We start from the raw sequence: 129,351 nt of genomic DNA on the forward strand, positions 1-129,351 counted from the left end.
ATTCTCCAGCGCTTGGGAGTGAGCCATGCCAGTGGTTTTGGAAAACAGTTTTTTTAGCGCTTGGGACCGCTTCTGAGCGCTTGGGATTGATTTTGGCCATTTCTTTCAAGGAGCAACGTCTCAATTGGTACAAGGCTTGTTCTGACCCGTATTCATCATCGGGGAGCCTCAGGGCCACAAATTAAGGAAATTCGACAAGTCCAAATTGGGGTGTCTACAGTTGCCCCTCTTTGGGCGGCGCTTGGCATCATGTTTGGATGCGAGTGTCGCCCAAAGATCGAGACAACCCAATTCGAGCCAAATCGAATCCTCAATTTACGAATTAAATGCAAATAAAAAGCATACAAGCACTCAATGCATGAGGTCGTGTCTTTTCAGACTGCCTACGTACCCCGTTTGTAGGGATCAGACCAGCGTAGTTCTTTGGGGCAAATGCAAACACGTGTGATGCATGCATTTGGAAAGAGATCGACGAATGCCTCGACAATGATAGAGACAAGAACCGGGGCCCATCCGTTACTCTGTTCGGTGGACGAAATGATGAAAGAAGTATCACGTGCTGGGTAAAACTTCTTGCGAGTACATCGACAATTGCAGAATTTTAAAAATTTTTATCGACCACTAAGCAGAACAATCTTGAATAGATCATGAAACGAAATCCGCCATCGATTATTCTGTCTCGACTTGGATTTAAATAGGACTGAGATTGATTTTGTAAAAATTCTTGATAGACAATGATCATTAACCAAGGTGAAATGCAAGAGCTTACGAAAAGCAAGAAAAAGAGTCAAGCACTAGGGACCCACTCCCGAGCGCTTGGGAATGGTCTCGAGCGCTTGGGAATGGTCTCGAGCGCTCGGGACCGTCGCTGGGGACCACCGACCCTTCATCTTCTTCTTTGATTTGGGGGTTAAAACTCTGGTTCTCGAGCGCTCGAGAACCAGACCGACGGCTGTTCTTACTTTCTCGACTGCTCTCACTCTCTCATTCTCGATCCTCTCTCAATCCTCTCGCTCTCTCAGCTTTTTCCCTCTCTCGACTCTCTCAGCTCCCTCACTCTCGATCCTCTCTCTCTCGATTCTCTCAGCTTTCTCCCTCTCGATCCTCTCTCTCTCTCGATCCTGTAATGGCGAGGGGGAACGAAGACACAGCGGTCGGCGGCGGCGAAGGGGCGGAGCCCGTCGGTCAGGGGATCGGGGTTGGTGCCACAGTGGTGGCAACCGAGGGAGGAGGTGGCGGTACAGGGGGTTCCGGTAGCGAGGACAGAGGTTCGGACAGGCCTCTCACCCCTACCGTGGAGGAGTTGTTTATGGCTGCCGAGCGGGCGAGTGACGGGGGACCAGCTGACCTTGGGGGCGAGGAGGTTATCGTTGGGCAGTTCAGCGAGACGCCGATGCTGAGGACGGCGACGGCGTTGGAGCCGAGGAGCGGGGATAGCGGGATTGGGTCTTCACGCCATGTTCCCTTCGTGGACGGGGACTTCTTAGAGGGCGTGGAGCCTCGGGGTGTCTTGGACGCACTTGGTCTCAACTCTGTGGTCGCCGCGGTGCTGAGGGATGCTAGCACGCCTGAGGACCTGGCTTTGGCGTCGATTTTGGGGGCTCTGCTAAGCGGAGCGGGCTCGGATGCCCAGGAGGCGGTTGTACCGGAGGCGGAGGAATTGGGAGGGGATAGGGCGAATGCCGAAGCGGCTGCTGAGGTGCGGGTTACCGCAGTAGACGAGGCGAAAGCCTACCTGGAGGAGCGGCGAGTCTACCTGGCGAGGGAGCAGCCCGAGTTCACTCCGGCTACTTATGCTCCTCGACTACACTTCTTTGAGCCTGTGGGGATGACGGCTTACGTCCCCGGCCGCGCCGACTATCTTGAGGAGATGCTCCTCCGAGATCGAGCTTCACACATCTCCTCCGGGTGGACTACGGTGAGCTTCTGATCACTATCTTTTCTCGATTTTTGCAATTTATTTCGAACTTTATTTCCTGCTTTGAGATCTAATGCTATTTCTTGCTTTGTTGAAACAGCGCACGACGGACGTGTACGGCCACGGGGGCTCAGCTAGCTCACTGGCACACTTCAAGGCCTTGCCTGAGAGGGTGCGAGCACTGGTGGAGGCAGCAGGGTTCGGACCCTTCGTACAGCTGCTGACGGTGGTGAGGGTGGACCGGGCTATGCTTACAGCGCTGGCGGAGAGGTGGTGGGACACCACCAACACCTTCCACTTCCAGTTCGGGGAGATGACGGTGACGCCCCTCGACTTCGCGGCGATCATAGGGCTTAGGGTTGGCGGAGACCCGATCCCCTACGACTCGAGCCTGGTGCTGGACGACGCGGCTCTGAGGTGGTTCCTTGGGCGAGTGCCACGCCATAGCGGAGGAATGGCAGCTTACGAGCAGTTCGTGGAGTATTGGGACCACGAGCCCGCGATTGACGAGGAGGCGGCCCAGATGGCCCGGGCGTACCTGCTATACTTGTTCGGGGCTTCTCTGTTCTCGAACAGGCGTAGCCGGGTGCACCTGTGCTATCTAGCGGGCTTGGTGGACCTGGGACAGGCAGGGCGCTTCGACTGGGGAGGTGCTGCTCTGTGCACACTCTACTGTCTCCTTGGAGCTGCTTCTCGCGGGGTCGGAGACACAGTTGGAGGGTATTGGTGAGTGTTCGAGGTATGATTTTGAATTATTGCTTTTGAATTGCTTTCGACTGCTTTTTGACTTGAATCATGCATTTGAGATTGATTCGACTTGAATTATGAAATTTGCAGCTTTGGGCTTAAGAGGTTCTTGGGATGTTCCCGCCCGAGAATACTTGTACAAACCCGAACCTTCTTCCACGCGGCTTAGCATGGGGCAAGGCGTACCGGATGGCGAAGGAGCGACGAGGGGAGGTGATGACTTTTCGGCGCTGGCTGGATAACCTGACAGGGGTTGTGGTACGATCGACATCTCTTGCTTTTCTTCCATCGAACTTTTCATAGAGTAGACTTATGAATGGATCCCAACATTTGAATTGCAGGTTCACTTGGACCGGTGGGCAAGGATGGAGGCTGGCTTCCTTCCGAGGAGTCGGGAGGTGACGCAGAGCAGGGTCCTGCTGGAGTGCCCTCTGGGCTGGCAGTGGTACCTGGGGGATCGAGTGACTCGACAGTCACTTGGTCTTCCAGCGTTCGTGGTTCCCGGGTTGCTTCCTCCACGCGTGCAGAGGACTGAGTCCTACACTCGTGCTGAGCTAGAGCTGTTCACCGTGCCGAACACGGATCTGGAGAGGCACCTGCGACGCTCCTTGGACTATGCTGCTTATACGGATCGGTACTTGGCGAGGAGCCTGGGAGTGGAGGAGGAGTTCGAGAGACGGGTAGCTGGAGTGGGGGCTTGGAGGGACGAGGGCGGAGCGCCAAGCCGTGGTGGTCGTTCTGCACGGGGTCGAGGACGAGGTGCTAGAGCCTCCGCTGGTGGGCGAGGTGCAGGTGTTGGAGGTAGGGGAGAGGGGAGTACGAGGGTCCCAGAGACCGGTGAGACTTCAGCACCGCCGGAGTTGCCGACGGTGAAGTGGACTATAGGCGTGACGAGTTCGTCGGGCGCACGGGAGGTGATTGACGTGCCACGTCTCCCACAGCCGCCGATGCGGTTTCCCGCTCAGGTATAAACGATATTTTCGTTTGCTTTGTATATTGACCATTCCCTGCTTGTATATTCTGAATCTTGGATCATTCTGCAGGAGCCGCGAGAGTGGGCTGAGCAGGTCGTGATGCTGATGGTGGGGATGTGCCACCTCTTGAAGGACTGCGCCAAGGGGAGGGTCCTTCAGACGAGACCTGCCCCTATGACCGCTTCCCCTGCTGCCGCTCAGGTATGACATGCACACATATTCTATATTTCGATTTGAGCAAAATTACGTTCGAATATGCATAAAATGAGAAAATGTTTGTGATATGCAGGTGCAGCCACGACGTTCAGCTAGGACGCGTCCGCGAGGTACCACGAGCCCTCTCGTTCCTGTCGGCACGCGAGGTCGGGGTGCAGGACGTGCGCCACGGCCTACTGCAGGTGCGGGACGGTTCGAGGTTTTGCCCCGGGGAGCGTCTCAGCGGAGACCAGCTCGCGTGGAGCCGGAGGAGTCAGAGGAGGAGATAGAGGAGTCCTCCGAGTCATGTGTCCTGGGGACATCGGACTCTAGCACTGCTTCTGGTTCTCCTGACGACGACGGTGATGACGAGCCCGAGAGTTCCGAGTCCGCGGGACCACAACAGAAGAGAATTCGACGGGTTTGAGCCTCGGGTTTTGCTTTGCTAGTTTTACCTTGCACATAGGCCTGCGTGCCATCGTAGTAGCAGATTTCGGGCCTGCGTGCCTCAGTTTTATTTGGGCCCGCGTGCCCCGGTAGTCAGGATTTGGGCGTGCGTTTGCCCCAATTTTTGTACCTCCTTCTTCGCTCATTGTAAACACCATGTTCATTTGTGAGAATTCGCACTTTATTCTTTTACTCGTTCGCACTGCTGTTACAGAATTGTATTTTATGAAATATGTTCGTCTAGCTTTGAAAGAACGTAAGGAGTACGCGAATTTCGACCGATACTCTCAAAGTGAGGAATAAAACTCGACATCGACACCAAACGACAAACTTTCGAGCGATCGACCATGAAATTTAGATTTAAGGGCTTTTGATCGTAACCGAGTGCGCTGCGCGGTTGACAATGAGTGCTGTGACTCGAGGGGACGGGGAGAATTACTAAAATGTTTTTGACAATCGACACTTGCATTTAAAATGATGATTTTGGTACGATTGAATGATGAAAGCTTGAATTAAGAGTGCTGACATGTTTTTGGAGTGTGTCAAACAGTCATTGAGACCCGTCATGGCTCGAGCGTGTTGCTCGATTCGACCAAATGCCCTTGATACGGATTCCGACATGCTCAAGGAGTGAAAACTTTGGAAAACTTATGATTTTTCACGTAACACACTTGAATACTCGACAAAACACATGGACAGAACTGCTGTACCCCTTAGACAACTGCTGGGAACTGTTAAACTTGATGAAACAGGGTTTCAATGTTGCATGGAAGCCAAAATGGGGAAACTAGAATCTGCTGCAAAACAGCGGTACTCTCGAGCGCTCGAGAGTGGTCTCGAGCGCTTGGGACTTCACTCCAGAGCGCTCGGGACTGCTGTCATGGCATGCCCCCTGCTGTTTCCCAATGCCACTTGTTGGCTGTCCTTTGTTGTTTTCTTCTGCTTGCACGTTTTCAATGTGCCTGAATGGCTTCGTATTAGCTGCTTCCCCATAACAGAATGGCTTCCCAAAGCTTGACTTGTGGTTTTTCCAATATTTTCCAAGTTTCCAAAGTTTGAATTTTGAAAAGATTTTGAAAATGATAAACTTGATGAGTTTCAAGGCTGGTGGGGAAGTGGTGTTGCCCACTTTAAGCTTCTATAAATACCAGGCTCTCCTTTGGTAAGCCATTCACATTTCATTTCATCATTTCCCTTCAAAAATCCATTCTTTCCATCACCATGCTAAACCAAGCCTTACTTCGCCCTTGGTTGGATAGTCTTGAAGGCATCGACTGGCTGAACTTCCGAGGGCATTGGCTCCACGCCCTAAGATATCTTCGAGAGGTTGCAATTCATCCCGTCTTGCTGCACGCGGCGGCGCGCTTTTGGGATCCGGAGGTGCATGTCTTTCGCTTCAGTTCTCAAGAACTGTGCCCCACCGTCGAGGAGTTTCATGCTTATCTCGGAAGCCATGACTCTGCTGAGCCGGTTGTTCCTATGATCAGGGAGAGCATGAAGAATATTCTGAAGGCAAAGCTGGGTGTTAGTGGTAACGCCGCCGAGTTTCTTACTCGAGGTAATGCCATTAACATCGTGCAGTTGTACGAGAGGTTCAGCCCACCTGGGGACTTGATAGATTTCGAGCACCAAGGTCGCAGGATGATGGCTTGCTGCATTTGCCTCCTGGCGTCCTTCTTGTTGGTTCCGTCCATTGGTCAGCCCAATTCCTTACTAGTGGGGGTTGCTGCTCAAATTGAGGCTCGTAAGGATGTTGCGCCATTGGTTCTTGCTGAAACCTTGATGGGGTTAGATGCTGTTCATGCTGGTCACACAAGGGTTTTTGGTGGTAGTACGTTGTTGCTGCAGGTTAGGGACCTCACTCAGCTCTCCTTTTTCTATCTCTCTCATTCATTTTACCTCGACACTCGGTTCAAGCTTTATCTGGCTCCTTACTTATTTTCTCTCTTTTTGACAGATGTGGCTTTGCGACAAATTAAGTCTATTGACACCCCCAGTCAATGATTGGTGGTATCGCGTAAGTGGATGGAACCGTCCCTTTCAAGTGATGTATGGGAGTGAAGATGATTGGGCTGATTTCCTTGCTTCTGCAGAGGAAGATGACATTGCTTGGCGGTGCCATTGGCTGAGGCTTCCTGTTATGACTATTGGCAACATGGGCTCGACACATATGTTTGTGGCTAGCTTGACAGGCTTCTCCTTCTACTCACCCTTTCGTGTTCTTCGTCAGCTTGGACTTAGCCAGGAGGTGCCGCAGCGGGGTTCTGAAATGCTTCGTCTCCCTCCCTTCAACATTCCGAGCCTTCGGAGTTACACTCGGTCGTGGGGGACTCGTAGGACCGAGCCAAGTGACCCACTGTTTTCTATTGCTTCGACCGGAAGGTACCGCAAATGGCTAAGGAGGGATGTGAAAGCAAGGATGGGTTGACTGCTTACTTTGCTAGACTTTGAGATAAAAAGTGTGCTTTGATTTTGTGCTTTTTCATTTTCATGCTCAGCTTGTAATAAAGAAGTAATCTGAATAAAATCGACTGATTAAGGGTTTCCCCATTTCGGTTCATTTGATCGCATGTGGCTTTAACAAGCGCTTTGGATTTGTCAATTTGGACTTGATTTGGGATCGGATTTTAATTTTTAGGAATTAGGACCGAATCTCGGGATGAGATTGCCTACGTATCCCTCGTAAAAGAGAATCAGCCCCGTACGTAGTTCAGGCTACGGGTTCACTCGGGTATTGACACTCTCCTTTTGCGCTCTAAATTTTTCCTAGTACCGCCCTTTCGGGTTTTCGGTCTAGCGAGCTCTTCTTTGATTATTTGCCTTAACTTTTGCCTAGGCCGCCCTTTCGGGTTTTCAACCTAGCAGGCTTGCTCTAATTTTTTCCTGGAACCGCCGGCCCTTGCGGTTTTTGGCCCAGCGAGCTCTCTCAGGGATAATAACGTTTGAGTTGATCCAAATTGACAAGATTCGCAAATTCATTGCCATCGAGGTCGACGATTGAAGCTGCTCCTCCAGAGAGAATAGTCTTGATGATGTAGGGCCCTGCCCATTTAGGTCGGAACTTCCCTCGTAAGTCGAAAATCGGCGCGCGGATTTCTTTGACTACCATGTCCCCTTCTTGTAGGTCCCTTGACTTCACCTTTTTGTTGAATGCCCGGGCGATTCTTCGCTGATAGCCCTGAATGTGGTATAGCGCGCGCAGCCTTCTTTCATCAAACAGCATGAGTTCCTCGAACCTTCCGCTGATCCATTCAGCTTCGTCCACTCCACATTCCGCCATGACCCTCAAAGATGGCACTTCTAGCTCGATAGGGAGAACGGCTTCCATACCGTACACCAAAGAGTAGGGTGTTGCCCCTGTCGGTGTGCGGATAGATGTCCGGTATCCCCACAAAGCTAGTGGTAGCTATTCGTGCCAATTTCTTGCTGACTGAGTAGTCCGTTCCAAAATCGTCTTAATAGTCTTGTTTGCTGCTTCGACTGCCCCGTTCGTTTGTGGCCGATAAGTGGTTGAATGATGTACTTGGATCTTGAATTCCTCAAAGAGTTCCAGAACTTTTCCCTTAAAATGAACACCGTTATCCGATACGAATGCTTGAGGGACCCCATACCGATAAACAATGTTTTGCCTGATGAAGTGAGCCACTTGAACCGTCGTCAAAGTTTTGTATGAAGCTGCTTCGACCCACTTAGTGAAGAAATCGACTGCCACCAAGATGAACCTGTGACAGTTAGAAGCTGCAGGCGTGATTTTTCCAACGACATCAATGCCCCAAGCGGAGAATGGCCATGGCGTTGCCATCGAGTGTAACTCCGAGGGCGGGACATGGATGAGGTTGGCATGAGTCTAGCACTTGTGGCACCGGCGTACATACTCGATGCAATCTGTCTCCATGGTAGACCAATAGTAGCCTAGCCTTAACACCTTCTTAGCCAGCATCATCCCATTCATATGAGGTCCGTAAACTCCTTCGTGAACTTCTTCCATTACTGCTTTCATGTCGTCCCCGTGAACACACAGCTTGTGAACTCCGCAAGGAGATCACCGGTATAATTGTCCTCCACAGATGATGTATTGAGACGCGAGTCGTTGCAGTGCGATCCGATCTTTCCCAGTTGAATCCACAGGGAACTCCCCTTTCTCGACGAAATTTCGAATATCGTAGAACCAAGGGAGTCCATCGTCCGGTTCGTCGATGTTCATGACATAGTCGTACACATGTTTTCCCCTCTGCTCAATCATGACAGGCCTTAGCTTCACCCCAATTGGAAGTTCCAGCATGGATGCTAAAGTGGCCAGGGCATCTGCGAAGCGGTTCTTCATCCTCGGTACATGCATGAAGGTTACCTTTTGAAAATTCGGGAGAAGTTCATCGAGCTGCTGATGATACGGCTTCATTTTCTCGTCTCTAACCTTCCATTCTCCGTTTGCTTGCGATACGACCAGGTTGGAATCTCCGACGACTTCTAGCACCTTGACACCAATCTCCAATGCGGCTTCCATTTCCCACAATACATGCTTCGTACTCAGCTTATTTGTTCGTAACTTCAAAGTTCAACTTGAATGCGAGGGGAATATGCGACCCCTCCGGCGAGACCAGCAGTATGCCAATCCCGAATCCTTTCTGATTGCGGCTCCATCGAAGTACAACACCCACGTTTCATTGACCATTGACATCACATCTTCATCCGAAAATTGAAATTCTATGTGCTCTGGCCCATCAATCGGACGATCTGCCAAAAACTCTGCCACCGCTCTTCCTTTTACTGACTTGTGAGTGACGTACTTGATTTCGAATTCTGCCAACAAGAGCAACCAACGTGCTAGCTTATCGGTAAGTGCTGGCTTCTCGAATAGATACTTGAGAGGATCCATCCGAGAGATCAGTATCACCGAGTAAGCGAGCATGTAGTGTCTCAACTTCTTCGTGGCCCATACAAGCGCCCAACATGTCTTTTCCAGCGAAGTGTATCGCTCCTCGCATCCTACCATCTTCTTGCTCAAGTAATAAATCGCCCTTTCAACCCCATCTTCTCCTTCTTGTGCGAGCATGCACCCCATTGATGAGGGCGTGACGGACAAGTATAGGATCAAAGGTTTTCCTGGTGTAGGCGGCATCAGGATCGGAGGGTTCTGGAGATAAGTTTGCACCGCTTCGAAAGCTTTCTGACACTTCTCGTTCCATTCGAACTTTACATCCTTCTTGAGCAATCGAAATAATGGTTCACAAGTCAAGGTCAGCTTGGCGATGAATCGACTGATGAATTGAATTTTCAAGAAGCATCGGACCTCCTTCTCTGATCGGGGTGGTTCCATCTCAAGAACGGCTTTGATTTTAGAAGGGTCTACCTCAATCCCTCGGGTTGTGATCATGAACCCGAGCATTTTCCTAGCAGTGACTCCGAATGTGCATTTCTATGGATTAAGGCGCATCTTGTATTTCTGGACTCTCTCAAGGAACTTTCTCAACGCTGGGAGATGATCTTTCCGCTCCTTCCCCTTCACTATCATATCATCGACATACACCTCGACTTCCTTATGGATCATGTCATGCAGCAGTGTCGTAGCACCCCTCTGATACGTAGGACCGGCATTTTTCAACCCAAACGGCATAACTCGATAGCAATAGGTTCCCCACTCGGTGATGAACGTAGTCTTTTCCCTGTCTTCTGGAGCCAAGAGAATTTGATTGTACCCCGAGAAACCGTCCATGAAGGATAGTAAAGCATGCCCTGCAGTGTTATCAACGAGTATGTCTATATGCGGCAATGGAAAATCATCTTTGGGGCTTGCTTTGTTCAGGTCTCTAAAATCGACACACACTCTGATTCTTCCATCCTTTTTGGGGACAGGCACAATGTTTGCAACCCAAGTGGGGTATTCAATTACGATTAGAAAACCAGCGTCGATCTATTTCGTTAGTTCCTCTTTTATTTTTAACACCCAATCGGGCCGCATTCTTCTCAGCTTTTGTTTAACGGGTTTTGCAATGGGATAGAGGGGGATCCTGTGCTCGACGATTTTTGGGTCGATTCCGGGCATGTCTGCATGGGACCAAGCAAAGACTTCTTTAAATTCTTTTAGTGAATCGGTGAGTTCTTGAAGCTCACCTGGAGACAGCCCGGAACCGACCTGAACCAATCGAGGGTTCTCCTCATCACCCAAGTTTATCGAGATTATTTCTTCTTTTAGAGGCTGAGCATGCCTTTCATTTTCACGCTCGATGAGGGAGCGGATTTCCTAGGGGATGTCCCCATCGAAATCTATTCCTTCATCGTCGGGATCCAAACAATTTATTTCAAAATCCGGCAAGTAAGCAAAGGCGTCGTTCATTTCATTGATAGGCTCCTTGGAGGGAGGGAATACAGCAGTTGACTCAAACTCGAAGTGAAAGCTACGACGAGGAGGGCCGATAGGCACAAACTCCGACTCACTACTAGACGAAGAGTCAGTATCAGACTCAGACTCGGACTCGGTGCTAGTGTCGTGAGTGCGCGTTACAAAAGGAATGAAAGTGCAGTTTTCATAAGCGCCCACAGCGTCCACAATGAGCTTAGAAGGGTCTTCCAATTCATCTTCTCCTCCCAGCATGAGCACAGTCGCGTCTTCTATCATACCCTCTGGTTCCTCACCTTCGAACAGAGACTAGAGACTACCCAAACCAAAGGCTTCAAGCCAATCCAGTGCTTCGGACAATTCTTCCATCTTAGTTACCTCTTCCTCATCCTCCCAAGTGTCATTGGCGAAGATTTCAAATCCAGGGTGTTTCACTTTTGTTTCAAGATCAACGAAAGGCTCGGGTTCTCCTCGATATGGTGCTTCCTCTTTCTTCTGATTCTTTCCGACTGCATGAGCTCGGGCGCGGTTGCGCCACCTTTTCTCTGGATCACTCTTCTCGAACTCGTAACCCAGGCCGAAGCGTTCATTGCTCCCGGGGAAATGAGGGAATTCGGAGACTCCTTGCTCATAGAGCCCCAAGCCCATGCCTGGCAGGTAATTCATTCGCTTCATGATTTCCAATGCCGTGGAACTCACTAAGAAACCATCTTTAGCCCGAATGGTGCAAACCTTTGAGGTCATGACAGCAAACCCCCCCAAGGCCACGTCTTCTTCTCCGTGCATGATTTCCAGCAGCGGGGAATTATCTTCGGAGTGTGGACGAATACCGGAGTCCCCGTGGATAATAAGAGTCCCAGAATCCAATCCTAGGATGAGTTTCTGATGTAGCGTAGAGGGTACCCCCATAACGTCAGAACAGTGCAGCCATGGCCTCCCCAGCAAGAGGTTGAAGGAAGCAGGTATGTCTAGTACACAGAATTCCACAGTGGTCTTGAACTTCGCAGTTGCCAATTCCAGGTTGATTGTTCCCAGGACATCACGCCGCGTGTTATCATAAGCACGGACGCCCAGAGTTGATGGCGCAAAGTCCTTATTTTTGAGGCCCAGGCAGTAAGCGGTGCGGAGAGGGCACACGTTGATGGCCGAACCGTTGTCTATGAGTATCGCGGGGACCCACTTTCCCAGGCATTTCATGGTCACGTGGAGAGGCTTATTGTGATCGGTTCCTTCGGGCGGAAGGTCTTTCTCGGTGAAGGACAAAGTGTGTTGGGTAAAATCTGGGGTTATGAGGGCGATGAGGGCTTCTGGGGCTATGTCGGAAGGGACCTCAAGCCTGGAGAGAGAGTTGACAAGCCTTCGGCGATGCACGTGGGAAGCTGCCAACACTCCCCACATGGACATGCGGGCAGGGGTTTCATGAAGTTGCTGGATGATGGGGTCATCGTTGGTATTTGGGTTTTGGTATTGAGAGGCATTTGGGTTTGAGCTGACAAATGGATTAAGGTGGGTGGGCGGGTCAGGTTGATGTGGCAGGTTATCGGAGTTTGAGGAGTTATTTTGTGGAGCTGGCGAGACAGGGGTGGAGTTGGCGGGATTCTCGGGGATGCGAGGGTTACTCTGTTGAGGTGGTGCTGCTCGAGACGAGTTTCCTTGCTGGAAGTTGGCGGGCTGGTATACCCTACCGCTTCTGGTGAGATTACTGACTGTCATGGGGGCAGATTCCCATCGAAGACCCCCCCAGAAATCGGAGAGATCGGTATTGGCCTTGCGTTTTCCCTTATCGAGCTTTGTCTTCTCCAGGGTGTCATTCAAGAGTTCCATCTCCAGGGCATTCCATATGTTCTCTTCTTCAAGAGAGTTCCAGAAGTCGACGTTGCTGCTGTTGTTGACCTGTAGGGAGCCTTCGTCCAACATAGCCTTGTTGACAGTAAGTTCTTCACCATCGACCCATACGTTCACCATTTCAGCCTTACCCCAAAGGTTTTCAGGATCCAGCACACAGATATGGGATTCGTCAGGGATCTCAACAATTGGTTGCGGGATGAATTCATTAATAATGTACTCCTGCGGACAGAAGACATGATCCAAGGTACGGGCGAGGGCGTCAGAATCCCTATCGATATTGATTATAGTTGAAGCGAAAAGCCCGGAGAATAAGCGAGGGTTCATCAGATCAGGACCCTGTTCCTCTTCCTGTTCCCAAAACAAGCACACCAAAGATGTTTCATTAAGAGGGTCTGAATCGTCTTGCCAGAGCCACCCACCGAGTTCTGGGTCCCATTCGTCAAACTCCCCGACTGGTTCAGGCTCCGAGAATAGAGCAAACAGGGAATATCCATCGAATGGATCTGTCATCATCTCATCCCAGGCTTGTCTCCACTCACCATGTTCCAATTCTTCGACTTGCTGAGCATTAACTGACATAGGCCACACTCCGATGACAATGACTCGTTGTTCCACCGTCAGGAAATCATTCGCTAGGTCCTCCCACCTTCTTTGAAAATCCCATTCCACCGTTTCAAGCGCACAGATAGCATCCTCGACCGGAATCTCGACAATTAGCTTGGGCTCAGTGACAGGGATGATGTGAAGGCTTGGGTTGAAGGGGTGGCTCAGGGAAATGTGGTTTGTATGGGCGTTTGAATGTTTCGGGAGTGGGTTTGAGACGGTATTGGGTTTTTGGTGAGGCATAGGAATGGTCTTGTTGTCTATGAGGTCTTGAATGGCATGGCGAAGGCGGAAGCAGTTATCGGTTAGGTGGCCAGGATTTTGGTGATAGGCGCAGAAGGCGTTGGGGTTGTGAGAGGCAGAGAGCTTTTGTGGCAGTGGGGTGGGAGCAAGTGGTTTAAGGAGATCACTTTCGACCAACTTTTCAAACACCGCGGAGAGAGGTGCTGAAAATTGGGCGAACACACGGGGTTGGGATCGAGGTTGACTGGTTTGGGTTACAATCTGGTTGACGGGTTCGGCTTGGGTCGTGTTTGAGGAGGTGTTTGGGAGTTGGGTGTAATTGGAGTTTCCGAACAGCGTGCTGCTGTTACCGGAGTAGACCTTTTTGGCTTTGGGAGGAGGTTCAAGTTTGTCGAGGATTCCCAGTTGAACTGCTTCTTCGACGGCCAAGCCTGTATCGAAGAATGTTTTAAATCAGAGCAGGCCTGAGCCATCACCATATGCCTTGCAAGGTTGGGCTGAAGGTTCCGGACAATCATCCGGATTTGATCTCTATCGGTAGGCCTATCCTTCATCTGTGCTGCCTTAGATCTCCACCTTTTCACGAAGTCTGCGAAGGTTTCCTTGGCCTCCATCTTTGTAGATTCGAGTTCCCGAGTGGTCACCTCCAGTTGGATATTGTAATCATATTGCGCCACGAAAGCCGCACATATGTCTTCCCATGAGCGTTTCTTTCTTTCATCCAATGAAGTAAACCAGTAAAGAGCATGTCCCACCAAGGTCTGGGAGAACATCTGGGCCATAGCGTCCCTTTCTACTCCCCACATAGACAGTGCTCCGATGTACCCAGTCAAATGTGCTTTCGGATCCCCAGTCCCGTCGAATTTAGCAAAGTCGATTGGTCTAAACTTCTCCGGAAGCTTCGCATTGGGAAAAAGGCAAAGCTTGTTGATGTCAAAACCTGTCGAGGCAATCTTCTCGTTTCTCGCAACAGACTGTTCTAACTGGGTGATCTTTGCCAAGACCGCTGCCATCTCGGTGTTCTGCGGGGCTTCCACTTCAAGGATCGGCTGCTCCGGGTTGGGATTCAGGTTTAGATTAGGGTTAGGGTTTGGAATTGGGATTAGGTTCGGATTTGGATTAGGGTTTGGATTTGGATTAGGGTTTGGATTTGGGTTTGGATTTGGGAGTCGTCGGGCAACCCCAGTTATCATCATCATGAGTTGGGCGATTTGGTTGTCGGTACGTTCGCCCAGACGCTGAATAGCTTGCGTGACTTGCCCCATTTCTCCATTTGGGATTTCCTGGTTCGGTTCCGGGTTTGGATTAGGATTGGGATGCAGATTTGGATTTGGGTTTGAATTGCCTTCGTTAGGATTTGGATTGCCTCCATTAAGGTTGAGGTTTGGGATTAGACTTGGGTTTGGATTGTCTCCATTTGGGTTGAGGTTTCCGATCAGCAGGTCCATTTCCACCCCTGAATCCGACGCACTGGCGGGGTCTGCCTGAAGTTGGAGCCGTTCCAATCTCTGTCCCAAGGGCCTGGTCCAAGAGGGTATGATATTCTTCTTCCTTGGCCCAATTGCTCAGAACTGATAGCAAAGCAAAAACAGTGCTCAGATGTGGTCCCTGTTTACATTTTATGAAGTTTGTGCATAATTCTTTGGAAAATGTGTGCGTCACCATCACCGTCATCGACTCTGATTTTTGAAAAATGATTGAATATCTGTTATGAGAGGTTGCCTTGATCCTCGGATTTTTAGGGTGTATCCTCATTTAGGAAGCGTCGTTCACTAAAAGATACTAAAATAAGTTAAGTATTCGGCTAGTATTTCATCAAGAAATTGACCATTGGTTTGGAATGACTTGGGGTGAACAACGTGATACGACAACCGAAGTGGCATAAGCAGCACATTCGCTTTTAGCCTGGGTGGTGTCGGTATCACGATGTTCTGTTTACGTGTCATTCCTCCCTTTGGTTAATTCTCCGACCGAACACTAGCCAAGGACTTAACAAAATCCTAGTTTCCCTTAGGTTTTCGCTTGAGGACTCATATGGTTAACAACACGCACAAGGGTGCGTGACTCTTCATCGGGTCTCGGCAACCCCTTAAAGACCGCGCGAGCAAGTCTCGAGAACCGTGGCTTGACAGCATGATGACGTGAGATGAAATGCAGCACATAGACAGGATATAGCACATAATCCTACCCTGCAGGCTCCTGTCCTAATTTGGAATGTTCTATGGCTTGCTAAACATGTACAAAGGGCCGGTTTTGGCTTGAAATGGGTTCCCCGGACTAGAGTCAAAGTATACCTCCCACTATCGAGCGTACGCCCAATAATGGTACAAACAGTAGAGATGACTCATCACGGTCGAGGGTTGCTGAGTGTCCCGGGATTCTCTATCACCGGCAAGCCGGGTAGGATTGCCGAAACACAACAGCGGGGCTGCACGAGATATATACACAGAAAATAGATGATGAAACAAAATCAATTTGAAAATCCCACAAACAGTTATCAAGCTTGGCTCACAAGTTTAATAAAACCATGTCCCCAGCGGAGTCGCCACTATGGGCTACCACAGCCCCGGGTGAGATCGGGGCGGCCCGAAAAACACATACCACTCCGGCTGATCGATTTGAAGAATTTTGAAGAGTCGCCACCCGGATTTGTGGTTCGCCACCCGAGAAACCGCTTTCGATTTGAAAATTGATTGATTTGAATTGAAAACCAGAGATCATTCGAGGGTTTGGAAGCCATGTTACGAGGGGGGAAGGGTTTTACGGCACCCCCCCTCGCCCGGCGCGATGTCGGTCTCTACTAAACGTTTGTGGGATTTTTCAAATGGATTTTGTTTCGTTAAACACGTAGCAGGTATCCACAGGTATGGCAAATAGAGGGTGTATGGTGGTGCTTGTGTACAAGGAGTGATGAAATGATGATGGACACATGCATGATGGCAAAGCTGTATAAACTGCTACTGGCTTCACTCTCGAGCGCTTGAGAGTACTCTCGAGCGCTTGGGAGTTCTACTGACTAAATCCTGCAGAGTTTGTTAGTCTCAAATAGGATGCCAAATAACGGTGTATGCTGGTGCATGTGTGTGGGAGGGTAACTATGAGATGAAAGACAGCAAGATAGCAAGAAATGCAATACTGCTCACTGGCTTCACTCTCGAGCGCTTGGGAGTGTCTGAACCCTCACCTGCACTTTCTGTTAGTACTGACAAAACATAATGTAAAGACTGCAAAATAAAGTACTATTAAGCAGACCACTGGCTCAGCAGAGGACTTGGAAAGACTGAGATAGGACCTCAAGTTTTCAAATCATGTATCCTTGCCATTACACGAACGGATCTACAATTTTAAAAGAGAAAATGTACACATCCATGCATGCAGAAGCTCGGAAAGCACAGAAGACAGGGAAAGTGAAACGCAATGGCATGCATGTACTCCTGAGCGCTTGGGAATGGATTCAAGCGCTTGGGAGTGAACTGCATGCCAGCTTACTCTCAAATAGAAAATGGCACCACTTCATCGTGCAAACACCCTTATCTAAGTTTTTAACAAGAGAATATCTTATTTTTGACTTAGGAAAATTTTGTTCTTATTTGAGATTTGTAAGAAACATTTCTGTTTCAGGAAAAATGATCTCCTGTGTCTGCAGGCCAGAATAAAACCATTTTATTTGCAAGTGCACTTCACCCCTAGCCTACTGCTCACCAAAATGTCATGCATGGGACTGGAAACAGTCCCGAGCGCTCAGGACCACTCTGGAGCGCTCTGGAGTATTTCCAGTAGGGGGTTTTGGGAAAACATTGTTTGTGGACTCTTTGTTCTTGCTTTTTTTCACTAAGGTCTCCCAACCATACACCAGTATTAAAGACTGGGACCGGCTGAGAGACCCTCCTCCTCAGAGAGAAGAACAGCCTCTTGACTTGAACCAAAGATAGAAATGTTTCTACCTTTGCTTGACACTTTGCTCCTTGGATGGTTGTGAAAGGTGAATGTGGAGATCAGAAACCAAAAACTCTGAGTCTCTTGCCCTTTTCTTTGATGATTTTGAAGAACACCCTTAAGATTGGGATGGAAGTTTTTGTTTTCTTTTTTGAAAATGTTTTCCTTTTTGACAGGAAAGAGATCAGAGAGGGAGTTTTTCCTTTTTTTAGAGAGAGAGCCCCCCTCTTTGTTGCTGCAAGACATGGTATATATATAGGGGATATAACCCATGGTCTTGAAAAATCAAGTGATTTTTGAATAAAGTCTTCAGCTGATCTCTTCTCTGACTGAGGTTGAGTGTTGACTCACCTCAGTCGGAGCAATGATGGCTTGCATGGATAGTGGGAATCTTCTTCAGCCATTGGGCACTGGGAGAGGTCTCGAGCGCTTGGGAGTACTCTTGAGCGCTGGGGACATCATTCTCGAGCGCTTGGGAGTAGTCTCGAGCGCTGGGGACATCATTCTCCAGCGCTTGGGAGTGAGCCATGCCAGTGGTTTTGGAAAATAGTTTTTTTAGCGCTTGGGACCGCTTCTGAGCGCTTGGGATTGATTTTGGCCATTTCTTTCAAGGAGCAACGTCTCAATTGGTACAAGGCTTGTTCTGACCCGTATTCATCATCGGGGAGCCTCAGGGCCACAAATTACGGAAATTCGACAAGTCCAAATTGGGGTGTCTACATCCATCTCAGTCGATAATAGACATTTCCATCAACAATAGACCAACAACAATTCAATCCATCAATAACCCAGAAGAACTATCACAATAAGCTTAAATTTTCTTTATTACTTGAGATGATACACTCACCTTTGATGTGATGGGTCGATGATCACAAGACTATTTGAAGATGAAATTGCACTATTTTCTTGTCCCTTCCAAGCCTAGCACATAAATCCGCTCATATGAGTATGAAATGAGATACTCATAAAAATAAATAACCTATTGTAGCTACTTGCTCTTTACTCTCTTCTCAACCAATTCCGACAATGAAACACTAATTTCAACCAAATATATAGCAATTGATTTTAAATTTCAACAATATAAACTCGTATCCCATCAGTTACGATCATATTCTGTGCAAATCAAATAAGTTCTTTGCATGAGGAAAAACAGAACCCTCTCTCTCTATGAGAGTTTCTCTCTCTTCATGAGAGGTTTCCCCCTAGCTAGGGCTTTTTTTCTTTTCGTATCTCTCTTGGGTCTTTTGCTGCCATAACCTTATCCTCTCCTTTTCTTCCCCTTTTCCTCTTTCTTTCCTCTCTCTTTTCCCCAGCCCTTCCTTCTTCTTTTCCTTTTCCTTCCAGTTTGTTTTAGCTTTATCCTATTTCCCCTCCCAGTTTCCGTTCCTTCCTAGGTAATGGCTGAACCAGATATCATTTCTCTTGATGAAAGCTACGAGGAGTGCCCCCAGGAAGCTTGTTTTGTTCTGGTGGGCAAGATCCTTGCGTCCAAAGTTCTTAATAAATCGGGGGTTCAAAAAATCATTCAGAAAGCGTGGCGTACGGAAGAGGAATTTTCTATTTCTCATTGGAGGGATAACGTTTATGCTTTTGGTTTTAAGAACGAAGATGATCTTTGTCGTATCATCAGTAAAAGTCCTTGGTCTGTTATGGGGTCTATCCTCATTCTGAGAAAATGGGATAAGAAGAAATCTTTTAGTGAGCTGGACTTCAGTTTCAGCCCTTTCTGGGTTCAGATCCATGGTCTTCCTCTAGGGTTTCTGAACGTTAAAACAGGGTCGGCGATAGCGGAGTCGTTTGGGGATGTAATAGCTGTTGAGGATCCAAGCGAGAGGGGTAGATTGGCAAACTATCTGAGGATTCGAGTTTGGTTGGATGTATCAAAACCTTTGAAGAAGGGATTCTTCCTGCGAAGGCCCAAGGAAGATGATATTTGGGTTAGTTTCAAATACGAGAGGCTGTCCGACTTTTGTTATGGGTGTGGCAAGATAAGTCACATGGTGAATGAATGTAAGGAGAGATGCAGTTTTGTAGCTAAGGATTGGGTCTACGATAGTGGCATTCGAGCAGAGGTCGCGGTAGTAGATACCATTCAATATGGAGATAAACCTCTGCCGAGGTTGGTTTATCCAGAGAGGAAGAAAAGTGCTGTCAGCATAGATGAAGGCGGCGCGTGTTCTGAGGTGGAAAGGGAGTGCATGAAGCAGTCTGGCCAGAATATTCCAGTGGATGATTTCGTGGCGAATCAGGGGAGCAAGGGAGTGGAATGTGCCGCTCGCACGAACTTTCTGGGGAGTGCCACGATGCAAGCTAGGAGCCCTGTGGTCGAAAGTTTGTCGGGTAGCTCAGTCTCATCAGGTATTCCTTTTGACTATGGGCCTCATCTTTCCGTGGGTAAAGAGGTGGTGGGCCTTTCTCTGGCTTCTAAAGCCCATGTCTCTCAAAGGAACAAACCAGGGAAAGAGCCCATTATTTTGTAGAAGAGCCTGATAGCCCAAGAAGAATAGTAATTAACAAGGACCCTGGTCCAGTTGAGGATACTCTTTCCAGGCCTTTACAACTTGGATATATATCTGGGGCCTCTCTAGTCCTTGGGCTGGGATGTTCAAAAAAGGCTATCGATGAAGGTCTCACTAATGCATTTAGTAAGTCTCTGAGCTTGAAGAGGAAGTGTGATTATCTTTCTGGTGAAGAAGATGAGGGGAAGAGGGTGAAGAGAAGTACGAGTGGTGAGATTGAGAGCGCAGATCGAGACAAAAGGGAATCTGTGCTGGGGAGGAAGAGATTCTCGCCCACCCCTTCTCGAGCTAGGGGGAGGAGAGGAAGAGGCAGTCGAGGAAGGAGTGCAGGAAGAGGATTGAGCAGGAAAGGAGAACTTCCATATGAATCTTGTGATGATGAGCTGTTTGAAGTTTCAGTGGGAGATGCCTATCGTGGGGATCAGTCTGGGAATGATCCAGTTGGGTCCAAGGAAATTTCAATTGTTTCCATGGAAGTGTCAGCAACAAAAGATGATTCGGATAGGGCTCTGGTGGCTGGCCCGAAACAGCCACGGGTCCAATGGTGATTCTCAGCTGGAATGTTCAAGGGATGGGACGACCCCTAACATTCCAGATCTTACGAGGGTTGTGTACAACCCATCGTCCCCTAGTGGTGTTCCTCATGGAGACCAAAAATAAGAGGGACTCACTAGAAAGAATAAGAAGGAGGCTCCGGTTCAATAATAGCAGCTACGTGGAGCCTGAAGGCTTGTCAGGTGGCTTGGCTTTGTGGTGGACTGATGAGGTAACAGTAGATGTTCGTTTTAAGTCCAAAAATTTACTTCGTTGCATTGTCAATTGGCCTTTGATTTCTTCTCCTTTTTTGGTTACTCTTGTCTATGCTCCTCCTGTCTGGAATCACCGGTTGGCTTTTTGGAATGATCTGAGGACCATAGCAAGAGAGAACAGGTATCCCTGGCTGTGTGTGGGAGATCTTAATGATTGTGGGGCTCAGGCTGAGAAGCAAGGGGGAAATTTGTGTAGTAGGAGTAGAATGGAGCATTATCACAGTATGGTTTCAGATTGTAAATTCATGGATCTTGAATTCAAAGGCCCTAGTTATACCTGGTCCAATAATCAGGAAGGGGATAGTAACATCCGTATTCGGCTCGACAGGGCCTTGGCTACAATGGAATGGCGTAATTTGTTTCCATTGGCCCAGGTAGTTCATGAATCTAGAGTGGGATCTGATCATTGTCCTTTGGTGGTGATATTTAAAGTTCAATTAAAAAAGGTTCCGTTCCAGTTTAAGTTTGAATCCAAATGGGCCACACATCCGGAGTGCATTCAAGTTGTTAGCAGAGCTTGGGATGAGGATCAAGGTGGGTCTGCATTGTATGGATTAGTTCAGAAGCTGAAGAAATGTAAAGGAGAACTGCTAAAGTGGAGTAAACTAGTGTTTGGAAAGGATAAACTAAAATTAAAGTTGCTACAGGAGAAACTCAAAGTTCTTCAAGCTACCCCTTTTTCTGTTGATACGTTCAATGAGGAAAGAGATACTATCAAGGAAATGGAGGTTTTGTTGCTTAGAGAAGAAATGGCCCTACATCAGAGATCTAGAATCAATTGGCTGTTATATGGAGATAAGAATTCAGCTTTTTTCCATGCCACAATCAATCAGAGAAGACAAAGGAACCAGGTTATCAAGATAAAATCTAGTATGGGACTTGGATAGAGGACGATGAAGGAATCAATGAGCTTATTAAGGATTTCGTCTCTAACTTATTCACCCATTCTGGAAGGAGGGATTTCTCAGAGGTTTTGTCAGTGGTGGAGAATTGTATATCGAGTGAGATGAATGAGAGATTGATCAAGGAAGTATCAGTGGAGGAAATCAAAAAGGGAGCTTTTGATCTTGGCTCCTTAAAAGCTCCTGGACCTGACGGCTACCCTGGTTTCTTTTTCCAGTCCTATTGGGGAAAAGTGGGAGAGGGAGTGTGTCAAGCGGTTCAGAGATTTTTCAACAATGGCTTCATGCTGAAAGAGCTCAATCAGACTAATATTGTCCTTATTCCTAAGGTTTCCTTTCCTGAGACTTTAGGTCAATACAGGCCAATTAGTCTGTGTAATTTCGCAATGAAAGTCATTACTAAGGTTATGGCAAATAGACTAAAGGGCATTCTCTAGCAGATTATTTCCCCCAATCAATCGGCTTTTGTTATTGGTCGTCAAATTCAGGATAATGTGATTGTGGCTCATGAGGCCTTTCATTTTTTGAAAATGAAGAAGAAGGGGTGCGATGACTATATGGCTCTTAAATTGGACTTCAATAAGGCCTATGATAGAGTGGAATGGGATTTTGTGGAAGCTCTTCTCCTCAAAATGGGCTTTCATGAAAAATGGGTCAAGTGGGTGATCCAATGTATCTCGACAATTAATTTCTCAATTTTTGTGAATGGGGAGGCAAGAGCAAGGATTGAACCCCAACAAGGCTTACGACAAGGAGATCCTCTCTCGCCTTATTTGTTTGTGCTGGTTAAAGATGTGCTTTCCAGAATGATCACTAAAGCTAGGGAGGAAGACTTGATCTCCGGGATCAAATTTAATCATCATTGTCCTGTTCTTTCTCATGTTTTCTTTGCAGATGATGCCCTTTTGTTCTTGAAGGCAGAGCTTAGCAATTGCAATGTCATTAAGAGCATTATTAGAAAATATGGGAGAGCTTCGGGACAGTGCGTAAATTTCGATAAATCAGGTGTTGCTTTCTCTTCGAATATGATAGACAATGACAAGCAATTATTCTGTAACTACCTCGAAGCGCCCTTGATGAAGATGGACTCAAAGTACCTAGGCCTACCATCTTTCTGGGGTAGGTCTAAAGCCGAAGCCTATTCCTTTATCATTGAGAAGTCCCTTTGCAAGATGCAAAGATGGAAGTTGAATCAAATGTCATTTGGGGGCAAAGAGATTATGATCAAGTCTGAAGTTCAACCAATTTGTAGTTATGCTATGTCTTGTTTTTTGTTGCCAAAGAAGATTTGTGAAAAGTTGAACTCTCTTGTATCAAATTTTTGGTGGAAAGGAGACCCAGAGAGGAAGGGGATTCATTGGAATAACTGGGAAAGGATGACTCAAACGAAGGATGAGGGAGGTTTAGGGTTCAGAGATTATAGAGCCATGAACGAGGCCTTGCTTGCGAAGCAGAGTTGGAGACTTCTGTCTAACCCTCAATCTTATTGGGGTAGAATTTTAAAAGGGCTTTATTTTCCTTCTTGCTCCTTTCTTGAAGCTAAAAGGGGAAGTAGAGCTTCTTGGATTTGGATGAGTTTGCTTCACGGCAGGGATCTATTGGCAAAAGGACTTAGGTGGCAAATTCAGGATGGGGGGAATGTGAAGTTTTGGGAAGACAAGTGGATTCCTTCTATGCCAGCTTTTAAGGTGTCATCTTCCAGGCCTAATGGTAGTGATATAATGTGGGTGGTAGATGTTATTAATAAGGAAAAGAAATGTTGGGAAAAGGATAAGTTAGGCCAAGCTGTTTCAGAGGCCGAGGTGCAGGCAATTACTTCCATTCCGCTAACACTATTTGAGAGGGAGGATAACCTTGTGTGGCATCATACTCCAACAGGAGGATATTCTGTGAAATCGGGTACCGTGTTGCAATGCAAGGTTTAAGTCAAGCTAGGAGTCCTCAGCCATCCTCTTCCTTTGTTCCCCATATAAATATGTGGAAATCAATATGGAAATTGGAGATCCCGCATAAGATTCGTCATTTCTGGTGGAGGGCCTGTAGCAATAGCCTGGCTACCAAAGAAAATCTGGTGAGAAGGAAATGTGGGGTGTCAAAATCTTGTCCCATTTGTGGTGAACACGAGGAGACCATCGAGCACCTTCTTTTCTCTTGTAGCTGGGTCCGTGCGGTATGGTTTGGTTGTAATGTGCAGTGGACGGGGGCTCAAGGACCCCCACACGCGGTGATTAAGTGGACTTCTCAAATGGTGGAGAGTTTGCAGAATAAAGATTTGAATTGCTATTTGAGTAGAGTGGCTGTCGTAGCACCTTCTTTATTCTGCAAACTTATCTTGTGTAGCTTAACCCTGCCGCTGTGGTGTGTAATTGGGAAGGCAAGTTGATTGATGGCCATGTGATTTTTGCTAAAGTCACAAGCTCTCTTCAAGGAGAACTCCTAGCCATTCGGCTCGCTTGTGGGATGGCAAGTTCTTTGGGCCTGTTTGAAGTAGAGATTGAATCGGATAATCAATTAGCTATAAAGCTTAGTGTTTCTGAGTTGGTTCCACCGTGGGAAGTCGGGGCAGTGGTCCAAGACATCAGGCGTATGAAGCAAAGTGGGGGTTTTTCTTTCAAGTGGGTGAAGAGGGAAGCCAATGGGTTGGCTCACTTGGTTGCATCCAAATCTCTCGGGAGCCTTCTGCCTAGAAATTGGGTGGCTAGTCCCCCATCTTTTATTGCTTCTATTTTATTGAGTGATTGTATTTCGCCTTTGTAGCCCTGTGGGCAAGATTTTAATGATAAAAAAAAAAAAAAAAGTTCTTTGCCCTAGAATGACCATCTATGCACTAATATCAGTAATTCCAGCACTTACACCATCATTTCCTGCTTCAAAGCTTCAGTTTCAGCAATTATACAATCAGTTCTCAGTCTATAAAAACTAATTTCTGGACCTAAATTACATTTTCCAGCGCTTAATTCACATGTTCAACATGTATCAGCACTTAACAATCAATTACAACAACCATAGAGGTTATTTTCATCATTAAAACTGCATTCAGCACTATACATGATTTACATCACTGGACTTCAATTCTAGTATCAAGAGAGGATATATCAACTTGTACAAAACTAATTCAGGCACATAAAGAGTTAACTAGGAGTTTCTAGCCACCAATTCCAACCCAGGTATTGAAAACAACCTCATTATTTGATTTTAGGATTATCCAAACCCACTTTACTCAAAACCCCAAAACAACCCAATTCAAGAACACGTGATCTTTACAGACAACTATGCCAAAATAAATTAAGAATTACTAACAGTACAGTTTTATTTCAAGGATGTTCAATCATTTTTCCTTCCTTTTCCCCTCTCTTCTCTCTCCCATGTGTCTCTCTCCCTCTTTCTTGACGGCTACAAACCCTCCCCCTTTCTCTCTTCACCCATATATATATAGAGGAATTTTCAAGTGAAGGATCCCTCATTTTGTTAAAATGAGAGACTTTCATTTTCCGATCAAATTTTGAAAATCCGAACCGTTCAATGTGTGCAGAACGTAATTTTAAGGGTCCCCGCGATAAATCAGCAAAAAAAATGAAAACTGCTCGGATGAAGCCCTTCCCGGTCATTTTTTTTGCTGATTTCTCACTGGGACTCTTAAAATCACGTTCTGATCACTTTGAGTGGCTCTGATCATCGAAATTCAATCGGGAAGGGGAGTCCCGCATTTTAATAAAATGAGGGATCCCTCACCGGAACCTAACTCTATGTATATATATGCTCATGTGAAGTTTTTGTTTTTGCAACCAACCCCTTGAGTTTAGGAAAATTCCCTTGAACTCCACATGAAATACAATTACTCCTACTTTAGAAACCTTTTTTTTAAGAACCGGATCTCGAGTCCAACATTCATGATAAAATAGAAATTCCCAAGCATTTATGATAAATTTAACGTGATTCATGGTAAATTTAGAAATCAATCAAACCAACATTCGAGATAAATTGAATCAAACTAGGATTTTTAGTAAATAAGTCTGTAATTCATGATTAATTTAAAATTGAATTAAATGGTCAATCATGATTCATCATAAGTTTACCCAACATTCATTCATTCATGATAAATTTATCAAGAACCTAATAAAAAACTGAAAACATCCAATGTATTTGTCAGCCAATATTTATGGTACCAGAAGACTATTGAACAACCATTTGGCAAACAAACTGAACCACATGGTTAGACTAATGGTTAGCAAGTTAGTGGTATCTCACCAGGGGTTGGTTAGTCGTTACAAGTACATTGCCTATACAACTCACTAGTGGTATCTCTATAGGGGATTGTCTTTAATTCGCTGGATAGGTTGCCAGTCCTGTGTCGTCAGCAAGCAATCCATCGTGAACAATCGCGTGCCGCATTTGACATTCTGAGATTGCTTTGCTTGTTGGAAGAGTATTTAATTAATCATTCCTTTTCAATGTTCAAGTGTAGTCTTATTTTTAGGGCAATAAACAATTCAAACCGCTTGAGTTCGCGCTCGTGTTAGCTCGTTTGAGTTTGATTTGCTATACACATGCAACCAAGCTCAAACATTTTTTTAAAACTCGTTAATTAAGCTTTTGAAATAAACTCAAACAAACTACTGTTCCGCTCGCCCAACTTATAAGTTTAAAAAACTTAAGCTACACAAGATAAGTTTGTGATTGGCTCACTTAAAAGTGGTTAGAGATTAGTTCGTCCCATAACCAAACTAATTTTGTTTTTTTTTTTTTTAATCCTCATAACCAAACTTTTAGCTCACATATATTTTTAAACAGAAATGATAATGATACACATATATAATCTGTACCAGCGCGCCCTTTGTGGGTCCCCAAATAAATGATCGGAGTAACTCATTTTATTTGAAATACTTTGTTCATCGTTCTTACAAAAAATAAGCTCAATCCGGTATCGATAAAGCCGTTTACAAAATATTCAATTTTGCTTTAGAATTCAAGCCTTGAATTCTGAGACAAAGTTTAATGTTTTGTAGACGTGCTAATCGATATCCGATTGAGCTTATTTGTTTTTTTTAGAGACTGTAAATAAAATATTTTAAACAAAATAAATAACTCCGATTAATTTTTTAGACCCAACAAGGGTTTGTACGCGCCGGCACCAATAGCACCTCTGATTTTTAAACAAAAAGGGTTTCAAGAACACTGGCGCTAAAAAGTCACCTTGTTAAACTAGTTCTCCTATATGCTTCCTCCTATGACGGCGGCCAATCGTCACCGTATGGTCCGTATCTATTACCGGAGTAATCTGTTGCTTTTTCCTTCCGTCTTCTGGAAACCATGAGAGCTAACATACAATCCTATCTCCATAAATTCCTTAAACCCATTTCGCACCCTCCCTCCTCTCTCCTCCACCTCCACATGACGACCTCCACTTCCTCCCATCATACCCAATTCAATCCAAACCCACCATTGAAATCTCAAAACAAGGACGAACCCACAAACCACTCACAGAGAGACAACAAATTCAACGAAGCAATCGACGTTCTCTGCCAACAAAAGCGCTTGAAACAAGCAATCGAAACGCTAGACCGTAAATGCGAGCTCTCAAAGAGGCCAAAAGGGTCCACGCGCACATGAAATCATTCGGCTTCGTACCGGGTGTTTTCATTTCGAACCGCCTGCTCGGTTTGTACTGTAAATGCGAGAGCCTTGTGGATGCACAACAACTGTTTGATCAGGGCCGGCTCTGAGATTTTGAAGGCCTAAGACGATCTTTAAAAGTGAGGCCCTTAGTAATTGTAAACGAAAATCAAATAAAAAGTCGATCACACTAAATAATTTTGATTCCGATATAGTATTTGTTTGTAATGAGAAGTACTGGAGTAGTAGTGTTTAAGGAGAAAAAAATATGCATTCATGCACCCACCACACTGAATAATTTTAAAGGGCCCAAGGGATTTTGGTGATCCGTGACCTTTTATTCCTCCTTTTTGTTTTTTTTCTGCGTTCCGTGTTCCATTTTTCCAAATGTAAAATGTCTTCCTGAGTTTAAAATTGGGCTCCAAAACAATACATATATACTAAGTCCTAAAATAAGTAGGGGCCCTAATTTTTTGACATTTTTGGGGGCTTAAGGCTACGCCTCTTGAGCTTTAGCCCAAAGCCGGCAGTGTGTTTGATGAAACGTGCGAGAGGGATTTGTGTTCTTGGAACATTATGATATCTGGGTATGCGAAGGCAGGGCGAGTTAAGGAAGCTCGGAGCTTGTTTGATGGCCTGAGAGAGACAACTTTTCTTGGACTGCGATGGTTTCGGGTTATGTAAGGCATGACCAGCCAGATGAGGCATTAGAGTTGTTTAGAGTAATGCAAAGATACAAGGGTATTAAGTGCAACAAGTTTATGGTTTCTAGTGCTCTATCTGCTTCTACTGCCATTCAGGCTTTGGGCATTGGGAAGGAGATTCATTGTCATGTTATGCGTATTGGATTGGATTCGGACGCTGTAGTGTGGAGTTCCCTTTGTGATATGTATGCAAAATGTGGGAATATAGATGAAGCGCGCTACATTTTTGATAAGACGGTGGATCGGGATGTTGTTTCGTGGACGGCTATGATTCACAGATACTTTGAGGATGGAAGGAGGGAGGAAGGATTTGCTTTGTTCTCCGACTTCTTGAAGTCGGGTATGAGGCCTAACGAGTTCACATTTGCTGGGGTTCTAAATGCTTGTGCAATTGAAACTTCAGAGGACCTTGGGAAGCAGGTTCATGGCTATATGACACGGATTGGGTTTAACCCCTTTTCATTTGCAGCAAGTTCTCTTGTTCACATGTACTCGAAGTGTGGGGACATTGACAATGCAAAAAAGGTCTTCGACTTGATGCCTCATCCGGATTTAGTTTCGTGGACTTCCCTCATCAATGGATACTCTCAACATGGTCAACCCAACAAGGCTCTTCGGTTATTTGAGTTGCTACTCAAATCGGGCACTAAGCCTGATCACATTACTTTTGTTGGGGTTCTTTCAGCTTGCACTCATGCTGGATTAGTTGATAAAGGGCTTGAATACTTCCATTCTATAGAATGCAAACATGGGCTAAAACATTCAACAGATCATTATGCATGTGTGATAGATCTTTTGAGCCGATCTGGAAGGTTCAAAGAAGCTGAGGATATGATTGATCAAATGCCCATGAAGCCTGATAAGTTTTTGTGGGCTTCCTTGCTTGGTGGTTGTAGAATTCATGGAAACCTTGCACTGGCTAAACGAGCTGCAGAAGCACTGTTTGAACTAGAGCCTGAAAATGCGGCTACTTATGTTACCCTAGCCAACATCTCTGCCACTGCTGGTAAATGGAGTGAAGTGGCGAAGATCAGAAAAACTATGGATGACAAGGAGGTGGTAAAGAAACCAGGTTTAAGTTGGATTGAAATCAAGAGAAAGGTCCATGTGTTCGTAGTGGGAGACTTATCCCACCCAAGATCAAGGAAATAAATGACTTTTTGGGGGATCTTTCGAAGAGGATGAAGGAAGAAGGGTATGTACCTCAAACAGAGAATGTGCTGCATGACGTGGAAGAGGAACAAAAGGAGCAAAATCTTTCCTATCACAGTGAGAAGCTTGCAGTTGCATTTGGAATTATAGCTACTCCTCCGGGGACGGCAATAAAGGTTTTTAAGAATCTAAGAACTTGTGTTGACTGCCCTATGGCCATCAAATTTATATCCAAGATAGTTGGGAGGAAAATAATTGTGAGGGATTCAAATCGGTTCCATTGTTTTGAAGATGGAAGATGTTCATGTAAAGACTATTGGTGATGAAGGCTAGTGGCCAATGGAAAGGGAAAGCAGGATACGTTTTGCATATGGGTTTCCTGTAAATTCATTATCTATCAGAGAGCGTCTGTTCTCTTCAATGTCAGCCTGGAAATGTAGTTTAATCTTTGAACCAGGTCAACTTGTGCAGAATGATGTCCTGTGTACACCCCAGAGTTCATCGTAGCATCAGAAATCTGTCTGTGGATTTGTGGAATGAGAAAATAAAAGCATATTTCGAGAGTTCAGAAGCTGTAAAGAATTGGATTGTAGAGATCATCAATTATTTAGAAAATAACTGGTACTTTTAGACCGACATAACAGATTACAGTAAAAAATAAGGACATTGTGTCCTTGAATGAAGGTTGAGTGTCAACGATCAGTTATGAAATTCAAAGCCGGAGCTGAAACCTCCTATGCTGTTGCGAGTTCAGAGAACTCCTGAACCAAAAGTGATTTTCTTCACAGTATGATTACAAAGTCATTTGCTATGTTAGTTTTTTTCTCTTCTCCCTTCTTTTGTTGTATTATCAGTTTGAGGTCATGACATGTTGACAAACAGTGTTGGACTTGAGAGTTTCTTACTGTCCTTGAGTTGACACGTCCCTTACGGTTATTGAACTGGAAAATTCTAGATTACGTCCTGATTCCTATGTTATGATTGAGTGTCACAGTAGTAAGTTCAAAGCTCATTACTCAATTAGGTTATGTAGGCAGTTTTCAGTTTTCACTGGGCAAATTCTTAACTTTGTAAACCATCTCACCACTTGAGGCTCTCTTTGACTTGTTGAAAGTTATTGCTGGATCAGGTTCAGTCATCAAAGAGGTAGATACTCCAGCAATAGTTAGAATCCTTAATTGCAAAATTCTAGATAGTCGATATTGTTGAAAGACACTCGGTGATGAACATATTCATCTATGGAAACTTTTCATTTCTCTTCATTTCCCCTAATTGGCCAGTAGTTAAAGGAGAGAAGGAATCCAAGGTGGTAGTTGGTTCCTAATCCACTTTTCTCCCAAGTCAGTAAAATATTGCCTGCCAAACTAGTATATTAACCTTATGTGCCTCTCTACTCAATCTTCATTGCTAATTTGTTATGAGTTGGATGCTTTAATACGGTTTTAGTGCTGGTGTTTTTGTACAGTCTATTTCACACACCTTTCTATGTGCTATAAGTGCACTTTGTTCCATCGTGATTCATATATTCTAGATCCTTTGCTTACCTCTTCACGTGGGAGCGGAGATGTACATGTGTGATAGTGTTACAATTTGTCTCACATTAGCAAAAGAGGACCTCCCCTACTAGCATATGAACCTTGTGAACCTCTCCACTTTTTGCGAGTTAATTTTGAGTTGAATGCTTTAATAGTTCCCGTTGAAGAAGTAGATACCATACCTCACAAACACACGAGCATGAGATTTCAAAAAACCATTACATGAACACCCTCGGGAGACGTCAATGAATTTTATATTTGACAATGTATTAAATGGAAAGATACCTATAAGACTTTTATGTTACAAGTAAACTAATACTTTCAAACATCGCAATAGTAAGATATTATTTTCATAATCAACATAGTAGAAAAAGAAGTATATACAAACGGCTGATAGAATTCCCAAAATAAAAAATTTGAGGGTCCATTATTAACTGGTATGAGCATATACTAACATGGTTTTTCATTGATCACCAATATCTTTTCCTTCTTGATTTGTTATTGTTTGATGTTCTTCCTTGACTATTAGAAACACTTGTGCCCACCAGGCGTCCGGACTTTGCAGTGGCTTTTTATCTTATAGTTGTGTAGACTTTCCTCAAGAAGAGAGGAGAACACCTAATTACCTTTAAGAGTGGGTCCAATAGAAGTCAGATAGAACTACTTTTTTATTAGAGGCATTGAACGCTTGTTATGTAAAGATTGCAAGATTATCCCCGGAGCGTGTCTAGCGTCATAACATAGACTTATCGTGTTATATATTTGCTTGAAAGGGCAACATATAACAAATAAGGAGACTAGAAGCCCACGAACTAGATGGTGGGTTCTAAGAGGAGAGAAACTAGAGATGTTTAGGGCAAGATGTTCCAACAAGCAGGGTGGGCTTAGGATGATAGTAATATTATGTGGAGTAAAATGGCTGACACTATCAGAAGTGTTTCAAAAGAGGTTCTTGGAGAGTCAAAGGGGAAAGGTCCTATATCTAAAGAAACGTGGTGGTGCAATGACGAGGTTCAAGCCATGGTAAAAGCAAAAACGTAATGCGTTAAAAATGTGGCAAAAGGATTAGATACTTATAGGAGCTATAAACAAGTCTGCAAGGAAGCTAAGAGAGCTGTTAGGGATGCTAAGATGTGAGCTTATGATGATTTTTATGCTAAATTAGATAGTAAAGATGGAGAGAAGAACATATATAAACTCGCTAAGTTGAGAGAAAAGAAAACTAGAGACTTCTCTCTAGTTAAGTGTATAAAAGGTGATGATTCAAGGGTGATGGTGAAAGATGAGGAGATCACAGATAGATGGAAAATGTATTTCGAGAAGCTGTTGAATGAGAAACACTTAGGCGGCTTTGGCGAGGAGGAATTTGGTGGCCCTGTAGAGAGTCTAGAATACGAGTTCTATCATAGGATACAAAAGTCTGTAGTGGCCAAGAGGATGAGACTGGGTAAGGCGTTAGGACTAGATGGTTTTCCTATTGAAGCGGTGGAAAAGCCTAGGTGCTGTGGGGTGTCTTGGTTGACAAATTTATTCACAAGATTATTATGACAAGGAAGATGTTTGATGTGGAGGAGGAGCATATTTAAGAATAAAAGGGATATTCAAAGTTGCAACCTATGTTGTCAATTTCCGTACCGTGCCATATATAATATGTGAGGGGGTATTTTGAAAACACCCCCCTCCCTTGTTATATGGATGGTACACATAAGTACGTGTTCCCTACCACCCCAAATACTAGTCTATACTTCGTGTACCTGCCTGTACTAGGCTTGGACCATAATCTTGGTCGGCACGAAAAAATATTGTGTATTTTTTTTCTTTTGCTTAAAAAGTACTTGAATAGTAAGATAATTCAACAAAACTTGGAGTCTATAATATGTTAATTATCTTAATTTTTTATTAGAATTAATTTTAAGGTATATCAAAGTGTTAAAATTTATTTTATACTTCTACTTTGAGTTTTTTTTTTTTACATATATTTAAACTATATAAAAGATATATTACGGTCAATCCGAAATGGTACCGAGGTATACACCGGTAACCGTACGTACCGTCCCAGTAAATAAAATGGTACGCTTGCCGGTACGAGATTGATAACTTTGGTTGCAACTACTATAGAGGCATTAAATTGATGAGCCACTAAGAAGCACGGATACGAATACGGGATACGGATACGATACGATATGGATACACAGATATGTGATTTTTTCAAAAAGAAAGATACGATATGTTGGGGGATACGTTGAATATTAAAGTAAATAAAAAATATATTATATATAATTTTTAATTCCTAAAATTTCATTAATGATTAAAGTTTTTCATTACACAAGTTCACTATTTCACATGCCGATACGTATAGTTATATATATAATTGTGTCTATATAGTTATATATATATATATACATACACACAACGAGAGAGAGAGAGAGAGAGAGAGAGAGAGAGAGAGAGAGAGAGATGAGAGATGAGAGATGATTGACGAGAGAGAAAGAGATGAGAGACTTACAAGGTTGTCGAGAGAGGATATTGTCGGTGTGTTTCTAGTGTCGATTGGTGGGGGAAAAAGAAAAATATAGTCCTACTTGCAATTTTAACACATATATTTTAAGTTATAACATATTTACCCTCGCGCGTATCTGAAACTTATCCGTGCATATCCAACACGTATCCAAAACATATCGGATACGTATCCGGAGTGTATCCGAGAGTATCTGCGCATATCTGAAACGTATCGGGATACCCAAAAATAATTATAAAAGCAAGATACTTTAAAAAGCGTATCGGATATGTATCCGGAGAGTATCTGAGAGTCTTGGTATCCGATACGGATACGATACGTGATACGGAGATCAAAATAGAGTATCCGTATCGGATACTCTCCGAAACATATCCGTGCATATCCAACTCTAGGATTTGTTTATCTGTATTGGTAATGCTCAATATACCAGATGGTCAAAATTAGGTTACTAGCTTACTCAAAATGGTGTTGGTTGCTGCTGCTAAAAGAAAAAATATTTGTGGTTTGGTGGTTGTATTGTACACAATACACACTTATTATCTTCATTTAACCAGTTAAATAACTTTCTTATTTCGAGTGATAGACAGGCTTTCCTGACTGAGACATTTGTTTTTCTGATATTGGATGGGTAACTTGTGCTCTTGTAGTGGTAGGTATGGATGTACTATTATGAAATCACAATACTAACCTCGATCTTGCATGACAATGGACCAAGGCCCTGTCTTTTTGTTTCTCTGTTCTTTGTTTTGTTAAAGCACACGCAGAAAGATGATCAAGAAATCATATTCCATGTTCGTGGTATGATATGGCAACCATATCTAGAGTATTATGCTGTTAGGGATGTTAATCCCTTTTTCTAAATAGTGTTACATATGATTCTTGTAAAATCATATAGGTTCACAATTTCAAGATTTCTTGAAAAAAATGGGGACTTGTCTCTTCAATGTAGAGCAATACTCCGTATTAGAACAATGTTGCATATTGATATGCAAACTGACATTGGTGCCTGAATCTATTTGCTATTGTACTTGTTTCTTTTTGCAATCATCTGATAGCTAAAGATGTTTTTTTCGTCAAACGATTGTGACAATTTTCTCATTTCTTGTTGGAGGATTGGTATTAGATTATGCAAGTTCATCACTGTTCTTTGTTTGTTTGTTTGTTACAAGTACTTTTGCTTCCCAAATTTGAAATCCTGACTCGTTCATGGTTAATTGCAACAATTTATGCGCTCTTTCTCTTTTCCAACAATTGTCGAAATTTCTTTCTCCATGAATTGTGTGTCCTGCAGCGTTGCAGAAAGGTATATTTACTGCCCTACTGGGTAATGGGTGAGGACAAGCAACTCCAATGCATTTTTCGAGAACTTCAAAACCATGAAAAAAATGAGATGGTAATTGAATCCAACAAGAATGAGCACGCAACCTTCTGATCTGGAGTCAAATCCGCTACAATTGCGCTAGGAATCCAACTTGTTTGTGACTGACGTATAAACATGGTATTTAAAGATGGTCACCAAAGTACTATTGTACTACTATTATATACTGATTGCGAGGAATTTTGTATAGCTAGGTGGTTATGTGCACAGTACCTGTTGGAGGAAATGGCGCAGTCCAAACGAATGAACGGTTGGTTGGTACGTAACAAAGATGAACATGATAACTAGCCCATCTGGTTGTACCTATTGACTTTCAAAGGGAAGGTCTGAGGTTCGAGTCTATGGAAGGACGTCAAATTCTCTTTAATTGTAACTCACTATTTTCCTACTAACCCTCCACTGACGCATACAATACTGACTTTAATAAAAATAATACTAAAAGACTAGCCCCATTAAAGAAATCAACATGCAAATGGATCTAGTGGTATATAACAGTGAAGTTTTGTACTCCAGTATCAAGTAGAAAGAGTTTGGGATGACTGTACCAGTGGTTCAGTTCAGAGAGCCTCTCCTGCACAAGTGGTTTAAGTGCAGATAAAATTGGAAAAAAACGAATCATGGAAAACCAAAAAATAGCTCCAAGATCTACAGTCTGTATCGTCCAATTTTGGCTATTTTTTACATGACTTGCACTCTCTATATTTTAGGAGAGGTGCTATTTGCACCGAAATTTACATACCGACGGTATACCGACCGGCGCGCTCGGCAGTCTCCGGCCACCAGATGGCCGATCCGAGCCGTCCAAAAATTTAAAAAAAAAAAAACCGAGGGGCCCAACGCGGGAATCAACGGCATCCGATGTGTGTAGGGTGCTTGATGGCTCGGATCGGCCGTCCGGTGGCCGGAGACGGCCGAGCGCGCCGGTCGGTACGGTTTCCCTACACTTGTGGTCGGTACACATAGGATTTCTCATATTTTAGAGATCATCGAGAACATTAAGCATGCCAAAATTCATGTTCATCAGATATCAATCAACGCATGATGATTACAATTTTATTTTGGTAAAAATTAATGGGATTGTTTAACATGATAAAAAAAAAAAATCAACACAAGTCCATTTTGCAATCATAACACATTAACACTCGATATCTGATCTTACATGATTTTTGGCATCACTTATGCTCCCACGAAATCTAAAATCTAAATGGTTAAAATTAGAAAAACGCTCAGGTTACTAAAAAGGGGTTCGTCTGTACCCGCCCCTAGCTAGAACTCGCTACTTTGAAATAATATTGTCTTTTTATCCCTTCATGATCGGATTACTGATTCGTAATTTGATTTTGATAAAGAAAACAAGAGGTGGTATTCGACATTATGATGGGGTAGGGAGTTGAAGCAATGCATGGGATTATTATGCTAAGCGAGCGAGAAAATTAGTTACTAGTAATTTGTGATCTAGATCTAATAAAAAATTGGTGAGAGGTCCACTATAGCATGTTTGTAACCCTCTAAGTCCACTTCTAAATTTCATAACCCCTTTAGTCCACTAATATAGTTATATAACCTAATAACTCCAATTTACTTAAAAAGAGATATTTTTCAAGACCAAAAAACCCTCCTATATAACATATAGAGAGAGAAACTCTAGATTACAAAACAGATCTGAGCCTCCCCTCTCTCTCTCCTCCCCTCCCCTGGTGAACCGTCCGCCTCCAAATTCACTCATCGAGAGGCTCCTCAAGATCTCGTCATATCAATGTATTTTCTCGGCTACCAAACAGAAAGAATGAGAAACAGGTAAAAGCTTCCCTTTCTTCCTCTTCCTATTTATTTTCTCGGCTACGTACCAAATAAAAAACTAATTGGGTGTTCTTTGTTTTTTTTTCTTCCTTGATTGGCAGTAACTACAGTGGATTCTGGCACCAAGGCTTTAATATTTCTGGGTTTGGATGGAGATGATCTGAGGAACCCAAATCAACTTTCTGTTTCCCCAAACATCCAGCAGGTACGGTGTTTTTCTACCTTTTGTTTATGAAGAGTCTCGGAACACAACTTCTGGACACAATTGTGTACGAGCCCTCGTGCATTGAACTGCTCTTGATGTAGTTATAGTCTATTTCTTGCACTAATCCTGAACGAATTTGGATTTTCGACTTGTTATGTGTGTGGAATTTGTAGTTTTAGTCAATTATATAACGTTATTCCGCTTTTTCATAAACGTACTTTAAAGTTGGTTTGTCTATTGTATTAAAAAGGTTGATCCGGTCTTTTATTTGTTTTACTGGAGAGAAATCTGGAGTAATAAAAACAAAAAATATAATATTATAAGAAGGTTGATCCGGTCTTTTGTTTGTCCTGTGTTCGGTTATCATCAGATTTGTAGGTTTTTGAATAAATACATAATGTTATATGTGTGTTTTTTTCTAGGGTTAGAGATCTGAATTTTTTGAATAAATATATAATGTTATATTTGTACTTTTCATCAATCACTTATTGATTTGGTCTGCGCAGCGGCCTCTCCGACTTGCTTCTGATATATTTGGAGTTTTTGGAATAGATATATAAGGTTATATGTGTGTTTTTTCTAGGGCTAGACATATAATGTTGGAACAGGTTGTGTTTTTTGAAAAAATATATAAGGTTATATGTGTGTTTTTCGTGTCACACAAAAAATATATTTTTGTGTGTTTTTGTTGTTATTTAATGTTACTTTTTTTAAAACATTCTCAGTTAGAGAGATATAATAATATATAACGTTATATTGTTATATATAACACTCTAGATTAGAAATATCCTATGTTATTTAATAAAGAGAACATATGGTTATATGAGAATATTTGGGACCATATATACATATATATGGTTATATATATATATACAGTTGGGTTCTGGTTAGGGAGACCTGACCCAACACTACAAGAAAAATTACATTGGGTGACGAATGAAAATCGTCACAAATAATATAGGTGACGAAAAAAAATTTGTCGACTAAAGGTTGTCGAGGATTCCTACCTAGTGACGAAATCTATTTTTCGTCACCTATAGTGTCTTTTGATGACGAAATATTTCTTCATCAAAAAGTGAATAATTGGTAACGAAATTTTTTTCCTCGCTTATTGTGCTTTTTGATGACGAAGTTTTTTATCATAAATTATTCTTTTTGGCGACGAAAAAATCCGTCACTGATGAATCTCATCGGTGACGAAAATTTTCGTTGCAAAAGACGTTTTCATATGGGAAAAAAAATCATTCTTTCTTGTTTTTACTAGGTCTCGAACCCAAGTCTCTTGAGTTTTTCGCGCAAGCTCTAACCAACTGCACCACACACACTTTTCAGTAAATATTTGAAATATCTAATATATAACATATATGTTTAACATTAAAATATATTTTGAATGCAATTTTGAACCTTTAAACATTAAAATTAGTAATTTTGATAAACATAAAAGTTGTAGGCAATTGAGTTATTGTTCAAACCCAATTTGAATTATCTCAATCGGAGTTTTTAGTAAAGATTATGTCCGAAATACATTTAGTGACAAAGCGCAATTCTTAAATTTCGTCACGAAAGGTACCCGTTTGATAACGAAATATATTTTTCGTCGCTGAAAGCGTTAAAATGGTGACGAAATTTTTTTTCGTCACCAAAGTTAAGCATTTGGTGATGAAAAAAATATTTCGTTACTAAATTGGTCTCATTTAGCGACGAAATATATTTTTTGTCACCAAATAATTATCTTTGGCAACAAAAAAAAATTTCTTCACCTTTTTTAAGCTTTTGGTGACGAAAAATGTATTTCGTCACCAAATGGATACCTTTGGTGACGAAAATATTTTTTTCGTCGCTAAACAAGTATAATTGGTGACAAAATTATTTCGTCACGGAAGTCGTCAAAACAGTGACGAATTTATTTTTTCGTTGCCAAATATACTTATTTAGTGACAAAATTAAATTTCGTCGCCACTTTTTCGTCACTAATTTTCATTTTTCTTGTAGTGCAAGCTTCCATCCGCACCTGCCTCATAAGCCGTTGGAGGCCTGACCCAAGCTTCCATCCGCACCTGCCTCATCCAACGGCTGGGAAAAGAAAATGAATCTCGCGGGTTAAAATGACACGCGGGTCACAGGCTATAACGAAAATGGGTTAAAACCCACAAAATGGATCCAGCTTTCCCCTTTCCTTTTTAGTGCTTTCCCGTTCAAAAACAGAGAGAGAGAGGCGACGAACAGCGCGAAGAAGAAGAAGACGATACGAAGAAGATGAAGAAGAATCGATCGAAGCAGGGACCCTTTGACGAAGGTACGTATCTCTCTCTCTCTCTCTGGTTCAACCCAGAAAGGGTGCGGTTTCAAAAATTTCTGTTCGAACCTGAAATTAGGGTTCGAACATTCGAACTAGAACAACTCTATCTCTCTCGATCTCTTCGTTCTATGCATTTGATCGTAAAACTAGAAATTAGGGTTTCGATTTTCTGCAGAATTTATTTATTTATTTTTGTGAGAGCTTGTTGTAAGAAAAAAATGCTGAAATTAGGGTTCGAACAAAAAAAATTTGGTTTTCTCTGTATCTCAATCTGTTTAGCTGATCAATTGTTTCAAACAAAAAAAGGGGCTTTTTTTGAATGACTGTATAAGAAGATTAGGGTTTTGATTTCAGTATTTTTTGTTTTTGTAATTTTTCATTTAGCTGAAATTCATGAATATTAGTTTAGCTGGTTATTGGCAGAAATATATAGGGGTCATGCTCATATTTGGGTCTTTTGTTGCGTGTGAAAATGATTCATATATTCTTGAGTTTCCCAAATCTCATTTGTGGACACTTTTTCTGTGAGCAGCCTAAAAGAAAACTCACTGGCTACCCATTTTTTCCCTAATCTCAGTACAAACATTAGCAGACCATTCCATGGTGTTGAAATATCAGTTGTTAGGGACAAGAAAATATATGGGGTCCCAGTTTTGTCATGCCCACTCCATACAATATATTTCATTAAGAAAGTTGAGATTGGTTTTTTTTTTTTTTTGTTTTTTAATGTAGCCATGGCTGGAAGAGGGCTCTATTATGTTGTTTTTGTTGGAAGAGTCCCGTGTATATATATATATATATATATATATATATATATATATATATATCCATTAGGGGGGGCGGAAGCACGGACAAGGGGGAAGAACATGTGGGTCAGAGTAAAGACAGTGGGAATTGAAGTACTAAAGTTTACTGGGGATATAATGTTACTATTACTAAAAGAATCAAACAAATGTTACAAAAGAATCAGAAACAAAGGCTATGGTACCTATGGTGAATAGTGACATGAATAGTGACGGATGAATAGTGAATAGTGACGGATGAATAGTAAATTCGTGAGTGAATAGTGATGAATAGTGACGGATGAATAGTGACACGTGAATAGTGTCGGGTGAATAGTGAATAATTGAATAAATTTGAATCTATGAAAGAACAATGAATAAATCAATTATATAATAGCTCTATAATTTTATAGAATAGCTTTACTAGTAATTTGAACAACAAAATTACTGAAATGAATTACTTACTAAAACAATCTGAATTCAATTGCTGAATCAGAAACAGTACATGGCAGTTTACTGGTTTACAAGGGTTGCTGGAGTATATTGATACTCAGCAATGACTGGGTTTACTACAGAGGATGAGGAACAGGGGAAGTGGTAGGAGAATTTCTCTCTCTAAAACCTCTCTCGTTTTCTCTCCTCTCTTTTTACTCTCCTACTTCAGTCTATTGTATTCTATTCCAGTCTATCTTGCCTACTGACTTCTCGGATCCTTTTATAGAATAAGGATCAGAGAAATTACAAACATTGAATAGTAGAATCACGTGACTACAGTAAATAAAGGAGGTTACTGTTTCTACTTTCGGTGCAGGTGGGACCAAAAGTAGAAATGACTACCAATCCATCATGTTGTCCATATTCTGCAATTCTTCACATGTGAGATTCTCCCAATAATCCCGTCCATTGTCATCACTGTTGACTTGTGAGGTAGATTCATCTGCTTGACTGTCTTCAAGTAGGTGGCTTTGCTGATTCTGATATTCCTTGACTAGGTTTTGAAATTTGGTGTAGAAAATGAATGGGACTTCTTGAATAGGTTCTGTGGCTCTGATTTTTTGAATAGGGTCTTCACACACTAAATGATGCAGGTGATCAATGAATTGATTATCAATTTCAAGGAGTTGAGCAATTGACTTGGCTCTGTGATGCCGGATTTGTGCTCTGGGTGGTTTGGAACATGGCCAGGGGCATTCATCTTCAATGAGTTGAATAGGTGCATGCAATCTGCTGAATGGCCAATTTGCAGAGAGATACATGACATGTTGGGCCAGTATCACATTCCCCGTGTTTGTCCATTCCGGCATTTTACTAGTAATTAGGACTTGGCATATTAATGCGCCATATTTAGCAAAGAGGTTTTTGACACAAACAGCTAATTTGCGGGTGACTCGGTCAGTTTGGTTTGGACTAGTGAAAATTAATTGTCTAAGAAATCCATAATCTAGTAGGGTCATTGGGCTAATTTGGATGACTTGATCTTTATAGGGAACAATAATGTCTTGAAAGTACTGTATATTGATACAGGCTTTCGGGACACTAAATACTAAATTACAAGGGCAACTGTATCGTTCTAATGGTATTTCTTGGCACAATGGGTTAGTATTGGGGCAGGTGACTGGATTTTCAGTGTAGTGAGTTTCCCAAGTGATTGATAATCCTGGGGTTGGTTGACTGGCTAGTTTAGTAAGGGTTTCAAATAGGAATTCTTGGAAATGATGGGCATCTTGTCTGGCTAGGTGTTGAATATGGTTTGCTATTTCAGTAGGTAGAGATGTGGGTATGAGAGATAATGACTGTGGTAAAGCTAGGGCTTTGGATGCCATTTTTTGGAATGGTTCCAACACACACACGCTTTCACCATCATCCAGTGGGGATGATTGTCTTTTCTCTACCTTTACCAGTGGGGTAAAGGAGGCCTTCTTGTCTCGGAGTTGAGCAAGTTCAATCATTGACTGGTGGTACCTGTAATTTAAATTCAGGAATTGACAATTTATTGCTTCACATCGTTCACAATGTGAAGGGTTAGTATAATTATTACTGACTAAAGATGGGTTTATCAAAACTCCACCTGAAGAACTAGGGAAAATAACTCCACTAGTCTGTTGACTAAAATAAATACTCAAAGAATTTAAGCTGTCTAGGAATTTACGATGATCCCCACGCGTATTCCAGAGATTATCCAGAAGACATTGTTGGGTCTCATTTATGCTGCCTACGTTTTTAAGCTTCCTAAATTTTGTGCTGGCTCCTTCAGGAAATACTGGTAGTAGGATTTTCCCAAAAGGAATAGTTTTCTGTTGACTTTGAGCCATCTGTAAAACAATCAAATAAACCATTAGTAGGATAAATAGAGCAATTTTGAAGTTGACATAAGTCATCTTCGTTTGGTATTGATGAAAGTTCAAAATTGACTTGTTGATCAAGAGAAGTGGTAATAATATTGTTACTAGTGACTGTGAATGGATAAAGTAAGTAAATAAAGGGTATTCCTAAAATTACTTTATCAGTTAAATTTTTAACTAAAACGAATGATGTTTTGAAACAAATTTTATTTTGGCAAATATTTACTTCAGGTAATTTATACTTGATCTGCATTTTACTACCATTTGCAGAACTCAACCGTTCAGTTGTTTCTTGATAATACTTTTTTGGTATTATTCCTTCTTGAATGCAGTTTAAATCTGCTCCTGTGTCTATAAGGGCAGTAATCTCAATTCTGTAATCTCCTATGATTAATTTGATACGTGCATGCCATTTTTGTAATTTTATTTTATTTAGTAAATTTAATCTGTAATTTACTGAATCATCAATTGGATGATTGGGATCAAAAAATTGTTCTTGACTAGGATGTTGAGTTTGATTAATGGGCTCTTCTTCATTGGAAGAAGATTCAGAAGATAATTGGTCATCCTTAAACCGGACGAATCTTTTTCTTGGAAGTTGATTTTTAATTGTTTCAATTTCTTTTTTAATCAGATTTATTTCTTCTTGGAGACTTTGCAGGGTTATTACTTTGTGAATTTTACTGAATCGTTCAATAGTGGTATTGAGGTTAATAATTGGCTTATTGTATTGAGGTTTTTTACTTTGTTGGATTAAGAGTTGTTTGAGTTTTTTAATATATTGTTGTTTCAACTCAGAATCATCTAATTTACTTATTAAGTCAATAAGTAATTCTTCTTCAGGTAATTCTTTGGTAAGTACATTTATTGTTTTACAGCAGTTAGCAGTACATCCTATCTCAATTTGGTCGTCACTGGGACTATTACTTAGAGAATGGTACTCGGAAGACTTGATACTGTCATCTTCATTACTAGTGTTACTCAGATTTTGTGCTCTAAAAATTTCTAAAATCTGCTGTTTATTAGTGTCGGATATGTTGAGTTGATTAATTTTTGTTTTGACTTTACATTCAGTTTTATAATGACCTTTTTTGCCACAATTGTAGCATGTAACATCATTTGACTTGTCATTTGTTTTTCTGTTTTTATGCTTTTGTGTTTTAGGTTTTTCATAATATTTATCTTTGGATGGTGTGGAGGATTTATTACGCCTATAGTATTTGTGACTTTTATGACTGGTAGTTGGTTTGGTATGAGATTTGGTTTTCCTTCGTGATGGTGCTACAGGGGGTAGACCATATTGTTCACAGAAGTTACCCAATTCATATTTGGCTTTATTTTTGTCTTTTTGGGCTTGTTTACTAATTTTCATATCAATGCACATTCTTAGACCTTCTTTTTGAATGGTACTAATAATGTCACCGTATGTTAACTTATCATATTCAATTACTCCTGTTGGCTGACTAAGAACATCTCTAATTTTATGAGCAAATAAATTAGGGAGTCCATTAATGAATTTTTCTTTCCAAAATGATTTTGTACAATCATCTCGGAGCATGACTCTAGATGTAAAAACATCTTTGTACCATCTAAAATCACTTAATGTTGGACAACGCAAGTTAGTCAGTTGATCATGTATCCTGGAGGTAATGTTGCTAGGTTGACCAATGAAATGTTTAATTATGGTGTAAATTAGGGTATTAACTCCGTCGGTTATTCCCATTCCAATTTCATTATCAAAAATTGGGAGACCATTTTCATCAAGTTGAACAGCATGTTTTACTTCTTCTCTTGACTCACTGGTGAGGTATTTATCCCACCAAGATTTTAGCATTCCAGTAAAACCAGAGGTTAATAAATCAACAATTTGTGGTTGACTAAGTTCAGTATTACTTAGGTAACTATTGGCAGCCATTGACATGTGATTTAATTTTTCTAATATTTGGTGTTCACTTAGACCATCTATATTCCATTCATATAATTTATTAGACGAAACAGAAAACTGGTTAATTAAATTATTTTCTTCATACTGTAAATCAGGAGGGGTTGGCCTAGAGTACCAATTTTTGGTAATGCTAGTAGGGTTTGCTGAGGGGTTATAAAGGCGATTTATTTCTTGCTCAGAGAATTGTTTTTGCAGGTTTGTGATTTCTTCATCGGAAGAGGTTTGACTAGAGGTATGGGAGTCGTAGTTTTGTGTAATTGTAGCAAGCTGAGGTGACTGTGGTTCTAATTTAATTGCTATTTTTGTGAGCAAATTTTCAATTTTTTGAATATTTTGATTTTGGTTTAGACTAATTTGTTCTCTCTTTTCAGGGAGGTGGATAAGAGGTTTTTCAATATTTTTACTGGATGAGGGGATGCTACTAGAGGATCCTTCATCTATTTTAGTTTCTATTTTATCCAATTGTTTACTAATCGTTGTGAGACATTGATTAGTGTAATTAATTTGTTCAGCTATTTGCTTACATTCAGTTCTATCAGTTGGTAATTTGAATGGAGATGCTGATATAGCAGATCCTTTGTAATTAATAATGATTGAATCTAAAGGAGGGTGACTAGCAGTTGTAACAGTATTGTCTGATTTTGTCCATTTTACTTTTGTAAGAGTATTGACTTTTTTGTAATAATTTTCTAAGTAGTCGAAAAAATAAATTTCAGTTCCGGATTCTTCCATAAATGCTTCCCAATGAGCTAAAATTTTATCCTGTTTACTAGATGTATATTTAGCAAAATAATTTTTTCTTTTTTGTTTATTTTCTTTTGACTTAAATTCAGAATATAATTTGTCAAAATTTATTTCAAAAGGTTTATTTAAAACTAATAAAGTTGGATCAGTGGGTTCTTCAAAATCTGTTTGAGTTGGAGACCCTTGAAAGGTGTCTTCATCCTCAAATTTTGACTGTGTAGAATAACAAGGTTTACTAATTTGTGAACTTGATTCAACACATTTTAATCTAATACTGGGATCAATTAAATTTTTGTCCTTCCTAGGCAAAGTAGTTGAACTATTTGACCTATCCATAGCTATTGAGCTATTGGATCGACTTAATTCTCTGATTCTCAGAGGAGGGTTTACTCTTTGTTGATCAAAACTTATCCTGACTGTACCATCTAAGTATTGTTGAATATAGTCTAGATCAATTATGTCATTTTGGAGTTTCTGTGGGAAACTCTCATTTTCACTAAGCCAACTGGTTGGTAACTGGATATCATTCCAAGAAATGGTTTTGGGTACTTGTACATTAGCATTTGTGCTACCTTGTATAAGTACAGTTTTATCTTTGGGACTTTTGACTAATGCATGAATATTTAAATTAGTTTTCATACATTTATAGTAAATACGGTAAATTAATGCAATTGACTAACTACCTTCAAGCATTTGAGTGATTGCTCCGGCAGTTTGAATATTTAAAGTTAATGCTTTCAAAATATTTTTATCTTTTAAACTAAGGGGTAAATCGGGGTAACAGTTAAAATAAACTGGACCATTATGTAGACTTGACTCCATTAATCCTAGGAGACTATCACTATAGACTGTGAATCTACTATCTCTTAAAGATAATAAAACTGAGGAATTTAATCCTCTTCTTGTTAATGGTTTAATTGCAACTTGTATTAATCCTACATGAATATAATTATATCCTCGTTCAAGGTGACGTTTGACTGATTGTTGACTAAGGAGAGAACATCTCTCTTCTTGTTTAGTAATGGCATAAACATGTTCAGCAGTTTTAGTAACTTGATCAGTACGAAAAACATCATCTAAAAAACTTGATTTATAAATTTCTTTTACTGGAATTTTAGGTATATTCCAATTTCCTAATCCTGTATCTAAATCTTGATACTCATGTTCTTCTTGGTTGACTATGTCCGCTAACTCAGATAGAGAAGCCATTGAAGAACTGGCTGAAGAACTACACCTAAATAATCTATTCATTGTTTTTAATCCTACAGACTTTTCTTTTAGTATTTTAACCCTAAAGATTTCTTAATTAATATTTTAATCCTAAATTGTCATGATAAACACATACCCCAATTGACACATACCCCAGGTTTTTTCCCAACCCCTCACTGCCCTACCCTGGGACTTACTCACGGGGACTTTTACGGATTACCTAAGGTGGTCTTTTGCAAAGTGGTCGACCGATGACAACCGAACTAAAATACTAACTAAAATTTCAGCAGGACAAAAAGACTAAATGAAAATTAAGTAGGAGTAAATACAACTTACAGATTACTTGAGTTTAATTCTTCAACTATATCCTACTTGGCTCTGATACCATTAGGGGGGGCGGAAGCACGGACAAGGGGGAAGAACATGTGGGTCAGAGTAAAGACAGTGGGAATTGAAGTACTAAAGTTTACTGGGGATATAATGTTACTATTACTAAAAGAATCAAACAAATGTTACAAAAGAATCAGAAACAAAGGCTATGGTACCTATGGTGAATAGTGACATGAATAGTGACGGATGAATAGTGAATAGTGACGGATGAATAGTAAATTCGTGAGTGAATAGTGATGAATAGTGACGGATGAATAGTGACACATGAATAGTGTCGGGTGAATAGTGAATAATTGAATAAATTTGAATCTATGAAAGAATAATGAATAAATCAATTATATAATAGCTCTATAATTTTATAGAATAGCTTTACTAGTAATTTGAACAACAAAATTACTGAAATGAATTACTTACTAAAACAATCTGAATTCAATTGCTGAATCAGAAACAGTACATGGCAGTTTACTGGTTTACAAGGGTTGCTGGAGTATATTGATATATATATATATATATCGAAGTTGGGTAACTTGTTGCGAACAAGTGAGTAAATTCTCTAGGGCTGTGTATAAAAGATATTCTTCATTGGAAGAGGCAAATGATGCTTGGAGGGCGTATGTTGATTCGTTGAAGCTGTGTTCAATGTGCAATTGCTGCCACAAGAAATCATCACCAATTACCCACTTTTGCTCGTACGTGTGCAATCAAACATGGATGGCCATGGTGGTTCAAATAGGTGGTTTAACATTGCTTCCTATTTACTCGGAGCAGCAATTATCCTCTGATGTAATGCTTAACCGTTGGGAAAGAACAATTATCAAGACTCTGATGTATGGTTTAACATGGTGGTTCAAATGGATGGCCACTTGGTCATGTTCTTTTGTACAAGACTCTGATGTAATGCTTAACCGTTGGGAAAGAACAATTATCAACTTCAAGCAAATTCTATTTGTAGCAAATTCTATTTGTTTTTCGTTGCTTTGGGTTGTGGGGCTTACTTCATCTCCCCAGTGGGAGTAGTGACTAATGTTATAGGTCGTTGGGCGGCCGAAAGGTTGCCACGAGTTCTTGGAGGCATTGTGACCTCAACAAATGGCTGTATTTTACTTGCTTCGGTCTCCTATTATGATTTCAGTTGGGAAAACTCCGTAACTTTTCATTTTTTATTGAATCAATGTAGATGCTATCATTACCCATAATTTTCTATCAAAGAACCAGCTTCCATTTTATTTGCTAACAGCCACATCTGGTGCTACTGGATAATTGTACCCGATGGAGGCAAAAACTCACGCTCGCATGTGACATCAATGCCAGCTACTTTATTTTTGGCTACTTGAATTTTGGCTATTCAATAAGAGTGATATTGAAAAGAAAATGTCCTCCAAACTTTCGTAGGTACACCAGTTCTCAAACCCAACGACATGGAATTCAACCATAAATGGTATACTCATATGAAATGGTAGAACATAAGGATGGAACAGTGAAAACTGAGATCCTTCACATACTCCCTCAACCTAACAAATCATGGATAAGTTCTCTGAAAAGGAAAACAAGAAGGAAAAAGAAGTGACATCCAGAATAAAAAGTTCCTTGTATCTTTACATCATACAATATCTAGTTACTCTTGCTGGATAATTGTACCTGTTTTCACAAAGTTTCAGCACTAGTTTTCCACCAAAGTTTCAGCACTTGTTTACACACAACCTCAGACCCTAGGACATGACACGGATTGCTTGCCAAAAATTCCTCAACTTCGATTAATTGCCAAGAATCTCAGTCCAAGAAATAAAAAATGGCCAAGGGTATAACCTTGAGAGCCCACCAAAGGAAACAACGGAACAGACAAAAAGCTGAAACTGGCCAACCTGTACTACGTTCACCACCTTACAACAAAGAAAAAAAAACAACATTCCTAACTTCAATTGGTAACAAAATCAGAGCAACACAATTGGGCCGAAGAAGTAGTTGCCGAAATCAATCTTGGAAAGCTGCTGCAATTGTCCGATTTGAGGTGGAATTGGACCCGAAATCAACCTTGTTATATATGCCTGAATATCTAACATATGGAAGCAACAAAATTAGGTCATGTATAACAAAATTAGGTCATGTATAACAAATGGAAGCAAGATTGGCTACCTAGTTGAGAGCCTTTTGCCATAACTTTTGCCAAATTTTGGCAGAGGCAAGGGATTTGGCATGCCAATTGACTTGTCTTAGCTAGCACTTGAAGGAGAAGCTTCATGCTAGTTCTCAAATTAGTAAAAAAAAAAAACTAGCAGATGAACGCCATAAAGCGGAGAGATCAAAAGGGATACCATTTGACGAAACTGATATGGTCTGCTATTCTTGCTCTCTTGGTCAAGTGGGGTAGTATTTAATTTCCGGTGTCAAAGATAGACTCAACTGGCTCCATCCCCTTTTACTTTAAGCTACGTGTTCTATTTCCCATCATTTTCTCCTTACACAAAACCAATTTTCCTTTCAACAAGAACAAAGGTACATACCGTAAACGGTTTAAACCAATTGCTTTTCTACTTACACAAATCAAACCCTAATTTCTGAGAGATTCTGATAGAGAGAGATTGAGAGAGATACCTTGTTCGTGGCTTCGATCCTCTTCTTCTACTTCTTCTTTTTCATTGATCTGGTTTACCATAATCGAGTAACCAAAAAAAAAAAAAACCCTAACCCGTTAGATGGAGAACAAGCCAGAGAGAGAGATACCTTGTTCTTTTTTGGGTTCGATCTTCTTCTTCGTATCGTCTTCTTCTTGTTCGCACTGTTCGTCGATCTCTCTCTCTCTCTCTCTCTGTTCGAAGGGGAAAGCACTAAAAGGGAAAGGGGAAAGCTGGATCCGTTTTGTGGGTTTTAACCCATTTTCGTTATAACCCGTGACCCGCGTGTCATTTTAACCCGCGAGATTCCTATTCTTTTCTCAGCCATTGGATGAGATCCAACGGCTTATGAGGCAGGTGCGGATGGGAGCTTGGGTCAGGTCTCCCTGACTAGAACCCAATTGTATGTGTGTGTGTGTGTGTGTATATATATATATATATATATATCTCCTTCAGCTACGGACGCTCTTAGACTCCTTAAATGCGGACTTGAGCTGTGAGCCGTTGGATCTCATCCAACAGCTGGGGAAAGGAGGGGGAATCTCGCGGTTAAAAAAGTGTCCGAGTCGGGTAAATGATTCGCAGGTCATAACCGGGTTATAACACCCAGATTCCATATTCCACTGTATGCTTTCAATTTCATTTCACGCTAGAGAGAGAGAGAGAGAGAGAGAGTGAAACGATGGACACCCAGAACGAAACGAAGAAGACGAATCGAAGGAGACCACCACGACTGGAGATTGAACGATAGAAGAAGAGGAAGAACAGGGTATCTCCTCCTCTCTCTCTCTCGTTCGTTCCAAATCACAAAAACCCTAACCCTCTATATCTGTGGTGCGGTTTCAGATCTCGTTCGTTCCAAACCGAAGAAGATGATTTGAGACGATCACGACTGGAGATCGAAACCCTAACCCGCAAGGTATCTCCTTCTCTCTCTGTCTCTCTCGATTTCCCCGGACCCGCATTAGGGCTTGGTTGAAAAAAGCATTTGATGAGAATCGGATAATCCCATTGCTGCTAGTTCAGATTTGTTGGTTTATTCAGTTCATGGTTAGTTGTAAATCTGGTTATTCCACTTTGTTTAGTTGTAAATCTGGTTATTCCCATCTGGGTTGTTTTTACACACCAGAAAATGATTTAGTTGTGAATATGTTTTTTGCAGTAACGTATATTCTACAGTGAAACCTTACTGTGAAATCTTACTAAACCAAATTTTACACCGGAAAATAATCTTGTACAGTGACTCATTTGTCTTTGTAATCTTGTTACTAAACCAAATAGACGTCTCTCTTTGTTCGAATCGACACAAATCTTTTTTTTTTTTTTCGAGTTAGGGATTTTCGAGAAAAATGGTATTTTAGAAGTATGTTTTAAAAAAACAAAATGGGTATTTTCTTTGTAGCTTGCTGATCACAGAAGATAAAGGGATTCGAAGAGGCTTGAGGGGTTGAGGAAGTCCATGTTTTCTACTCCGGTGATTCAGATTTGAATTGAAGATATAGAAGAACATTGATTGTTCTAAGTGAAGAACAATAGAATGGAATTTTGATTACTTTGTAAATTCTTGTCCGTTTGATTACCCAAGGAAATTGTTAATGTATTTCCCGATGTTAAGCTTCGTGTAAATTGTAATGCTATAGTAGCTTTCCTGTTACTGGTTTGCTTTTCAATGAGGTTCCCTTCAATTGTAAAAGTTGCAGTCCTTCATGTTCAAACTAGTAGTGAAAAGTTGAATGAGATGACTGGAATTGAGAGTGCTCTTGATCAAATTGAAATATTAGTTGCAGTCCTTCATGTTCAACATTGATGTTCTTTTTATTTCGTTCAATACAAGATTGGGTGTATCTATCAAAGAATCGCACATTGCTCCACCTAAATATGACTGCATCACCATGGTTTAACTTGGAATGGTGCTCTACTGCATAAAGTGAACTGGAAATGTGATGCTGGTTTTAAGAGTGAATGAGTCATAGCCTTGCGGCTTCTACCAAGCTGAGATGAGGTTGTGGGTTAATGGATTGATTTAACAAACAAAGACATGACAACAAGTTTAGGGGTTACCGACGTGGTTTGTTGGACTAATAGGCCACGTACAGATCTAGTTCAGAACGATTGGTTTGCGCAAACAATGTTCTGTATCGTAAATGTTGTGGTTACTTTTTGCTGAGGTAAATTGGCCGGTACCACTTACATTCTCATTGATCATCTTGTCACATACCAGGGTTTATAGATCATTGGATCGTTGTGCTTATTGGTTTTAACTTCATTTCTTCTTGTCTGAAGCAACGATTTTAACTGCCCCGAGCCCAAGTAGATCTGTAAAGTTCATTGGCAATCAAGAAACTGCCCCATCACCAGTATACTCTGTTTACCGAAAATTGAGAGGATAGCATACAAAAAACCAAATGGATGTCTGAATTTGGTTAAAAGTAGGCAATTCAAAAAACTAAACCCATTGAAGATGCTCTAACAATTTTACATGTGCCAACTTCTAACAAGACCTGCTTCGAAATCCAAATATTCTTCAAGCATATTGGAAGGTAAACAAAAAAAGTCGCCATCGGTGCTCTTACAAATGCCAACACAAATACAAATTCAGTTCCCATCATGTCCAGACTTGGAAGGGCCATGGCCAGTTCTTCATGTCCTCCTCCTCCACTTGCTGTACCTTTGCACTCCTCTTAGAAAGATCACCACCTTCCACATATGCATAGTACTCCCTCCGTCCCTTTTTTTGTGTCCAGTATTCCATTTTGGGCTGTCCCTTAATAAGTGTCCATTTTGTAAAGTTAGGGGGGTAAAAGTTGGTGTATTGTCTATTTTGTCCCTAAAAGTAGATTTTATTTTGAAAAGTTAGTGAGTAAAAGTGTAATGATGATGGGTAAGTAAGGAAAGTGGAGGAAAAAGTTGATGTGAAATGTGTAATGATGATGTCTTTTTAATAAGTTGGAGTTATGAAACAGGACACTTAAAAAGGGATGGAGGGAGTACTTGAGGAAGAATGCAAGAGTCAGAACCACCCACTCCAGGTAGAATATCAGCACACAACCCACCTGCCAAAAATCAATCCCAAGACTTTTAATCGAGATTTCGCTATTGCAAGAGAGCGCTTATTGACTCACTAGAAAAAATTTAATTTCTCATTGATGAATCTATATGACCAAAACTTCAATTGAAGTCTTTTTAAACAAATTGAAATACTACAGATTGATCGTCGTCATCCTCGTTGTCATCACTCAACCTAACATCTTGCAAAGAGCTAAGAAAAAAAAAGAAAACTATTAAAATGGTTCATGGGCATCTCTCTAGCAACTGAATAGCTGAAAAAACCTTTTTCAATACATATATTCGGTGAAAGGAATTGCTGCTAGAAATAAACAATTTTGATTAATAATTTTGCCGATTCGACCTTAACACCAAGAGAGAGGAGTTTATTTTCTATGATCAGCAAGCTACAAAGAAAATACCCATTTTGTTTTTTTAAAACATACTTCTAAAATACCCTTTTTCTTGAAAATCCCTAACTCGAAAAAGAAAAAGAAAAAGAAAACTAGATTTGTGTCGATTCGAACAGAGGAAGACCTCTGTTTGGTTTAGTAACAGGATTACAAAGACAAATGAGCCACTGTACAAAATTATTTTCCGATGTAAAATTTGGTTTAGTAAGATTTCACAGTAAGGTTTCACTGTAGAATATACGTTACTACAAAAAACATATTCACAACTAAATCATTTTCTGGTGTGTAAAAACAACCCAGATGGGAATAACCAGATTTGCAACTAAACAAAGTGGAATAACTAGATTTACAACTAACCATGAACTGAATAAACCAAAAAATCTGAATTAGCAGCAATGGGATTATTCGATTCTCATCAAATGCATTTTTCAACCAAGCCCTAATCCGGGTCCGGGAAAATCTCTCTCGAGAGAGAAGGAGATACCTTGCGGGTTAGGGTTTCGATCTCCAGTCGTGGTCGTCTTGAATCATCTTCTTCGGTCTGGAACGAACGAGATCTGAAACCGCACCACAGATATACTGGGTTAGGGTTTTTGTGATTTGGAATGAACGAGAGAGAGAAAGAGAGGAGGAGATACCCTATTCTTCCTCTTTTTCGATCTCCAGTCATGGTGGTCTCCTTCGATTCGTCTTCGTTTCGTTCTGGGTGTCTATCATTTCACTCTCTGTAGACACCCTATTCTGGACTATCCAGATTGGTTTACTTACGGTCTTTGAATCTCCAATGATGATTACGGTCAAGAACATTCTGAGGTTATTGGTGTGTTTGAGCTTTGAGCGTCCTGAACCTCATTCAAACCTTTGTCGAGCCTTGTCCAAACCCCCCAAGCCAGAACCAAATGGCCTCAGCAAAACCATGCTTGCTTATGCCAGTACTATGCTGGCGTGCGCTGGTAAAAGCATTTAAGCTCTCTTTTGCATTTATATGCAAGGGGTTCACAAGTTTAAGACTCATAAAAGCATTTAAGCTCTCTTTTTCCTTGTTTTTGCTTTCTTACTTCTCCCATCAGTTGGAAGAGGAAGCAAACACTTCTCCATACACTCACCATACCCTCACACCCATCATCCATCCCTTAAACTTCTGCAAGTTCAAACCTTCAATCAAACTCTATCGTAAAAAGGTATACCACCTTTTATTCTGCAACCTGTTCTGACCCTTGAGGGGTGTTAGCAGGGTCAAGGCTGGTAATCAATACTAGTCCTGACCCTAAAGCTGGTAGCATTTCATGGATCGAGTATGGTCATCAATGGCGCACGCCAGTAAGAATGAGCCGTACGCCAGTCATGGTGATATGTGCAGTATTGGCATGGGGATCATTGATCATCCATCTTTCTGCTTTCTTTTTACTTTATTACCTTTCAGCATGATAAGAACCCGTTTACTGCTTTCTGTATTTTAGAGCTGTGTAGTTATCATTCGTTATTTCTGTTTCAGAAGGCCTCTGGGATCCTTCTGGTTATGTTCTAGAGCCCAGATCATGCAAAGCCAAGCACTGACCAAATAGAGTAACTGGCGTACGGGGTCTTTGGACTGGCGTACAACAGTTACAATGGGTCCAGTGGCTGGCCCTTGCATGATAGTTAACCCTGGCCTCTGTTTACTTCCCCACACTGTTTATGGGGCGTCTTGTTTATTTTGTCTCCTTAAGATTCATTTATGCTGTCTGTAACCGTATATATGCTGTGATACTAACTGTGTGGTTTGTCCTGGGTGTGCATTTGTCCTTCCAGAGCCCAAAGGGTTGAGAAATAGGAGCTGTGAGCTTAAATTTACCGGCGCACGCCAGTTTTCTGTGACGTACGCAAGTCGTCTCTGCATGCAGTGGCCTAGCCAGTGCATACAGTTTCCTCTTGCGTGCTTCCTTCTGGATTGGTGTGTCCCCAGTTTGTCTAAAATGCTCACAGGTGCTTGTTCTCAACTATACTCTTTGCTTCAATCAATAAGTCATCCATAAACATTTTGTCATATAATGCAACTTGTTACAGTTTTAAACCCCCATTAACTGTTCCTCCGCCCTAATTGGCTGAAAAATGATTAATGAGAGAAAAATGCAAACGTTTTACAAAATGCCCGAGTAGAGACCGATCTCCAGATTGGGCGAGAGGGGTGCCATAAAATCCTTTCCCTCTTGTAACTTGGCTCCCGAACCTCAGATATCGAAGGTGACGACGGACCAGTCTATGCCTTTTCAAAAATCAAATAACGTAGCAAACGTTTCAAGTTCGGTTCCTTGGGTGCATGCCGTAAAACCCGAGTGGCGACTCTAAATTGTAAGCGTTTCGCCGCGCTTCCCAAGAAGGGCCGCACCCGATTTTATGCACAAAAATAGAATTTTCAGGGCGTATGCCCATAGTGGCGACTCTGCTTGGGACACTCATTGCATTAATCAAAATTTGGCGATTAATACATAAATGAACAATCTTTCAAAAAGTCTGTCAAAACAGTACGCTCTGCGCTGCTGAAGAACGGAATGGTAACGTAACAGGATCTCCAAGTGTAGCCTTCTCCAAGTGTAGTCTTCTCCAAGTGCATCCGACCAATCCGAACTGGGGCTTTTACTATCGTTCGCTTGTGTAGTCTTCTCCAAGTGTTGGTTAATAAAAGTGAGCCAAACTTCAAAAGGCATTTTTCAAACATTACGTTTCTCTCTCATTTAATCATTTTTCGGCACTCTTCCATTCGCATCGATGTTGGTCAGCCCCGTTGAGGTGTTTTAGGTAACCGACACAATTTATTGGAGCCCGGGGTCCTCGAATGCCCAACAACCTTGGACGATGATGAGTCGTACTACCATTCGATCATTGCTTTGCTCCACGCGTTGCAATGGGAGGTATATCGCGGCTCTAGTCAGAGGAACCCCCTAAACCAAAACCGGTCTCTACATGCGTACAAAGCACTAGAACCTTTCAACCTAGGACAGGAACCCGCAGGGTAGGATTATTTGCATCTAATCCCCATGTGCTGTCTATATGTTACCGCTTTCCCTATTGCATGCCTGTACATACATTCATACCATTTTGCGTAGGAGCATGCTAGGGCGGCTTTTAGGATGCCTCTTATCGAGTCTGTCTTATGCTCGTTCGATGTTGCCTTGGCCCGATGATGAGTCATGCATCCCGATGTTGCGTGTTATCAATTTTCAAAGTCCTTGGACCAACGAGACTTTGGGAAATCAATACTTTCTAAGTCCTTGTCTAAAGCCCAATCAAAATTTCAAACAGAAAACTAGGGACAACGGAGACAATGCCGAGATACTCACACCATCCAGGTTAAAAGTGCTAATCATTTACACCACTCAGGCTCCGGCACAGTGCTGCTTACGCCGCATTGGTTAAAAGTATCACGTCATCTATACCAAGTTGTTCCGATTCCAAAAGTTGAAACTTCGAAAGCGGAATAGTCAAAGGCTTAGTCTATTTTGATATCTCTTAGCACGAATCGATTCAAATAAGGATACATTGTCGAAAAGATTATCCGAGGATTCTTGGCAACGTCCGAACGTCATGAGATGGACTCTCTTTTGTTATAGAGTCTAGGAGGACACTGACGATATTGACATGGGCATTTTTCCATTTTGTCAATTCTTTTGAAATAAACTGCTGCAGGCTATCACTGAGCTCTTATACTTTGCTGTCTAGCCATGCCGATCTCAAAGCAAGGGTCCGAAATCAAGAGCCAAACCTACTTGGGATCGTCCGCCGGGTCCATTTGAAGATTCGATTTGGGTTTTGCTTGTTGGTCAGTTACATCGGAAGTTCTGGCCTGCACTTTGTCGAGGGAGGATTCACCCCCGACTACTCCGCACGAGTCCCCTCCATCTACTCCATCTCCGCTTGCATCACCAAAGCTAGTTAAAACAGAAGCTCTAGCCATGGTAGATGTTCCACCTCCAAATCTCGCTATTGTTTTGGCAGATCTCCAGCACAACCTAGCCATCACGCAGCAAAGAGCCGACCAGGCCGACGCCTCTATGGCCAATCTTCGCACCCTAATCGAGGAGCGACTTCCTCTTGTAGCAGGAGGGGGAGGCGGTGAAAGGCGCGAGCGGGAAATCGCGACCGAAGAAGTTCCTCTGGTCAAAAACCCTGCTCCAAACCCAGAAATGGCTAATTTGATCGCCAAAATGGCAAAACTAGAAGAAGCAGTCTCTAAATCCGAAAAGAAAGGAGCAGGAGGGCTAGACATGGATCGCCTTTGCCCATTCCCGAATGCAAGGTTGCCCAAAAGATTCAAGATGCCCGACTTCCCGAAATTCAATGGAACCGAAGATCCAAAAACTCACCTTCTGGCTTATCATGGTGCAATGAAATTACACGGGGTCGAGGAAGACGCGATGGCTCAATTGTTTTTGCAAACCCTCGCCGGGCCAGCTTTCCAGTGGTTCTTGTCGCTCGACATCGCCAAAAGAAGAACATGGGAAGATATTGGCACTACCTTCAATGCTCAGTACAGTTACAATGCTCAGCTCAAGATGACCACCTGAGAATTGGAATTGACTAAGATGAATGCAAAGGAGTCTTTTGCGGACTTTATCAAGAGGTGGAGGGCCAAGGCAGCTCTCATGACCGATCGCCCAAGCGAAAAAGACCAAATCCGCATCATCTCCCGCAACCTGCAGCCGGACTTTGCTAAGAACCTTGTACTGGTTCAGGGGGCTAACTTCGAGACTTTCTTTGACTCTGGCCTAGCCATCGAAGAAGCTCTCCAAACAGGTGTTTTGCCCAGAAGTGACACTTCCTCCTCTACCTCAGCTTCAAAGCCAAAACCCCGTGCATACACTGGAAACGACACTGCTCTGTTTGGCGGTAACAATTATGCCAACGCAACCTCTGCCAATAACAACGTCTCTGCCCAAAGCTCCAATCACATCGCCGATGTCAACCAAGTTCAAACTCCTCAAAAACCCCGAAACCGCAACCAACCCTTTAACTTTGCCAATTTTGAGGCACCGATTTCCTCGGTATTGGAGAACTTAGTCAAAACCGGACATCTCAAGCCTCTAGCCCCGACTCCACTTCCTCAAAATCCACCCCCAACCATAACCCTAATGCTTTTTGTGCTTACCACCAAATGCCCGGCCAGTACATTAACTCTTGCTATCGCCTCCGACATGCGATACAAGATTTGGTGGACAATGGTACCCTTCCAACTCCACCTACTAAACCCAATGTCATTACCAATTCCTTGCCCAAACACGACTCTAACCCTCAAGTGAACCAGATAACTCTCAGCTCCACCATATTCAACCCCACCGACCATATTACCTCAGCCGACAACCCTAGACCAGTTGTACACTTTCCCTCTGAGTCAAGCATAAACATGATGGCAGCCGAATGGACCATGGATGATAGAGCTAAGGAATGGGAGGAGCTTTGTACCGATTGGATCAAGCAGTACAACATGGGATTCCCTACACACCCTCAGGTCAATCAGATGTGGTTAGACCAATGGGAAGGCGAATGGAATGCAGCATAGGTTGACCCTTTGGATGGTCTCTCTTTATTCATGCTTTTCTACCAACCTGAACTAGACCAAGTCGAGTTAGAAGCTAAAGAATACGTATGGGATCCGCAGCCGAATGCATGGCAAATGGGTCAGGGTCTTAAGGCTGATTTGGATCAGAGTGATATCAGCGAAGAGTACTGGGGCTACTATCAAGAAGGGGAAGTTATACCCGACGTCCGTCGCCCACTCGGTGCCGTGCTACCTCTGGTAAATTCCATCGCAAGCACGATCGATTGCCGTATCCATGATTTCGACCCTACCCTCGACATCGTTTCTGTGGACCAACCTCGCCCTATCGTTTCCGCTCCCGAGGATGATTGCTCGATCATGGTTTTGGATGCACTTCCCGGTGATCTATGGGATGCAAATGAGACTGTCAAAACTCCAACACCTGTTGATATTTGGGATGTGGACAACGTTATCGATTTGAACATGGGAAGCGAGGTGTGGACTGTCAATACCGCTCTTATCGATGGAGGATTTTGGGACGTGCCATTTGTCACCAATCCAAGAACACCCTTTGAAGAAGATGCTGCATAAGATCCTACTTTCTGGGAAGGATTAGTGATGGAAGATTTAGAGTGGAACTCAGCTCTGGGACCAGACTCATCCGTAGCGGTTGCATCGATTGACAAAGGAAAACGCAAGTTGGAGGATGCGCCAGCTGATCTATGGGATTTTGTTGATTCGTCTTCCTGGTGGGATGTCGCCAACGTCACGAGGAGTGGCCGAGTATTCCAACCATCTAATCTGCAGGCCGGAAGCTCGTCCAACCCACTTGCTCAGAAGACCACCACTCCCGCTGATCAAAGGAGTGATCCAATTGTTTCAGGTGGGGTTCCCAAAGAAGACGCTATTCTGAAACAGCTCGAACGGATCCCTGTTGCTGTGTCTATCCGGGGGTTGATATCATCATCAAAGGAGCATCACGAAAAGCTGTCCTCAGCATTGGCCCGGCTCACGGTACCAACCGACATTACCCCCGAAGCCATGATCGCTCTTGTACTATCGCTCCTATCCAAACACTTCGTCACGTTTACCAAAAAGGGACCTACCTGTCAAAGGAACCGCTCATAATCGCCCGCTTCACATCACCGTCAAGTGCCGGGGCCATTAGGTGCCGACTGTGCTCATTGATAATGGTTCTGCCATTAATGTTTGCCCAATGAGGGTTGCCTACCGCCTAGGAATTACAAAGAATGATTTGACACCTTCTAATTTGGCAGTCAAAGCATATGACAGCACTCGCCGTGTGGTGGAAGGGACTTTGATTCTCAAATTCCATGCTGAGGGCTTTGAAATGGACGTAGAATTCCACGTGGTCGATATCCCTACTACCTTTAATCTGCTGCTGGGCAGACCGTGGCTTCATAGGGCCGACATCATGGCTGTACCGTCCATCCTACACCAAAAAGTCATGTTAGGGCTCCCTACCGGAACTTTGACAATTTGCGCGGATTCTGGGATCTGCCCACTCACGGATGATGGAATGCCTGTTTTGGGGATCATGCACGGGGAGGAAGACTCTGACTTTGGGGGCTTCTCTTTTGACACGTCGGGCTCAGTCCTCGTCATTGCCGTGGATGATGATTTTACTATGAGTTCAACTACTCTCGAAATAATGAGAAAAATGTCATTCATGCCTAGCTTAGGACTCGGGATCAACTAGTAAGGGATCGCTGAGTTCCTTGTCTTTCCTTTCACAGAAGGCCGCTTTAGTTTAGGTTACACTCCACCGGCCAAGGGCGCCAAAAAGAGGAAAGATACGGGAAAACCTCAAACTCTTTATGGTAATCCTGATAGCTACTTTGTTCGGGAAGGAGGAGGCTCCGCTTACTCGGGACAGATAGAGCTGTTTTGGGATCCGGAAACTTGCACTTGGCTGCCAGGTTTTGAGATCTCTGCTGCAGATACCTAGTCTGACGACGAAGAAGAGATAGCCAAAGAGGAGTTTGCTAAGGGGGAGTTCAAGAAATAGCTGGCTCGGATCAAGGAAAAGGCTGATTGGCTGAAGGCTTTCGATCAGGGAAATCTGGAGATGCTGTTCTCCCAGGTAGGTTTGGCTGGCGAGGGCGAAGAGGCTGAAGTGCTGATGCTTGGGCCCGACTCATCGGATGTTCTCGAGGATATCCTACTTCTCTCATCGTGGAGGCAAAGGGAAGTATTAATAACTGCATTTTCACTCCATGCCTGACATGCATCAATGATATGTCTAAATCCGACACAGAGTCTGTCAAGTCTAGGTCTAGCTCAGAGTCTGAGTTTGTGCCTCATGGCCCTCCACGTCATAGCTTTTACTTCGAGTTCGAGTCGATTGTACTTGGCAACCCTGTTGGGCTTTATGAAATGCATGATCCCGCTTCTGATTACTTTGCTAGCTTCTATATAAACTGTGTCGACCCTGACGATGAAGGAATAGACTTCGACGGGAACATCCCGGCTGAGTTGCGTTCCCTCATCGAAAAGGAAGACGAAAGGCATGCTCAGCCTCTAAAAGAAGAAATAATTTTTGTAAACTTGAAAGACGAGGATGACCCCCGCATGATGCAAATTGGTTCAAATCTGTCCCCGGAGAATTATGCTGGAACAATCGAGCTGCTCAAAGAATTCCCCGAGGTCTTCGCACGGTCTCACAAGGACATGCCCGTCATTGATCCCGAAATAGTATAGCATCGGATTCCACTAGAGCACGGGGCTATTCCTGTCAAGCAGAAGCTCCGCAGAATGAGGCCGGACTGGGTTCAGAAAATCAAAGAGGAAGTTACCAAGCAGATTGATGCAGGGTTCTTGAGGGTTGCAGAGTATCCCAAGTGGGTCGCCAACATCGTGCCCGTTCCTAAGAAGGATGGAAGAATCTGAGTCTGCGTCGACTTCAGGGAGTTGAACAAGGCAAGCCCTAAAGACAGTTTTCCCTTGCCACACATCGACGTGCCCGTGGACAACACGGCGGGGCATGCTTTACTCTCTTTTGTCGACGGATTCTCAGGATACAACCAGATCTCTGTGGCACCCGAGGACCAAGAGAAGACGACGTTTGTTACAGAATGGGACACTTATTGCTATGTGAAGATGCCATTTGGACTGAAGAACGCCGGCTGCACTTTTCAAAGGGCCCAAACGACCTTGTTTCATGATTTTATCCATAAGACCGTTAAGATCTACGTTGATGACATGATTGTGAAGGAAAATAAGGAAAAGGATTATCTTCCTTCACTCAGGCAGTTTCTTGAAAGGCTTCGCAAATACAACGTACGTTTAAACCCGCAAAAGTGCACAATCGGGGTTACGGCAGGCAAAATGTTGGGGTTTCTGATCACTCTGAGAGGTATCGAAGTAGATCCTTCCAAAATCAAGGCGATTCTCGAAATGGAACCATTGAGGTCCGAGAAAGGCGTGCGAAGCTTCCTGAGGAAGGTACAGTTTATCAGCAGGTTCATCGCCAAGCTAACCCTGACTTGTGAGCCGCTTTTCCGCTTACTAAAAAAGGGTGTCCCGTTTGAGTGGACAGATAAGTGCCAGGCCGCTTTCGAGTCTATTCAAAGATACTTGCGGAATCCACTTGTACTAATGCCGCCTACACCGGGTCAATCGTTGATTCTTTACCTGTTAGTCACTCCAACAGCCATGGGATGTCTACTGGCACAAGAAGGGAATAATGGGGTCGAGAAAGCTATTTACTAGCTGAGCAAGAAGATGGTGGGGTCTTAGGAGCGCAATACCCCTCTGGAAAAGATATGTTGGGCGCTGGTTTGGGCTACCAAAAAGCTTAGACACTACATGCTAGCCTATTCGGTGAGACTGATCTCTCGGATGGATCCTATCAAGTATCTGTTCGAGAAATCCGCGCTCACCCATAAGCTATATGTTGGTTGCTTCTGCTGGCTGAGTTCGATCTCCAATATGTCACGAGGAAGTCTGTAAAGGGCCGCGCTGTGGTAGAATTCTTGGCTGATCACCCGATCGACGGCTCGGAAGACGTGAACTTCACTTTCCCTGATGAGGATGTGCTGACTGTAGTCGAGGAAGTTTGGACACTTTATTTTGATGGGGCTGCTAATCAAAAAGGGTTCGGGATTGGAGTGTTGCTAATCACACCCGCCGGCGCTCATATTCCGCTTGCCTTCAAGTTAAACTTCGATGTTACCAATAATCAAGCTGAGTATGAGGCCTGTATTGTCGGAATGGAAGCTGCTATTGCTCTAAGGGTCGAGAAGCTCGAAGTAATTGGAGATTCAAACCTGGTTGTCTCTCAAGCCAATGGAGATTGGAAGGTTCGTGAGGAAAAGCTAAAGTCTTATCACCAAGATTTGGAAGAACTGATTCCTCGCTTCAATAAGGTGACTTTCACTCATGTTCCACGTTTGAAGAATCAGTTCATTGATGCTTTGGCAACTTTGGCTTCAATGATCGAACTCCCAACAAGTGTTAGGCTACGGCCAATTGTGATTGAGCAGAGGGATTTGCCTGCTTATGCGTACGTCAACGCCATTGATGATGTCGATGATGGCCTGCCCTGGTACCATGACTTTTGGAACTTTGTGGAACGCGGGGAATTTCCTGCTGAGGCCACGAAGAAAGATCGGATTGCTTTGCAAAGGTTGGCTTCTCAGTACATTATCTATGGAGGGAAACTGTATCGAAGGTCTCACTGTGGGATGCACAAGCTCTGCGTCAACGGTGCTGAAGCAACAAGGATAATGGAAGAAATTGACGAAGGAGTCTGCGGTTCTCACATGAGTGGTACCATGCTCGCTAGGAAAATCCTCGGACAAGGTTATTATTGGTCTATGATGGAATCGTAGTGCATCGATTATGTGTGGCGATGTTACAAATGTCAAATCCATGCAAATCTGCAGCATGTTCCTCCGTCTGAATTGTACGGCATGACCCCACCATGGCCATTCTCTATTTGGGGCATCGATGTTATCGGCATGATCGGACCGTCCGCTTCAAATGGCCATACGTTCATACTGGTGGCGATAGACTATTTTACCAAGTGGGTCGAGGCTGAATCCTACAAAACCCTGACAACGGTTCAAGTTGCTCAATTCATTCGAAAGAATATCATCTATCGGTACGGTGTTCCTCAAGCATTTGTATCGGATAACGGAAGTCATTTCAAAGGAAGGGTTCTGGAGCTCTTTGAGGAATTCGGCATCGAAATCCATCATTCAACGACCTATTGTCCACAAACAAATGGAGCAGTCGAGGCCGCAAACAAGAATGTCGAGATGATCATCAAGAAAACTGCTGAGTCTGCATGGGATTGGCATGAGCAGCTACCTCTTGCCCTTTGGGGATACTAAACGTCGATCCGCACTTCAACTGGTGCAACTCCCTTTTCCTTGGTCTATGGGATGTAGGCAATACTTCCTATCGAGCTTGAGGTTCCATCGCTGAGAATCATGGTTGAAAGTGGTCTCGAGGAATCTGAATGGTTAAGCGGAAGGTTTGTCGAGCTGATGTTGTTTGATGAGAGAAGGCTCCGAGCTTTGTATCATGTTCAGGGGTATCAACGTCGAATTGCTTGCACGTTCAATAAAAAGGTCAAGTCCAAAGGCTTAGTCGAAGGGGACATGGTTACAAAGGAAATCTGCGCCCCAGTGTTTGATCCTCGTGGGAAGTTCAGACCGAAGCGATCTGGGCCTTACATTATCAAGACCATCCTATCCGGGGGTGCTGCTAAGCTCATCGATCTCAATGGCAATGAATTCAACACCCTGGTCAACCTGGATCAACTCAAACGTTACTATCCCTGAGAGATGCTTGTTGGGTCGAAAACCACAAGGGTGGGCGATGCCAAGCAAAAGTTAGAGCAACCTCCTAGACCGAAAACCTAATGAGGCGGTTTAGACAAAAATAAATGGGCAAAAGTCGAAAGCTCGCTAGACCGAAAACTTGAAAAGGCGGTTCTAGGCAAAAGTTAGAGCGTAAAAGGAGAGGTAAAATACACGAGTGAACCTTTGCCTGAACTACGTTTTCACCTGATTCCTTGAAAAGGGGATACGTAGGCAATCTCACTTTGAGATTCGGTCATATTCTATCAACTTGATCCAGGGTTGATATTTTCGGGTCCACATCACAAGTCGAGGAGGTCAAGCGCGAGTCGAAGCTGTATTGAAGGAAATCAAAAAAGGGGAAACCCTTTGCCTTTCGATTTTATTACAAATTACTACTTCTGATACATAAACTGAGCATAAAAGTGTTAAAACAGTTAAAGCATGAAAAACATAACAAAATGCTTGAGAAGCCTAACGGCTCACAGCTTATTCTAAGCCTAGCAAAGTGGTCCAGAGTTAGCCAATATTTTCTCTTGCGTTTATATCTGCTCTTAACCACTGTCTGTAGCGATTCCTCAGCCCGGTGGTAAAATCTGGCATTTCTGCCTGAAGGACTCTGAGACCCCAACGCCCCTGATAACCGTTGAGTGTTTGAGCGTTGAACTTGGGGACATGGAAGTCCCCAGTACTGATACGGTTGTTCTCCTGAGAAACGCCCAGCTGACGAAGGATGCGACCGGGGATATAGAAAGTGAAACTTGTCAGTCCTGCAATCACCATCCTATCAAATCCATTGGAATGAATAGCCATGTCTGGGAGGTCCAGCCAGGAACACCTCCAGACGATCTCGTCAGGCTGTATTTGCTACATGAATTCATACCAGCCTTCTATATCCATGTCAGGATACCGCATCTCCCTTTGGTGAATCCTATTTGGAAAGAGATTCCAACCTTCTACCGGTGGGTGCAACAACCCAAGTTTGTCGGATAGCCACAATTGCATGAGCGAAAAGACAAGTTAGAAACCAGATATAAGCCTGAGCGAAAAAACAAGCGAGAACTAAGGAGCAACCTAAGCCGAGTGTCAAGGTAAAATGAGAAAGTGCGAAAAGCCGAAAAAAGGTGAGCTGAGTGAGCTTACCTGAAGCAGAAGCGGACTTCCACTAAAGGTGTTCGTTTGACCCGTGTACACCAAGTCCAAGCCTAGTAGCGTCTCCTCTAAGACAAGGGGCACCACATTCCTCCGTGCCCCCATTTGAGCAGCAACGCTCACCAACGAGGGACACACCCGCCCATCGGCAGGAATGAGCAAGTAAGCAGCTAACAGGCAGATTACCAAGGCAAACCAGTGCCGAGCCTGCACAGCATCATCGTCCAAATTGCCATCTAGGCTGTAGCGCTCGATCAAGTGCATGATGTTGATTTGGCCACCTTAAGCAAAGTATTGGCCAAACCCCTGGAAATGTTGAGTGAGGACGCCAAGAGGCCTGGCATGCTAACCTAAGAAGGAGGAACAACAAGTGTCGGGGACGCGAATGTCCGGAGATACGCCTAAAATTCCTCAATGGTCGGACATATCTCATTGTCGCCAACCCGGAAGACATGGATGTTAGGATCCCAAAATTGGAAAGCAGCTCTTAAAAGTGCTGGCCGGAGCGGCACGTGACGAAGATACCGGAACGAGGCAAGACCGTGATATTGGAAGTTTAACCAGTCAATGCTCAAAAATTGTGCTAGCCAAGGCCTGAGCAAGGTTGGGAGTGGGTTTTCCATTTGGAAAAAACAGTGGGATGTAGAATGTTGAAATGGAAATGGTGTGTGGATGGAGTGATACGTGCATCTCCTCTTTATTGGCCAATGAATCATTTTGTTTCCTGTATCACATTCAAAGTCAACCACTAAAAATCTAAACATCCTTACAAGCAAGGACTCTGCCTCCTGAAGACCCAGAAATCGTGTTCAAAAACTTGTGAAAATGAAGGCAGGGAACTCCTAGAAAAAGGATAGTTGGTCAGATAATTGGGTTTGCATTAGACCTGACCAGCGCATGCCAGTTATCTACTGGCGTATGCGTGTCCCTCAATTTTGGCGTACGCCATCTCAATAGTGGTGCATGCCAGTTAGAATACCAGAAACAGGTTCTACAACAGCTACTATCGTCGAGTGCCCGTTTTCGATCTTGGGGCCTGTTTTGCAAGTTTGATGGTTCACACAAGTCATAAATGGTATATGGGACTATGTCAAAGCACCGGATACCAAACGTCACATTTAACGAAGATTTCGGACATCCGGTGGCTCATTCCAAGTTCAAATCAAGGTTTCGGGAGATTAAAATCCGTTTCAGGGACTTCTGCCAAGTTTTGTCATACCTTATGCGTCATGTGAGCCTAATGTGACTACACGGGGGTGTCGGTTTCAGTCCGGGACTATATCGAGTCACCTTTTGTGTCTTATGTCCATTTTTATGACATTTTTAGCATTTTTCGGTTTGTTCCTCACCTCGAGGCATCTTTGCCGGTTTTGCCGATTCATACAAGTCATTGTACACCTATAGGTTCTTATCGAAGTGTCAATTGCCTTTATTCAGGAAAATTTCGAATTTTGGCTCATTAATGCCCAAAATTTCACTATTTTCCGTGTGTCTTAGTGTACGTATCGTATCCTGGGGCTCTTCTATCCTTTTTCTTTCGAGCTAGGTCAGTCGTGTACATATGCGAGCGTTTGTTTGTCGATTCAGATCATTCATCAATGCATGATGGTTTACTCTTTTCCTTTGCCAAATGCTCATCAAAAGGAAGCCAATAAACGGAAAATGCAGTTATTATATACTAGCCAATCGATATCTATAAAGCAAAAGGTGGGAATGTACTAAAGCAGCATAACGGCCTAAGCAGGACTAATATGTACTAGGCACATCCGCCCAAAAAGTCAAAAGGCACGCAGGCCCTATCTTCAAAAAAAAAAGTATCAAGTTTCAAAGTCAAAAGATAGCAAAGTAATTGAAGCTCGGTGATAGCCCTCAGTCGTCAAAAAGGTCCTCATCGTCGTCGTCCTCTCTTGGGTCTCTCTTGTACCCAGGATCGTCGGCGGTGTCGTCAGAACCGCTGCTAAAAGGCGAGTGCTCCTCTTCCTCTTCCTCTTCTTCTTCCTCCTCTTCTCTTCTCTTCTTTTGCGATGGCCCTTCAGTTGGCCTTTTCTCTGCAGGCCTCTTCCTCAGCTCTCTGCGAAACTATGGCTCGTCGCTCCCTGAGGCGATCATAACTCCTTTGGTCCCGGGCCGTGTAGAGCTAGTCTGCCTCTGAGTAGAAGAGGATCTGGCTGTCTTCTTTTGTGGAGGAGGCCGCATGCTCTTTCACCTAGGAGCCGCCCTAGCCTGTCCCTACATGATCATAGTCATTAAACATTTAGCATACATTGCACATATTGTATATATTGAAATGCTGAAAGCAGGAAATATCAAGAGCAGTTCTATCAAGCATGTGGCCTATCTAAGTATCGAAAGCAAAACAGAGCAGAATTTGGGATGTACCTGGGGCTGTACAACAGGAGCCGAATCCGCTGGTGGGTAATGCAACTGCAGAGAAGCGCCGCCCGCTATCTTGTGGAATTCCTTCTCCATGGTCAGCATCAAGCGAACGGCCTCTCTCACCCATTCCATTAGCGTCTGTGTTCCATTTTTGGGATCAAGATCAAGTCAGTTTCAAAAGCAGTTCAAGCATAGTGTGAGGATAGCAAGCATAACAGAAAGCAAATCATATCGGTCTTGTGATAGCCGCTGGCTCTGTCCTAGCGGGCTCAAACTGAACTGTGGCAGCCTCCCTCTGCGCGTCCCGCACTGCCTAGGTCCAAGAAAGCCGAGGTAGCCCAGTCGCTGTGGCATAGTCACTCCTCTCCCTTGAGCGAGTTGCCCTGCTCCCCCGGCTCCGCCTCTTCTCGCCAGCCTCCAGCGCCTTGCCCTGCACGGCTATGTGCTCTAACACCCCAAGTGGCCTCGCCAAGTTGTAGACACCCCAATCTGACTTCCCGATCGTTTTACTTTGTTCTTCGGTTTCTTGTTTCCCCGATGATGAATCAGGTCGAAAACAGTCTCGAGAACTTGGAATGGCTTGAGTTTGGCATGTGAGGAACCCATCCTTAGCCCTAAAACCCTTGAATCAGAACCTGGACCTTGGGTTTGATAGTCGTGCGACACACTGGGATCATCGCGCGATGGTTAATTTGCCAGGTGGTGGTCAAAGTCAAAGCTTTAACCATTGACCCTCGCGGGGTTGGCTGGACCCTCGCGCGATGCTCTCATTATCTCGCGCGATGGTCAACACCTGTCATTTTCACCCGGATTGCGTGGTGGTCAGGGGGCTACAGGCCTATGAGACCCCGTTTTCGTCGGCTGTACAGCGTTCTGGGGGGCTCCCCTTGCACCACCTCACCCCCCATTCTCCCATCACCTTTGCCACCCCACTTCTCCACCAAGTGATTCTAACCAGCATTGTTGGCTAGTTACAAGGCCTTGGCTAGCCACCAACTAACCCTTTCTTCTATAAATACCCCCCCCCCCCCCCCCCCCCCCATGCTTCATTGCAAAGGGTTACAAAATTCTCTCCAAGAAAGAAGAAGGCAAGTTCAAGCACAAATATCCCACACCATACTCACTCCCACATAATCATCTTCCAAGCCTCACCACCTCATCCAAGCCATCCCCAAGACACTCAAGCAAAGGTATAATATCTTTCTGCTCACTGTTCGAACCCCTGAGGGGGGTTGGCAGGGTCAAGGCTGGTAATCAATACCAGTTCTGGCCCTAAAGCTGGCAAGGTTTCAAGAGCCATTACCAGGACTACCCTCGCGCGATGGTCCCATAGACTCGCGCGACAGTTTTGTCTGCGTGAGATTGGACCACGTGGGGAAGGGATGCTGGTCTTTAAGTTTCTTGTTGTGTTCATAGTCGTTTTCAAGTCTTTTAAAAGGTATTAGCTCACTGCTTTTGCATGTTAAAAATCATTGTTTAGCTTAGTTTATAACTCCTCTTGGTCTGGAATGCTCTTGGGATGCTCTTGAACATGTCTCAGAGCCCTAAGTATGCAAAGCAATTCCTGGACGTCCAGTCTGAACAATCGTGCGCCTGTATCACTCTGCCGCGCGATGGTTCTGGGTTTTCCAGGGACTGCCCTTGCATGAGCAGCTTGGCCTTGGCCTCTGTTTATATACCCCCACTGTTTAGGGGTCGTGTTTTCATAATATTTCCATCTGCTTGCTGTAATATTGTTTACTTTCAAGTACTTATAAACTGCTTGGTTTGCACCTGGGTGAGCACTGGTCCTTCCAGAGCCCAGAAGGGGGTAAAATCCAAAACATTGGTGGAACATCAACACTCGCGCGAGTGTATGGGAGTGTCGCACGATGGTTGGCTTGCATGTAGATGGATTCACACATGCAAGCTGGCTGTTTGTTCGTGCCAAAATCATACACAGCGCTGCTTTGATGTGTGATCGATGTTTTGAACTTTATTCCATTTATTATGTGTCATCTCACTAATCCATGCCGTATCTTATCACATCCTGCAAACTGTTACAGTTTTAATCCCTGATTAACTGTTCCCCCGCCCTAATTGGCTAAAAATTGATTAATCAAACAGAATCGCAAACAAACATTTTTCGCAAGTGCCTAAGTAGAGACCGATCTCCGGATTGGGCGAGAGGGGTGCCATAAAACCCTTCCCCTCTTGTAACCTGGCTCCCGAACCCAGATATGGTTATGACGGACTGGTTCCTTAACTTTTTCAAACCAAACAGCGCGGCAAGTGCTTCGAAATACGGTTCCTTGGGTGTCGGACCTTCAAAACCCGAGTGGCGACTCTGTCTTTCGCGAGCGCTTGCTTCCCCGCTCGCGATCCCTCGATCTGGGCCCTTGCATTTTGGAATCCGGAAATTCCAAGGGCACGCTGCCCACAGTGGCAACTCTGCTGGGGATCGAACCAATATTTGTCTATGTTTAGATTTCAATACACTTGAAGAACGATCCCACAAAAGTTTGTCAAAACGGTGAGCTTCGCGCTGCCGAAGGTTGGAGTGGTGATTTAACGAGACCTCGTGTCCGGCCAATCCAATCTGGGGCTTTTCCGATTGTTCTCTTGTGTGGTTTCTTCTAAGCATTGACTAAATAAAGTGAGCTGAATTTGAAAAGGACATTTGTGAATTTGCAATTCTGTTTCAATAATCAAACCTTTTAGCATTCTCATTTGCATCGATGTGGGATAAGCCCCGTTGGATCATTTTGGCAATCCGGCACGGTTTACCAGAGCTCGGGGACCCCGAATGACCAACAATCTCCGACGATGATGAGTCATTCTACCATTTGACTGTTGCTCTGCGATTACGCGGGCAGCGGGAGGTATATCTTGGCTCTAGTCCGAGGAACCCGTTACAAGCCAAAACCAGCCTTTGCATGTACAAAGCACTAGAACTCTCCAAAATAGGACAGGTACCTGCAGGGTAAGATCTACTTGCATCTAACCCCCATATACTGTCTATGTGTTACTGCTTTCCCTATCGCATGCACTGTACATACATGCCGCTTTGCGTAGGGGCATGTTTAGGGCGGCTTCTAGGTTGTCTCTCTTTCGAGTCTGTCTTATGTTTATTAGGACGATGCTGGGCCCGATGAAGAGTCATGCATCTTTGCGGTGCGTGTTATCAGATTTTCAAAAGTCTTAGGATCAGCAAGACTTTGGGAAATCAAGACTCTCTAAGTCCTTGTCTATATCCCAATTGAAGTTTCGAACAGAAAATAAGGACCGACGAAGAGAATGCCGTGATGCTCACACCACCCTGGTTATCGTGCGCAGCACGTACACCGCTCAGGCTATGGCGCTGTGTCGCCTACGCCGCCCTGGTTAGGGTATCACGTCATCCACCCCGAGTTATTCCAAGTTCAAAGTTGAAACTTCAAGAACGAAAAAGTCAAAGGCTTAGACTATTTTTAACATCTCTTAGTATTATTCGATTCAAACAAGGATACACTCTCGAAAAGAAATCCGAGGATTTTGGCAGCGTCCGAACATCATGAGACAGACTCGTCTGTAGTCTTAGAGTCTAAGGGCGACACCAACGACGATGGCTGTGTTATCACTTTGAAGTCTTTTGTTTAGAGTAAGGTTGCTGCAGGGCCCTTATCGAACCTTTTCTTACAGCAAAGCAAAGCGGAATTCTGAACCATTGCGCCGCCAAGGAAAGTATCGAGGCAGAAAGCCAAACCCACTTGGGAACGTCTACATCAGAATTCCGTTCAAAGGCTAGTCAGGTTGCAAGCTCAGTCAGTCACAACGGAAGACTCTTCGTGCTCCCTGTTGGCAGCTTTACGATCAGGATCACCGTCAGTTCTCCAGGAAATTGAGTCTTCGGCGTCACCAACCTCCCCGTCCTCGTCAAGTTCATCCGGAACCTCCGTTATGGCAGATCATCCGCAACCGCTGAGTCTCGAAACCATACTCATGAACATCCAGAACAGCATCGCCACCATGCAGCAAAGGGGTGCTCAGACTGATGCGAATCTCACTAGGCTCAATGACCTTATCATAACTCGTCTTCCGCCAGTTGCAGAAGTGGGAGGCGAGGTCGATGAGGACGACCATGCGGAACCAATCTTTGTTGAAGACCCTAACCATGCAGGGCGGATCATAATTCAGCCCAACCCGAGAGAGGCTCACCCGGAGGTGGCAAATCTGAATCTCGCTGTGGCAAGGCCCGTTCTGGATCCTAACATGACTGTCCTCATGGCAAAGATCGTCAAGCTGGAGGAATCCTTGTCCAAGTCCAAAAAGATCAGCGCCGGGGGAATTGACTTAGATCGCCTCTGCTTGTATCCCAATGCTAAGCTCCTCGACAAGTTCAAAATGCCTGATCTCGCCAAGTTTGATGGGAGCGGCGACCCAAAGACTCATCTCTATGGCTATCATGCCGCCATGAAACTCTTGGCTGTTGAACCCGAAGCCATGTCCCAGCTGTTCCCTCAGACTCTCTCAGGACCCGCTTTTCACTGGTTTTTGTCGTTTGACATTGCTAAAAGGAGGACGTGGGAAGACATCGGTGCTGCGTTTATTTCGCAGTATAGTTACAACTCCCAGCTGAAGATGACAACCCGAGAGCTTGAGTCCACGAAAATGGAAGCTAAGGAATCCTTCGCGGATTTTGTCAAAAGATGGAGGACGAAGGCTGCTCAGATGACCGATCGCCCGAGTGAGAGAGATCAGCTCCGAATCATCCCTCGCAATCTTCAGCCTGATTATGCTAGGCACTTGGTTCTTGTCCAGGCCTCCTCGAACTTTGATACTTTCTTCGAATCTGGGATGGCTATCGAGGATGCTTTACAAAGTGGGATCCTGTCGAGAGGGGAGTCCTCTAACCCTTCGAAACCAAAGCCTCGGGTCTACTCAGGAAACACCAATGCGTTGTTTGGCAGTGGGACATCTTCCAACACGGCAACCAGCGGCAATAACGCCTCCTCTTTCAATGCAACCAATCACACCGCTGAGATTAACCAGGTGCAAACCCCTCAAAATAATCGGCCCCGCAGTCGGCCCCGCAGTTTCTCTGCGTTTGAAGCTCCATTGTTGTCTGTTATGGAGAAGTTAATCCAGTCAGGGCATTTGAAACCCCTTGACCCAACTCCTCTGCCTAAGAACCCTTCACCTAACTTCAAAGCCAATCTTTATTGTGCCTACCACCAAGGGGCTGGACATCTTACGGACTCCTGTTTCCGTCTCCGACATGCGATTCAGGATCTCATAGATGAAGGGACTCTCCACGCTCCACCTCCGCCAACCCAAAAACCAAACATCCTTTCCAACTCCCTACCAAAGCACAATGCTGCTCCCCGTATCAACCAAATATCCATCAGCTCCACTTATATCAACCCTAGCTCCACTATATTCAACCCCACTGACCATATAACCTCAACAAACCAACCCAGGCCGGTCGTGCCCATGCCTTCTCAGCCCGAAGCCGAGATTTTCTACATCCATCTTGAAGAAGGACAGTCGTCCAATCCCGATGTGCCTCTCGCACGCATGCAAAATGGAGCGTTTGTGTTCAATGCCTCCATCAGCGACCTGTTTCACCAGTCCATCCCTTCCGTGCAGCTCAACTCTGCTTCTTCCTTGGACAGCCCATATTTTGATGTGACGGATCCAAACTCCTCTCCGAATTTGATAAGCCGTTTTAGGTCTGCTGTCTCTCTTCTACCGGAACGGCAGATTGATATGCAAGCAGTAGGGTGGGCTATCGCCGATAATGATGACTATGCTGCCCCCATATTCAATGAATGGACGGAGCTAGAATTAGACGGCTTCTCCCAGAACCCCGAGTATATCCCATTTAACCATGCTTGGTATGACGCCTGGATGGCTAATTATGAGGCGGGCATGCTTGACCCTTTGGATGGATTCTCTTTGGGCATCCTATTTCAACAGCCTGAACCCGTTCTGCCTGAGGAGGAGTACTATTGGGATCCCGAGCCCGCGTGGCAGTTTCCATTGGAGTTTGACCTCGGTCCTCTTCAAGGATACGCTCTGCCCAATCATGAGGTTCAATTCATAGAAGAGAGTCTCGTTCAGGAGGAAACTCGCGTCTTGGGAGAATGCTTTCTCCCTTCTACTCTTGACAGACTGGTTGACTCTGTAACTAACACTGAGTACGACCCTACATTCTACATTGTTAGCGAGGAACTCTCGCGCCCTGCACCGCTTTGTCTGACCGAGGAAGATCGCAGCATTATGGTTACGGACCTTGTTCCGCCGGCTGACCTCTGGGACGTTGATGATGTGGTTAATATCCAAGTTGGGTCCGAGGTTTGGACCGTCAACCGCTCTCTTGCCGATGGGGGACTCTGGGACGTCCCATTTATTGCTAACACGGAGCCCGTTGAGGAGGCTGTAACTGTTAAGGATCCAGATTTCTGGGAATCGTTGATGTTCAACGATTTGGCTCAAGACCTCGTTCTAGGAGTGGAAGTATCTATGGCCCCACCGCCTTCTGACAAAGGAAAACGCAAATTGGGGAAGTCCCTGCTGATCTGTGGAATGACAGTCAAGACCTTCAAGTGATACCCTCTCTAGAGAACGTTCTCAACGTTACGAGGAGTGGACGGATTTTTCAGCCTACCAATCTACAGGCCGGGAGTTCGTCCAATTCTTCTAACCAAAGGAACGAATCTTCTGCTTTCTCAAGGTCTGCACCGTTTGAGGCACCTCCCAGCTCCCCGAATGATGACATGATTCAGAGGCAGCTGGAGCGGATTCCTGCTGCTATATCACTCTGGGGACTAATCTGTTCCTCCCGCGAGCATCGTCAGAAGTTCTGTCATACTCTCTCTCGCCTTGAGATCCAACCGGATGTCACGCCTGAAGCAATGATATCTATAATTCTCCCGCCTACTTCTAAGCACACCGTGGTCTTCACTGACAAGGATCTACCGATCGAAGGGGTTGATCACAATCGCCCTTTGCACATCACTGTTTAGTGTAAGGGACTCTGGATTCCAACTGTTCTGATCGACAACGGATCGGCAATCAATGTTTGCCCGTTGAGAGTGGCTTACCGCTTGGGGCTGGCCAAGAAAGACTTCGCACCTTCCAATCTGGCCGTTAAGGCATACGACAGCACTCGTCGCATGGTCGAGGGCACGCTTGTGCTTAAACTTGACGCTGAGGGTTTTGAGATGGACGTCGAATTCCATGTGGTTGATATCCCTGCCACCTTTAATCTCCTGCTAGGAAGGCCATGGCTCCACCGATCTGACATCATGGCTGTACCGTCTACTCTTCACCAAAAGGTCATGTTGGGACTCCCTACCGGAACTTTGACTATCTGCGGGGACTCGGGCATTCGCCTGCTTAAGGAAGATGGCACACCTGTTTTGGGGATTGCACATGGCGATGAAGATGTTGATCTCGGGGGTTTCTCTTTCGACACTTCTGGTTCTGTTTTGGCTATCAACGTGGATGGGGACTTCATCATAAGCTCTGTTGCCTTAGACATCATAAGGAGGATGTCCTATCTACCTGGTCTTGGTCTTGGGATTCACCAACAAGGGATCCCGGAGTTCCCTGTCTTTCCTTCCTGCGAGGGCCGCTTTGGTTTGGGGTACTCCTCCTCTACCAAGGATGCCAAAAGAAGGAAATGCACGGGAAAACCTCGATCTCTCTATGGTGAACCCGACAGCTACTTTGTGCGCAAAGTGGGGAATGATGTCTACACCGGGCAACCTGAGCCTTTTGTCGATTCAATCACTGGGGAGTTGCTGCCTGGGTTTGAGATTTTCGCTGATGACACTTGGTCCTCTAGTGATGAAGAGCCAGCAAGGGCAGGATTAAAAAGGAAGCTTAGCCAGCCTAAGCCGAAGACTGATTGGCTGATGTCTTTTGATCAAGGGAGCTTGGAGCAGCTATTTTATGAGTTCTCCCAAGTGGGTTTGGCCAAGGAAGCTAAAGAGGCCAAGGTGTTCATGCTCGGTTCCGACAACCTCAAGGATCCCATCTCCCTCATCACAGAAGCAAAGGGTAGCCTTAAAAATTGCATTTTCAAACCACGCCTTACTTGCATTGATGATGTATCGGAGTCTGACACTGAGTCTGTTGAGTCGTCTGAGTCTAAGTCTAGCTCTGAGTCGGAGTTTATGCCTCTCGGCCCTCCACGTCATGGCTTTTACTTTGAGTTTGATTCCCTTGTACTTGGCGACCCTGCAGGGTCTTATGAAATGAAGGAATCCTCTTCTGACTACTTGAATGATCTTTATATAAACTGTGTCGACCCCGACGATGAAGGGATAGATTTCGATGGGGACATTCCCAAGGAAATCCGTGCCCTCATCGAAAGGGAAGATGAAAGGCATGCTCAGCCGTTAAAAGAAGAAATAGTCTTAATAAACTTGAAAGACGAGAATGATCCCCGAATGGTTCAGGTGGGCTCCACTTTATCCCCAGAGGAACATCACGATTTCAAAGAACTACTCTCAGAGTTCAGTGACGTCTTTGCATGGTCTCATCAAGACATGCCCGGTATCGACCCAGAAATAGTGGAGCATCGAATCCCCTTACTACCAAATGCCAAGCCTGTGAAGCAGAAATTGAGGCGAATGAGGCCGGATTAGGTGCAGAAGATCAAGGAAGAGGTCACTAAGCAGATCGACGCCGGTTTTCTTATGGTTTCTCAATACCCCACATGGGTTGCCAACATTGTTCCAGTTCCTAAAAAGAATGGACAAATTCGAGTGTGCGTGGATTTCAGGGATTTGAACAAGGCAAGCCCCAAGGACGATTTTCCCCTACCACATATCGATGTACTGGTGGACAATACGGTGGGCCATGCCCTGCTTTCATTCATGGATGGTTTCTCCGGATATAACCAGATTCTTATGGCGCCAGAAGACCGTGAGAAGACGACTTTCATCACTGAATGGGGGACTTATTGTTACTTGGTCATGCCGTTTGGTTTGAAAAATGCTGGTCCTACCTACCAGAGAGCCGCTACGACCATTCTGCACGACATGATGCACAAAGAGGTTGAGGTCTACGTAGATGACATGATTGCTAAGTCAAAAACTCGGGAAGGGCACGTTCCTGTTTTGAGGAAGTTTTTCAAGAGGCTCCGAAAGTTCCGCATGCGTCTCTATCCACAGAAATGCACCTTTGGGGTCATAGCAGGCAAGATGCTCAGTTTCTTGATTACTTCGCGTGGGATTGAGGTCGATCCATCAAAGATCAAAGCGGTGCTTGAAATGAAGCCACCAGAGACTGAAAAGGGAGTGCGAAGCTTTTTGGGGAAGGTTCAGTTCATCAGCAGATTCATCGCCAAGTTAACCTTAACTTGCGAGCCGATGTTTCGTCTACTCAAGAAGGACACCCTGTTCGTATGGTCGGACAGATGTCAGGCGGCCTTCATGTCCATTCAGAGTTATCTCCAAAACCCGCCTGTCTTGATGCCACCGGTGCCCGGAAAGCCCTTGATTCTATACTTGTCTGTGAGTTCTACATCCATGGGATGCTTGCTAGCTCAGGAGGGTGACCAGGGAGTGGAGAAGGCCATTTACTACTTAAGTAAGAAAATGGCTGGGTCCGAAGAGCGCTACACCGCCTTGGAAAAAACGTGTTGGGCTTTGGTTTGGGCCTCTAAGAAGTTGAGACACTACATGCTGGCTTACCCAGTGAAATTGATTTCTCGAATGGATCCACTCAAGTATCTGTTTGAGAAACCAGCCCTCACTGGTAACTTAGCACGTTGGTTGCTCCTCTTGGCAGAATTCGATCTCGAATACGTCACGAGAAAGTCGGTAAAGGGGCGAGCCATTGCTGAGTTTTTGGCTGATCACCCTGTGGATGGACCGGAAGATGAAGATTTCGTGTTCCTAGATGAGGAAGTGCTAACAGTTGTCGAAGACGTTTAGACTCTTTACTTCGATGGGGCGGCCAATCAGAAAGGATTTGGGATCGGGGTCTTGCTAGTCGCCCCCGATGGTTCTCATATTCCGCTTGCATTCAAACTCAACTTCGACGTTACAAACAACCAAGCTGAATATGAGGCCTGCATCATGGGTATGGAGGCTGCACTCACGCTCGGCGTTGAACGGCTCGAAGTTATCGGAGACTCCAATCTTATTGTATCTCAGGCCAATGGGGACTGGAAAGTACGTGAAGAGGGGTTGAAACCTTATCATCAGGATTTGGAGGGGCTAATTCCTCGCTTTAACAAAGTGACTTTCACCCACATCACCAGTTTGAAGAACCGGTTTGCCGATGCCCTCGCAACCTTGGCTTCCATGGTCGAATTACCTTTGGGAGTCAAACTTCGCCCAGTCTTAATCGAGCAACGGGACCACCCCGCTTACCAATACGTCAACGCCATCGATGATGTTGATGATGGCCTACGCTGGTACCATGACATATGGGACTTCGTCGAGAGTGGTTCGTATCCGGCCGAGGCCTCCAAAAAGGATCAGACTGCATTGCGGAGGATAGCTGCTCAGTACATCATTTGTGGGGGAAAGTTATACAGGAGATCTCATTGTGGGATGCACAAGCTCTGTGTCAACGGGACCGAGGCCGTCAGAATCATGGAAGAGATCCACGAGGGGGTCTGTGGCCCTCACATGAGCGGCGTCATGTTGGCTAGGAAAATCTTGCGCCAAGGCTATTTCTGGTCTACTATGGAATCTCAGTGTGTGGATTATGTACGGCGATGTCACAAATGCCAAATTCATGCTAACCTAATGCATGTTCCGCCCTCTAACCTGTTTGGCATGGCTTCGCCTTGGCCTTTCTCTGTATGGGGCATCGATGTCATCAGCATGGTCAGGCCATCCGCATCAAATGGTCATAGGTTCATCCTCGTGGCCATAGATTATTTTACCAAATGGGTGGAGGCCGAATCTTATAAAACCCTAACGGCGGTTCAAGTCGCTCACTTCATCAGGAAAAACATCATCTACCGATATGGGGTTCCGCAAGCGTTCGTATCAGACAATGGGAGTCATTTCAAAGGCAGGGTCCTGGAGCTCTTCGAAGAATTTAAGATCCAAATCCATCACTCAACGGTCTATCATCCCCAAAAGAATGGAGCGGTTGAAGCGGCCAACAAAAATGTCGAGACAATCATCAAGAAGTCTGCAGAGTCCGCCAGGGACTGGCACGAGCAACTGCCTTTAGCTCTTTGGGGTTATCGAACGTCGATTCGAACATCAACGGGGGCAACCCCCTATTCCTTGGTCTACGGGATGGAAGCAGTCCTCCCTGTAGAGCTTGAGGTGCCATCTTTGAGGATCATGGTAGAATCGGAACTCTCGGAATCTGAATGGCTCAGTGAGAGATTTGTTGAACTCATGCTTTTTGATGAGAGGAGGCTCCGGGCTTTGTATCATGTTCAGGGGTATCAGCGGAGAATCGCCCGGGCATTCAACAAAAAGGTGAAGTCTAGAGACTTGGTTGAAGGAGACATGGTCACAAAAGAGATTCGGGCACCGGTTTTTGACCCCCGCGGCAAATTTCGACCCAAGCGTTCCGGACCTTACATCATCAAGACCATCCTTTCTGGGGGAGCGGCTCAGCTCATCGATCTCGACAGCAACGAATTCAGCTCTCTGGTTAACCTGGATCAACTCAAACGATACTAACCCTGAGAGAAGCTCGTTGGGCCGAAAACCACAAGGGTGGGCGGTTCCAAGCAAAAATTAGAGCAAGCCTGCTAGACCGAAAACCTGAGAAGGCGGTTTAGGCAAAAATAAATAGGCATCAATCAAAGCTCGCTAGGCTGAAAACCCGAAGTGGCAGCACTAGGCAAAATTTAGAGCGTAAAAGGAGAGCTAAAATACTCGAGTGAACCTTAGCCTGAACTACGTGCTGACCTGATTCCCTGAAAAGGGATACGTAGGCAATCTCTCTGTGAGATTCGGTCACAATCCATCAACTTGATCCACGGTTTCCCATTACCAGAAGTTGACTTGATACTTGGGTAACACGGCGGTTCAACACTTGGACCAAAAGGGGAGCACTCTCGAACTTTCATTTTTATTCAAATCATAACTTCTATTACACAGGCTGAGCAGTCTTAAAAAGAGTAAAGCATAAAAACAGAATAAAGTGCTCGAGGCCTTAACAGGCTCACGGTTTATTCTAGATCATCAGGGTTCGTCAGAAGTCAATTGTCGTTTTGCCTGCTTGTGATTTCCCTTCTTAGCCATGTTTGATATCGGTGCGTAAGTTCCGTACTGAAGTCTGGGTCAGCTCCTTCGAGTTGTCGCAGGCCCCAGTTGTGCTCATATCCTCTCAGATTCTGGGCAGTGAAAGCAGGGACTTGGAAATCTTCAGTCCCAGCTCGGTGGAGTCCTTGGCTCATTCCTAGCTGACGAAGGATGCGTCTGGGGATGTAGAACGTGAACGCGGTCAACCCAGCTATCACTACTCTCTCGAAACCTGCAGAACTCAGGGCCATGTCTGGAATATTTAAGGCTTCATGCCGCCATGTGATCTCGTTCGGCAGCATTTCTCTCATAAATGCGCACCATTGATGCACGGACATTTCCGGATAGATCATACCCCGCTGATGCATTCGACCGGGCAAATGAGGCCAATTTGCTTCCGGTGCGGTAAGCAATCCCAATTTGTCAGATAGCCAGAGCTGCATGAGTGGAAAAACAAGTGAGAAGTTACATAAAGCTTGAGAGAAAAGACAAGTGAGGAACTTCGATATAGCCTTAGCTGAGAGATGAGGTAAAAACAGAATGTGCGAAAGCCGGAAAAAGGTGAGCTGAGTGAGAACTAAGTTAACCTGCAGTAGTAGTGGACTACCGCCAAACACGTCTGTTTGGCCGGAAGAAACCAAATCCAAACCTATGAGTGTCTCTGCCAGAACCAGTGGTACCACATTTCTCCGGGCGCCCATTTGAGCTGCAACGCTCACCAGCATGGGGTTGACTTGCCCATTCGGAGATACCAGTAAATAGGCGGCCAGCACGCCGATTGCCAGAGCAAATCGACGTCGAGCCTGCACGGCTATATTCTCTACGTCCCTTTCTGGCCCATACCACTCCATTAGGCGCATGATGTTGATTTGCCCTCCAGTTAGCAAACTTTCAGCCGCTCCCCGGGTGATGCCAAGACTTGACTGTAGGAGCTTTGGCATGCTTTTCCTATAAGGCGGCACAATAATCACGCTCGAGGCGACTCCTTGGAGGTATGCTTGGAATTCCTCCACGGTTGGGCACAGCTCGTTAACCCCAAACCTGAACACGTGGACCTCTGGGTCCCAGAATTGTAGGGCTGCCCTCAGAAACTCAGGACGGACCCTCACATTGCGGAGGAAGCGGAATGCGGCCAGCCCGTGAAACCGGAATGACAGCCAATCTCCAGCAACAAAGGCCGTGAGCCATGGGCTAATCAAGGCCGGAAGATTATTTGCCATTCTGCTTTCTCGTGGGACTCTCAAACTGTGGGAGGAATGCCTTTCATTTCCAGAATATTGGCATCTTTATAAGGAGAATGCATAGAGTGTCGTCCTTTCCCAGTGCAAACATCCATGCCATGTGGCATTCTCTTCTCCAAAGTGAAGGCATCCCTGCCCTGCCCCCCCCCCCCCCCCTCCCTGAAGTACTCTGAGCAGTTAAAGGGTGATGACAAGGCTTGGTCGTCCTAAAAATCTGAGATGGTCAGATAAAGGTGGCCTGGCAAGGCCCAACCATCGCGCGATGATCTCATTCCATCGCACGAGTGAGAAACATCCATTCCATCGCGCGACATACTCACTCCCTCGCGCGATGGTTCAGCCTGCATTTTGACAGATTGCACCAGCTACTGTCCAATTTTGGTCGCTTCCTATTCCAAGGGTACTTTTACAACTTTTATGGTTCCAGCAAGTCACTATGAGCATATGCAACCATATCCAAGCATCGGATTCGAGATATTGCGTTTAACGAGGTTTTTGGACCCTCGGTGGCTTGTTTCAAGGCCAAATGAACATTTCGGGAGTTCGAAACTCGATCCGGAGATTCGTGTCCTTTTCTCTCAGGCCGTACAGGTCATGATGACCTAATATGACTGTACGGAGGTGTCGGTTTCAGTCCGGGACATAATAGAGTCATGTTTTCCCATCTCGTGTCCTTCGTAAGGTTTCTGGGCAATTTTTGTGTTTCGGGAGGCATTTCTCGAATCTGTCAACTCTTGTAGGTCATTTTGTATATTCATGACCCCACGGAAGCATCCCTTTTATCCAAGTTGGGGTATTTTAGGTTTTGACTTGTAAATGTCCAATATTTCATTTCCTCGTATCCTCGTATCCTGACCGTATCCTGGGATACATTTTCGTTTTTCCTCTGAGTCAATTATGTCTGTGCGTATGTGTGCGTTTGTGAACAGTCTCAGTACATTATCAATGCAAGCATGGTATTAGTGGCAAGCGTTTATTTATTCTAAGTTCATTACAAGAGTAAAATAAACCGAAAATGCAAATTTTATAGCTAAACCATAATCTATCCATGTCAAAGTAAAGAAGACTACTGTGCATGCGGCAGTTCGGCCAGTCAAAAGTTATCACGTCAACTCAGGCACACTCGCCCATCAAATCCAAAAGGCACACAGGCCCCAAAAGCATGTATCAAGTATCAACTAAGGCACTCCGGCCTTCCATCTATCTACGCGGGCGCGCAGGCCCAAAAAGCAAAAATCGAGGATGTGGAAAGAGAAATGAGGCTTCTTAGTAGCCCTCACTCCTCTCCGAACCAATCGCCATCTCCGTCGTCGTCGTCGTCGTCGTCGTCATCTCTCTCTCGGATCCTGTCTAAAACCAGGGTCGTCCGCTAAGTCGTCAGAACCACTGCTGTCAGGCGCCAACTCGTCTTCTTCCTCTTCTTCTTCTCTCTCCTCTTCCTCTTCCTCCTCAGAATCCTCGGGCAGGATCAGTCGCTTCTTGCGGACCGGCTCGTCTTGCGAGGGCCTTTGGCACATCTTCAATTGATACCTCTCCTCGGCGCGCGCCACGGCCTCTCGGGCCGCCTCCTCACTCGCGACAGGTGGCTGTGCGCCCCGTGTCTGTGGTCTAGTAGTAGGTGGAGGAGCAGGAGTCCTGCTTGCCAGCTTCTTTTGTGGAGGCTCTCTCGTGCTTTTTCTCCTAGGAGCCGCCCGTCCCTGAGTCTGCATTGTAAAATTTTGCATTTAGTATATGTTCTATGTATTGTATGTTTGCAGGCAGGTACAATCAGTTTCAAAGTCGACGGCAATTAAAGTATACTATGTATCGAGCAAAGCATGCATATGTTAAGTATCGAATGCAGGAATGTATCGTTTCTCTGAAGGATATACCTGAGATCTCTGAGCTGCCGGTGGTGGGTAGCGCAAGTCCAAAGGCAGGCCACTCGCCGCCCGCCTTATCACGTTCTCCAGTGCAAGCATACGCCGAACGGCCTCGTTCGCCCACTCATTGGGCACCTGCAAGAATAATTTGAATATGAGCAATGGAACAATGTTTCAAGATTTTATGGAAGTGCAATAATAAAGGATACAATGTCTTACCGGCACGGTAACGGGCGCTGGCTCAACTCTGGCAGGAACAAGGTGTAGCTCGGCCGGATTGCCCTGAGAGTCCACCACTGCTATATGCCATGTCAACTCTGGTGGTCCACCTCTCACAGGTCCACTCGGACCACGTCTTGCACGACTCTCTCCACTGCTCTGCCTCACTGTGATGCTCTCCTCTCCTCGGCAGCTCCACGGGCCTGACTCCAGACCTCCCTGAACTCTCGTACTCTCAATGGCCCCGCCAAACACTCCCTCTGGTAGACTGCATAGTCCATGCCGGGACACAAGTAGCGTGTCAAGTTGGTGTCAGGCCGCGTGAAGACCTCTAGCTCGGCCAACGTGTACTCCCCTGTGTGTGAGGCCCGTGGTGGAAGCGGTCCAGGCACCTGGAACCCTGTGTGGCCAAGTGATTGGCGTGTCACTCAGTCACCCAAGTACCACTGCCAACCAAAAGCCGACTCCAGCAGCACTCTGCTCGCCGTCACGGCCCTGCTCCTGGCCAAGTACTCAGGCTCTGACTCTGCCACCCTCCAAGGATCCCACTCTACCTGCACAAGCAAGCAATGCAAGCGTCGGTCAGCGATAGCATTAAAGCAATAAAAAGGGATGCATATTTCTATTTGATAAAGTCGTGTCATACCTGTGAGGGACGGAGCTCGTCTAGGTATATCCTGAAGCCGTTCAGGTCACCTCTCCCTCTTTTCTCTCCCATATTCTTCTTGCTCCAGATATGAGCACGTGGGAGGATCCCCAAGTCAAAGCTCTTCGTCACCGGGCGGCACATGTTCAAAACCTCGTAGGCCCAGAGCTGCACAGTTATCAAAAGTTCAAATCATTAGTACAATGCAGGAATATTTTTGAGCAGTTTATGTATTCAAACAGATAAGTATATAATGGAAATGTACTTTACTCTATTATGATCATACCTCCCAAATCCGCCAGTAGCCAGTGCTCATCTCAGTCCTCGACGAGTCCCCCATAAAGCCATAAGCTGCACCAAGCGCAGCTCCTCCCCAATCAAAACGCGAGGCCGTCCTCAAATCCCTCAGTGCAGGTAAGTACGATAGGTGGACCTTGCTACGCCTGTTCGGATACAGGGTAGCACCAAAAAGATACAGCAAGTACGCCCGGGCCATCTGCTCCGCCTCTTGCTCCGTCGCCACCTCCTTTGCAAGGTATCTCGTGAACTGGCCATATCTCGCCATCCCCTCCTCAACCTTGGGCACCTCTCCCAAGAACCACTCCAGGGCCGCCTCGTCCTCCTGAATGCCCGAGTCAAACGGGATGGGGTCGCTTCCAACCCTCAAACCAGTGATCGCTGCAAAGTCCGTGGGCGTCACTGTCATCTCCCCGAGCGGTAGGTGGAAGGTGTTGGTGGTATCCCTCCACCTCTCTGCAAGCGCGACCAAGACCGCATGGTCATTCCTGGCCGGAGTCAAGGTCTGCATGAACTCCCCAAAATCTGCCATATCCACCAATTGCCTCACCCTCTCCGGCAAACCTTGGTACAGCGCCGAGGAGCTACAGGCGCCCCCAAAACCCCGGATGTCCCTCTGTCTCGCTCTCTCCTGCATTAGACACGGAAACAAGCAACAGGGGATATATCAGCATGTGAGGCTCTCATTCTCAAGTTCTAGGTAATCAATACAGCTTGGCAGTACATGGTTGGTTCAAGTTATTATGTTTCATGCATGGCATGCAATGTGAAACTATAGTGTCACTATTCGAATCTACTTCAAAGGATTACACTACGTTCTTCGGTATTTAAGCACATGCATTGTATTGAATTTGCAATCACAAAAGGAAATGAAGGACTTTTAGAAATTTACCTCAGCCCAGCTGCTCGAAATATGGGTATCAGGGTCTCTCAGAACAAGCTCGGGGTCATACTCAGCTTACCGTGGCCTGTATGCCGCAAGACCTGATGGTACGAACAGGTGTGGAACCGGTGGCCTGTATTCCTCTGCCGAAAATGGAGCGCGAGTCAAACTCTCTGCCTCGGACACCGCTATCACCCTGGGTCCCTGCCCCCTCGATCCAACCCGCTCCTCGGCCTCCGCATCCCTCAAAACCTCCTCCTCAGCGGCCCTCACCCTCTCGGCCCTCGCCGTAGCCTCTGAAGCGGCTATCTCCCGCTCTCGCTCCTCTCGAGCCTCCAACACGGCAGCCCCAATCATGGGATCCTCTTCCAGAAGCCGGGCTAATCTCTCGTCACTCAGGAACTCCGCAAGATCCTGTCTTGTGATCGGCCTGTGGCCCGATGACGTGGCCCCCGGCCGAAACAGTACCTCCTCCTCAGGAACCTCCGTGGCCTCCTCCTCCTCGGCCGCCACGCCCTTGCCCTTCGCCGGGTCCCTCGGCGGGGTCTCACTCGGCCCGGTGCCATCACCACTACCGTCGGTGTCTCGGCCAAAACCACCACCAATCACCACCGAGCCTTCTACTGCCATGCTCGGATCCAATGGCTGAACAACAAGCCCCGTTGCCCCGGCCTCCTCCGTCACGCGATGATCCTCCACCGTCGCGCGATGGTCACCTTCGCCACCCACCTCCTGCTCGTGACCCTGTTCGCCATCGCCGCCGCTAGTTGCCTCTGCACTGGCGTCTGCAGCGGCCCCCGCTCGCGGCCGATTCTCTGTTTCGACCTCCATTGGTCCTCCCTCGTCCTTCGGACGATCAACCACTTGTTCACTACCTCGGATATCGCTGTGATCCGCCATGGATGATGATACGCACGTGGGTTTGCTTGGTTTTTGAACGAAATCAAGGGTTTGGAGAGGAAGAGTTTGAGAGAGAATAGTGTTGGAGGGAGTTCGAAACTGCTGTGAGCGGTTTTCGAACGTCCCCGTCGATTGTATGGAAGAAAACAGGTCCGAGCCGGGTCTGGGCTCTTAACAGACCCAGGCCTGAACAGGTAACCCTCGCGCAACGGAGTGACTATGTCGCGCGATGGTTTGGTTGGGCCTCCAGGCCCAATGCAGCCTTTGGACAGGCCCAATCATGCTTATCCACCCTTAAGAGCCCATAGGTTCTCACTTAGGCGCTGCAACAATTTTGAGGTTTATTGTGAGTTGATGACTTTTAAAATCCAAGGCGCATTTACATCCCCAGCAGTGGTCTGCCCGTGTAAAGTCCAATTGCAAAACAGCGACGATCCATCCGTCCAATTATCAATCAGCGATGATCCATCCGTCCGATTTCAAATCAGCGACGATCAATCCGTCCAATTTCAAATCAGCGACGATCCATCCGTCCAATTATCAATCAACGACGATCCATCCGTCCGATTATCAATCAGCGACGATCCATCCGTCCGATTATCAAATCAGCGATGATCCATCCGTCCAATTATCAATCAGCGATGATCCATCCATCCATCCGATTATCAAATCAGCGACGATCCATCCGTCCGATTATCAATCAGCGACGATCTATCCGTCCGATTTCAAATCAACGACGATCTATCCGTCCAATTTCAAATCAACGACGATCTATCCGTCCAAATTCGGATCAGCAATCAATCTGCTCATCGTTCCGTTGGTGCACGGTATTTGTACATACTTGCTTGCACTTTTCGTTTAAATCAGCTTTTGGGTGGATTGGATGGGTGTCTAGAAATCTTTGACGTTACCCGTACCAGCCAATGGTGCTCCGCGTGCCGTCAAAGAGGGACTACTGTAGACACCCCATTCTGACTTCCCGATCGTTTTACTTTGTTCTTCGGTTTCTTGTTTCCCCGATGATGAATCAGGTTGAAAACAGTCTCGAGAACTTGGAATGGCTTGAGTTTGGCATGTGAGGAACCCATCCTTAGCCCTAAAACCCTTGAATCAGAACCTGGACCTTGGGTTTGATAGTCGCGCGACACACTGGGATCATTGCGCGATGGTTAATTTGCCAGGTGGTGGTCAAAGTCAAAGCTTTGACCATTGACCCTCGCGGGGTTGGCTGGACCCTCGCGCGATGCTCTCATTATCTCGCGCGATGGTTAACACCTGTCATTTTCACCCGAATTGCGTGGTGGTCAGGGGGCTACAGGCCTATGAGACCCCGTTTTCGTCGGCTGTACAGCGTTCTGGGGGGCTCCCCTTGCACCACCTCACCCCCCATTCTCCCATCACCTTTGCCACCCCACTTCTCCACCAAGTGATTCTAACCAGCCTTGTTGGCTGGTTACAAGGCCTTGGCTAGCCACCAACTAACCCTTTCTTCTATAAATACACCCCCCCCCCCCCCCCCCCATGCTTCATTGCAAAGGGTTACAAAATTCTCTCCAAGAAAGAAGAAGGCAAGTTCAAGCACAAATATCCCACACCATACTCACTCCCACATAATCATCTTCCAAGCCTCACCACCTCATCCAAGCCATCCCCAAGACACTCAAGCAAAGGTATAATATCTTTCTCCTCACTGTTCGAACCCTTGAGGGGGGCTGGCAGGGTCAAGGCTGGTAATCAATACCAGTTCTAGCCCTAAAGCTGGCAAGGTTTCAAGAGCCATTACCAGGACTACCCTCGCGCGATGGTCCAATAGACTCGCGCGACAGTTTTGTCTGCGTGAGATTGGACCACGTGGGGAAGGGATGCTGGTCTTTAAGTTTCTTGTTGTGTTCATAGTGGTTTTCAAGTCTTTTAAAAGGTATTAGCTCAGTGCTTTTGCATGTTAAAAATCATTGTTTAGCTTAGTTTATAACTCCTCTTGGTCTGGAATGCTCTTGGGATATGCTCTTGAACATGTCTCAGAGCCCTAAGTATGCAAAGCAATTCCTGGAAGTCCAGTCTGAACAATCGCGCGCCTGTATCACTCTGCCGCGCGATGGTTCTGGGTTTTCCAGGGACTGCCCTTGCATGAGCAGCTTGGCCTTGGCCTCTGTTTAGATACCCCCACTGTTTAGGGGTCGTGTTTTCATAATATTTCCATCTGCTTGCTGTAATATTGTTTACTTTCAAGTACTTATAAACTGCTTGGTTTGCACCTGGGTGAGCACTTGTCTTTTCAGAGCCTAGAAGGGGGTAAAATCCAAAACATTGGTGGAACATCAACACTCGCACGAGTGTACGGGAGTGTCGCGCGATGGTTGGCTTGCATGTAGATGGATTCACGCATGCAAGCTGGCTGTTTGTTCGTGCCAAAATCATACACAGTGCTGCTTTGATGTGTGATCGATGTTTTGAACTTTATTCCATTCATTATGTGTCATCTCACTAATCCATGCCGTATCTTATCACATCCTGTAAACTATTACAGTTTTAATCCCTGATTAATTGTTCCCCCGCCCTAATTGGCTAAAAATTGATTAATCAAACAAAATCGCAAACAAACATTTTTCGCAAGTGCCTAAGTAGAGACCGATCTCCGGATTGGGCGAGAGGGGTGCCATAAAACCCTTCCCCTCTCGTAACCTGGCTCCCGAACCCAGATATGGTTATGACGGACTGGTTCCTTAACTTTTTCAAATCAAACAGCGCGGCAAGTGCTTCGAAATACGGTTCCTTGGGTGTCGGACCTTCAAAACCCGAGTGGCGACTCTGTCTTTCGCGAGCGCTTGCTTCCCCGCTCGCGATCCCTCGATCTGGGCTCTTGCATTTTGGAATCCGGAAATTCCAAGGGCACGCTGCCCACACAAGTGCTGCCTCCGGTAAACGGCATAGTCACTCTCAGGCCTCAAGAAAGCAGCAAGGCCAACCAAAACAGTGAAGCGTCGCAGCTCAGCCAGAGTGTACCTATTTGTATGTGAAGTGTGAGGCGGAAGTGGCCCAGGAACCTGGTACTCAAGAAAGCCCAGTGACTGTCGCGTCACTCGGTCACCTAAGTACCCTCGCCACCCGAAAGCCGACTCTAGCAGCACTCGGCTCGCGGTCACCACCCTGCTCTTCTCTAGGTACTCAGGCTCAAGCTCTGCGTTTCTCCATGGGTCCCACTCCGCCTGCGAAACAATCAAAGGTTCAAAATCAGATAGACATCAGCGACAGCATTAAAGCAATTCAAAAGGCCAAAATGATTGATTGGAGTGTTGTTTACCTGAACACCCGACAGCTCGTCGAGGTACGACCTGAAAGCTAGGAGACTCCCTCTCGACTTCTTCTTCCCTCTATGCAAAGGCCCTCAAATCATGGCACGTGGGAGCATCCTCAAGTTCGGGCACTCATTCTCCGACGGGTACATTTTCAGCATTTCGTAGGCCCACAGCTGTAAGTGTTTAAACAATCAAAGCATTAGAATACGGTTCATATGAAAATTTGAGACAAGTGCAGGATGAAATAGGAAGTGGGCTACAGGTTTTGTTTCTTATTTCCCACACTCTCTAGTAGCCGGCGGTCGCCTTCTTCCCTTGCAAGAACTCCCCCATAAAGCCATAGCACGTCCCCAGAGCTGCTCCTCCCCAGTCGTATCGTGAAGCTGTGCGTAGGTCGAGCCGGCAAGTAGGACAGGTGTACTGTAGCTCGCTTGTTCGGGTACAGCGTAGCCCCAAACAAGTACAACAAGTAGGCCCTCGCCATCTGCTCCACCTCCTACTCTGAGTCCGGTACCCTCCCCTGCAAGTACCTCGTGAACTGGTCGTAATGGATGGTCTCTGCTTCAACTGCTGGTGTCTGCCCCAAGAACCACTCCAATGCCCCGGTATCTCTATGAATCTCTGAATCGAACGGGATAGGCTCTCCTCCTACCCTCAAGCCAGTGAGAGCTGCAAAGTCTGACGGAGTCACCATCATCTCCCCGATTGGAAAGTGGAAGGTATTCGATGAGTCCCACCACCTCTCAGCCAGTGTAGTAAGTAGGGCATGGTCACTTTTCACTGCTGTCAAAGTAAGGATGAACGGCCAGAACCCTACAGCGTCTACCAAGGCTCTAACTCGCTCAGGTAACCCTCTGTACAGCTCAAGCGAGCTTGCTAGACAACCATGACCCCGAGTGCTGGCTGCTCCTCTCTGCGTATAACAACAAACAACACGAGAAGAGGTTTATCAATAAATGCAATTCAAATTCAAGAGACAGTCGAATCTAGAATCTCAAAGCAGTACTACAGTCGAAACAGGCATTGTAAGGGTTGATCAAAGCTACAAGGTACTCGTTCACATAATCATCATATCCAATTTCGCCACCAGTCGAATCAGATCAAAGGCATTTCTCAGTCGAGTTCCAAGCTACAAGGTGTTATGTAGCCGATTTCAAGGGTATTCTACTCATCAACCAGTCGATTCAAACTATTGGGCACGCCATCCTAGTGCTTATCATGTCATGGCATTCTACCTAGTCGAATTCAAGTTTAAAGGACTATGTCATCCGTCGAGGTAGCCTACAATTGATTCAAGCTTGGCCTTAGCAATTTTCGTTGAAGTTATTGGTGCTCTACGTTCCAATTCAGCTATACCAAGGGTTTTATCAAATCAAATAAAGTTCCAAGGTCGAGGTATATTATCGCATTTTGTTTACTAAGTCGAGCCACAGTTCAAGGTATTAACCTATATACATTGCAAACTATGTTATGCCAATTCAAGCTACGTACAGTTACAATGATGCAACATGAATATCAAGGTAAGTCCAAAAGTATACCTGTGCCCAAGCCATGGATAGGTGTCGCTCAGGATCCCTCAGTACGAGCTCTGCGTCATAGCTATCTCGTAGGGGCGTGTAGCTCTCAACCCCGGACGGTATGAACAAGTGTGGCTCTGGTAAGGCATACGTATCTGCAACAAACCTGGCACGGGGTGCCTGCCATAAGGACTCAGCAAGTGTCACTGCGTGCTCGTACGACCATATCTCATCCCCCTGAGCCTCCTCAACTGCCTCAGACTCTCGCACAAAGGCCTCCTCCTCGACCCCGGCTCTCTCGGTCTCCTCTCTCAAACGCTCCTCCTCTTGAGCTCTCTCAACCTACCTTTACCGATCCTCTCGCACTGCTATCACTGCAGCCACCACCGCCAGATTCTCTCGGAACAATCGGCCAAGCTCCTCCTCTGTCACAAACTCTGCGAAGTCTCTGCGCGTAATAGGAACGTGCGCCGAAGACCCTACTGTTGGCCTAAACTCAACCTCCTCTGTTGGTACCCCATGGGCAGACTCCTCTTCAACCATTGGATCTTTACCCCTTACCGGATCTCTCGGTGGTGTCTCCGGTCGATCATCTCCACCACCACTATCGCTACTGCCGCCGATGCCGACTCCAACCAAGCCCAAACCAGTGACTACCGAGCCTTCTACACCGCTCCGAGAGTCCAACCGTCGAACCCGTGGACCCCTTGTACCGACGACATCTGGTGTATGCCCCACCTCTCCTGGCATACGCCTATCACCGCCGCCACCTACCTCCGTTGCATGGCCATCGCCACCGCCTGTGCTGGTTGAAACCTCTGCACCGATACCTGCTGGAGTGTCCTCCATTGTTTGATCGTCGATTTGAGGCTCCGGAGCTTCGCTTTCAACCCTTGATCGACTCCTCTCGTCACCACCAACGTCATTGCCGCTGCCGCCACCGGATTCTGCCATGGATGAGTGTGGGAAAGTGGGTTTTGGAGAAAAATGGTAGAATGAGGGAGAAATTGAGAGATTTGGGAGAGTTTGGAAGATTTTGGGAGTTCAAAACCGAGGTATGGCGGTTTCAAAACTTGTACGGAAGTTTATGTGACATGGGAAGCAATTGGGCCTGGTCTGGGCCGGATCTGGGCTCGGGTCTTTTGAATTTTTTGACGTACGCTAGTTGTGAAGAGCTGTACGCCAGTAACATTTGGGCCTCAGGCCCAAATCAATCCCTAAGTTGAAGTCCATTCACAACTAAAAGCCCAGTTGGCCCCGCATCACATTGAATCCCGAAGTGCAGGTTTTTCCCCAAGTAGAGATCCGACGATCCATCCGTCAAATCAACGATGATCCATCCATCCAATTTCAAATCAGCGAGGATCCATCCGTCCAATTTCAAATCAACGACGGTCTATCCGTCCAATTTCAAATCAACGACGGTCTGCCCGTCCAGTTTCAAATCAATGACGGTCTGCCCGTCCAGTTTCAAATCAACGACAAACTATCCGTCCAATTTCAAATCAACGACGATCTATCCGTCCAATTTCAAATCAACGACGATCTATCCGTCCAATTTCAAATCAACGACGATCTATCCATTCCATTTCAAATCAACGGCGATCCATTCGTCCGATTTTCAAATCGACGATGATCTATCCGTCCAATAGTTCCTTCCCCAAAGGAGTCGATCCGCTTGCAACAGATTATTCCCCAGGAGAGTTCCCCTTCTTCTGGGACAACTCGTTCTATCCTTTCTATTTTTAGCCCAACAGCAGTCTATATCAACCCTAGTAGCGATGATCGCTCATGAACATTCAACCGAGCAGGTTCTTTAAATTTCATGTATGTCCTGTTCTAGGCAGCTCAAAAGGGTGTCTAGAAAACCTTTGACGTTATTGTATCAAATCAATGGTGCTTCAAGTGCCGTCAAAGGGGGGCTACTATAGACACCCTATTCTGGACTGTCCAAATTGGTTTACTTACGGTCTTTGAATCGCCAATGATGATTACGGTCAAGAACAATCTGAGGTTATTGGTGTGTTTGAGTTTTTAGCATCCTGAACCTCATTCAAACCTTTGTCAAGCCTCCTCCAAACCCCTCAAGCCAGAACCAAATGGCCTCAGTGTGGGGGCTCCGTTCCGAGTGGTTCATACTTTCTGAAAGTGGGCTGGAGGTCCGCTCCAAGTTCCTTTCTTTGCTCTGCAAAATGAAGCATGACTAAAGACCACACCGGAGGTCCTCCGGGATGGCCCTCCGGTGCAAGAGTCAGTTTACTTGCAGGGAGGAATTAGGGATTAGGAGCTAGGGTTTTTTCTGTGCGTACCTCCTCCAAGTAGGCATAATGGGGTATTTATAAGGAACCTTTTAGCTTGATCTCCAAGAATGCACCAACGCTCAACAAGCGTCGGCTGACATCACTCTTATGTCACGTTTAGGGTTTTGTTACCATTTATAGGATAAGCTGGCACCTTCACGTGCCACCATCGCTATCCTCCTAACCGTTTGGATGATGTCACAACCATCACCATTGCCACGGTTGCTGTTCCCATGTGGGCGAGCTGGAGCGATGGCTACGTTTCGTTCGGCACCGAGCATGTTGTGCGACCTAGGGTGGTGTCCAATCCGAGCGAGTTTCCCGTTCGCGTGGGTACTGAAAACTGAGGCGATTAAGGAAGTCGTATTTAACGACACCCTCGGCTACGGAGGCCTTCGGAGTTCCGAACGTTGAGAGAAAGATGGATTGGAGTTGATAGGAATACTGGACCACGCTGGGAAACAGCACGAGCCACTTTGCTCGGCCTGCTACACTCAGCAAAACCATGCTTGCTTATGCCAGTACTATGCTGGCGTGTGCTGGTAAACTGCCACGTGTCAGTCATCGACCGTTGACTCAGTTACCACCAGCGCACGCAGGTACGATGTTGGCGTACGCCAGTCAAAGTTAGTCAAATGTCACTATTCAACCACGTGCTCAAGACTTTTGTGGCCACCCTGACGTAGTCTACAGTCCCCTGATGATTACAATTGTGCAGCCGGCTCCCCCTCTCTCCTACACCACCTTTCAACCCAAGTCCCATGCATTTAATGCATGGAGACCTCTCTTCTTAACCTAACCAACCCTTAACCAGCTAGTTACTAGCCCTCTCTCAGTCATTCTTTGGCTATAAATACCCCCCTTGCATTTATATGCAAGGGGTTCACAAGTTAAAGACTCATAAAAGCATTCAAGCTCTCTTTTTTCTTGTTTTTGCTTTCTTACTTCTCCCATCAGTTGGAAGAGGAAGCAAACACTTCTCCATACACTCACCACACCCTCACACCCATCATCCATCCCTTAAACTTCAAGTTCAAGTTCAAACCTTCCATCAATCTCCATCGTAAATAGGTATACCACCTTTTATTCTGCAACCTGTTTTGACCCCTGAGGGGTGTTAGCGGGGTCAAGGCTGGTAATCAATACCAGTCCTGACCCTAAAGCTGGCAACATTTCTAGGATCGAGTATGGTCATCAATTGCGCACGCCAGTAAGAATGAGCCGTACGCCAGTCAGGGTGATACGTGCAGTACTGGCGTGGGGATCATTGATCATCCATCTTTCTACTTTCTTTTTACTTTATCACCTTTCAGCATGATAAGAACTCATTTACTACTTTCTGTATTTTAGAGCTGTGTAGTTATCATTCGTTATTTTTGTTTCAGAAGGCCTCTGGGATCCTTCTGGTCATGTTCCAGAGCCCAGATCATGCAAAGCCAAGCACAGACCAAATAGAGTAACTGGCATACGGGGTCTTTGGACTGGCGTACGACAGTTACAATGGGTCCAGTGGCTGGCCCTTGCATGAGAGTTAACCCTGGCCTTTGTTTACTTCCCCACACTGTTTATGGGGTGTCTTGTCTATTTTGTCTCCTTAAGATTCGTTTATGCTGTCTGTAACCGTATATATGCTGCGATACTAACTGTGTGGTTTGTCCTGGGTGTGCATTGGTCCTTCCAGAGCCCAGAGGGTTGAGAAATAGGAGCTGTGAGCTTAGATTTACCAGCGCACGCCAGTTTTCTGTGACGTACGCAAGTTGTCTCTGCATGCAGTGGCCTGGCCAGTGCATACAGCTTCCTCTTGCGTGCCTCCTTCTGGATTGGTGTGTCCCCAGTTTGTCTAAAATGCTCACAGGTGCTTGTTCTCAATCTATACTCTTTGCTTCAATCAATAAGTCATCCATAAACATTTTGTCATATAATGCAACTTGTTACAGTTTTAAACCCCCATTAACTGTTCCCCCGCCCTAATTGGCTATGGCTAAAAAATGATTAATGAGAGAAAAATGCAAACGTTTTACAAAATGCCCGAGTAGAGACCGATCTCCGGATTGGGCGGAGGGGTGCCATAAACCCTTCCCCTCTCGTAACCTGGCTCCCGAACCTCTGATATCGAAGGTGACGACGGACCAGTCTATGCCTTTTCAAAAATCAAATAACGTAGCAAACGTTTCAAGTTCGGTTCCTTGGGTGCATGCTGCAAAACCCGAGTGTCGACTCTGAATTGTAAGCGTTTCGCCGCGCTTCCCAAGAAGGGCCCCACCCGATTTTATACTTAAAAATAGAATTTTTGGGGCGTGTGCCCACACACTCTCTCTCTAGCGTGAAATGAAATTGAAAGCGTACAGTGGAATAAGGGATCCGGGTGTTATAACTCGGTTATGACCCGCGAATCATTTACCCGACTCAGACTCTTTTTTACCCACGAGATTCCCCTCATTTCCCCAACCGTTGGATGACATCCAACGACACACAGCACAAGTCCGAATTTAAGGAGTTTAAGGGCATCAGTAGCTGAAGGAGCATATATGTGTGTATATATGTGTATATATATATACACACACACAATCCGGATCCCTTGAGAGATCCCAAATGAGAGTTTGGTGCGGGATGAAGCTGAGGGCCGTTGGATTTAATCCAACGGCCAGGAAAAGAGAAGCCAATAAAGTCTCTGAAAATTACACTTTACCCCTCAACCCTCACACTTGCCCCCTTCTGTTTTCATTCCACGCAGACCAGAGAGAGAGGGATGAATGAAGACGAACGAAGAACGAAGAGGAGAAGAATATCGAAGAAGAATGAAGACGAACGACGAAGATTGAAGCCAGCATCCACTAAGGTATCTCTCTCTTTCTCTCGAAAAAAAAAAAATTTTTTTTGGATCGTTCTGGTTTCTCAGAAATTAGGTTTTTTTTTTGTTAAGACGAACGACGAACGACGAAGAACGAAGAGGAGAAGAAGAACGAAGACGAACGACAAAGATTAAAGCCAACATCCACCAAGGTATCTCTCTCTCTCTCTCAAAATCTGGTTAGGGCTTTTTTTGCCCATTCGAAATCAGCAAAAAATTAGGGCTTTTTTGGGATTCAAAATCAGCAAACTACCACCTGTAACCCAGGTTTTGTCTACTACCATCCATTTATTAAACTAGGTTTTTGTACCACTTATTGCATTTGTTGGGTAGGTTTCCGATTTTGTTTTTCTTCTGATCTATCGGTGGAGAGTTGGAAGATGGTGGCTTTGGGTACTAAAAAGGAGTGATTTTTCTTGTTTCTTAAACCTCCTGAGCCTACTTGCTTGTTTCATGAGACTTCCCAATCCTGGAATTTACCCTCAATTTGTTTTGATTTGGTTATTTTCATTTTTGTTTACTATCACTATGGTTGTTGGTTAAACTGGAAAAATGCGAAACCCGACTGAGGCTGCAGTTCTTTCTTATATAGCTAAGGGGGTTGTGTCCCTGCATCAGTTTTGCTGATGAGCTGGGCCAACTGGGTTCATGAGTTGTGCCATTATAAAAGCATTAGTTAGCAATTGCAAGATTCCTGATAACTAACATGCTGTACTCCTTGTTCAGCCATAGGAACATTGCTGTACCTTTTAAAATGAATGACTTTAAGATGCTTTTACTCCTCAATTTTCTAGCCTTATAGTCAGGGTTATAGTTGGTTCTTTCATGGATAGTGTACTATAAATTCAATGTGGAAACTTTGAATAGACAATATGATGCAGCAGAATTGAGAGTTAAGTGATATATCTCAACTGTAACCATACATATAGTTGTTGTTTAGAGCTGAACTCTTAGTGTTTTGTTACCAACGTGGTAGAGAATTGCATCTAGCATATAGTGGCATTTTGGTAGAGAACTGCATCTAGCTGAACTGTTAGTGTTTTGTTACCAACGTGGTAGAGAATTCCGATTTTGTTATAAAGCATTAGTTAGCAATTGATCTTACGTGTATTGTCAAAACCTTTAATTGTTTTGAGTATCATAGAGCGGCCAATTGTTACATTATAGGAGGAGAATCATAAGGAAAGTAACCTATTTCATGGAAGGAAGCAGTTCGGGTAACAATGGAAGTGGTGATCCCGATTTTGGGATCTTTTGTTATTACGGAGAACCAACACCATTGAGGAAATCTGGAACACAAAAGAATCCAGGTCGAAGGTTCTTCGGATGTGCAAACTATAAGGTGAGCTGCATGCATTGCCCCAATTTATTCTCTTCTTGTTTTATAGTTAAACTTGGATTGTGTTCTGATTGTGTTCTTTTTTTATAGTTAAACTTGGATTGTGGTTTTTTTTGCTGGTATGAGCCTTGTATTTTGCAAGGAAGGGCTGATTTTGGGCCAATGATGGTTCAAACCAAAAAAAAAGGCTGTGATGACTGTTGAACAATGTGAGAGTTCAACATCCATGAGCATTAGAGAAGAAATGCAGAAGACAACAATCACATGAAGATTGAAGCCATGAAGAAGGAGATTGATGCAATGCAAATGAGAATGAGAAATGGGGGGAAAATGAACTGGAATTATCTTTGGATTGTTGTTCTTTGTGTTGTGTCGTACATGTGTGGCAAAAGCAGCCTGTGATCTCAAGTAGTAGTAGTAGTAGTAGTAGTATGTTTGTTATGATACTATTACTAGGTTAGTGAAATTGGCAGCCTTGTATGTGGTCTATATAAGTGGTCCAAGTGGTAGTTTGCTTCGAAGCGTGATGCACTTATTTTTGTTAAGATGAAGCTACAAGGTAGCCATTTGAAAGACTATCAAATGTCGTTATTTGCACTACTACCAGCAAAGTGATCTCTGAATGATGTATCTTTTGCGTATTCCGTCATCTAGGAACGTGTTTTTCTTTGGAAGTAGTTCCAAGTGCGAGTGTTGCTTACAAACATGATTCAACTCAACTTTTAAAAGCCATGTTCCAAGTATTTACAGCCATAATGAATCATGATTCGGCATTCTTTTCTAGCTGATGAAGGGAGACCAACCACTAATCCCAAAACTGGCAGCTAGTTGTAGGAGGAAAATCAATCTTTTGATGGGTGTATACCTAGGATGCTCCTGCATTGTGATAGCACAGGCCATAGTTTGAGATTTTCAATTAAACCAAAAGTCGTTATGTTTTTTCAACTAACTCAACCAGGCTTTTCAGTTTGTCTAAATCCTAGTAACTTCTTTAATCTGGTTCATATATATATTTTTGGCTATGTGATTACTTGTTATGGTTGTGCACTTGTGTCAAATGTGGTTATTTGGAAGGAAGAGGACATACAAGACGAAACTGGTTACCTACATTTTTAATTTCGTGGAGGAGAATCAAAATCCTCGACAGTTCACACAGTTTTGGAACTCGACCAACAATCTTCCTCGTGTTTTTATTCAACCCGGGAGAAGAGAGTGATAGGACAAGAATGGAAAACAAAAAATTCCAAATACATTTCTCCAGAGCAGACTATCTGAATACATTTCTCCAAATACAAAAATTTCCAAATATATTTCTCCAAATACAAAAAATTCCACATAGACTATGGAAGTCAAAATAGCAAAAAGGAAGACACAACTCCATGACCAACTAAGCTAAGCACAACTAGCCTTAGCAAATATAGCAGGATTGAGCCCCAAAGCCACACAGCAGTCTTGGTTCCCAGCAGATACATGCACATTTCTCCATGAACTCACCCCAGCCTTGATCTCATCCCAAATACATTTCACCAGAGTAGAGTGGTCCATACCATGTTGTCTAAATATACGACTATTTCTCTTTTTCCAAACTGCATAAACAGTGGCAGCAATGCATAAACAGTTTATAGACAGAAAATTTCAATAATTTCCCCTTACAGTGCTGACTGCCCCATTGAATCTCAGATACAACGTCCCAAGAAGGCAAGCCAAGGCCTCAAAATGACTTTTATCTTTTTACACACCTGGGAAACATACACACAGTCAAAGAACAGATGGTGACTTGTTTGTACACTTACATAAGTTCAAATTACAAATACACAAGTACACTTACATGTTCATAAGTTTCGGACAATTTTTTTTTGTCATGCGACTGCCCCAATAACCCACACCCATGACATTTCCTACTTTTCTTGACGGTCTTCTCTTTTTCTCCTTTCAAACGCTTACCACAAGTCTTTGCCCTAACTTTCAGTGGTTCTTTCAAACCATGTTGGCTTCCGAGAGAACATGGGAAAGCAATGACAAAAGGAAAAACAAGTCTAATTCATGACTCATGACAACAATTAGGAGAAGCAAAGTGTCAATGGTGGTCATATTTTAAGTCCCAACTATGTCTCTGTAGCACCTTTTGCAGATTTGCATCACAATTCTTGATAATACAAAAGCCAAATTGGCAAACAAGAGGATAAAAGAAAAGCTCACAGATGACGTCGCTATCGAGTCCAGAACAGCAACTTGCATTTGAAAACTAAGCTTAGAAAAGATTGGCCAAACTCAAACCAAGATCAAGTGCAATACATAATGAAGCCAAGCTCAAGCATCCCACTAGTGACTAGTCTGCCTATGACACCATGTATGAAAATTAAAAGCATCAAATCATAGATTACCATTCCGTATGTCGACATAGATGCGTCAAGACTCAAAATTCATAAGTTCTTATTTACGATCCCCACCTCCAGTGAGAGGAATCACCCACTACCATCCACAGGACAGTCCGGGGGTTCAACAGAGACAATGGGTACTGAACTTTTTATGATATTTCTCTTCACTATACATGAGATCCAAAAAACAATGTAAATAGTGTAAGAACAATCACCTTATGGATTTTCCAGCAAACTAGTGAACCAATACACCACCACCTGTTCTTTTAGCTTGCTGATTTTGAATCCCAAAAAAAAGCCCTAATTTTTTGCCTATTTCGAATGGGCAAAAAAAGCCCTAACCAGATGCTGGCTTTAATCTTCGTCGTTCGTCTTTGTTCTTCTTCTCCTGTTCATTCTTCATTGTTCGTCCTAAAAAAAAAACAAACCTAATTTCTGAGAAACCAGAACGATCTAGACTTCTTCTTTTTTCGAGAGAGAAAGAGAGAGATACCTCGATGGATGCTGGCTTCAATCTTCGTCGTTCGTCTTTGATCTTCTTCTCCTCTTCGTTCTTTGTTCGTCTTCATTCGTCTCTCTCTCTCTGTCTCCCTCTCTGGTTTGCGTGGAATGAAAACAAAAGGGGGCAAGTGTGAGGGTTGAGGGGTAAAGTGTAATTTCCCTAGACTTTATTGGCTTCTCTTTTCCTGGCCATTGGATTAAATCCAACGGCCCTCAGCTTCATCCCGCACCAAACTCTCATCCGGGATCCCTCAAGGGATCCGGATTGTGTGTGTGTGTGTGTGTATATATACATACATACATATATATATATATATACATACATATACACACACACACACACACACACACACACACATACATACATGAGCTTGTATTGACATAAAAAAATTATTTCAATTTGCATAGAGAACATATAACGTTGTATATGAGATTTTGTCCTGGCCTCTCAAAAGCACATATGGATATATCCATATATTATTAGAAGTAAGTTGAAGAGGCCGCTGCGCGGACCAATTCAATAAGTAATGGACAATAGAGTATATAACTTTATATGTGAACTTCTGTCATGTGTAATATGTGTTTTTCCTAAAGTTAGACATATAATATTATATCTCATTTTTTAGATATATTAATGTTGTTTTATGTTGTTTTGAATATGTATATATGTAGATATAGAGGTTATGAGAATGCTATTCGGAGGCAGAAAATTAAAATTTTGAAGCATCCGATGAAGGTTTTGATGAAGAAACGGTGAAAAAATGAAGGTCAACCCCCTGTGGCCTCATCAACATTCAACTTGGGATTCAAGGTGCGACTAGAAACAAGGATAATGGTGGCATGATATGTGAACATATAATGTTATTTTTTGAAATATATAATGTAACGCCCCTCAATTTTGGTCAATAAAAATTTTCGTTAAATATTTGAATTTTATTTAAATTACTTATTTTCTCTTGAGTGGCTATATGATTTCTTGTTTTCGTCGTAGTTAGATTTTTGGTGTGTTGAAAAATGTATGCATTATAATTTGTGAAAATTTATATGCATCTCTATTAATTATTTTGATGATTAATTCAATGATATTTTTATTCGGCAAATACAAAATTATCGAAAAGTCGATTCCCGAATTAAATATTTTCGTGACCTTGAAATATAGCATAAAGTCTCTTGGATTCATGATTTATATTTACAAAGACTTTATTGAGCTCAATACATGCTTTAACGATTTATTTAGATGAAATTGTGAGCCACAGGTTGACGAACCGGCTGACAAGCCGGCTGTCTGAACAGAAAGCTGTGACAACCGGACGACCACCCGGATGACCACTCTATCAAACGGCTAGTTTCCAACGGCTAGTTTCAAACGGCTAGTTTCCAACGGCTAGTTTCCAACGGCTAGTTTCAAACGGCTAGTTTCCAACGGCTAGTTTCAAACGGCTAGTTTCCAACGGCTAGTTTCCAACGGCTAGGAAGCATATGGATGGCTATATAAGGCATCAAGAACTCATTAATGAGTACATACACAAGCTACAACATTCCATATTATTGCAAGAGCAAATTCTCAAAAGATCAAAGCCAAAAATTCTCATTGTTCTTCCACTTTCATATTATTCTTGAGAGAAAATTTGTACAAGTCGTGAGCGATAATTTTCATACCTTCTTCACATACTTGTATTTCCTAAGTGAGTGTTTGAGTCAAACACTTGAAAGCTTAGAAGACCAAATTCGGGTTGGAATTTGGGTGTTATTGTTTTTGAGAAGTTTTCGGAGAAAATTCTTGCGGTTGTGCTAGCTCCTCGGGAAAGCTAGAGGCATTCGGTTCTTGTAAGCACCCGCAAGACTTACAAGTTGTAATCTTTTAAAGATTAGTCTAACCTTCAAGTAATTGCTTGAGGAGAAGTGGAGTAGGGCCGGACCGTGGACAAATCCGGACCGAACCACTATAAACGGGTTCTATCTCTCTATCTCTCTATTTTGATTGCATACTTATTGTTTGCATATATTGTTAGAGATAAATTTTTATTGGTAATTATTACTAGCAATCCTATTCACCCCCCCTCTAGGTTGCATAATTTGGGTAACAATTGGTATCAGAGCCTCGGCTCTTGTTTGTAGATTAACCATCTAAGAGTTAAGATCCATGGCAACCACTAGTAATGTTTCTTGTATCGAAGGTCAATCGTCCAATAGACCTCCCTTGTTCACCGGAGAAAATTACTCTCATTGGAAAAATAGAATGATGATCTTTATTCAATCCACGGATTATGATCTATGGAAAATTATCAAAAATGGTCCCATTATTCCTACTAAGAAAGTTGGAGAAGAGACTATGCCTAAACCAGATTATGAGTGGAGTCATTTGGAAAAGGCTTCAATAGAAAAGAACTATAGAGCTATGAACCTTCTTTTTTGTGCTATTACTCCCAATGAATATGATTGTGTTTCCGCATGTGAATCGGCTAAAGAAATATGGGATAAGTTAGAAATGTCACATGAAGGAGATAGTCAAGTTAAGGAGTCCAAAATTGATATTCTTGTGCATAGCTATGAGCTCTTCAAAATGAAACCGGATGAATCTATATCTCAAATGTTTGCTAGATTTGCTAGTATTACTAACGGTTTAAAAGCTCTTGGAAAGATTTACAGTCAATCCGAAATGACAAGGAAGGTGCTCCGTTCCATGCCAACCAATTGGGACACTACCACCTCCATCATCCTACAATCCAAAGATTTCTCAACATACACGATGAACAAGCTCATGGGATCTCTCATGACGGAGGAAATGCATCACAACCTCAAGGGTGAAAAAGAGAAGAAAGTTAAGGATCTTGCCTTCAAAAGTACAACAAGCAAATCAAAAAGCAAGGAGGATTCAAGCAACGAAAGTGAGGATGATGAAATGGCGCTCATCACAAAAACGTTCAAGAAACTCCTCAAAAATAGAGCATCTCACAAAGGCAGAGGATTTTCAAGAAAAGATGGAGGCAAAGAAGAAAGTAGCAAAAAGGATCCAATCATTTGCTACGAGTGCAAGAAGCCCGGCCACATCAAAAGTGAATGTCCATATGCCAAAAAATATTCAAAGAAGGACAAAAGGAGAGCTATGATGGCCACATGGGACAATAGTGACGATAGTAGCTCCGATGAGGACGATGAGCAACAAGAGGTCGCTAACTTGTGTTTCATGGCCATCGAAGAAAACGAGGTAGATCTCGACTCATCCTATTCCTTTGATGAATTGTTTATTGCCTATAAAGAGTTGAAAGTAGAATTTGAAAAAGTTGTTTCTAAAAACAAATTTCTTAAAAAGGTTGCTAAAGATCTCTCACTAGAAATGGATGATTTAATTGAAGAGAAAGATATTTTGGAGGAAGAAAATGAAAGTTTAAGAACCTCTTTGGAAAAAGAAAAAGAGTATTTGAAGGATACTTCCAAAAACGAATCTTTAGAAAAACAAATTGATGATTTAACTAATTCTCTTTCAAAACTCACTAATGGAAAAGAAAGTTTAGACATTCTTCTTGGAAAACAAATGGTTTCTTTTCACAAGGCCGGAATTGGTTATAATCCCACTCAACACAAAAATCTTTTTGAAAAAGATGTTCCTCCTTCTAGCCATTCTAAATTGACATGTCATTATTGTGGTAAAATTGGTCATATTTCTCCTACATGTCCTATGAAAGGATACTCATCTTCTAATGCAAAAAAGGTTTGGGTTCCTAAGAACCGTATCAATGCTAACCTTCAAGGACCCAAGATGATTTGGGTACCAAAAGTCAAGAATTGATGTGCTATTGTAGGTATGCTTCAAAAGTTCTCTCAAGGAAGGAAGTTGGTACCTTGATAGTGGATGTTCAAGACACATGACCGGTGACAAGAGGGCTTTCAATTCTCTTTCGCCTAAAGATGGTGGACATGTCACATTTGGAGACAACAACAAAGGCAAAATCATAGGAATCGGTGATATAGGTAATTCTCCTATTATTGAAGATGTTTTACTTGTTAGTGGTTTAAAACACAATCTTCTTAGCATAAGTCAATTATGTGATAGAGGAAATCGTGTTATCTTTGAAAAATCCAAATGTATCATTGAAAATGTCAAAAGTAACAAGACACTCTTCGTTGGACAAAGACTTGAAAATGTATATGTTTTTAATCTCAATGATTTAAGTAATTGTGATATAAAATGTTTTTCCGCTTTGAGTGAAAATAGTTGGCTTTGGCATAGGCGCCTAGGACATGCAAGTATGGATGCTATTTCAAAACTCTCTAGAAAAAATTTGGTAAAAGGTCTTCCTAAAATCAAATTTGAAAAAGATAGACTTTGTGGTCCTTGCCAACAAGGAAAACAAACCAAGGTTTCTTTTAAGTCCAAAAATGTTGTTTCAACTACTAGACCTTTGCAATTACTTCATATGGATTTGTTTGGACCAACTCGCTCTCCAAGTCTTTGTGGAAACTATTATTGTCTTGTTGTTGTTGATGATTTCTCTAGATATACATGGGTGATGTTCCTAGCTCATAAGAATGAGGCTTATCCTAATTTCACTAAACTTTGTAGAAGAGTTCAAAATGAAAAAGGATTTGTTATTTCTAATATTCGTACGGATCATGGAAAAGAACTTGACAATTCTTTATATGAAAAGTTTTGTGATGAACATGGTATTGGTCATAACTTTTCCGTACCTCGTACTCCTCAACAAAATGGAGTAGTAGAGAGAAAAAATCGTACTCTGGAAGAAATGGCCCGCACTATGCTTTGTGAAAACTCTTTGCCAAAATATTTTTGGGCGGAAGCCGTTAATACCTCATGCTATATTTTGAATCGAGTTTTAATTAGGCCTATCCTCAAGAAAACTCCTTATGAGCTTTGGAATGGTAGAATACCCAACATTAATTACTTTCATGCCTTCGGTTGTAAATGTTATGTATTAAACAATGGAAAAGATAACTTGGGTAAATTTGATTCAAAATCGGATGAAGGCATCTTTATCGGTTACTCTCTTACTAGCAAAGCATATAGAATTTATAATAAGCGCACTAATCTTGTTGAAGAATCTATTCACGTTTCCTTTGATGAATCTAATCCTTGTGCTACTAAGGATGTTGTTGATAATGATGACTTAGAAATTACACATGAGATTCATGACTTGAAAAATCAAGAAAAAGTTGATGGTGATACTCAAGTAGAAAGCTCTCAAATCAAAGAAGATGAAGTTATTAATCAACCTCAAGATGCCATGGGAGACAACCAAGATCTTTCCAAGGATTGGAGATTCGTGCAAAACCATCCAAAGGACTTGATTCTTGGAGAAGTTTCGAAAGGGGTAACCACTCGCTCGTCTCATAGAAATTTTTGTGAAAATCAAGCTTTTGTTTCTCAAATTGAGCCTAAAAACTTTCCGGAAGCTCAAGATGATGAAAATTGGATTTTGGCCATGCAAGATGAGTTAAATCAATTTGAAAGGAATAAAGTTTGGGCATTAGTACCTAAGCCTCTTGATCACACTATTATAGGTACTAAATGGGTTTTTCGTAACAAGCTAGATGAATCCGGAAATATTGTTAGGAATAAAGCTAGACTTGTTGCTCAAGGTTATAATCAAGAAGAAGGTATTGATTTTGAAGAAACTTTTGCACCGGTAGCTAGATTAGAGGCTATTCGCATATTACTTGCCTTTGCATCTTTCAAAAATTTCAAGCTTTATCAAATGGATGTGAAAAGTGCATTTTTGAATGGGTTCATAAATGAAGAAGTTTATGTCAAACAACCTCCCGGCTTTGAAGATCATGTATACCCCGATCATGTTTTTAAACTCTCAAAAGCTTTATATGGTTTGAAGCAAGCACCACGTGCATGGTATGATAGACTTAGTTCATTCTTGCTTGACAATGGCTTTACTCGTGGAAAAATTGATACTACTCTTTTCATTAAAGCCAAAGGTAAAGATATGCTCATTATTCAAATATATGTTGATGATATTGTCTTTGGTGCCACTAATGATAATATGTGCAAAGAGTTTGCTAAGTGTATGCAAGGTGAATTTGAAATGAGTATGATGGGGGAGCTTAACTTCTTCCTCGGACTTCAAATCAAGCAAACTAATGAGGGGATCCTAATCAACCAAGCCAAGTATGCGAAAGAACTTATTAAGAAGTTTGGCATGGAAGGATCAAAGCCAACGAGCACACCAATGAGCACATCAACTAAGCTAGACAAAGATGAGAATGGTAAGGCCGTCAATGAAAAGATGTATCGAGGTATGATCGGCTCATTACTTTATCTCACGGCAAGTAGACCTGATATAATGTTTAGTGTCTGCATGTGTGCTAGATTTCAATCATGTCCTAAAGAATCGCATTTAAAAGCTATTAAACGTATTTTTAAATATGTTGCCGGTTCTCATGACTTAGGATTGTTTTATCCACGTGGAGTTGCATTTGATTTAATTGGTTATTCAGATGCGGATTTTGGAGGTTTCAAAGTTGATCGTAAAAGTACAAGTGGGACTTGCCAATTTCTAGGGCACTCTCTAGTGTCTTGGCATAGCAAGAAACAAAATTCCGTAGCTCTATCTACCGCCGAGGCGGAATATGTAGCGGCCGGAAGTTGTTGTGCCCAAATATTGTGGATCAAACAACAAATGGAGGATTTCAATTTGCAATATGATCATATTCCTATTAAATGTGATAATACTAGTGCAATTAGCTTAACCAAGAATCCAATTCAACATTCTCGAACAAAACATATTGAGATTAGACATCATTTTATAAGAGATCATGTTCAAAAAGGGGATATTGAACTTAACTTTATTAGTACCGACAAGCAATTGGCGGACATTTTCACAAAACCCCTTGGTGAAGAACAATTTTGTTTCATTCGACGAGAACTCGGCATGTCTAATCATTTATGAAAAAGTTTTGTGTTCTTGATGTCAAAAGTTTTTTTTGGATTCAATGTTGAGTTGATTGAATTCGTAAATATCATACTTGATGGAGAGTACAAATGATCTTGATAAAGAAATCACCCTCCAAACATTTTATCATATGTTTCATTTTCCTGTGTTTGGTATGAAGAAAATCAGTTTTATGGTCTTTAATGTTACTCCTCTTAAACGTTTTCTGGACTTAACCTGCATTTGTCAGTGTAGAGACCCGTATTTTATTTCCATAATTCTTTATGTTTTATTAAGGCATGAGTTGTGATATAAAATGGAGAATGAGTTCGGATGTCGAATGTGCTAGAATTTAGAAGTTCGGGATGCAAGTGTAATATGCATGGGTGTATAAGTGAAGGTGTGTGTAGGGGATAATTCTCCCCCACATATATTTCTTTTCTTTTCCGGGCAGACACACACACGTTTCTCTCTCTCTACTCCCTCGACCGACTCTCTCTCTTTCTCACCTCTCCTCAAAACTTCTCTCTTCGATTTCATCGCCTTAGAATGAGATTTCGGAAAAATCCCAAGTACTAAAGTTGTTCTACGCGACGAGATCTTCCTATTGATCGAAGAAGAATCATGATCGGAGCACTTTGAGGTTTCCTCCATGTTCGGGCTTGCTTCTAACCCTCGAGGTAGGGATCTCCTACCTTCTTTACATGTTTAAGTGTTGGTTAGATGTACAAGAATCAAGTTTGATCATTTATTTTGAGTCTTGAACAAATCTGTTATATGCTGATAATTTCGTGGGTTTTGGAAATCTGTCTTTTGGGAGCCCTCTGCTAGAAATCACTGGCATTTGTCATGATTAAGACCTCAAGGGGCGGGTCAGGGTCGTGACAGTCAGTCGGATGTCCAAGCGGATGTCCAACCGGACAACCGTGAGGTTGAGACTTATTCAAGCTTTTGCGTTGCTAACTCTGATTTATTAAGTCTCTTACACTTAGTTTGTATGAACTTCATGGCTTAGTGCTTAAATTGTCTCTTATATACTTCGCCGATATGAATTTCTTGTCTCTAAGCTTGCAGGGATAATCATTCTCGGTAATACCCCTCGCATTCTTTAAAAAGCTCTCTTTTAGGGGGAGCATGTATTAAGGGGACACAACAATAAACACCCGAACACAATTTTCTTCCCCTATTCTTGTTCTTTTCGGCGCCACCCCTATCCTATCTCTATTCGGCGCCACCCCTATCTCTATCTCTTTCGGCGCCGCATCTCTACCGCATCCCCTATCCTATCTCTATCTCTTCATCTATCTCTCTTTCGGCGCAGCATTTCAAACAATTCGGCACAGCATTTCAAACAATTCGGCGCAGCATTCCAAACACTTCTCTCATACTCTATAAATTCAACAACACTCTCTCTATCTCTTCATCTATCTATCTTTCCTTCTCTCTCGGCCTAAATCTCTCATCAAGCAATGGCAAACATACCGCAAGGGTTACCATTTGAGTTTTACGAAAGAGATGCCGAACGAGCAGAGTTCAGGTTGTTTATCCAAACCATTTGGATGCAACTCTTTATCTTCATTCTGCTGTGTGCGTTACTTACCATGAGAATACCACCATGGTTCGGATGGAATGTAAATGTGGATACTCTGTGGTATTGGATTGGCATTATAGCTGCCGTTGTAGCAGCCATTATTCGAGAATACGAAAATCAAGGACGCCAAGCTCTCAATGAACGAAGATAGAGTGCTACAGGGCAAGAGCGGCATGGTGCTGGAACCATGGCCCTATTGTTTTTCTCTTTTTAGTTTTTTTTTATGATGTCACAGGGGGAGAAAAAGCCAAGTTTTAATTGATCTATCTTGCCATTTTGGGCAAATTTAAAAAATTGCTTGCTATGATCTGATGATTATTGCTATTACTCGTTGATCATAGATAACTGCTTTGGTGCATGTATTAAGGGGGAGATTGGCATAACTCCTACTTGAATAAAAACTATCATTTTGTGTCATCATCAAAAAGGGGGAGATTGTTGAAAAATGTATGCATTATAATTTGTGAAAATTTATATGCATCTCTATTAATTATTTTGATGATTAATTCAATGATATTTTTATTCGGCAAATACAAAATTATCGAAAAGTCGATTCCCGAATTAAATATTTTCGTGACCTTGAAATATAGCATAAAGTCTCTTGGATTCATGATTTATATTTACAAAGACTTTATTGAGCTCAATACATGCTTTAACGATTTATTTAGATGAAATTGTGAGCCACAGGTTGACGAACCGGCTGACAAGCCGGCTGTCTGAACAGAAAGCTGTGACAACCGGACGACCACCCGGATGACCACTCTATCAAACGGCTAGTTTCCAACGGCTAGTTTCAAACGGCTAGTTTCCAACGGCTAGTTTCAAACGGCTAGTTTCCAACGGCTAGTTTCCAACGGCTAGTTTCAAACGGCTAGTTTCCAACGGCTAGTTTCAAACGGCTAGTTTCCAACGGCTAGTTTCCAACGGCTAGTTCCAACGGCTAGTTTCCAACGGCTAGGAAGCATATGGATGGCTATATAAGGCATCAAGAACTCATTAATGAGTACATACACAAGCTACAACATTCCATATTATTGCAAGAGCAAATTCTCAAAAGATCAAAGCCAAAAATTCTCATTGTTCTTCCACTTTCATATTATTCTTGAGAGAAAATTTGTACAAGTCGTGAGCGATAATTTTCATACCTTCTTCACATACTTGTATTTCCTAAGTGAGTGTTTGAGTCAAACACTTGAAAGCTTAGAAGACCAAATTCGGGTTGGATTTTGGGTGTTATTGTTTTTGAGAAGTTTTCGGAGAAAATTCTTGCGGTTGTGCTAGCTCCTCGGGAAAGCTAGAGGCATTCGGTTCTTGTAAGCACCCGCAAGACTTACAAGTTGTAATCTTTTAAAGATTAGTCTAACCTTCAAGTAATTGCTTGAGGAGAAGTGGAGTAGGGCCGGACCGTGGACAAATCCGGACCGAACCACTATAAACGGGTTCTATCTCTCTATCTCTCTATTTTGATTGCATACTTATTGTTTGCATATATTGTTAGAGATAAATTTTTATTGGTAATTATTACTAGCAATCCTATTCACCCCCCCTCTAGGTTGCATAATTTGGGTAACATGGTGTAACAACTCCGATTTTTCATTCCATAAAAATCTCGTTGTTATTCGAAATTTCTTAATTTCTCAATGATTTTCTTATTTGATTCCTAGTAGTTCGTATCACCGTATTCCTCGACTAGAAACTCTAATTACACTTTAGCCCCTCAAGAATCGTTTCTTGACTTTAAGCCCTACTTAGCAAGCCTAGTTAGCTTCTAACCGACTTGTTGGCAAACCAAACTAGGAAGTCACCTAGTTACTTTCCCTAACCGTAGATGGACCGTTTTGCCCATCTTGAACCTTTTGAACCTTTTCAACCCTAGACTAGAAATTGTTTAATTGTTTTCTTTTATTTTATTCTTTATCCATTGGACGATAAATGTTAGGGGAATTATTATCCATTGGATAAAAGAAACCCATTTCTTTATATTAAAAGGATTTTGAAAGATTTAAGCAAAGTACTATGATCGACATTTTTTATTGTTTTGAAAAGTACTTTTAATTATCTTTTCTAATAAAAGTACCCAAGTAACTTTGGTCCATTGGACAATAACCGTTAGGGTAATCTTTACCCATTGGACAAAAGCCTTTTCTTTATTTTATTTGGTAAGTACATATATATACATATATATATAATCACATGTGTAATAAAAAAGACATGTAGTCTTTTCCAAAAACTTAGTTTAGTATTTAAAGTACCCGTACTTTATTATCCTTTGGTTAATAACCGTTAGGGATTTTATTATCCATTGGGTAATAGGCTCATCTTTCAAACAAAGTACTTAACCCATTAAACTAATGTTTTGTTAAGATTCCCGGGAGTACAAAAGTACATTATTATATTATTTAAAGTACTCGTACCTTATTATCCTTTGGTTATTAACCGTTAGGGATTTTATTATCCATTGGATAATAGCCTTATTCTTTCAACCAAGTACATGGGTTTAATAAACTAGTCTTTTTCAAAAACCCCATGGGATGAGGTACCAATATTTTTATTGTGCTAGTACTTGGTAGTCTTTAAAGCCTAAGATTTCCTAGGTACCTTGATATTATTTTGAATTAGGGTTTTGTACCCAATTGGATTAATTTATTGGGGAGATGATCTTCCTAGAATACATTTGTACACTAGTTTACTTGTTTAAATCCAACATATGCCTTATTGGATTTCTTTAATGGGATTCTTGATTTGGAAAATCTTGTACTTTGTACTTATTCTTTCTTGCATATATATATATATATATGTGTGTGTGTGTGTGTGTGTGTGTAGTACTTGAGAGAGAGAGAGAGAGAGAGAGAGAGAGGAGGAAAGATAGAAGAAGATGGGATTGTACTTTCATGATCCTTCCTTGATCTTTCTTCATCCTTGGTGAATCTTTCTCCTAGCCAAACTTAACTCCCACTTGTACTTCTAGGATTTGTTCAAGACTAAATCTTGTACCATTGTCTCCAAATCTTCCAACAAATCTCCCAAAGATCAATCCTTGGTACAATCTAGCCATGCAAGCCTACCATTTAGCCTCCAACCTTTCAATCAACCATGACATGTGAAAGGAAAAAGTGAGACTTAGAGAGAGAGAGAGAGGGCCGGCCAAGGAGAGAGGGAGGGAGAGTTTTGCCTATAAATAGAAGCTCACTCCAAGCTTAAACTCACACCTTCAAACCATTGCTCTTCCTTCTCTCTAGAAATTCTAAGAGTTCTTGCTTCCAAAGTTCTAGTTTTCTTGTGTTCTTGAGTGTTCTTGAGAGAAACCACCAAACCACTTTCAAAACCACCTTTAGATCTTTTAAAAGTAGCTTAGTTAAGTTAGAAAGTTGTTTCTAGAAAAAGAAAGTACAACTCTTTTCCTTTCGAAGCAAACAGACGCCGTTACGCCGCCGAAATCCAAAACCGTAGACCGAATCTTTATAACCGACTACTACCGCCAAGAAGCAAGGTAGGATATCCTTATCTTCCATCCCAAGTAGTTATCTTTACCTATTTTCCCAAATATAGTCTTGTACCCAATTATAAGTTCGTTAGGAAGAAACTTTAATCATGTCATTTAAAGTAGATAATGTTATCTTTTGTTGAAAGTATATGAAATGCATGATGTTTGTTATTAAGTGATTCAAGCATGTCAAGTAGTTTTAAAATGGATGATCTTGTTAGATTGAATAATATAATGAATGATATCGTATGTGAAAAGTCTCACCGCGGAGTCTATGCATGAGAAACGAGACACAAAAATCGGAAAAGTAGAAACATGACACCTAGGGTGTGGATAATGATGAGATGTGTTTTGAAACCGCAATGTGGCCGGACTTGGTAGCCCATTGTGTGTATGGAAACCCGCGATGTGGCCGGACGTGGTAGTCCATTGTGTGGATTGTGAAAACCGCAACGTGGCCGGACTTGGTAGCCTGTTGTGTGTATGAAAACTCGTAATGTGGCCGGACTTGGTAGCCCATTGCGTGGATTGTGAAAACCACAATGTGGCCGGACTTGGTAGCCCATTGTGAAGATTGCCAATGCAACCGGACGTGGTAGCCTCATTGGTAATGTGGCTTGGTTATCCGCGGAGAGGAGCCAATGCAAGTTTTGTGTGCCAATGGGAACCCGGCGCGACGGAACCATTGTGAGGATACTCGGGAGACCGGCGCGGCGGAACCGAGGTTGGGTGTGTAGCTTGGTCATCCGCGGTACGGAGCCAATGCAAATTGTGTGAGTTAAACAAATTTTTGAAAGATGAATTGGTATGTGAAAATGTTGACACGGTCTACGATGAGTTGCGTAGGAGAAACTCGGAGAATCTTGGACACCAACGATAGTTATATAGCGATTGCGGATGTGTTATTAATGTTGTCTTTTGTAGCTGTGTATACACATATCATGTGGAAATCGATGTGATGTTATAACCTGTTGTTTGTTAGTTATGGGTTAGCGGGTATAGGATTTTTCTATTGAGCTTTCGTAGCTCACGGTGTTGCCTTTTTGGTGACCCTGACATATTATATCGGTGGCGACGCTGGTATAATGTGTCAGACTTTGTAGATGAACAGGGTGAACTTTACACCTTGGAGGCATTTGGAGCCGAAGAGCTAGCCCGGATGGAAGAACAAGCGGAGCAGTAGTTAGGAACCTTAAGTTCCCTCCCGTTTGTAATAAAAGTACTTATTTCAAGTTTTGTTGTAATAAAGAGCCAGACTCAAGTTTATTTTCAATAAAATGTTTATTTAACGTACCCAAAATTCGGGGCGTTACATATAATATTGTTGGAAAGATATGATGTTGTTTTGAGAACATATAATTTTATGTCATGTTTTTTGAGACTTAGAGATACAGAAGCTTAGATATAATGTTATATATTCTATTTTTTTGTGAGATTTAGAACTACAGAAGCTCACATATAATGTTATATATTCTATTCTATTTTTTTGTGAGATTCAGAGCTCAGAAGCTCAAATATAATGTTATATGTTATACTTTTCTTTTTGCGATATTTAGATATTCAAAAACTCACATATAATGTTATATGTTTTGTATGGACCAGCATATAACGTTAAAGACTAAAAACAAGAAAAACTGAAAAGAAATGTTGCTTGTTCGAAAAATTTTGCCACACATATAATGTTATATGTTAGGAAATTTTTATCACTTATATAACGTTAAAAAATCAATACAAGAAAAATAGGAAAAAACAAAAAGAGAAATTTGTCACCTATACAACGTTAAATGTTAAGTGTAGCGGGTTAAATAACAAAATCGAGAAAAATGAAAAATTTTGTTTTTTTGTTACACATATAACGTTATATGTGTCGTGATGGTAGCGGCGACGATGATGGTGGAGGTGGCGGCCGCGGTGGTGGTGGTGGTGGCGGCGGCGGCTTGATTGCAACAAAAACGAAAAAAATGGAAAAAATACATTTTCGTGTCAGCCAAACAAGGCCATTGTTTCTTAGGTGGGGTATTTTTGTCATTAAAATTATTAGTGGACTTAGTGGGTTATGAAACTTAGAAGTGGACTAGATGGGTTTGGAAACTGCTATAGTGGACTTATGCAAAATTCTCCCTAGATCTAATTCCAGCTGATCATCAATTACTATTAGCCCAACATTCAAGACTTATTAGATGCCTTTGGATTTTGAGGCATCACCACGCCCCTTCTCCACTTGGTGGTGAAGGGGCCTAGGACATTACTTGACGGTGTCCCAAGGCACTCAATAATAACTCGAATTTGTGTGGTGCCCTAGGGGCACTTAATAATTACTCAAAAAATAATTCTAGTATCACACCCACTTACACACCCAAACACATACTCACACTCACATGAGTGGTGAACGCCGCACACACTGGCATGGTGCTAGCAAAGCTGTTACTCAAATTTGTGGGAAACTTGGTTAAAGCATATGTGATGTGGCATTACACAATTAGCTAGCAACATTTTGCCAATAATCAAATTTAATGAACCCCACATATTCTCAATTAAATACACCCATTTTTACACAAAAACTTTCTCTCTTTTTTGTAATGCTCCGATTTTTCAAGGAATTTTGGGCGCATTACCCTTAAAATATGCTGAATTTCGCAAATTATTAGGCCCCTATTTATCCTTATACAAAAATTACAATTTCAAAATAATAATAAAAAAATCTAACATTTTTATTCAATAACATCTCCAGAGTGGCTCAAGGTTTGACACGGATTTCAAGCAACGTTAGCCCAGCCTCCGTTCCAGAGGTCCCACCTATATCAACTGCTCCACTGAAGAAACCCGCACCCTCTGGCAAATTGATTGCCGAAGCAAACGATTTGCCAGGATACAAACGTATCCGTGAGTAATAAATCACCCAGTAGATATCCCTAAACCCATAACCCATAAAATATAAGCAATGATATAATAATGGGCATAAAGGACAACAATCAGAAGCGTATTATGAATTATCTTGTCTTTAAGTGATTTCTAAATTTCTCTACCATGAGAAATATTCCTTCCAAACAATCTCTGAACTATGGCAACTCTACCGATTTACCCTCCCCTTGCTTGCCCAACCTGGGGTCCCAGTCGAATAAGACCAAACTACATGTCAGGTCGAACTCGGCTGCACCATCATAAGAAGCGAATGATAAACCAACCAACCGCGAGAAATGATACCCATACTCTGGTTTCAACCAGTAAAAACACCCCTGGAAATTCTGAAAGATAAATCCAGCAGTGCCATATTTAGGGTTTGCTCAATATATCAAAACAATCATTCTACCTCCATACTTACTTACACACACACACTCATAATAGGGGTGGAGCCCGCACACACTACACCCAGTGTGTGGGACCCACCCCTATTGTGAGTATGAGTGTAACGCTCCCAATTTTGGGTACGTTAAAAGGGCATTTTATTACATAAACAAGAGAGTCTGGCTCATTATTACATCACAAAGTCTTACAAGAGTTCAATTATACAACAAGGGAGGGAACTAAGGTTCCTAACTACTGCTCTGCTTCTTCCTCCATCCGGGCTAGTTCTTCGGCTCCAAAGGCCTCCAAAGTGTACAATTCCCCCTGTTCATCTATGAGGTTTGACACATTATACTGGCATCACCACCAATATAATATGTCAGGGTCACCAAAAGGTAACACCGTGAGCTACAACGCTCAATAGAATAACCCAAATCCTCTAACCCTTAACTTACAAACAATACATCATAAAGTCAACGATTTTCACATAAAACATGCTAATCTAGCCAAAATAATTAACAATGACATATCCGCATTCGATATTCAATCATCGTTGGTGTCCAAGAGTTATGAGTTTCTCCTACGCGACATCTCGTAAGTTGTGTCTCGTTTTTCTCATTTCATAACCCATTCATTATTTCAAAAACTCATTTTTAACACACCCAACCTTGGTTCCGCCGTTCCGGGTTCCCAAGTATCCTCACAATGGTTCTGCTGTCCCGGGTTCCCATTGGCACACTTGGCATTGGCTCCTCTCCGCGGATAACCAAGCCACACACCCAACCTCGGTTCCGCCGTTCCGGTCTCCCAACTATCCTCACAATGGTTCCGCCGTCCCGGGTTCCCATTGGCACACAAAACACACACCACACAATGGGCTACCACGTGCGGCCACATTGCGGTTTCTAAAATATTTCACCCTTTTCAAAACACGCCTTTTCATAAACCACACCTTAGGTGTCATGTTTCTACTTTCTCGATTTCCGTGTCTCATTTTCATGCATTGACTCCGCGGTAGGACTTTTCACATACGACATCATTCATTGTAATCTTTAATCTAACAAGATCATCCAACTCAATATTATACCACAAGCAATTCATGTATGCATGCTCATAACCAACCTAAAGATCAAAATACGAATACTTCTAAACAAGCGATAAGTTTCTACCTTTCAAAAACCGTTCTTTCTTCCTTTGTGGGAAGTTCAAAACAACATATGTTTATTCGAAGTTAAAAGTTGATTATTCCAACATGCTCAAACTTCCATTTAGCGAAAACAAGTTTGTAAATTATCATGCATTTCGAACGTCATAGGTGAAAGATAACCTTACATACTTAAAGAAAACGGTTAGGGACATTCTACGTATACTTAGAGATAGTGGATAAGAATAATCTACATTGATCCGAAACTAGTCGGGGCCGAATAAGTTAGTTGGAAAATCCTACGGGTGATGAAACTCGCAAATCTGGACCAAACTTTGGATGGCAGTAACTCGGTCAATCTTTGGCCGAATACGATGGTTCTTGGGTCTAACTTGAAGGTCTCGAAGTGCTCTACAACTTTCCCGAAGGGAGTTGGTTCTAAAAACTACTCTAAGCAGGAGAAAAATGAGGATTTGCAAAGGGACAGTATGCTGTCTGGAAAACAAATTGGTTTCTAGAGAGAAGTGAGAGCAAAGGAGTGAAGGTGTGAGTTGAAATGGCACAAGGGTGGCTCTATTTATAGCAAAAATTGGACTCCCTCTCTCTCTCTAAAGGCCGGCCCCTCTCTCTCTCTCCATAGCTCAATCTTTCACATGTCAAGCTTAATTGAAAGCTTGATAGTTAGGGTATGGGGTTATCTTAGGCTTGCATGGCTAGATTGTGTACCTTGGATTGGATTTTGGAAGATTTGGTGGAAGAAAGGATAGTTTGTACAAGATTTAGTCTATAAATAAACATAGAAGGACAATGAGAGGATAGATTTTGGCTAGGAAGAAGATACACCCAAGGATTTGAAAAGATGAAGAAGATCAAGGTGGTACAACCCTATCTTTCTTTCTTCTCTCTTTCTTCCTCCCTCTCTCTCTCTCTCTCTCTCTCTCTCGGCATCTCTCTTAAGTACACTATATATATATATATATATATATATATAATAATGGCCAAGGGTACAAGTACTAGATTTTCAAAATCAATATCCCAATAAAGAATTCTAATTAGACACATGATTCTATTAAACTAATAGATATTGTACTTTTGGAAATCTATATCTATTGTATATATGTACACATGCCTATATATACATAGGTCCAAGAATATATGGCTTAAGATTTCCCCATTAAAATATAATATAGGTTAGGTACCAAGAATATATGGCTTAAGATTTCCCCATTAAAATATAATATAGGTACTAGTACTAATTCATTAAGAACATACTAAAAAATCTAGGGTTTAGATTTACCCACATATTCTAATGCATAAAAGCACATGGGAAAATCAACACTTGAATATTCAATAGGATTCTAGTACTTAGTAGGAAGATTGGTTTCATTACCCAATGGATAATAATTTTCCAGGCAGTTAATGACCAATGGGTAATGGGGAAAATGATATCAAATAATAAAGAATGCATATTTATCCTTGCACATGGGAAAATACACCAATATAATACTATATCTTTGTACTAATCAAATATTCTAATGAAAGGCCTAGTGTCCAATGGACAAAGATTACCCTAGCATTTATTGACCAATGGGTAATGGTCCCAAGGTAACTAAATGGATTGGTAGTTAGGTCTCTCTAACTAATTTGGTTAGAAGCTAACTATACTAGCCAAGAGATATAATTTAAGTACGACGGATTAACAGGGATCATCAAGAAAATTAATAAGCCATTCAAGAGGAATTTAAGAAATTTGAATAAACAACGAAATTTTATTTACTAAAAATTGGAGTTGTTACAACCTATCCCCCTTAAACAATTTCGTCCTCGAAATTAGGAGTACGCTCGGATTCAAACAGGTGAGGGTATTTTGGTTTCATGGTTTCTTCTCTCTCCCATGTGGTTTCTCCCGATCCATGGTGCTTCCATAGAACTCTTACCAATTTGATGGTCTTGTTTCGAATTATCTTCTCGCTTCGGTCTTGAATCTCTATGGGTTTCTCTTCATATGTCGCGTCTCCTCGATGGTGATGTCTTCCCAATTGAGAACATGGGTGGGTAAGGCGAGGAACTTGTGAAGCATCGAAACGTGGAATACGTTATGAACTTTGTCTAGCTGTGGTGGCAGGGCTAGACGATACGCAACCTTCCCAATCTTCTCTACGATGTCGAAGGGTCCGATGTAGCGTGGGGATAACTTTCCCTTTTTCCCAAATCTGATAACTCCTTTCTTTGGTCTGATCTTTAGGAATACATGATCTCCCACGGCAAAGGTTAATGGTCGGCTTCTCTTATCCACATAACTTTTCTATCGGCTCTGAGCGGTTTGTATCTTTTGTCGGATGGTCTTGACCTTCTCTGTGGTATCCCATACTATGTCAGGTCCAATCAATCCCGTGTCTCCAGCATCTGTCCAGCAGACTGGGGATCGACAAGGTCGGCCGTAGAGAGCTTCATATGGCGCCATCCCAATACTTGCTTGGTAGCTGTTGTTGTAGGCAAACTCCACCAAGGGTAGGTGCTGCTCCCAGTTTTCGGAGAAATCCAAGGCACAGGCTCTCAGCATGTCCTCCAATGTTTGTATTGTCCTCTCCGTTTGTCCATCTGTCTGAGGATGGAAGGCTGTACTAAGCCTTACGTCTGTTCCCAAAGCTTTCTGCAATCCCTTCCAAAAATGTGATACAAAACGTAGATCCCTGTCAGATACTATTGAGATAGGTACTCCATGAAGGCGTACAATCTCTCGAATGTACAACAGGCTCAGTTGCTCCACGTTCTCTGTCATCTTGACAGGCAGAAAATGCGCAGATTTGGTGAGTCGATCCACAATCACCCAGATTGCAGTGATGGATTTAGCAGATCTCGGTAGTCCAGTCACGAAGTCCATTGAGATGTGCTCCCATTTCCAGGTTGGAATTGGTAATGGTTGAAGGTCTCCTCCAGGTTTCTAGTGTTCAGCCTTGACTTGCTGGCACACTAGACAAGTAGACACGAATCGGGCTACGTCCTTCTTCATTCCTTCCCACCAGTACATCCTCCGCAGGTCGTGATACATCTTTGTACCGCCAGGGGGGACTGCGAAGTTCGAATGGTGAGCTTCTCGGAGTATAGCTTCTCGAAGGGTTCTAATATTAGGTACAAATACCTTTCCTTTGAATCTCAGGCTGTTATCCTTCTCGATTGTCCATCCTGGTAGCGCCTTTCCTTCTCGGATTCGATACCGGATGAACTCACAATCTTGCTCAGAGCTTTGGGCCAGTAATATTTCTTGGTGAAGTGTTGGTTCCGCAACTAGAGCGTACAATCGAGCATTCCCATTTTCTGACGACAGTCGCAGGTTGAACTCGTTGAGAGTATCTAACATCTCCCATTCCTTAATGGCTGTTTTGACCTTTTGCGCCTTCTCCTTTCGGCTTAGAGCGTCAACTACCACATTGGCCTTGCCGGGGTGATACTGAAGCGTAAACTTGTAGTCCTCCAAGTATTCCATCCATTGGTGCTGCCTCAGATTCAACTCCTTTAGAGTGAATAGGTACTTGAGGCTCTTGTGGTTGGTAGAGACTTTGAATTGTTCTCCCCATAAATAGTAACGCCACATTTTGAGGGCGAATACTACTGTAGCTAATTCTAAGTCATGGGTAGGGTAATTCTTCTCGTGTGGTCGGAGTTGTCATGATCCGTAGGCTACAACTTTTTCGTTCTGCATCAGCACACATCCCAAGCAATCTCTTGACGCATCGCAGTAAACCGTATAATCTACACCCCGCTCGGGAATGATGAGTATCGGTGCACTGGTCAGTCTCTTCTTCAACTCTTGAAAAGATTTCTCGCAGGCTTCATTCCAATCCAGCTTCACTCCTTTCTGAGTCAGCCTGGTCATGGGTTTGGCTAAGGTCGAGAAGTCTGGTATGAATCTCCGGTAATATCTCGCCAATCCTAAGAAACTCCTGATTTCAAATACTGAGGTGGGCTATTTCCAGTTCAGCATGGCTTCGACTTTACTTTCGTCCACCACGATTCCTTCCTTGGATACTACGTGCCCCAAGAACTTAACCACTTCTAGCCAAAACTCGCATTTACTTGCCTTGGCATAAAGTTGGCTATCTCGGAGTACTTGTAGCACTATCCGAAGGTGTTCTTCATGCTCCTCCTTATTGGCAGAGTATATCAAGATGTCGTCAATGAACACCACCACAAATTTGTCTAAGTAGGGTTGGAAAATCTTGTTCATGAGACACATGAATACTGCCGGAGCGTTGGTCAATCCGAACGGCAGCACTACAAACTCGTAGTGTCCGTACCGGGTGCGGAAAGCTGTCTTGGCGATATCCTCCTCCCGAATCCTTACCTGATGGTAGCCTGATCGGAGATCGATCTTAGAAAAGCAAGTTGCTCCTCTTAATTGATCAAATAGGTCATCGATCCTAGGCAATGGATATCGGTTCTTGACTGTGACCTGGTTTAACTTTCTATAGTCAATACAAAGTCTCAGTGTTCCTTCTTTCTTTCTTCACGAACAAAGCAGGTGCTCCCCATGGCGATGTACTTGGTTTAATGAACCCTTTGTCCAGTAGCTCTTTCAACTGGGTCTTGAGCTCCTTAGTTCTGCGGGTGCCATATGGTATGGTGCCATCGAGATTGGTGCTGTCCCTGGTTGGAGTTCTATAGAGAAGTCTATCTCTCTCTGAGGTGGTTAGCCTGGAAGTTCTTCGGGGAAAACATCGGCGTACTCACACACGATGTGTGGTAATCCCAATTCCATCTGGTCGGTTTCTTCCATTTGGAGACTAGCTAGCCATCCAAGCAGTTGATTCTGCCACCTGGATCTCTTTGTCGTCGAGCTTGCCGTTTGTCATCCCCCTTAAATCGGAGACGAGTTCCTTCGGAGGTATGAGCCGTCACCGTCTTCTGATGGCAGTCTATGATCGCTCGGTGGGCTGATAGCCAGTCCATTCCAAGGATAACGTCGAAATCCGCGATATCGATCACTTTAAGATCGCAGGTTAGACGTAGGTTGGCTATTTCTATCTCGCACCCTCTACATACTAGATTAACAGCTATACTCCCCCCCATCGGCGATTTGACTTTCGTACACGTACTAAGGGGTTCTGTTTTTAGTGCTAGAGCGGTTACACATGCAGAAGATATAAATGAATGCGATGCTCCCGAGTCAAACAATGCTTGAACGCAGGTACTGTACAATAATAGCGTACCTTGAATCACCGAGGGATCCTGTTCCTGCTCCTGCTCCTCAGTCTGTAGTGCGAAGATGCGTCCTCCAGTGTTCTGCTGGGTTCCCAAGGGCTGTTTCCCCTTGTTCTGCCCATTCAGCTGCTGTGATTGGCCTCCTGAGTTTGGTTTCCCAAATCCGGCCTGTCCCGGCTGTTGAGCTTTTTGGCTTCTAAAACCTTCAGTTCTCTCCCTCTGGGGTTAGGGGCATTCCCGTTTGTAGTGGCCCATAGCCTGACAGTTAAAGCACTATACTGTCGCTACGTCTCTGCCACCCCTCTGTGGTTCGCCACGTCCTGGTGCAGCAATCTTCCAAGGTTGGTTGTTTCGGATCGAGGTGAAGGGTTTGGTAGGGTAGGGTCTACGGTTGTTGTTGGAAGGTTGAGTTCGGATCGGTCCGCCAGTGTTGCCCATCGCCTTTCTCCATCGGGTTTTGAAATCATTTTCTTCACTTTCCAGTCGAAGAGCACACTTCACAACACCGATATAGGTGGGGAAAGCCTGAGCTACCACGGCCCTTCTCGCAGTGGTCAACCCCCACTCAAACCTTCTCGCCTTCTTGTCCTCCGTTGCAACGGCAGTTTGGGCGTAACGAGACAGCTCCTCGAATTTGGCCACATATTGAGTGACAGTCATCGTTCCTTGCTTCAAGTTGAGGAACTCTTGCTCCTTGGCCAAACGAAGGGGCGTGGGAAAGTACTTGTCTAGAAACAGGGTCTCGAACTCGTCGAAGGTCATGGTGGCTATGGCATGTGTTGCCTCCATTAGATCCCACCAATAACGGGCCTCTCCTTTCAGCTGGTACGTGGCTAAGGCCACACGATCTCCATTTCGGGTAATCTCCAAGGTGTCCAGGATCACCTTGACTTCCTTCAGCCATGTTTCAGCTACGGTGGGGTTGGTATCTCCATTGAAGGTCGGAGGTCGGCGTTTGCAAAATTCGTTCATTGCTCGGGTTCGAGTCATAGGTTCATCCTCGCGGTTTTGGTTTCGGCAGTTGGCGTTTAAGGCAGTTACGAGTGCTTGCATGATCTGAGCTAGGTCGGGGTTAGTGTTAGAGGATTCACCATTCTCGTATCCTAGTCCACTGTGTCGGTTCACCATCTACGAGTAAAAATTGTAAAGGGGGCGGTTTAGTCTACTTAAAAATTTTCCTTTTGTGAACGCAATTTATCATATAATATGCAACAATATTTTTAAAACAAAGCAAGCTTTTCATAGATAAGCAAGAAATTACAATCATAAGCATAGAGTTCTACTATAAAACAAGTAGACTGAAAACAAGATTCCTAATACAAGTTGAAACGATCCTTCACATTCCTACTACATAGTCCTATGACTTGCCAAGTTTTATTCCACGCTACCGCCATACCATTCTAAGGTAGGGTAACTCCATAGACCTCTCTCAGCCACATCTTGAAGTTCCTTTCGGCCATGGTTTCAGCTTTCTCAAAATACTCCCGCTCCTGCCTAAGTATCTCCTCTTTAGTCAAGATAGGCAGCTCCTCCATTGGTTCTAGGTAGTACTGGGTGAGGTTTAACATTGTATCATCAAATCCCGAGTCAATCTCCATGTCAAATGTGGGAAAGGTGAATGGCTGCTCGAAGTCCTCCATAGGTGGTGCAGGGGCTTCGATAAGTGGGAGGTACTCGGGGTTTATGGCTGGTGGGGGTATCTCCCAAGTGATTGGAACTTCGTAGAGTTCCATGCCATCCTCCAGTTGGGGTGTTGGTCCTGTGTATCCTGGTGCTTGCAACGATCGGTAGTTGGTTAAAACTTGAGGGGCGAAGGGTGGGCATCCTCCTGGTGGTACGTTCGACATCTATATCAATGAGGAAAATTATATATTAGACTTAATGGTGTATGGAGTTGACTGAACATAATACAAGTACACATAAACAGTGATCATATGCAAGAAGGAAAATACAAGTCTTTTCATTACCAAATAAACAAGTACATCATAGATGGCTTATATTAGCCTAAACTTCCTACTACATTTTGATTACATTAAGAGATCCAACTACTTGCTAAGCTTTCCTAACTGGTCTAGAAAATGTTCGGAAACTCGATCCTAATAGCACCTATGTCGGTCTCGAAAGGTGGTGGAGGCACATCTCCGATGCCATAGTACATGTCTATAACCTCGGGTTCAGCTCCTAGGAATGCTTGTGCTTCTTCTTCCGACTCCCATCCCTCATCTTCCCAAATTTCCATGGGTTCTTCTTCGGAAAGTTCCTCCTCCTCGAAGTCTTCCTCGGGATCTTCTTCAGAATTCTGCTCAAAATTTCCCTCGTCATCGGGCGGTAAGTCTGGGTTTGGCATTAACATTAGATGCTGCCAGTCTGCTTCATTTATTGGAGGGTCGTTGAACTCCTCGGGGTCCTCTTCAGGGTCTTCCTCGGGATCCTCTGCAATCATGTTAACGGGCGGTATCATTGGAATTAAGGCGAGGGCTACTTCAGCATCGTCCTCCTCATTACCCTCAATTAGGAACACATCATTGGGGGGTGCTATTTGGACTAAGACACGTACCGCTTCGGCTATATCTTCTTCCTCTTCATTCACGGGGAGTAGAAAGGTGCCATGCTCTTAGAAATGGTCATGAGTGTAGGGGAAGGAATAGGGAAAATAAGGATCTTCCACTAGTTGGCTTGTCATTGATCTTAGGGTGCTTGCAAGTTGATGAGCTTCCGCAAGTAGGTTGACTTGGTAGGGACTCAAGTGATTCATCTACAAGGAAAGTTTCAAACCTCAATTAGTAATGTTTTTAGACACGGGTTTACTCATACTAAAATGCTTTCGAGTTTCTAAGTTCCACATTCGATCCTTGATTTAAGTCATCATCCAATTGTTTGGGAATTCCCAGCTCGATGGTACTGCCAATTTCCAACACCTTGCTTCAATCCGAAGATTGTTTTGTCAGAATTCCACCCAATTTGGGACGGTAAACTTAAACTCAATTCACGTTTGTGCAACGGTCAAACTATCTCATGGTTCTACCCATTCTACCCATGGCCGAGGTTTTGAACCTAAAGCTTTGATACCAAGTTGTAACGCCCCCAATTTTGGGTACGTTAAAAGGGCATTTTATTACATAAACAAGAGAGTCTGGCTCATTATTACATCACAAAGTCTTACAAGAGTTCAATTATACAACAAGGGAGGGAACTAAGGTTCCTAACTACTGCTCTGCTTCTTCCTCCATCCGGGCTAGTCCTTCGGCTCCAAAGGCCTCCAAAGTGTACAATTGCCCCTGTTCATCTATGAGGTCTGACACATTATACCGGCATCACCACCAATACAATATGTCAGGGTCACCAAAAGGTAACACCGTGAGCTACAACGCTCAATAGAATAACCCAAATCCTGTAACCCTTAACTTACAAACAATACATCATAAAGTCAACGATTTCCACATAACACATGCTAATCTAGCCAAAATAATTAACAATGACATATCCGCATTCAATATTCAATCATCGTTGGTGCCCAAGAGTTATGAGTTTCTCCTACGCGACATCTCGTAAGTCATGTCTCATTTTCCTCATTTCATAACCCTCTCATTATTTCTAAAACTCATTTTTAAAACACCCAACCTTGGTTCCGCAGTTCCGGGTTCCTAAGTATCCTCACAATGGTTCCGCCGTCCCGGGTTCCCATTGGCACACTTTGCATTGGCTCCTCTCCGCGGATAACCAAGCCACACACCCAACCTCGGTTCCGTCGTTCCGGTCTACCGAGTATCCTTACAATGGTTCCGCCGTCCCGGGTTCCCATTGGCACACAAAACACACACCACACAATGGGCTACCACGTCCGGCCACATTGCGGTTTCCAAAATATTTCACCATTTTCAAAACACGCCTTTTCATAAACCACACCCTAGGTGTCATGTTTCTACTTTCTCAATTTCCGTGTCTCGTTTTCATGCATTGACTCTGTGGTAGGACTTTTCACATACGACATCATTCATTGTAATCTTTAATCTAACAAGATCATCTAACTCAATATTATACCACAAGCAATTCATGTATGCATGCTCATAACCAACCTAAAGATCAAAATACGAATATTTCTAAACAAGCGATAAGTTTCTACCTTTCAAAAACCGTTCTTTTTTCCTTTGTGGGAAGTTCAAAACAACATATGTTTATTCGAAGTTAAAAGTTGATTATTCCAACATGCTCAAACTTCCATTTAGCGAAAACAAGTTTGTAAATTATCACGCATTTCATACGTCATAGGTGAAAGATAACCTTATATACTTAAAGAAAACAGTTAGAGACATTCTACGTATACTTAGAGATAGGGGATAAGAATAATCTACCTTGATCCGAAACTAGTCGGGGCGAATAAGCTAGTTGGAAAATCCTACGGGTGATGAAACTCGCAAATCTTGACCGAACTTTGGATGGCAGTAACTCGGTCAATCTTTGGCTGAATACGATGGTTCTTGGGTCTAACTTGAAGGTCTCAAAGTGCTCTACAACTTTCCCGAAGGGAGTTGGTTCTAAAAACTACTCTAAGCAGGAGAAAAATGAGGATTTGCGAAGGGACAGTATGCTGTCTGGAAAACGAATTGGTTTCTAGAGAGAAGTGAGAGCAAAGGAGTGAAGGTGTGAGTTGAAATGGCATGAGGGTGGCTCTATCTATAGCCAAAATTGGACTCCCTCTCTCTCTCTAAAGGCCGGCCCCCCTCTCTCTCTCTCCATAGCTCAATCTTTCACATGTCAAGCTTGATTGAAAGCTTGATAGGTTTGGGTATGAGGTTATCTTAGGTTTGCATGGCTAGATTGTGTACCTTGGATTGGATTTTGGAAGATTTGGTGGAAGGAAGAATAGTTTGTGCAAGATTTAGTCTATAAATAAACATAGAAGGACAATGAAAGGATAGATTTTGGCTAGGAAGAAGATACACCCAAGGATTTGAAAAGATGAAGAAGATCAAGTAGGTACAACCCTATCTTTCTTTCTTCTCTATTTCTCTCTCTCTCTCTCTCTCTCTCTCTCTCTCTCTCTCTCTCTCTCTCTCTCTCTCTCTCGGCATCTCTCTCAAGTACACTATATATATAATAATGGCCAAGGGTACAAGTACTAGATTTTCAAATTCAATATCCCAATAAAGAATTCTAATTAGACACATGATTCTATTAAACTAATAGATATTGTACTTTTGGAAATCTATATCTATTGTATATATGTACACATGCCTATATATACATAGGTAACAAGAATATATGCCTTAAGATTTCTCCATTAAAATATAATATAGGTTAGGTACTAAGAATATATGGCTTAAGATTTCCCCATTAAAATATAATTTAGGTACTAGTACTAATTCATTAAGAACATACTAAAAAATCTAGGGTTTAGATTTACCCACATATTCTAATGCATAAAAGCACATGGGAAAATCAACACTTGAATATTCAATAGGATTCTAGTACTTAGTAGGAAGATTGGTTTCATTACCCAATGGATAATAATTTTCCTTGCGGTTAATGACCAATGGGTAATGGGGAAAATGATATCAAATAATAAAGAATGCATATTTGTCCTTGCACATGGGAAAATACACCAATATAATACTATATCTTTGTACTAATCAAATATTCTGATGAAAGGCCTAGTGTCCAATGGACGAAGATTACCCTAGCATTTATTGACCAATGGGTAATGGTCCAAAGGTAACTAAATAGATTGGTAGTTAGGTCTCTCTAACTAATTTGGTTAGAAGCTAACTATACTAGCCAAGAGATATAATCTAAGTATGACGGATTAACAAGGATCATCGAGAAAATTAATTAGCCATTCAAGAGGAATTTAAGAAATTTGAATAAACAACGAAATTTTATTTACTAAAAATTGGAGTTGTTACAATGAGTGTGTAAATGGGTGTGGAGTTAGAATTTTCCATATCAAAATCCATCGGTCTTAAACCACAAGTGTCGATTCTGTAACCCATTCTTTCAGTAATCAACGGTCCTCGGCCACTTTGGCTATCTCTTGACCATAACCATCACAACAGTGACTAACATCATTCCACTTTCCCTAGAGTTTAAACGTCTAATTGATTATTCCAATATACGAACACCGCCCATGGTACCTAAGTCCACATTTCCACGTTCCATAGCACGCCAAATAATAATGAATCAAAAATTATAATCCAACTATCACATTCTCATGAATGCTATTAATAACCGCTTTCTAGCCACATAACTGATTATAATAAATACGGTGATAATATATTAACCTTAGTATTTTAAACTAATACAAATTGTTATTTGAGAAACTACTACTAACCTATTAACGAACGGTGATAAATTAGTAATACTACAATTGGAAAATCTCTTAAAAATTATATTTATTGATTAACAAAGTTTATATACCCTCAAATCTATTGTTTTTACCAATTATGAAATTTTAAGAGGATATTTTATTACTACTTGTAATATTAAGTTAATATTATAAATACCCTTTATGCACTAATTTCTTTTCTAAAAAATTTACTAATAAAAGTATTATTAATTTAAATTTTTTTATTATATATATATATATATATATATATATATATATATATATATATTTCATTTCTCGATCGCAAGATATTATATGTAATTATCAAGTAGTAATTTGAGCACACATATAATCTAAACTTTTTAGAAAAAAATGTCACCAATTATCCACTTAATCTACTAGATAAATTAAACTGATATAACTATTACATTTTATACTAAACAGATATTACATAGTCAGAAAATATATCAAGTCATTAGTTTTTTAGAATAATAATATCAAAAAGATTGTAAAACAAATAACATAAGGGTTATCTTCTACATAAATAATATTAAATAGAGCGTCGGGCCCATAAATAATATCAAATGGTGAATCTGGCAGAAAACGTACAGTAAGCTATATTTTCCGTTCGGGCTCATTTTAAGCCCTAGTAATTATTCAAAACTACTCTATTATACTTAGGGAGAGTGGGAGAAGGGGTACATACTTTCGGTTTGGTCAAAACAAGCTTAAAATGGATTTTTCGAGTTTTTTGATTTTGCGAAAAAGATGAGGAGTATGGGGCGTAGGGATGACTTCGAATGATTTGGGGCTGGTTCTGAGATGCTTTGGGTTTGTATGGAAGTTTGGTAATATCAATTCGAAGTTTGGGGTGGTGTAAGAGGTAAACTCACTTTTCTCTCTTTTCGGTTTCTATCTCTAAGCTGCCATGGCCGGAGCTTAAGCTTTCACTCTCCTACTTTTCTACTGGTTTCTGAAGGCACAGAGGTTGAGAGAGGTGTGTGTGGAGCTGTGGTTTCGGAGGTGTGGGAGGGGTGATATTTATAGGTGTCGAACCGGGCTGCGATTCGCCGAAACGGGCTGCGATTCGCCGAAACGGGCTGCGATTCGCCGAAACGGGTGGTGGCCGACTTTCTTAATGGCCAAGTTGGCCTTTCAGTCATGGGAGGGCTGAGAGAAGGAGAGAGAGAGAGAGATTAGTCAAAATGGGCGACAAAGGGGCAAATGTTTCTCTTAACGGCGAAGGTTTGGCCTTTCGGCCATGAGAAGGGCAGAGAGAGAAAGGGGGGAGTGTACTGTGAGGGAGGGAAAGGGGGAATGTACGGAGGGAAAGGGGGAATGCACTGTGAGGGAGGGAAAATAATTGGGTGTGGGAGGGTGTGCATGCACGGGAATGTGCCTTGCGGTGTTCGATCGTTTGGTTTTCGATTTCGAAAAATTCTAAGAATTTAATCGTAACGTCACAAAATTATCTCGAGACTAACTGGGGTCTCTGTGAACAGAAATCTCGACAGCCAAGAAAATATATTTTTTGGATGTTAATACATCCAATTTGAATTTAAACGAAAATTTGCTAATTAAATCAAAATTTATTAACTAGCAAATCGAAAACAATGAAAATGATTTTTTTTTGAAATAATATCACAGAATTTTTATTTATTAAAAATTTTGGGATATTACATTTTCCCTTCCCTCCCTCCCTCGACTCTCTTTTTCAACAATGTTTTCAAAAAATAATTTACTAAAAAACATTAGTTTGTTTAAATGTTTTTTGAAAATAGATTTTATTCAATTTTTTTCTTTTTTTGAAAAACTATTTGTTTTTAAAACTTTTTTTTTTCAAAAGCTTTTCTTATATAAAAGCTACTTTTTTCAAAAACTGTAGTTACACAAAACTATTTTTTAAAAATTGTATTCTAAAAATAAAACTGTTTTTTTCAAAAACTGTTTTCTATCTCTAAT

At 43.3% G+C, this 129,351-nt stretch overlaps 3 long non-coding RNA genes and 1 pseudogene across 5 annotated transcripts; 3 read left to right on the top strand and 1 right to left on the bottom strand.

Annotated features, from left to right (window-relative positions):
* The first annotated feature begins 27,692 nt into the window (after positions 1 to 27,692).
* LOC131303692 (pentatricopeptide repeat-containing protein At4g37170-like) lies at positions 27,693 to 29,726 on the top strand (annotated as a pseudogene).
* Positions 29,727 to 35,848: 6,122 nt separating this feature from the next.
* LOC131303723 (uncharacterized) lies at positions 35,849 to 100,338 on the top strand. Its single transcript, XR_009192156.1, has 3 exons — positions 35,849 to 36,136; positions 36,280 to 36,383; positions 100,135 to 100,338. It is a non-coding gene; the product is annotated as an uncharacterized LOC131303723 (long non-coding RNA).
* On the top strand, positions 94,979 to 97,092 carry LOC131303720 (uncharacterized). 3 transcript variants are annotated; one of them, XR_009192152.1, is made up of 3 exons: positions 94,979 to 95,232; positions 96,412 to 96,586; positions 96,674 to 97,092. It is a non-coding gene; the product is annotated as an uncharacterized LOC131303720 (long non-coding RNA). The 3 variants fall into 3 exon arrangements; XR_009192153.1 differs by lacking the exon at positions 94,979 to 95,232 and adding an exon at positions 95,346 to 95,396; XR_009192151.1 differs by lacking the exon at positions 94,979 to 95,232 and having other exon boundaries at positions 95,406 to 96,586.
* Positions 97,813 to 99,711, bottom strand: LOC131303721 (uncharacterized). Its single transcript, XR_009192154.1, has 2 exons — positions 99,455 to 99,711; positions 97,813 to 99,128 (listed from the first exon to the last, which is right to left on the bottom strand). It is a non-coding gene; the product is annotated as an uncharacterized LOC131303721 (long non-coding RNA).
* Positions 100,339 to 129,351: the final 29,013 nt, after the last annotated feature.

This window comes from Rhododendron vialii, chromosome 10a (genome assembly GCF_030253575.1).
Source record: "Rhododendron vialii isolate Sample 1 chromosome 10a, ASM3025357v1".
Taxonomy (NCBI): domain Eukaryota; kingdom Viridiplantae; phylum Streptophyta; class Magnoliopsida; order Ericales; family Ericaceae; genus Rhododendron; species Rhododendron vialii.